This window comes from Caretta caretta, chromosome 15 (genome assembly GCF_965140235.1).
Source record: "Caretta caretta isolate rCarCar2 chromosome 15, rCarCar1.hap1, whole genome shotgun sequence".
In the NCBI taxonomy this organism is placed as follows: Eukaryota; Metazoa; Chordata; order Testudines; family Cheloniidae; genus Caretta; species Caretta caretta.
The window spans coordinates 26,017,216-26,138,637 of record NC_134220.1 but is presented as its reverse complement, the minus strand read 5'-3'; the positions used below and the strand labels follow the sequence as shown (position 1 = coordinate 26,138,637).

Here is a 121,422-nt window from a genome sequence, read left to right as displayed (position 1 = left end):
TTTAAATCGGGGGGACATCCTATAGTCCTTACCACTGTTGTCAAAGCTATTTTCAGCCTTTAAAGGGATTCACTTGCTAGTGACTTGGCAATGTCAAACAAATGTTCAACTTTTATTCTGACACTTCTTGAAGAATTTGATTGAAACTATATATGTCTAGATAACATCCAACAAAGTGCCCCTCTTGCGTTTGTTTCAAGATATTTTTGGAAACAACAGAGGCGACCTTGGACAGAGCTGCTTTTCCAATTTAGGACTTCAGTTGATCTAAGTGAATAATTATAAGCAGCAAACGTTTTTCTAAACACACAAACAGCAAAACAGTTTTGGTAATATATTGTACTGAAGAATTGTGCTTTTCTGTAGTATGTACTTTGCCAGCCATTCTGATCTATTTAGGACAAAATCAGTATATTTCACATTCAACAATCTACTTCCAAATACATTTACAAGTGACTCTCTGGTGCACATTTGCTGTTCATCAAAAACTCTGTGTAATTTTAATTGTACAGTGCTTGTTTATGTAATATTTTAGTTTCTTTAAAAATAAGAACTAGGAATTAGCCTTTGCTTACTGACATCAAAAGTCTGATTTCAAGCCAGGGCTCACTCAGACTTGATGTAAAGTCTAAATGAGGACAGTGGTAATGCTGGCAAATGCTCTGTGATGGGATTGCCACCTGTCCAGATCATAGGAGAAATACTGCTTGTCAAGCTTCAAGTTTAAAAAGCAAGGTTATGTGCCAAGGCCTGTGTACATCTAGTCTGGGACAGATCACTTGCTTTTCTTTCCTCAGTTGGCCAGTCTTACAGTTGTATCCGTAAATCTTTGTTGCATCCACTCAGTTAGGAGATTTAAACATTTTTGCACTTAATTTTATATCCAGTCAATACATTTGCATTTGTTTGTTAGTTGGTTGTTTCAGCCTAACCGTGTGTTATGAAGAAGTAGTAGCTTACTACAGTAATAATGCAGTTCATGGACTTTAAGATCAGAGGAGACCATCACGATCATCTAGTCTGACTTCCTGCCGGCTGCAGGCCACAGAACCTCACCCACCCACTCCTGTAATAGATCCCTAACCTCTGGCTGAGTTACTGAAGTCCTCAAATCATGATTTAAGGATTTCAAGTTACAGAGAATCCACTGTTTTACTGTTGTGAACTAAGTTCCCTGTAAGCTGTGTGGCCACATGGCCACGTAGCAGGCTCTCAAAGGCCATGCAGGTGGGGAGAGGTGCCCCTTCCCTGGCCCAGCCCAGGGCCACCGGAGCTGCCAGGGAGAGGAGCCCCTCTCCCAGCCCGGCCCAGCCCGGCCCAGCCCAGGCCTGCCGGAGCTGCCAGGGAGAAGAGCCCCCAGCCCAGGCCCATCAGAATTGTTGCAGCCGGGGAGAGGAGTCCCTCCCCTGGCCCAGCCCAGACACACCGGAGCTGCCAGGGAGAGGAGCCCCTCCCCCGGTCCAGCCTGGCCCAGCCCAGCCCAGCCCAGCCCCACTGGAACTGCTCTGGCTGGGGAGAGGCTTCTCTCATCCAGTGCCGAGCTGCTGCGGTGAGAGAGGGCTGTGGGGGGTCCTCTCTCCCTGCCGCAGCTCTGGGCTGCCTGCACCCCAAACACTTCATCCCCAGCCCCACCCCAGAGCCTTCACCCCTAACTAGAGCCCTCACCTCCTGCACCCAACCCTGAGCCCCCTCCCACACCCCAATCCCCTCATCCCTGGCCCCACCACAGACCCCGCACCCCCACTCAGAGCCCTCGCACCCCTCCGCACTCCAACACTCTCTGCCCCAGCCTTGAACACTCTCCCACACTCTGAACCCCTCAGCCCCATCTCTACCACACATCACCTCCCTATTGGAGCACATAACAAAATTGGCACCTCCTCTTCTGAGCATTTTGTGCGGAGCACCTAAGTCTTCTAAGAGGCACCTAAGCCACTTGGATTCACTAAGCAGAGCTAGGTGCCTCCCTACAGCATGGATTTAGGCACCTAGAGCAGAGAGAGGGGAAGGGCTTAACACACATCCTTCTCTTTGGCTTCTCCTATTGGCTAGTTTAGGCAGCTTCCTGCCTAGCATTCTGGCTTTTGTGGATAGCATTTTTCAGAGTCTGTCTCCCCCCATTCATTCTACAAGGAGCCTAACTCAGGCTTTGTGGACAACAGTGTTGTTCCTGTGATTTTCTAGGCACCTAAAAGCTAGGCGTCATGATGCTCAGCATTGCAATGCCTAAGTCCCTTCGGGGCTCCCACCTATGAACACTAGCCACAATTAATTGGACCTGTAAACATGGCAGCTGTTTTTAAATCAAGGTGCGTATACATGAGTATCCATGTGTGTGCTTGCATGTACTACTCACTAAGTTAGCTCAAAATCAATAATATTTGGCACTTATACAGGACCAAGCCTATGAACAACCCTGTGAGATAGGTAAGTAAAAATTATTAACTTTATTTGTAGATAGGTAAATAAAGGCACAAAGAGATTAAGTAATTTATCCAGCTTCACAAAGTGAGTCAGAGGTATAACCAGGAATAGAATCCAGTACCAATGAGTCCTAACTTCTAGTATCCTGGTCTGACCTTTAGGCCGCCTACCACTCCATAAAAGGTAAATAATTTTAAAGGCTGACTCATCATCTGCAGATTAACAGGATGATACTTAATTTGGTAAAAACTTTGTATTGACTCCAATTACAAACTCAGACAAATATTAATATTAAGCCAATTTTTAACGGCATTGAGACTAAATCGTAACATTTGTGGAAGGAACATCAGTGCATAAGATATCACATCAGAACTACCTGCAGTGCTTTATATAGTAAAGCTATTTATTCAATTGCATGCAAAGACACCTGCTAGTTTTAGGCCAACCTCCTGGAGCCCTTACAAATTTAAGCAATTCTTATTTGTGACAATAACCCCACTGACGTCAACCAGACGATGGGCCTGATTCTCATAGTCACTAAGGACCATGCATGCTCCCAGAGCAGTGTAAAGGTACCTAAAGCTGGGTATGAATTATACTTCCCTCACTTTAAGACCTCTTTAAACTGCTAAGCCTTAATCAGAAGCACTCTCTGTTCGTACAGGAACTATGCCTGTGAGTAAGGTTTGTAGAATTAGGCCTCTCTTTTGTAAAGGATGTATTTAACTTTATGGGACAGACAGTATTTTTGAGAGGAGTGTCTGTCCTGTGTACATTTCCATTCTTCTGTGAACATCTAACCGGTGCCATAGCTGAAGTGCACTAATTAAATAAGCAAGAGCAAATAGTAGCTAATCAACTGCAAAATCAACAGCAGAACTGACTTTTCCTGAAACCCTTCATTCCCTGCATTATTTGGTACTGTCTTTTCAAATGCTAAAGGAGTGTAATAGAAAAAGAGAAAACAAAAAGGGAAATTGGGTGGTTCAGAGCACTGGTAAAGGGACATGGAATTCCATTTTTGGTTTGTTTCCCTAGTCTGGAGTGACCAAAAGCTGTTATCTTCTAAGGCCTCCTTAGTGGGCCAAATGTGATTAATTTGGTGGTGTTCCGCCCTTTCCTGTGGCAGACCCTATCACAAAATCAACAGCACAATTGACACTAAAGGTCATACTCCGCTCTTATTTATATGGGCACAATCCAGGTTAGCCCCACTGAACTCAGTGGAGCTACCTTGTATGTACATTGGTGTTAAGAGCAGAATATGGCCTTAACTAGGAACTGTGAGTCTGACCCTGCAAACGTGCTACTGGTAGATCTAGTCAGGTTTTTCTATTCTCCCTGTGGAAAATTTTGATGAAACCAAACAAAAATTTCTATATTTTTTTTAGTTTATAACAAACAAAAAATATAACAATTTTTAGCCACAAACTCCAAGTTTTTGGTTTTCAACTGAAAATTTTTGATTTTTTTTTTTTGGCCCAATGTTGACATTTTCCACTGAAAGCAGATACTTTCCCTGAAAATGTATGTTTAGTGGAAAATCCGTTTTGATGGTAATGTTTTGACCAGCCCTCACTACAAGGCGTAAAGCTTATTACTGAGAGTAATTCCCCTAAAACAAGTGAAATTCAGAGCAGTAGGCCGTGATGTTTGTAGGATTGTGCCTTATGCAGAATGGGCATGGAGACTGAAGGCTTATCTACAATAGGGATTTTTGCTCCAATACAGGCTTAGCAGAGCAACCATCCAATGCAGACACTCTGCACAGGTTTCAGAGTAACAGCCGTGTTAGTCTGTATTCGCAGAAAGAAAAGGAGGACTTGTGGCACCTTAGAGACTAACCAATTTATTTGAGCATGAGCTTTCGTGAGCTACAGCTCACTTCATCAGATGCATACCGTGGAAACTGCAGCAGACATTATATACACACAGAGATCATGAAACAATACCTCCTCCCACCCCACTGTCCTGCTGGTAATAGCTTATCTAAAGTGATCATGAAGTTGGGCCATTTCCAGCACAAATCCAGGTTTTCTCACCCTCCACCCCCCCACACAAATTCACTCTCCTGCTGGTGATAGCCCATCCAAAGTGACAACTCTCTTCATAACTGCACTGGTGCAGTCACCCTTGGTTTGAAATTGAGGTGATATGTACTGATGCAGTCACCTTTACGCTGATGCAAAAAAGGAAAAGAAAAAGAAAAGAGAGAGGTGAGCACACCTAACCTGGAACATTATACCTACCCACAAATAATCTTAATGAAATGAACACCACCGAGGTTGTTGTATTATTCAGGATTGAAGCATGCAGAACGTTTTGCAAATCTCTTTTAAACAAGAAATAATTTTTTAAAATGGCATGCAAATAAATCCTGCTTCATTATGTCTCAAACATCTGATAAGTTTATGTATAAACACGTTATTGATTTATGCATGAAAATAACATGCTTTTGACATACACCTTTTCAGTGTTTACAGTGCCCTGCGGTGAAGGACTCATGCACACTGGTCTATTTCTCTCTTAAATATTTTCATCAACCTGAGGTTTATCATTAGAGTTTAATAATACACATACACATCCCCAAGCCACTGATGATAATATAATTAGAATATAAGAATGGCCATACTGGTCAGACCAATGGTCCATCCAGTCCAGTATGCTGCCAACAGTGGCCAGTGCCAGATGCTTCAGAGGGAATGAACAGAACAGGGCAATTATCTGGCAGTCAGAGGCTTAGGGACATCCAGAGCATGGAGCTGTGTCCCTGACCATCTTGGCTAATAGCCATTGATGGACCTAACCTCCATGAACTTATCTAATTCTTTTTTGAACCCAGTTATAGTTTTGGCCTTCACATCACCTGGCAATGAGTTCCACAGGTTGACTGTGCTCTGTTTGAAGAAGGACTTCCTTTTGTTTGTTTTAAACCTGCTGCCTATTAATTTAATCAGGTGACCCCTAGTGCTTGTGTTATGTGAAGTATAAAAAGCATAATGCTTTTAAACCCACAAAATGTCCTGGGCAAATGAGAATTTGTATTCATAAGAAATATTACAATATTTTAATGAGAATGTAAAGTAGCCATAATTTTGTTCTGTGATCAAAGGGACTGATTCTCCTTTCAGTTACGTGAATTATATAAATCAGAACTAAAGCCTTTGAAGTCAGTGGGGTCACACTGATGTAAATGAGAGAAGGCCCAAATAATCTATAATCAGATCATCAGCTGGTAACACCATCAATCTCCAGAGTGACCTGAGCTGCCACCATTCTCCAGCTACAAAAAGAAGGATATATCACATTCTTGAAAGTGACTGAAAAATGTGGGGGGGGGGGGGAGAAAAACGATAATACAGTTGTACCTCTGTTTTCCTTGGCAGTAATCTAATTCCCTCATATGTTACCCACTCAAGAATCTGATTATGACCTAGTCAAACAGAAGAGCAATGATATTATTGCTTAAATAACATGAGAACAATTTTATTGTTTTTTATTGTGTTTTGAAGAAAAAAACAGGTGCTCTAGGAGTGTGTTTTTAAGGTTATACAATCAGGCTGACCTTTCTTGAAATCACTTCCTACAAGCCAAGATTCAAAATAATGTCTTACATCAATCTACTTTTAGAAGGACTGTATTGAATCAGTATTGAAGTTTATACATAACATGTCCCTGTAATCCATGTCCCGGTTTTGTTCAATATCTTCATAAATGATCTGGAGGATGGTGTGGATTGCACTCTCAGCAAATTTGCGGATGATACTAAACTGGGAGGAGTGGTAGATACGCTGGAGGGGAGGGATAGGATACAGAAGGACCTAGACAAATTGGAGGATTGGGCCAAAAGAAATCTGATGAGGTTCAATAAGGATAAGTGCAGGGTCCTGCACTTAGGACGGAAGAACCCAATGCACAGCTACAGACTAGGGACCGAATGGCTAGGCAGCAGTTCTGCAGAAAAGGACCTAGGGGTGACAGTGGACGAGAAGCTGGATATGAGTCAGCAGTGTGCCCTTGTTGCCAAGAAGGCCAATGGCATTTTGGGATTTATAAGTAGGGGCATAGCGAGCAGATCGAGGGACGTGATCGTTCCCCTCTATTCGACATTGGTGAGGCCTCATCTGGAGTACTGTGTCCAGTTTTGGGCCCCACACTACAAAAAGGATGTGGATAAATTGGAGAGAGTCCAGCGAAGGGCAACAAAAATGATTAGGGGTCTGGAACACATGACTTATGAGGAGAGGCTGAGGGAGCTGGGATTGTTTAGCCTGCAGAAGAGAAGAATGAGGGGGGATTTGATAGCTGCTTTCAACTACCTGAAAGGGGGTTCCAAAGAGGATGGCTCTAGACTGTTCTCAATGGTAGCAGATGACAGAACGAGGAGTGATGGTCTCAAGTTGCAGTGGGGGAGGTTTAGATTGGATATTAGGAAAAACTTTTTCACTAAGAGGGTGGTGAAACACTGGAATGCGTTACCTAGGGAGGTGGTAGAATCTCCTTCCTTAGAGGTTTTTAAGGTCAGGCTTGACAAAGCCCTGGCTGGGATGATTTAACTGGGAATTGGTCCTGCTTCAAGCAGGGGGTTGGATTAGATGACCTTCTGGGGTCCCTTCCAACCCTGATATTCTATGATAATACCCATACATATTAAGCTTTTATCTTTAATGTTACTTGCCTTTTAAGGTCTTGATGCTTTTGGAAGAATGCAGAGTGGTGCAGGGTGCTTCTAGTGTTTATTTTCCATTAGTCTACCTATAAATGTAATGCACAACATCTGTCTTTAATATTTCATATCAACTTGCCTATTAAAGTAAAAGAAAATGTTTCTCTTTTAGTAACTTACGCTTGAAATTAAAGTGGTTTGCATAGAAATTCTACTCTGATTTAGAATATCTGCCTAATTTACTAGATGGTGTTGATGACTTTTAGGACAGATGAAATGGAAAATCTTAGTGGCACAAAATAAGGACATACTAATTTTCTTTAAATGGACACTTTCAAATTCTATTATATTTACAGTATAACCTCAGAGTTACAAACACCTTGGGAATAGAAGTTGTAACTCTGAAATGTTCATAACTCTGAACAAAATGTTATAGTTGTTCTTTCAAGAGTTTGACATTGACTTAAAACAGCTTTGAAACTTTACTATGCAGAAGAAAAATGCATATCTTAATTTAAATGAAACAAGCACAGAAACAGTTTCCTTACCTTGTCACATCTTTTTTTTAACTTTCCCTTTATTTTTTTCAGTAATTTACACTTAACGCAGTACTGTGCTGTATAGTATTTGCTTTTTTTGGTGATCTCTGCTGCCTGATTGCGTACTTCTGGTTCCAAATAAGGTATATCGTTGACTGCTCAATTTGTAAGTCTGGTGTTCATAACTCTGAGGTTCTACTATATTAATGTACCTCAGTAACCTGTTGAGCCATGCAGGGTCCTTAAGAACCAAAGGCCCTTGCCCCAATTTTAGGCCTTTTTAGTCCCGTTCTATGGTTTATGTTCTGCCAAATGTCATAGTAAAGAGAACCAAATGTAAGTGTCTAACTGAAGTTCTTTCTCTAGTCTAACTCAGCCAAAATATGTTAGAGTTAACAGTTTGGTTTGCTCTTAAATTGTAGAGAAGTTGCAACTTGGAGCATTGATATCTTTTTTGACTCAATAACTACAAACAGCATTAATTTCTCTGAACACTTGCAAACCATCTTGCAATGTCACTTATAGTGAGAGAGACAATAATAATTGGGAGCTAGTAAGCCCATATATCTTTCCATGATTTCTTATGTATTTTGTTTGAACTTCTTGACTGTTTACCAACCCAGAATAAGTTGCTTTTGTGATCTTGCTTGTTGTTTTCAGTACTGTCGGGCACAGAGGGTTCAGCGGACATGATGTGATATACTCCCTTCAGGACAGGTCTGGCTTCATGCACTGTACCATGGTATGTAATTCCATCTCTGACATGGTGGTTGGAGAGGAATAGAGTCCATGTAAGAATTACTCCTTCAGATTCCAGCCAGGTTGATAATCAGGACAGGATTATGCCTCTGTCTAGTTGGTCTGGATGTCTAGATGCAAAAGAAATAGTGGAAGTTGGAAAAGAAGAGGATTTGGGGTGGGGGGGTGAATGAGGAGGTTGAGTTTACAGCAATGAAGCTTACTTTGGCAGCTTTCCAAAAATAAAGCAAGGCAAATGTGTCATGATAATGACAGGCAGCTTGATAAGCGTGGTATGATTAGAGAAGCAAAGTCACAAGAAATCCATGATCATGTCATGAGCACAGAACAATCTTTTTTTTAAAAAGTTTCAGAGTAGCAGCCATGTTAGTCTGTATTCACAAAAAGAAAAGGAGGACTTGTGGCACCTTAGAGACTAACAAATTTATTTGAGCATAAGCTTTCGTGAGCTACAGCATCTGATGAAGTGAGCTGTAGCTCACAAAAGCTTATGCTCAAATAAATTTGTTAGTCTCTAAGGTGCCACAAGTACTCCTTTTCTTTTTAAAAAAGAGCATTCCTCATTAAAAAGGTAAAGCTAGTTAAAACACGCAGTCAGAACAGGAATGTGTGTATGATCTCAACCAGGAAGTACTTGCACATGGAATAGATTAATTTGGTACACTGAAAAGATTTATTTGCCACTAGATTAAATGTTTTATTCTCCAATGAAGGTATGTCCATGGATGCATGATCAGAGATTTGGCCAAGGAACTTAACACATCTTTCTTTAGATTCTCCTAGATGTGTCTCACTAGGGAAAAAAGATGTGTTTTTAACAACCATTAGTTTATGTGTTAAAATCCTATTGTTGACAGGTAAGTTGTAGGTTTAACATCTGTTGGTTGATCAAGATAAACCCTAGTCTCCCTTACAGGGTTGACCTCTCTCAGTTAACACATATTAAAATTAAAATTGCCCTGTCTATACTTTGTTTTTAACATGTGTTAGTTAACATGTGAAAACGCCCTTTTCTACAGAAGAAAAGGCCCTAGTGTGAAGATAGAAAGGGAGAGAACTGAAGTATTTCTCATTGCCTCAACATGGTCCTAAACCCCACAGGTTTTGGACCTAACACAGCTGTGTAAAGTAGCTCTGAGACCTCTCATACATCCAGCTCCAGCTCCTTTGCTTTAGAAAAATGATGGTTGGAAGACAGATCTTATTAAAGAAATTAGACCTTCAGCGAGTCCCTCCTATTTCATCATACAGACCTACCTCCTCATAGGGCATATTCTAGAATGTGGTTACGGTTCAATTGAAGGAGCACTATAGCTGAAGGGCACTCCAAACTGGGATACTAATCAAAATGATTAATAAAAGATTTCTTGTTTCCTCTTTTTCTTTCAATTTTGAGTTCTTCTCCTCTTTACTTCCTGCTAGTGACAGATAGAGAAAAGAAAAAACAGGGAAGACATTTTCTTTTCTCTGTCTTAATTTATCCATCTAACATATCCACCATTTCCGACCACCCTATGTAAACAAAGGATTGACCAGGGTGGGGTTATGATGACCTTGTAAACTGGAGTAATAGTAATAGGATGAAATTTAATAGTGAGAAGTGCAAGGTCATGCATTTAGGGATTAATAAGAATTTTTGTTATAAACTGGGGACTCATCATTTGGAAGTAACAGAGGAGGAGAAGGACCTCGGAGTATTGGTTGATCACAGGATGACTATGAGCCACTAATGTCATATGGCCATGAAAAAAGCTAATACAGTCTTGGGATGCATCAGGCGAGGTATTTCCAGTCGAGATAAGGAGGTGTTAGTACCGTTATACAAGGCACTGGTGAGCTTGGCTTGTTTAGCCTAACCAAAAGAAGGCTGGGAGGAGATATGATTGCTCTCTATAAATATATCAGGGGGATAAATACCACAGAGGGAGAAGAATTATTTAAGCTCAGTACCAATGTGGACACAAGAACAAATGGATATAAACTGGCCATCAGGAAGTTTAGACTTGAAATTAGAGGAAGGTTTCTAACCATCAGAGTGAAGTTCTGGAACAGCCTTCCAAGGGAAGCAGTGGGGGCAAAAGACATATCTGGCTTCAAGATTAAGCTTGATAAGTTTATGGGAGGGATGATATGATGGGATAGCCTAATTTTGGCAATTAATTGATCTTCAACTATTAGCGGTAGATATGCCCAATGGCTTGTGATTGGATGTTAGATAGGGTGGGATCTGAGTTACTACAGAGAATTCTTTCCTGGGTGTCTGGCTGGTGAGTCTTGCCCACATGCTCACGGTTTAACTGATTGCCATATTTGGGGTCAGGAAGGAATTTTCCTCCAGGGCAGACTGGCAGAGGCCCTGGGGGTTTTTCGCCTTCCTCTGCAGTGTGGGGCACGGGTCACTTGCTGGAGGATTCTCTGCACCTCAAAGTCTTTAAAGCACAATTTGAGGACTTCAATAGCTCAGACATAGGTTAGAGGTTTGTTACAGGAGTGGGTGGGTGAGATTCTGTCGCCTGCGTTGTGCAGGAGGTCAGACTATACTATCATAATGGTCCCCTCTGACCTTAAAGTCTATGATTCTATGAATAAGTATCTAAAATTGTCAGAGCTATAAAAAGTTAAAGTAAACACATATTTGTACTTCCATAGCTTTTGTCATCTATGGATTTCAAGGTGCTTTACAAACATCTGTTATCTCAACACCACTCTAAGAGCTCATTTACAGATGGACTTATTCAAGAAAAGCTAGTCCTGAATAATTCCACATGTGGACACTCTTGTTTCAGGACAAAAGTGCCTTGCTCCTGTTTAGTTGTTAAGCTACATGAACAAGGAAAATCTTGTTCCAGAATAAGAGTGTCCACACATGGAGTTGTTCAGGACTAGCTTCTTCTGAATAGTTGTTCCTGAATAACTCCATCTGTAGACAAGTCCCATGGTACGGGTAGGTTACCATTTTTATGCCCATGTTAGAGAGAGGGAAACAGTTATGGAAAGATCTAGAGTATGTCTTCACTGCAGAGGTAACTCAAGTTACCTGCACGTGAGTAACTCCTCTCGAGTTCGCCTAGTTTCAGTGTAACCTTCAAACTTGCTGTGTCTGCACTGGTGCTGCTGCACTCGTGTATCTGTGTGGTGCTAGGCCAACTTGGGTTAAAAGCACGATCCCACTGGAGTTAAGGGTTTCTGTGTATGAAGGGACAATACTCAAGTCATAATCTGAGTTAACTTTGCCACGAAGACAAGCTTTTAGTGACTTACTGACAAGAGGACACTGTCAGTAGCAGACTGAGGAACAGAACCCAGCAGTAATGCTTTTCCGTTCCCTTCTCTCACCATCAGATCACATACCCTCCCAATGTACAGGTCATTACAATTTCAGAACTCTTTTCCTATCAGGAATTGGTTGGGGGAACTCTATTCAATCCCAATATCCTGAAGTGACAGTTCTGAATAGCTCCAGATCTGTGAGCAGAAGGAAAACAGCTTGCAGCAGATGGGCAAACGGGTTAAGATACAGGGGAAAAAAAGTGGATATTTCATACTGTAACCAAATAACCTAAATGGGGAAAATGTCAAAGGAAAAATGCATCTTCCATCTGTTCAAGACACAGACCTTATTTTTAGTTTGAGGCATTTTCTATTGTAGTGAGATTGCCTTGCAACCTCTCACATGTAAGACATTAAACTATGTTGAGTTTATCATATCACCAACTGCAGTAGCCAATAGATACCGAATATAAACTTGGGTGTATACTTTCTCCAAGTCAATGCCTCAGTAATATCTTTAAACATAATAGTCCCTGCTTTTTGGCTTGATTTTTCATGGGGAGGGAGACAGAACATTTTGTGTTTGCTTATCTTCTACAGTGATGAAACAGGAGGAGCACCACAATGCGAAACCAAATCTACTGCTATTAATAAAACATTGCTTCCCAACCACAGAGAAGTAACTTGTTTATTTACCTAAGCTAGAGAGATGCCTTTCTCTCTGACCTTTCCACAACCTCTGTGTCTCAGCTAGGAGCAGATTTCTCAGACCTGGACACCTTTTTGGATAAACTAAATTTCAAAGAAAAAATAACAGATCTAAGGCTGTGTCCTGAGGAATGTGGAATGTCACACTGAACATCAATATTCAGAAGAAAACCAGCCACTAATAGAGTCCATGATCAGCTTTCATCACTTGAAGTTGTTACTGTGCCCTGCACAGGGATTACTTAACCTCTCAGGGCCGATTTGCACTCCTTACTGACCACAGCCATACAGATTCTTCTTGCAGAATCAAAAGGCGAAGAAGGCTTTTTTACTGTGTGTTGAATAAAGGGGAAGATTGGGTGAGGAGGATTTCCTTGCCTCTGGTGGTATTCATTCCCATCTATGATTCTCCTAAAGCATTCCTACTGGAGTAAGGAGGGAAAAAAGGAGCTTTGAAAAAAGGAGACTAAGGGGGGATATGATATAGGTATATAAAATCATGAGTGGTGTGGAGGAAGTGAATAAGGAAAAGTTATTTACTTGTTCCCATATTATAAGAACTAGGGGCCACCAAATGAAATTAATGGGCAGCAGGTTTAAAACAAATAAAAGGAAGTTCTTCTTCACACAGCGCACAGTCAACCTGCTGAACTCCTTGCCTGAGGAGCTTGTGAAGGCTAGGACTATAACAGGGTTTAAAAGAGAACTAGATAAATTCATGGCATTTAAGTCCATTAATGGCTATTAGCCAGGATGGGTAAGGAATGGTGTCCTTAGCCTCTGTTTGTCAGAGGGTGGAGATGGATGGTGGGAGAGAAATCACTTGATCATTACCGGTTAGGTTCACTCCCTCTGGGGCACCTGGCACTGGCCACTGTCGGCAGACAAGATACTGGGCTGGATGGACCTTTGGTCTGACCCAGTAAGGCTATTCTTATGTTCCTAGAGACATGATTTTTATCCCTGACTCATAAAGAGATTGTTTGACTTGGACGGCACTCCAAAACAAATTATGTTCAAAATATTTCTCCAAAGGAGGCGACACCAAGCCCCATTAAAAGGCATCATTCTCACTAACACCTGCAGTTCATTCAGTTTGAACTCAGGCCAATCTATTCTACAGAAGTTCCAGTTGTTTAACTAGATCTAAACCAGTGCAAACCATAATGTAGATGTACTTAAATTTGTTAAACCATCATTTAAATTGGTTTGGCTTAATTTGGTAATTTGCCAATGCCAGTTAAATTGATTTAAGTAAGGATTAATAGCCTCTAAAACGGCACTCACTGCTTTGCATGCTCAGTTGTTTGCATCTACAACTGCAAGAGAAAACTGGGAAATTAGGGCTTGTTTGTTTGCACAAAACATATTGGTACAATTTTAGAAGTTGGGTGGAGCCTGACTGGAAATTTGGAACATGGGGCAAATCTTTCTTTCTATGGACAAATTCCAAAGGGCATTACAAATCACCACAGTGATTTGGGAGGGAAGTGGAGGTGGAAGGGGGCGGGTTGGGGAGTGGATCTATAATTATATGGCTACAACAACAAAATTCCTAAGTGGCAGATGGGAAGCCCAATGGCTGAGGAGTCTACTGTGGTCCAGAGGTTGTTATAATGGCCACAGTGTGGCTACGCAGCTGCTCCTTGAGATTTGTCAAAGGAGTATCCCCATGCTGAGCCTTTTTATTCAGGTTATATGCCAGAACTAGGTTTTGGTCCGCAATGATGAATGTGATCTCACACACTGAATTTTCCATTGTAAAACTGATTCTTTAGCAGAAGATGCCCAAACTGGGAAGCATATGGGAAGCTCCAGGATAAAGATGAGGGTTGACAATTCCACTCCTTCAACACAGTGGAACTTTCTACTATTCTAGGATAAAGCTCATCTGTGAAGGAGACAGAGCTTCCTCCAGGGCCAGTGCAAGATCATGGAACAAACTCCCACAGAAACTAAGGACCATCACATATCTCACCATCTTTTGCTCCAACTGCAAGGCACACTTCTTCAACCTGCCTTTGCTAACATAAACATATAGTAGCATATACACCCCCACCCCAAATCCTACCAAAACAAAACACGGCACTGCAAATGTAAGTCTCACCCTCAGGAATGGATGAATGAAAGAATGAACCACACATGCCAGATGTGTATGCACTTAATGCACTACTGGAAGGACTGAGGGTAGAATAGAATAGAATGTGGATTTTCCTGGTTAGGATTTTGTGATCTCAAAAAAACCACAACTTGCTGCTCAGAGACTTTCTGGTGGCCTCTTGGCTGCCTCAAGCCCCAACCATGTGTTCATCTGGTATTGTGCCCACTCACAAGTTGTTCAGAACATTGAACTAGCTGGCAAGTGCCAGACAGAGATGATGCTTTTAGACAGAATAAGAACACTTGTGACGTAAACAGGCTCTAAATCGAGAGGGGGTGATTAAGAATTAAATAGGGCACAGATCCAGCAAAATGTCAACATTCCCCCATGTCTGCTACCTGCACAAACTTCTCCAGCCAGCCCCTTCCCCTCCTCCTACTTCTGAGCTCATGATCTTCCTTCCAAGTGAGACTGCCCAGTGTACCCCAGCTCACAAAGAGTTATGACTGACTTTCTGAACGGGTTCTTTGGTTTAGCTGAAAATAATTACATGATTTTCTTTTGAAGGAGGTTGTAACTTTTTAACTGCACCTGGATTGAAACCTGAACATTTTATTTTTGGTCACAACAAAATGGGACAAACTCCTGGTACATTTCCAGTGAAGTTAGTAGAGTTATCTCCTGGCTGAATTTGGCCCAACATGCCTAAAGCATCCTTTGGGATTGTTCAGTTCTAAATATTAGGCAACTGGAAGCACGTGCAGTTGCCAAGTGTTGTGATGTTTGGCACTGGCACGTGGAGCATCCCAATGGATTTTTGAAATGAGCCAGGTCCGTTCTTAATAGATCTTATCGTTGTTTTCTTGGCTATTGCCAGGGCTATGAACTTCTGGATTAACTCCGAAAAGCCTGGGAACAAGCCATGTTTCAGTGTTGTCAAAATGTCTTGCTCAAGTCAGAGGAAAATTAATCTAGTGTCCTCAGTTTAGCATCTACAGATACGAGGAGGAAAGCATACAGTTCTTAAAACAAATAATTTGTTACCTAAGGATTTCCTGAATTTTTCTGCTTTATTTATACTATGTTCTGGCCTTTTTTAAAACCATTGTTTAAGTTCCAATATTATTTATGGAAGCCAGGCTGTTGCTGTTTCCAGATCTTACCACAAAAAATCATGTCACAGTTTCAATACCTGGTTTAAAACTCTGTCTCAAATTAATCAGCTAAAAAGGAAAAACATGCTATGGGTATTTACCCCTCTCCTACCAAATACTGAGCTGTGGACCAGATCCTCCACCCCAAGTCTCACAGCACAAAGGAGAAAGAAATTTGTCCTAGAGGGGAAACTGAAGATTCCCCCAATACAGGGGAATCTTTGGCTAGTGTAGAGCTAATTATGCTTTCTTACCACCCACTACTGCATGGAGGACTAGAGGGGATGGGACCCAGTGGTTAGTGCTCCAGCTGATCCTCAGCTGGCATAGTAGTCCATATGAGACCACTGCAGCCAGCATAATTTGGAACTCCTTTAGGTGGCTCTAAGCTATCTGGCGGAAAACTTCAGCCTCCAGCCAGGCCATCATCAAGAGAGCAAAAAGGTGGGTTAGACTTTCCTTCCTTCCATTGTGCTAAGCTAATCCATAGGTCTGCTGAGGACTGAATCTTTTATTTTAATGTGGTGTAATATCATCACTGTGCAATTAAACCAGAAAGGTCCTGGTTCACCACTGCCTCACATCTTGGGCAGTCATTTACACCTGCACAATTAGGTGTAAAATGCCACTATTCAGATTTCATAGTGAATTACATCAAGGTGCAAGGCAGCGGAGAATCAGGTCCAGAGAAAGTAACCCACTGCTCCTATCTCTATATACAGCTTCACTTGCATGAGACCCAAAACATAAAACACTTCCTGCATGGAGATCCTCTATGAATCCTAACTAAGCTGTGCAGAATTTGAAGTGTGTTTTCTTAGGCTTTGTGAAAGGTCACTAAATAGCCAAAATGCATATTCCTCTTTGGCCTATGTTGTAGTAATTGAGTCTTTGAATCTGGAGAGGCGGTCAGTTTATTAACTCATCACAGACTCCTGGGTCCTCAAAGCATCTCTGTTGTGAACACTTAGATATAACCAAATCAAAGTGTAATCCTTATAGACAAACAGGACCTGATTCTCCACAGCCCTACACCTTGTGTTGCCTTTCACTACAGCACAAAGTGAGTGCAGAATGGTAATATTTTACACCCACTTTGCACAAGTCTGACCATGCAAAGTGCAAGGCAGTGCGGAATCAGGCTTACAATATTTACGTAACTGCTTTCTCATCTACCACTATTTGTCAGTTATGATGTTAACAACTGCACAGTATAAATACATGGATCCTTAACTGGGAGAGGGGAAAGGGAGCAGTAACAATAAATAGCATATTTAAAGCTGTGCTCAGTTGCTCCTTTCAATGCAGTCCCTCATCCTGCTACACGTATAGCTCACTGGAGGCAAATGTGGTCAATACACCCTTTCAACGTGGCTTTTCAAGTTTTTTTACAGTTATTGCAGCAGATGGGATGCCTTCTGGTGCTCCCCAGTCAATAAAAACTTGACAACCGCCTCAAGAGAATCCAAATGACCCAGCGTCAGTACGTACAGCGTGGACCTTTGAGAACTTCCACTCTCTGGGCTGGACCTACCAGAATCATTATTACCAGGGTCATTTGAATTCTGCGCCAAATTTTGCAATTTGGATCCATCTCTATTCTTTATCTACCCCCATAAGCTTGTGAAGCTTAATTAATGTTTGTAGAGTCCCTTGAGATTCACTGATGAGAGGTGCTATAGATGTGCAAAGTGTTACTATTTTAACAAACCCATGTTTCCCCAGATTGAACCTTATACACTGATGATCTTTTATAAACACTTACTTCAATATGTAAAAATAATATTATTAAGGTTGCAAAGTCAGGCACTCAAAAGTTAGAAAATGCCAGAATTGAGGCTGGGATCCTTTGGAAAAAACAGTATGTGATCATGTACATAAAGACTGTATCATAATACAGATGCACGGGGAGCCAAATTAAGGTTGCATAGGCAACCTTAATTCTGGTGTTTCCTAACTTTTTACTGCTTGACTTTGCAACCCTAATAATGTACTTCCTGCATCTTTCTTTGTGTGTAATATAGATATAGTGCCACATTCAACCCTGATATAACTCCAGTGAAATCAACAGATTTATACCAGGGATAAATTTGGTCCATAATATCTAGTTTCTCCTCATGTCACTATAACTGGTTCCTCTTATTACCTATGACCAAAATTTTCATAATAAGCCACTGATTTGGGGTGTATCAATTTTGGATAATGACATTAAAACAATCTGGGCACCCAAAACTCCAACTGATCTCACTAGGAGCTCACAGGTACATTCTCAACACCTCTGAAATCAGGCCCAAGATGTCTGAAGTTGGGCACCCAAAAACTGAAGCATCCAAAATTAGAGGTCACTTTATTACATTCTAACATTAACAGAGACCATTCCATTACATGACCTTTTGTACTTTAATAGGCCACATATTTCTGAAAAAATGTTCCTCACCATTTTGAATAGGTTGTCCTTTTTCAGTGTATTTTTGCCCCAAAAATGCAACTTTCTGGGGTTTTTATCTGTTTTACTGTTAGAACCTACAACACTAATATATCTGTAATTTAGGTCTACTTGGTTTCTTGATAATCCAAAGGTTGGGAGAAGGAGTCGACCACAGCTAAATGGAGTCTGGATGCATCAAGAAACTTCAAACTTGCCCAACTCTATTTCTTCAAGCACCACCTCACAAGTCCCTGAGATGGACTATCTGACTGTCCTCAGATAAAGGGAGGCATGCACTCACTCCTACCTGCACATGGGGCTTGTATCTAGGTGCTCTAATAGTTCTTTCTTCATCTGCCACAAAGCGGGGAGCTCTAGATTTATGGTTGATGGAAGAAACATTTTATTATTAATTTTCATTCCTCATAATTGGCATTTTTTCAGAGGGACTGTAATGCAGAATATTTTCAGAAAGACTGTAATGCAGAGCCAAATCTTTTCTTGTAGACAAAGAGGTAGATCGAGCAGTGTTTTTTTTAGCAGGAACACAGCCAGTTTGTTCCAGTACAACAGAACATAGACAGGGTCCACAGAGAAGAGAAAGAGGGTAATCCCATGAATTGAAAGATGCTCTTAACATAGAAAAAGAAGACGGGGAAGGCTGAGACCCACTAATTCACCTTCTACTTGTGGATCACATGGATATGGGATATATCCATCTGATCCCGAACAGATTATCTTGATTTAGTTCTCCACAGGAAGGAGGGAAATCCAAATTCCCTGCCAATATGTCCAGGGGCAAAATTCCTTCCTGTCAACAACCATCATACACTGAGGAAAGTACATGTGTGATTTCCACTCTATTCTTATTCTGAGTTACAAATGTGGTTATAATCTGAACTTTCTGCTCCTGTTTCTTTAATATAAAAGTTCTGCAATAATAATGATACTTTTCCCTTCTCTACTGCATGCCATCCATGGATCTCAAAGAGGTTTGCAAACAAAGAATAAGCATCACAATGCCCCTATGAAGTAAATATTGTCCCAATTTAACTCAAGGAGAAACTGAGGCACAGAGTGACTGATTTGTCAAATATCTGTGGCAAAGCTGAGAAGAGAACAGAGATCTCTTAACTCTGTCTTGTGTATTAACCACTAAACCTTGATCCCTCTTTCTAGCACGACATGAATGTACTCTCCTTTGAAAACCATATAAAAGAGCATACAGCACACTAAACATTAACTTACATACATTTTAGAGAACTAATCTATCATCACCTCAGATCAATCAAGTCACAGAAAACACATTTTCAAGATGCCAAGAGAACATTTAAGCTTTTGGCACTAGATGCTGGGATTTCCCAATGCTTAATTCTAGGACAAAACATATGAGTACTTAGTATCAGGAAATCCTGACTGCCAGTGTTGAGAGGTTAATGAGATAATTGTTTACATTAGCTGTTTATTACTCCAGTATCACTTCCTCACAATATTAATGGGTTATTTAATCCGGGAAGGTCAGTGAATGACTCTTTAATACCTTCCAAACCCCTTTGCAACGAGTCTTGCTATTTTTTAAAATGAGTCTTATCAGTAAAGAACCGGTTCTACAGCTATAGGCTTCCACTGACCCTCATCCTGAAAACTTCATATGTCACTGTAAATTCCCGGAGATATCCCCCACTGGTTCCTGACCACAACCACTAAGTAGAGACTGCCCCAGAGAGTTAATTCACAATTGGCACTGAGACCAATGTGTGCTGGGCCAGGACTTTGGGATTTTAGTTATTGCTGTGTGAACACCCATGCAGTATAGATATGAGCAATAAATATCATATTTATGTATGTCACTATTAAATCTCAGTACCTTAATGTAAGAGGTGCCCAGAAACCTGAGACATAACATCCATCAACTTGAGAGGGAGATTCAGTTACATCAGTTCACAGGGGTTTGCACGAAGAGCCTATTCAGTATTGATCCACTACATCACTTGCAAATGGCATGATAGGAAGAATTAAGACCTAAACTGCATGAAAAAGTCAGATAAAAACATGCAGGGTATAGTGTAAACTGACATAGGCCCCAATCCTGAAAGCTGCTCTCCTGAAAGCTGCCCAATCCTGAAAGCTGCCTGAAAGGTAGACCCTTACAGCCATGGGGAGCCCCACTGAAATCAATGGGGCGCTGTATGTCTACAAGGATCAGCTTGCACAAAGCCGCTTGCATGACTGGGGCCATAGGCAGAATGGGCATGTAAACTGGCACAGCACTGGAAATCCTGGTATAGGCCCAGGATTTAACTTAGTGGGTAGTGGAATGCACAAACATGGCGCAGAGATAAGACTGGGGAATTAGGCTGCTGGCAACTAGCAGATGAGAGCTGATTGAATACAACAGATTGAGCTTTCACAACTGGACAGACGGGCAACAGACATTTAAATGGAATATTAACAGTTTTTTTGCTCCTAATTATTTCCAAACCTGTCGCTCATGCACACTCAGTATGAAGTGTATTTTGGCCCCAGTTAATTATTTTCTATTTTTATATGATCCCAGCTAAGAGAAAGCTAAATGGTTTGTTGGGAGTTTCAGCCTATTTTAAATTGTCTTCATTGTTTTTTTAACACTCAGTTTTCTTCAAACTGCCACTATTTAAAAAATAAATAAACTTCCCATGCAAATGTTTACTTCTCCCCATCCCATGTAGAATTTAACCTCAAAAATTAAAGTGGCCTGAGGTCCAGAATGAGTAATATTCAGTCCTGGACCAGTGACAGCTGCAAAGCCCAATATCTCATGACATTGTAAAGCTAAAAATGGAAACTTTATGCCATCTGAAACGGGAGATTCCTATCTTCCCAATGAGACTTGTTTCTAGCCCTGCAAGGTCCTAAGATATCATAGACTTTAAATCTATTACACTTTTATTATAGAAAAGCTTTTTTAGAAGTTTATAAAATTTTATTAGTTATAGATTTTCTTTACCATTGAACCTCATGCAGCTGGACTCATAATAACAAAAACACCTGGTCTGTAGCTGGAGGGATTAAAAAATTATCAATGTAAAATTTAAATCTCTCTAAAATATCTATTTTTTCTATAAAATGTGTGGTATGTACTTATTACATTATGTATGGTATAGATTGTATCGGTACACATATGCGATGACCTGCATAAATCATTTGTAGATTCCCCATGAATCAATAATAGAACCACCCCAGAATGATGCAGTTAAAATCTTTTTACCACACCTGTATTCCTTTATATAACAAGATTTGGCCCTGTGACATCCCCTCTGTATAAAGCACTGGAATGGGATTCAGTAATTCTGGATTTTATTATAGCGCATGCAACCAGTGGTCCCAATCCAACAAAAGACAAGCAAAGTTAAGCACATGCTTAAGTACTTTGCTGGATCATGGCCAATTACATCAGTGTCATTTCAATCAGAATCAATGGAAATTGCACTGGTCTGGCTGAGAGGATAATTTGGGCCTTAAATTCTCTGTGCCTTGTTTTCCCTGACTGTAAAATGCAGACAATATTACTTATTTGTTCTCAGTGTACCTGTGAAAATAATTGCTTTTAAAGAACTTTGAAACGTTTCAGAGTAGCAGCCGTGTTAGTCTGTATCTGCAAAAAGAAAAGGAGGACTTGTGGCACCTTAGAGACTGACAAATTTATTTGAGCATAAGCTCACGAAAGCTTATGCTCAAATAAATTTGTTAGTCTCTAAGGTGCCACAAGTCCTCCTTTTTTAAAGAACTTTGAGATACTTGGATGAAACATGCCCTATGACTGCAAAGTGTAATTATTGCTTATCGTGAATTCAATGAGGAAAAAATCAGAGAAAATAAAAAATGTTTCAGATATGTAAAAATAATCCTGACTCATGATTTGTTGAAAATAGTGATGATAAGATGATAGATTTCTATAAAAAGAAAAGGAGTACTTGTGGCACCTTAGAGACTAACCAATTTATTTGAGCATAAGCTTTCGTGAGCTACAGCTCACTTATGCTCAGATAAATTGGTTAGTCTCTAAGGTGCCACAAGTACTCCTTTTCTTTTTGCGAATACAGACTAACACGGCTGTTACTCTGAAACCTAGATTTCTATCATTTATCTTCTCAGAAGTCAATAGTAGAGAGATCTACAGCAATGCCAACTAATCTGACTGCATATGCAATGAGTATATCCTGACTGGCTGCAGCTATTAGTCATGTCCGAAAAGGTGAATAATAAGGCCTGGTTTTCCCCCTTAATCTCTAAGTATATCTCCCATTCAAAATGTTTTCTTAAGCAGAATAAATGTTATATGTTGAAATTCATGACTATAATGGAAAAATGTGCAGATTTTTTTGATGAAAACATCCAAACATTTACAAAAATGCAGCTACAGACCCCCTATGTAATTTAGTATTTAACGAAGTAGTTATTGTCATTCAAACAATTTTGACCTAGGTTGTGTAGAACCCTTGTACAAGAGCTTAGCATAGTTCATGCAGATGGACAACATCATGATATTCAACCAGGCTGTGAGGATAGCAAAAGCCAATGATTCTGTTGGTAGATAGCATGATGTTTGTACAGCATCTAGAACAATAGAGTCCTGGTCCATGGCTAGAGCTCCTAGGTGCTATGACAATAATAATAATAATAATAATTAATAATAATAATGAGATTCAAGTTGGCCTGCAGGAAATAGCCACACTGATGTGAGATATTAGTATATTCTTAACATACAGAGAAAGACCAGCCTCTTGCAGCAGGAGATCAGTGAGTCTGCTCCAGGTATCCCCAGAAAGCAGAGTTCCTTGAAGATGCAGTGATGATGCACAGGCCAAGATCCATAAAGTGTAAACCTCAAAAGATGTTGTGTCCCATGGCCCTTATTAAAAATGACATTTCCAGGAACTGAAGTTCTGGGTTCTAGAACCCCAAACCTGGGCCAAGTCACTTAAAGGTGACCTGGAAAGGAAAAAATAATTGGACTCATACCCCTTTTTTGGTTCTTTATGATGTATAAAGAGGGTTGGGAAGTTGATTTTGTTGTTGTATTTTAAAAGATATATTTTTCTGCTTCTTTTTACATTAGCAATTCTAGTTTTGTCCACTCTGGAAGAATCTATGACAACTGGAGAACTAGTGAAATGATGACTTTGCAAGAGCAAAGACAGTGAAAATAAAGCAATTAGGAGAGGAAGGAATTATCAGTCAGACTTTTAAAAACTCTTTGTTTCTTGTTTGTTTTTGTTAATACCTACTTAACTTCAATGACAAGTGTACTGCAGAAAGAAGTCTTTACTATTTTTCACTCAACTTCTGTTAATATTGTATGTGAGAGCACACAATAAACAAACACCAAGACAATCAAGAGGTCCTCCAGCAAAACAGGTGGAAGATCAGACTTGACTTTCCTGGTATTTCAAAGGAAAAAAAGCAAGCTTAATATTTTTAATATCCTTTGTAGGTTATATTTCAGTCTAAATTGTCTTCTCAGTGACTTTGGTGCAATTCCCACATAAGTCAAAAGAAGTTGCACCAAGGTAATTGAGGGGTTTATCAGCCTTTTATGTCCTCTTCACACAAGGCAGAAATAATATATCCTTCCTTTGAGAAATCCCCAGGACCAAGGGATGCTTGGACCAAGAAACATAATCATCACGATGGACCCTGGAGCAACCTATTTTTGATATTCACCACAACAGAACTCAATATCTGCGTATTATTCCTTTGTTATCAAGACAGGAAGAAAATCCTCTGAAGAGAGGATGGAATTTAAACAAGAATGTTAAATAATTATAATAATTGAATTGATTCTTTCTTAATTCAAAATAGCAGAAAATGAAATTACCAGCACTGCCTTTGCCCAGCACTTGTATCCAAAGGAAGAGCTGCAGGCCAGTTATTTGGATGGCTCAGAAGGAATTAAAATGGACAGAAACAGTAACAAGACATGATTCGAAACAAATCACACAGAAGGAAATAAAGGAAAGACTTAACAGAAGAAGGCCATGCTTTTGGGTGACAATCACAACTCCTTAAGCAAAGAATGATCGACATTTTGCAGCTAAGTGATCCTATCAAAGAGTCTGCCTTTCTAGGAAGTATATTGCCACCTAGCATCTAGATAGGTGAATAGTAAACACATGTATGTGGTGTCTTTTAAGATACCAGTCACTCTTAAAAGACCAAATTCTTGGAATTGGAAATGGAGCACAACTTGAGTAAATGGGCTTTGTTCTGCATAAAAATGTTACAATGCTGAGGGATGGAAACTTCCCTCTCTCCCGCTAACCAGGGTGTCTGTGCCAGGCAGAAGTTGTTACTATGGAAGTACTACAAGATATGAGTGGACTAAGGAATGAATCTCACTGTAATCTTAATCTCCATGGTGAGTCATACAGAATAGCTGTGCAAGGGGCATTCAAGTTTTGAGATACTTTGGGGGCCTATAGACCCAAGCAGCATATCTCAGGATTTGGCTCAGCATCTTATGGAGACCAGTAGTGAGTATGTCATTGAGAAAACTTTTCTGGTGGAAGATAAGTATCCCTCACAGTCTCTAAGAGAACTTCTTTAAGGAAATATAAGTGATTGCTATACCTTGGGCTGTGCGTGGTTTGATTAAACTAGTACCTGAACCTGCTTGTTTCTGGATGGATAAAGCTAAGCCATGAGTGTCATTCAACAAAAAATACTGGGAGTGTTCTGTACTGTAAGTATGAAGTGGCTCGTACTCGCATCACATACTCCAGCTCTTGTGAACAGGTGCTGTAGGACAAGTCTTTATCATCCATAATGAAGGGAATTTCATTCTTTCTTTCTTTTTGTTCTTTTCTTTCCTGTTTACATAATGTGAAAACCCTGTGATGTGCAAAATAGTCACATTTGGGCATAGTATATGAACTCAACATATTGCCCTAAGGCTTGTGCCTGAAGGAAAGTCAACTTTGCCGATAGATGACTGAACATGAAGAAGCGAAGTCAGAAATGCGAGGAACTTGTTTACATGGCTAAATGTGAAAATAGATGGGGGTTATTAGGTTGATAAAAATAGCATTAGGAGGTAGATGTAGATGTAAAATGATACCAAATCAGAATGGTGATGATTTACACTCACTTTTCACCGATGTCAATAACTACATGAGTACTGCGCTAGTCTAGTGCTGTCACTAGACTCCCCAAGTGGAAAGCAGGATAAGCCCGCAGCAACAGCCAATGCAGCTGAGTCAGGCTGCTGCACCCAGACAATGGGTGGGACTTCCAAGATGCTCTGGAGAAATCCTGTCTATTCTAGCTGACATGGCCAAAATTCCTCTTGGGGTACCCAGTGCTCCTTCTTCACTCCCTGTGTGGCCAAATGAAGCTACAATCTGGCCCTAATTTTGCAGCTCGTCTCAACAGGTGAAGAGTTAAGCGTCGTAAGCCTTCCTGGTGCAGAGGAACATACAGATAGCAAGATCTGTCTTTTGGGAGTTGTTTTCCAAGAGAGACAGAATAGCTTTTCCTAGGAAGACAAAAAGAAAAGGAGTACTTGTGGCACCTTAGAGACTAACCAATTTATTTGAGCATAAGCTTTCGTGAGCTACAGCTCACTTCATCGGATGCATACTGTGGAAAGTGTAGAAGATCTTTTTATACACACAAAGCATGAAAAAATACCTCCCTCCACCCCACTCTCCTGCTGGTAATAGCTTATCTAAAGTGATCACTCTCCTTACAATGTGTATGATAATCAAGGTGGGCCATTTCCAGCACAAATCCAGGGTTTAACAAGAACGTCTGGGGGGGGGAGTAGGAAAAAACAAGGGGAAATATGTTACCTTGCATAATGACTTAGTCATTTCCAGTCTCTATTCAAGCCTAAGTTAATTGTATCCAATTAACATACATACACATTGTAAGGAGAGTGGTCACTTTAGATAAGCTATTACCAACAGGAGAGTGGGTTTGTGTGTGTGTGGGGGGGGAGAAAACCTGGATTTGTGCTGGAAATGGCCCAACTTGATTATCATACACATTGTAAGGAGAGTGATCACTTTAGATAAGCTATTACCAGCAGGAGAGTGGGGTGGGGGGAGGTATTTTTTCATGCTTTGTGTGTATAAAAAGATCTTCTACACTTTCCACAGTATGCATCCGATGAAGTGAGCTGTAGCTCACGAAAGCTTATGCTCATAAATGCTTATGCTCATAAATAAATTGGTTAGTCTCTAAGGTGCCACAAGTACTCCTTTTCTTTTTGCGAATACAGACTAACACGGCTGTTACTCTGAAACCTGGGAAGACAGGCTGTCTGAATAGATCAGTAGCTTACAGCCAGGTGCACTTTCCATTTCAGCCAGAAATATGAAACATATCTCTGAACTTCCAGTCAGGATAAACCAGGACAATGTTTCCTAAGGCCTCTTGCTTTGTGTTTCCACATACAGGAAAACAAGACCTATTTTCTCTGCAATGAAGCAAATTCTACTCCTTCCTGCATTTTGCAATCCCATTGAAGTCAGTGATGTTGCACAGATGTAACCAGGAGCAGAATTTTGCATTGTCAGTTTACTCACATGCTTCTTCCACTACATATAATAGAATGAGATCATTGAATATCTCCATCCCCTTCAGCTTTTAATTTAATCATCCTGTACGATCTCTCCATATTTATCTGTCTGTCTGCCTATCAACATAATGTCTGTGAAGGCTATAGTGGACATACTCATATCAGCTCCTTTCATTAATAAAAACTGTCAACACTTGAAGAAGGAGCCATAATAATCTAGAAGGAGTCTGCATCTGCCATGCATTTGGACTTGTTATTTTGACCATTTTAAAGGTAATTCATTATCTAGCTTGTTCACTTTTTCTAAGAGCTGTACAGTTACAGTACAAATGCACTCTGAAAATTTCCCATCTGAATTTTGTACGGATATCAGAGATATACAAAGATATACATGATACATCCAGAATGAGTGTCTAGGGAAATCACAGAACACCTCATTTCCATTACACTTTTGTACATTAATTATTTAGAAAATCTTTAACTCTGTTGATTATCTATTTTAAATGTATCTTGGGTCCGGATTAACTTGTGAAATATATGTTCTCTTGGCCTTGTCTGCATTCAGACTAAAAGCATTCTAGCAACAACTTGGTAGATTGGTGGTTGCTCAAACATGTTTTTTTAGCATAGTTTGCCTTACCATCATGGACAAGAATATTTTTTTGAAAACCATACAGTGAATGTATTACAAAACCATGCTTTAGAGTATTTAGGGTGAATGGTGAAGGCACAGGATGAAAAGCCAAGAGACCCAGTTTCTATTTCCAGTTCTGCCATAGATTGTGTGACCTTAGAGAAGTCACTTCATCTCTCTGTACCTCAGTTTCCCTTCTGTAAAATGGGGATGATAATAGTAGTAATCACCTTCACAGGGGTGTTGTGTAGCTTAATTAATTAAGGTTTGTAAAGTGCTTTGAGATCCTTGAGTAAAAGGCACTATGAATGCAAAGTATTTAGTATTTATATTATCATATTATAGCAATCTTACTAGCGTGGGTCTAATTTAAAAAAAAAGACTGTCTACAATAGGAAAACCATACTAGAATACTTCTAGTAACAAGAATGTTATTCGCATGGTTTCAACCCCAGTGTGGACAAAGCCTAGAGTTCTCAGACTAAGTGATTGTAGGTGGTGAAAACTGATGTCTTTTCAATAATGTTTTCTGACCCAGGAGTTACAAGTGGCTCCAGGAAAAGCTAAATTCAAGAGTTTTACAAGTGCCTCCAAAAAGGGTTAGGTATGACCCAACAGTGTGTTTTCCTCAAAAGATCTGAAAAAAGCAGGAGTAAGATAGTCTTTTGCAAACATAGATTCCTAAAATAGAAAGGGTACTGAAGGTCAGAATTCCAGTTAGCACCTAACTTCCATTGACATAGATTGGAACTATGCACAAGCAAAAGAAAAAAACATGTCCTATAGTCTGGAAGCCCTGAGCTCTGACAGATTCATGTTAAGAATTTTGTTCTTATGGGGACCAAAAACTTCTGCTGGTCACGTATAAGATGAAAGCCCCTGCAACCACCACTTGTTATGAAGCACCTATAATAGATTATAGTAGAAGGTAGAAAAAAAGTCAGAAAATGGAAGCACAGAAGATCAAGGAATCAGTTTTTCCACTGAAGAAAGATGCCCTTAGGCTCGGCCTAGGAAGTTACATTATTAGAGGGGCATAGCAGCCCAACAGTTCCTTATTATTTTCTGACCTGAATCAAAATAGTTTGGAGACAGGTGCAATGCCCCCTGGAAAGACAGGGGAGGGTGACAGACATGAAGTAAGTGTGTCCATTAATCTTACTACAGAAATGTTCCCTTTCGAGAGCAAAAATCATGTGTTTCATTAAGCGTCAATAATTCTAGCAAGGATCTTTGATGGATCAAATTGTTAGAATTTAATTATCAAACCAAAAAGAACATTTGTGCTGTGATCTCTGACAAATTCTATCTTATTTCAGGGGAGGGTGAATGGAATAAAGCAGGATTTTTATCTTTTGCATAATTTTGTATTAAAGTATTTTAAAAATAGCCTGGAAGGTTTAATTAATAAATTCTGTTGCTAATAAAAGAGACTGTTTGATGACATAGGAGGATTTTGTCTACATGTGAAAACCCAAGAATGTCACTTAATTATGGATTTCATGATGCTGGTAAATAAATATGTATGAGTTTGGAGAAAATACTCCACAAAGTCCATATAAAATTATTCCAACTAGTGTCGTGCTACAACAATATAAAATAATAATAAATAATAATAATAATGTGCCATTAGTTCCCAATGAATGACTGAAAATTATGCAATCTCCAGTGCATAGAAAGGCTTTTAGATCCTGCATTTTGCTGTTTGCCTACATTAAGGGTACCTGCAAGTCCTTCTTTTGACCTGGAAAGCTCACAAGCAGTTTGAGTTTCCCATCTGATTTTCCCTATTAGGCCATTCTTTGTGGAGTGGGTTTGCTTGTTGTGTAGTACCATAAGACTATGACTGTAACCTCTGACTGGGTAGACAGTTGCTTGACAAATCTTTTTAAGGGTAAGCAATTTTAGGTGGTTCCTTATACCCAAGGATCTACCCTTGAAAGGCTCAAATCTCTCTTACTACACAAAATCTGTTTGCCAGAAGCTGGGAATGGGCAACATGGGATGGATCACTTGGTGATTACCTGTTCTGTTCATTCCCTCTGGGGCACCTGGCATTGGCCACTGTTGGAAGACAGGATACTCAGCTAGATGGACATTTGGTCTGACCCAGTATGGCCATTCTTATGTCCTTATGTCTGAGTAAACAGGCTGTATGCTCAACTGCTCTACAGGGGGTAAGGAGACAGAAACTTGCCATCCCAGAGCCACTCTCTGGCTGCTACAGCCACACAGGGACTACTGTAATCACCCCTATGAAGAAGCAGTTTGGCTGATAGATCTGTGAAGTCTCTCTTGGCTTGTCATAACTCCCTCTCCATGCTATCGTGGATGGAGCCGCACAAAGCATAGCCCAGAGAACATAGCCCCCGCATGAGTTCGCTCCTCCTTCACTTACAGTGGAATTGCATTGGTTCTGCTGCCTTTTAAGCCCTCCACACCATATCTCCGTCTTGGATTTCTAGGATTTGCCCTTACCCTTCTAGGAATGGTACTAACTCATCTTAATGGGATGACTGTGCAAAGAACAAGATTTGCCCTATCTGTTTAAGAGATTCTGCTGTCCTGGTAAGGAATTCTGCACCATGTAATATAATAGCATTTCTATTAATAACATTGGTACAAACAACAAGAAATCCTCCAGAATAATATAATCTAAAGTTTTAATAATATAACAACAAACTGAAGTGGTTTGTGTGCATGTCTGTGTCCGCACTGGAAATGAGAACTGTTCAGCTGAGTATTACAGGCCCCACTGATAACAGCTAAAATAGTCTCTTTCAGCTTAAGTGGTAGTAGCCCCTGTTTCTGGAGTATGATGATCTAAGTTCTATTCCCCTTGTTGCCATGAAGTTCTATTGGGCTATGGTATGCAGCACTGTGACAAGTATGACATTCTAAATGGCCACGAAGTTTTTACAAAAATAATACTTTGCAGTTCTATAATCCCTTCCAATCAAGATCTCAAATCACTTTATAAACATGAATGAAGCCTCATACATCCCTACCAGGTAGGTAGGTATCACTACCCCTGTTTTATAGATTGTTAAACTAAGGCACAGAGGTGCTAAGGGGGAGCTTTTCAAAGGCACAAATAAGAGTTAGATGCCTATCTAATGAGAGTTAGGCACTTAACTGCCATTTGTGCCTTTGATAATCTTCTCATAAGTGATTTACCCCAATTCACATGGAAAGTCCTTGGCAGAGCCAAGAACAGAACTCAGATCTCCTGAGCCTTCCTTAGTCCTGAGTTTTTATCAAAAGACCATCCTACCCTCCATGGGCCAGTTTCTGGAGCTGTTGCACATTTTAAAGATAGCAATCAAGCTGATTTCCCTTTAAGAGAAATGACATGACCGCAAAGCAAGGGCAAAATTCTCTTCTCAGATGTGTGTGACAGGTCTCGGCTCCTATATGTGCAGATCTCCCTTTGACATCAGTGTTAGAATAGACAACAAGATTTTTCCAAAGAGGAACGCTGAGGTGGCTATGGCAGCTATTCCAATGGAGTCTTCGGTGACAAGCCACAAAAATAAATTAAGAAACCTATTGAGCCTGATTCTGATCCCTTACTCCCAGGTTCACTGATATTGGAATCTGGCCAACTGTCTCTCTTCTACTTACACTGTCAAGGAGGGAGACAGCTGCTAAGTGTAGGAACAATGATCCAGTTCTAGAAATCTCCTGACTGCAACTCTATCCTTTGTATTCACAGTCTTTGGGTCTCTGTGGTAGTGAAATCCTACCAGCTGCTGATCCAAGAATACGCACTGCCTACCAATAAAAATTATAAAGAAAGAAGTCAACTAACTTAATTATTCAAATTCAAAATCACATTTAATCACTGATAATTTTTCTACTGGGTTTATATAACTGTTTCATCTTAATATTTTAAGCATTTTGCTGTTTAAGCTATAAGCTACTTAAAGGGAGAGAAAAAAAATCCTTGACATATTACCATGAAATCAAAGAGCAAGCTAACTGGAAAAAAATAGTTACTATATTTAAACTGTATTATCCTATCAGAGAACTGCAGTTCTCAAACCATTCCACTTTGGTAAAGCATTTTTGTGGCATTTTAATATGTTTTGCAGATTTTAAGAGACTGTAACTGTACAACATTTTTAATAACAGTAATTTAAGAGGAATAAAGTAGTACAGTGTGGGGTCAATGCCCTTGTTTTTCACTCACTTGACTTTGAATCTAACCCACTAAACAAGTGAGATGAGTTTGGTGGTCTCTACCGAGGCTCTAGTGGGCAATTAGCCAGTCTGCAAAAATCATCACATAACTGGCATAGTTTAACACAGTGGTAAAACACTGCCTATGTCTGCTTAGGAGAGGCCCAGCCTAAAATAGAAAGGGTATTGCAGGTCATGATTCAGGTGCATTGGCTGAGCTCACTAGGGATTTGTGTAGTACCCTCCTGCTTTATGCTTAGCTCCAGCCAAAGCTATTAGTCTCTTTATTTGACATTTGAGCACCACAATGCACAATGGTTTTATGTATGGAAAGGACCATCCTTAATATAACCAGCAACATCACTGCAACTCTGCCTTGCAGCAATGTGGATGCGTGAATTTCAAGGGCCAGATCATGCAGTCCTCACTCAGGCCAAATTCCCATTTACTTCAATTAGTAAAGACTGCAGGAGTAGTTTTTGTGTTGCTGCCCTATTCCTAGGCTTCTTCTCCTAATATATAACCGTAAAAAAGATAGTGGGAAAAATTCATGCATGGTGTACTTCCATTAAATCAATGGAATTTCAACAAGGGTTAACAGCACATTTAGTTGTGTTCCTTTTTAAGGTATCACTCTGACTACACACTTTAACTTCACTTTTTGTACATGGTGAAATAAATCAGTTTCCCTTTACCTTCTAGATGGACGGTGTTTTGCTCTGCACCTGCTGGATGAATTAATCCGCTTGAAATCTTCACGTTTGCACTGCTTAGGGAGCGCTTAGGTGCCTCTCCACCGACTTGGGCTAAGATCATCTTCTACCATGTGAGGGGGATGCATTTCTTGGGAAACTTCATGAGGTCCCAAAGTATCATCCTTTCAAAAGCTGCACCTCAAATGTGCAGCTATCCCAGGATCTCCATGGATTTGGGGTGATCTGCACAGACAGCCCCTCCATACTATTCTCTGGAACCCCCGGTGCTATTTGTTCCCTTGCCACATGTGTACCTTGCCCATCCCCCACACATGTAAAGGGGAAGACAGAGGGTGAATAGATTGGAAATTTGGTCATTAAAGCTGCAGTGAACCACATTGAATTCAGTAGCTTTAGAGAAAGAGGATGACACACACAGCCACCATCAACCCATTCATGCCTCCCAAAACTCACAGAGCCCCAACAGCACACAGTTTGCACCATGGAACTTCCATTGGATCAAAGGAAGGCAGTATGAGGTGATGCCACTTGGGCTTTATTATCAGTTTTACATATATCTGTTTCCCAAAGGTGCAAAAGAAATGGGGGCAGGGGACGAGGGGGAACGACATACCAAGTCCTGCAGTCATGTTGAATGAGGGATATCAACAGGACAGGTTAGGGTGAGCAAATTATACTTGAAACTAGTGAGTCCTACAAGATTCAGCATCACCTAGCAGGGCTAACACCTGTTAACAGGTATGGTCCTCAGGAGCCCACTGCTATCCTGTTATACTGCCCTTGCCATGTTTCAGGTTCATTAACAGATGCTCACATGAGCTTTTTGGAGAAACAAACACACAAAAGGTAGTCTTATAACTATGTGTAGAGTTATTTAACAGGGAGGAATCATTATGAAGTATCATCTGATTTTATTTTTAATATTTGTTTATTGGGGACATTGTCACTGATGTTATCTTTTATTGGCTCACTTGAAAGGGAGGTAAGAAAATGAAGTGCAATCTTGTCAGAGGCTTTGAAGTGTTTCTGATGTGTGAAGGTGAGTGTTACATGTTTGTGTGTATATAGTGTTTTGAGTGTACCTGTCATTCGTGTGTATATATATGACAGGTACACTCAACACACCAGATATATATAGTACTATATATAGAAAGTATTTGTGGTCTGCGCCATGTGTCAGATTGATATATGCTGGCATGCTGTGTTGGTGTGAGGTGTATTGTGTTGGTGAATTGGTCAGTGTGTTATGTGTGTCCCAGTTTGGAGTGTGTTTACACATGTGGTTGGTTTCATTGGTGTGTGTCAGTATGAGCTGTGTATATCATTAATTGTTTGTATCACTCCTTATCATGTATGCACATAACATTGGGAGCATATGTTGCGGTGTGTTTGGGTTCTATGTTGAATACAGGTGCGTTGGCCTGTATCACGTATGTGCATGTGTGTATCAATTGATATTGAATGATGGAGTTTGTATCAGTTAGGTCTGTGTCATGTGTTGGTCAGTGTGTGTGTGTGTGTATTGGTGTAGGGTGCCGGTGCTGTGTGCTTTTTTTGTGTGTGCTGGTAAGTGTCAAGTGCATGTGCCAAGTGCATTGTGTTTTATGTATTTGTCTTGGCTGGTGTCATGTGTGCATAAAAAAATTGAGGCAAGTAATAAAGAACTGAATACAAGACAAAAAGTAAGTTGTCAAGTTGACACATTCTATATCTCCCTGGACACTGTCTATTTACATTGAAAGCTTTTTGGGGAACAGCTACACTTCTGCAAACAATCTGGCACATTTCAGCATAGATGTAATGGCTAGAGGAAATGAGGGTGACATATCCCTTGCAACTTTTTATTCTCATGTTGACTTCTCCCTCAATGTGGCTGCAGGACTGAGGTATTTTCAGTGCAGGTCCCATCCAACCTTTCTTATGTGGTTGCATGTCTGCACTTTGGGTGCTTCAGAATTAATAAATAATACTGTATTAGTGATGGTGCACATATGGTCTAAATTGGTGTAGAGTATGTGTGTACAACGTGCTGGTGTCAACTTGTGTGTAGCAGTTTTATGTATACACGTATGAGTCAATATATATGTACGTTATATTGGTTGGTGCTGAGTACTTGTAGGGTGTGTACATTGTGTGTGGTTGTGTGTTGTTCGGCATGTAAATTCACACTGTCAATATTGTGCGTCATTCATGGTATGTCTATACTGCAATCACCGGTTGTAATTGTAGCTTGTGTAGACATATCTGAGCCAGATTTAACTAGCTAGCTTGGATACCAGAGCAATGAACATGTGGCAGTGGAGGTTAGCCGCTGAATAATTACCCAGGGTTCTGTGCAAGCCTGTCCAGACCACGCTGAAGCCTGTGCGGCTGCAACTTCACTGCCCTGATACCTGAGCTAGCTAGACTGAAGTTAGCTCACGTATGTCTACACAAGCTGCAATCACACCCCGTGATTGCATTATAGACATACCCCCAGATCAGCTGGAGTTGGTGTGCGTCAGTCAATGTCCTGTATTAAATGTTACTTGAAGTTTGTGAATTATGATGTGGTGTGGGTATCACTGTTGCCAGTTAGAGGTTGGTTGGTGGGTGTTGGTCATTGATATTGTGCATGAGATAGTTGGTGAGTGTTAGTTGGTGACACGTTGCACATGTGTGTCAGCTTTTAGGTCAGTCATTGTTATGTGTGTACATGTGAGCCACTGCGTGCATTAGTGTTGGGATGGGAATCGAGGCTCTGAAAGGGGTGTTGAGTGGGTCAGTGGGGACCTAGTTAATGTTGCGATAATGGCTGGGGAGAATCAAACTGGTGATGGGTTGGGAGCAGGGAGACACTTTTCCATCACACCTCCCTCTTTGCTCCACTGGTCCCCTTTCTCTCACCTGTGTTGCGTTCCACCCAAGCTGGGGATCCTGTCAGGATGGGAGCAGCCCACCCCCAACGTGCTGGGGCGGGGGGCAGCCAGAACAGGGGAGAGCCCCTGCGCCGGGTCGGGGGCCTGACAGAACAGGGGGCAGCTCCCTGCACTGGGCTGGGGGGAGCCTGTCAGGAGGCAGGGGGCTGTCAACACAGGGGCCCGTCAAGACAAGGGGCAGCCCCCCCATGCTGAGGGCCTGACAGAACAGGGGGCAGCCCACCCCTGCCGTGCTGGGGGGAGCTGTCAGCACAGGGGCCTGTCAGGACAGGGGGCAGCAGCCCCGTCCTACTCCCCGCTGGGGTCCGAGTCCAGTCAGAACAGGGGCATCCCGCACACCGTGCTGTGGGGCTGTCAGGCCAAGCCCCCCGTGCCGGGTCCCGGGTCCTATCAGGACATGAGGCCAGGACAGCCTTCCACCCGCCCCGACCGTAGTGAGGTTCACGTCAGGGCAGGGAGCTGCCCGGGGGTCACGCCGGGGCAGGCCGCCAGCCCACTGGAGGCTGCTCCCGCCTCACAGAGCAGTGGTCAAACGACGTTTCTCCACCCAGACCTCTCTCCTGCGCCCGCCCGCATACGTGTACCAGCGGCGTGGATTACGGCGCTCCGCAGAGTCGCGGCGCGGGCGGGCCCCTTTGTTTGTCGCGTTTCGGATCCGGGTTCGTGCGGGCGGGGCTGCTCCCTCCTCCCCGCTCCCTGCTCCCGGCCAATGAGCGGCGTCCACATGCTGCGGCCGCGAGAGGGGCAGCGGCGAGCTGGCTCCGATAAATTCTATTAGAGCAGCCGCCGCTGGCTCAGCTCGCGCTGGGGCGGGAACGGAGCAGGAGGCAAGCAGGGCACCGGCTAGCCGGAGACAGCGGCCTAGGCTACACCGCCCGGTGGAGAGCGCCGGGAGCGGATCCCACCCCGCCGGGCAATTCACGCTCTCCCCTAGAGGGACGAGTGGGCACGACCCCCAGGGCAGCTACGCCCCCTAGAGGAGACAGGGCATTTCATACCCCTCAGCGGAGAGCGGGGGGTGATAAATTACCTTATTCCCCCTCGTAGCGGCGAAAGGGACAGTTACTCTCCGGCTGAGGAGACAAGAGGACAGCTCAATTCCCTCCACGCGCGCCCCACAGTGCCGGTGGGGGCGGTTGTTACCCTAGCACCCCCCGCAGTACCTCTCGGAGCGGGGTGAGGGCAGGCATTGTCTGAGAGAAGGGGGGGTGACTTTGTCTCGTGGCCCCCAAACGGCTGCCGGAGAAGGGGGGGTGCAGCGGAGCCCCTGCTCTAGCTCCGTGAGAGGAAGGGGGGGGGTCGTGTTCCCGAGGGGGTGGGAGGGGGTGGGGGCGAGTCCCCCGCCGGTACGCAGCGAAGGGGGGGGGGGCGTGCAGGTGCCGTGACCGGAGGGGAGCGCTCCTCGGATCCCTATTGTTGTCTAGGTCTATGGTGAGAATCACCCGGGGGCGGTTGGGGACCCATAGGGGGAGAGAGCGAGGCACCGAGCGGGCTGAGTGGAGGGTTTGCTGCTGTTCCTGCTGCTGCTGCTGAGAAGAAGGAAGCGGGGGAGAGACACCATTTGCCGGCCCGGCCATGGAGAACGCTCACACCAAGACGGTGGAGGAAGTTTTGGCTTATTTCGGCGTGAACGAGAGCACTGGGCTCAGCCTGGAGCAAGTCAAGAAGCTCAAGGAGAGATGGGGCGCCAACGGTAGGTGAAGCAACCCCCACGCCAGCCGCTGCCGGGGGGATGCTGCTGCGTGCTGGGATCCTCTTTCTCCCTCTCATCCTCCCTAGGGCCCTGTTTCAAGGCCTAACCTATGTGTGCAAAGCCGGCATCTGACTCAGGACCCGGAATAGGAGCGAGGGAGAGAGAAGATGGCTGACTTGAACTCCACCTCGTGGGTTTCTTTTATACCCTAAGCGGTCAGGGCTGCTTAAGCAAGGAGGGTGCCACCTCCGTTTCCTTTTACCTTGATGAGAAATAAGCTTCTAGCATTAAAGAAAGCACATGATTTTTTTTAAAGAGCCCCTTTTATTATGTACTTGACCTTCATTTTCTTCGCTATTTCCAACCCTCCCACGCAAACCTCCTTCTTTTTCTTTTGAAAGAAGGTGGGCTTTTTTGGCTTAAAAAAATTGTTCAGAAAACAATGGGGCAGAGCTTTATTTTTATAGCTTTCTTTTGTGCCAATTGTATTGCAGAAACGGCTTACAGAGAGGAGTAATAAATAGCAGATGGGGAGACAGCAATTCCTAAATAGAAAGATGAGATTGTGAAGTATTTGGCTATACATCTTATGGTTTGGTAAAGTGGATGTAGAGGGAAATCAGTGTTCTGCTGGAGTCTGAAAAACGTTTGAAGCTTGTGATCCTTTGTATGCAGCAGCACCAGAAGTAACAGAGCAGGCATGAGTGATGACTTGGCTGAATTGTAACCTTAGTAGATTGCTGCTAAAATGTATTTGACATAAATTGTGGAATTAGCGAGGCCCGTTCCAATTCTTGTTGAAAGGAGGCACTTTAATTGCATTACTCAGCATTGCCTTAAAATCTGAATTTCATATATACATAAAATCGGGTAGAATTTAATTTTGTAGCATTTTAGCTAGCTCAGAAATGATCTTTAATGATGGATGCTTTAGTGTGGCTAATGTAGTTCTCTAACAGTCTTTTCTCTTTGACATGCTCCTTGGGAAAACCTATGCTTCCTGCAGAATTACCAGCTGAAGAAGGTAAGCAAGCTTGTACAATCTTCTAATATTTTTATCCATACTTCACATCTTTCTGTGGATATTTAAGATGCAATACGTCTGCCTTTTATATCTTGCAGGAAAATCCTTACTTGAGCTTGTGATTGAACAATTTGAAGACTTATTAGTTAGAATTTTGTTGTTGGCAGCCTGTATATCTTTTGTAAGTATAAAATGTTTGGTTTTTTTTCAGACTTTTCCCACATTGCCCAAATGAGACTACTGTACATTATTTATATATATGGACAGGGTTATTCCTTAAGTTATTTTCTTGCTTCTTTTTATGATGTGAAAAAATAAATTGCATGCAGAGTCTTAAATTGGTTATCTCGCTAAGGTTAACTTTTGCATGTTTTAGGCATTAATTTTCCATATTCACTTCATGTATGGTTTATATAATTCTCTTCTTTCTTGAATACAATTAAACTAGACACACACAGACCTATAAAAAGCACACCTATAATCTATCATATTTTTTTGTATACCTACTTGAGTTGGGATTTCCCAACCCTTCTTTTTTTTCGTTGGCTTTTAAAACCAACCTCCATTATGAGTTTAACTGGTCATTCTTTTTGCTTTTGAGTTAATCCTTATCAAGCTAAATGAATGATCACTGGAAGTGGTTTTTGGATACAATGCAAACTGTAAATAGAATTTGCATGAGGAATATTTCAGTTGCCTTCCCTCCCTGATAATAGCAAGGTGACAGTTGTTGCTTTTGACAGTGACAAGAATGATGACAGCAGTGATGGCACCATTGTTGACCAAATTTGGTAACTGACCTTTGGATAGTCTTTCTGTAAAGTGGACCCCTCGTCTTGCATACAGGATTGAAAGGACAAGAAACACTAAATGACTCTGGTTTTTGTTTTGTTTTTAATTTATGTTTAATTGGATAGTTTCTTTATGCAGTGTGTATAGGATATATGGTTGCTAAGGAACTGGAGAAATGAATTGAAGACTAAGTACAGGAGGAAGGTGATAGGTCTGTTTTTGACAAGTTGGAGAACAGAATGATTGCTTTCTATTTATTTTAAAAAAAAAGTGCAGAACATTAGAGATTGTTAGTGAAGTCTACCAAACAGACTTACTTCCACCTAAAGAATTGTAGCTTAACTCTGTCCAGAAAAACAGGCATTAGTCTTTTATAAGCTAAAAATAAAAAAAATGGATTTTGTACTGATTTTCTAGTGTTCTTTCCGTCTACCAAAGTTAAACTGATCATGACTATAGACTCAAGCAAATGATCAATCTTAAACTAAGACTATTTTTTAAAAAAAAAAGAGGATGGTTCTCATCTGTTATGCCTGATGCAGGATACTGCGTTGTTGATTCTGGGCCAGTGAAGGCTTCTGATATCACAAAACTGACACTCAGTTTCAAAGAAGAGGGCCTCCGTTTTGGTATGTGTGTGTATATAATTGCCAGCTGGCCAGAGATTGGCATTGAGCTTGCCTGTGGAGACACACATTCTAGTCACTTTGATATGTCCTGGGAGAAAAATGGCTGGCAGTAGCAATTTTAAGAAATGGGTGAACATCTAGTTTTTCGGCAGGGGTTAGCGTTTTGTAAAGGGTCTGAAAGTTGCATCCCTCATGAGGGTAGAGGGGGAAAGAATGATAGTAATAAAGGGTAGTGGAATTTTATAGTGCATGAGTTACTTCTTCTAGAAATTTACATCCCACTTAATTTCCAACCAAATGGGTGAAGGTAAAGATCAAATTCAGCAAATTGGAAATTGTCTAGTGTGCTGACTCCATATTCAACACTGTGCTAAACTGACAGGTCAAATAATGTACATGGCCAAATGTACTTTGCTAGTATGTTTACTGAACTTATAAAACAATTAGACTAGCCTCCATTTTCCAGTTTACTGAAATTATTCTGCCTAAATTAGGCAGTCAGTGTAATACAGGGTACACTACTGGGATATCTGGGTTCTCTCCTCGGTTCTACCACTGACCTGTTCGGACGTTGGGCAACTCAGTTCAGTTTTCTGTGCCTCAAGTTTCCTCAGCTTTAAAAACGGGGATAATACTTATCCTCCTTCTTGAAAAACATGTTAAGCCCCTGGCTTGAAAATCATTAGCTAAAATAGAAATGCTGCTAATAATTTTTATTGGAGTTATTCTATGAGCAGTTCACTCTTGTTTTTGTTTGCTTTTGGGTTTTGTATTCGGATCAAAGATAACTTGTAATTTCTTCTGTTTTTTCACTTGCAGCTTGACATTTACTCTTTATAAAAGCTATATTAGACTTTCATTTAGTTCTGGTAATTTCAAGCAACTGTGCTAAGCTCGTACAAACATAGAAATATATTTGTTTCTATAAAATATTCAAGGTGATCGACATAATTTAAACTCCGATATTAGTTCTGAAAGCACTCATTTTCAGTTATATAGCAAGTGTGAAGCTTGTGGCCCATAACTGCCATCCAGAGAAATTTAAATGTTACATGGAAAGATAAATTGTGTATACAGCTGAGGTAAAATTAACCTTTAGCATTGGATTGCTGTATCATAAGGATGATTTAGCATAATTTATAATGTGTAATCATTGATAACTGGATCGGCTAAATCTTGAAAAGTTAATGAGGCTTTGTAATACTACAAAGACCACTACTACAATAATATATGTGTAAATCACCAGATTTTTTTTAGATTACAAGGAGCGTACACAGAGCATATTAATTGATGTTTAGTTTTAAAATGAGGTGCATCAGGGTTGCTTTGGTCTTAAGTTAATGTGTAGGGCTTTGCTTTTTGGGATGTAATAATATAATTGGGGGGGGTTGTTTTTAGCAATTTTTGAGCTATAGCTATAAATCTCCAAAAATTTGATGGGGGGGGCATTTTCTCTTTGCATATAGAGTTCTGGGATGAGTAATCTGTTTGTGATGTTCCATATTGCTCTTTAACATAATACTGTATCAAACACCACTACTTTAAAATGCACTTGGGAACTTCTATTGCGCACAAGCAGAGTCTACATGAACCAATTAATATGCAACACATTAATGTGCTTTAGGAATCATACCTTTGTAGTCTGCATTTCTGCTCCATGTAGGCAAGCCCTTAGATGCAAGGAACCATTTCTGGTGTTTTTCCAATGATTAGTGGGTAAACACAAATTTTGTTTCTTGTGTTGGGGATGCTTTAGCAGTGTCTTTCGGTTAAAACTGAAAATCAGAAGCCCTGGTTATGTATAGTTGAATCTTTGGCAGCACTATAGGGTTTCTTTTGAAGTTAATGGATTTCAGCAGGAGTAAGAACAGAACCAAATTACACAAACTTGGATTCTGTGTTCCCAGTGACCCTAAAATATTTTCTGTAATCTTGTTGATCTGGGAGACTGTTACGACTATAGTAGTTGGATAACATAAGGCCTTGTATAGCAGTAGCAATAAGTATAGTTAAGGTTGCATAATATCTGCTGTTCTAATCCTTGTTTTCAGTTTGTAACTTTATGAAACTTTCACCTCAGCTGAAATTTTATGGACCTGGTCTTTGTCCAAAAATTAAATGTTCAGAAAGTTTTTGTAACAAAATTCTTCTTCCCTCACACATGTACTCAAAGGCATTAGAAGAATATACTTTGTAAAGACTTTTTTTTGTTGTTTTAAATCTGAAGATTCTTGTTTGAATTGCATTAGTGCTGAATCACCTTAGAAGTTGAGTGTTGGAATTGGGCATGGAAATAGTCCTGATTGTGAAGTGTGTTTGAGTGTTCTGGTGAAAATTGGTATTGAGTTGGGTCTTTGAAAATCACACTGCCTTCAATGAGGCCTGGCAGGACATGTGTGCATAGCTAAATTACTTGCGCAGTAAAAACCTTAATGATGGCAACTTTTAATTGCGGCAGAGCTCCAGAGAAGCATTTGTTCATTCACTGCTCATCTTGTAAGGTTAAAAACAGCACAACTCCTAAGGTTCACCTGGTGGACCTTGAAAGGTAGATGGGATAGTGGGTTCCTTATGAAATATTTTTTTCTTTGAAGAGTGTATATTATATATTGCACATGTATGTGCATGCACACATTCCATTTTAAAACTCTATATATTAAGGTTGCATGTGTAAGCACTCAAGTAAGGAATTGAGAAAGTTAAGCTTGCTTATGACACCTTGCCTCTGCACCTTTATGTAGGTGCATTACATACCTTTTCTTCAATATCGTACAGTAACATTAGTGGTTTTCAAATTGTAGTTTGTACATCAACTGGTGGTATGTGTGCTGCAGTCAGGTAGTACACAGGGTGCTGTACAGTATTAACATCATAACCCATTATATCTGTACTGATTTAAATTACTAAGATGGTATGCCAAGTACTTGAGCTGTATATGTGGTATGCTAGATCTCAAAGTCAGAGAATTGCTGTTCTACAGCCTTAGATGCACATACTTTTGTAACATTTCATTCTTGTATTCGTAGACCATTTTCATTGTCATATGCCTCCAGTATATCTCTAATGACTTAAAATACATGTCTTGGAGAGAAGAAAAGTTAAGTTATACTCTTGATCCTATAAAGGACTCTATAGGCATGAACCCTTCCTAAAATGTCTTATCAGAATTTTCTGTGCAAGGACTTTAGGGTTGTCCTAAAACATCCTGGGAACAACCTGACTCTTAGATCTGGAATAGTAATGACTACACGTTGCATAAGATAGGGATAGTGGTGGTATATTACACTGGCATTCTGTCAGCAAAATTCAGATTATGCAATGTCACCTAAAAGATCACCTGATGGGGAAAGATTGCAGAGATTTAAGAAGTAATTTATGTAGCTTTTAAAAATGTTCCCTTGTAGTAGGGTGCTATATAGCTAGGTAAGAACTTAAATTGCCAGATGCTTCTGTTTTTAGTTCTGCTACCATCAAGTATATAGCAAAGCAGTTGTATATTCAGAAACACTGAAATACTTGAGGTAGTTGCAGTCTGTTAACTCAATAAAACTTCAATTTCCCTGTATAATCATCACTGAGTTTTATTTTTCAGTAACAATTAGCAAGGAGAGTTTTGATCTCATCATGAGTAATGGAACTAAATTTGGGAGAAATGAAAGAATCTTAATCTCTGGTTGGCAATTCCTTTGTGCTTGAAATAATTTCTTGTTAAGACCCTTAAAAAGGGATATTTTATTTGTTTAATTTTAAATTTAAACATGTCCTATCCAGTAAAATAGACACATTTGCATAAAAACATGTATTTTTAACAGAGTCTAAACTGTACTCTAGAGAAATACAAAAAGGATAATGGGAGTCGGCACTGTTGGTTTGTCCAAAATATTCTAAATGTTAAAAATCTCAGTGGCCTGGGAGAACAAGCTTTTTATTCCAGGAAGATTGCACAGGTATAAGAACCCACTTTAATTGGTCTAAGACCTTTTATTGGTAGGATAACATTTGATTTTCATATTTTGCCTCTAAGCTGCCATTCTTAAGTAAAAAAACCTGCCTCTTGGTCACTGACAACATAATCTAGTTTGTCTAATGGATCATAGGTATAATCTCCCGAGCAATGGATTTCATCCCAGAACTTCCACTCTTTGTATACTGTATTCTATTTTTGTTGTCTTCAGAATGCTGTTCCCTCCATCTTTCCTAATAACATGATTGTCTCAAATGACTAATCTCTGTGCTCTGGTATAAAAATTATTGAAACAGTGAGGCTTTTTTAGGAGTACAAATACTTGCATAGTATTATTAATTTAATTCTGGTTTTTCTAACACTTTTGACCATTCTGTTTATTGCTGGCTAGCTTACTGGTGCAGCCTCTCTGCTTCTTTTAGTGACCCTGAGCCACAAGCACTCCTTGCTTGTCGTTGCATGTGTAATTTTTAGTCTTTGTGTATGTTTCTACTTTTAAAAGTCGCATGGCCCCATCCTTGTTAAACTTTGCTTAAGAGACTTCTGCCAACAGTTAAACCAATTAAATACAGCTTGAGCAATCAAATGAAATATTGTTGAATCAGAGTTGCCCTCTAGATTTGTTCTCGCCATTTAGGTGTCAGGGGAGCATTTGTATTAGATATTTCCCTTAGTCTCTGGACTTCCTTTCCACTTAAACAAAAAAAATGCAAAAGCACATTTTGCTTTTCTTTGCTTTTTAGCCTCTTAGGTATACAGAGAAATTTTTTTAGTTGAATTTTCTAATTTTATCAACAGTATTGTCTTAAAACAATACCATGGTGGTTGATCTTAATCATGTTCGTGGTTATGAATGCTACAAAGATTTGATTACCAGATTTCTGTCAGTAAGGGGTCATTATATCACTGGACCCTTCAGTCTTTTTTATTTATTTTAAATTGAATATCCCATGTGTTGTAAGACTCTGAGGTTTGCTGATGGAACTATTTGCCACTATAGCAAGGCATTTGTATAGTGCCTAGCACAAAGGTGTCCTGGTCTGTGACTAGGACCCTTAGGCAATACAATAAAACAAGTAATAAATAATTATGGATTCTATTATTTGCCAAACTTTGGTTTCTGTTGTTCCTCTATTTAGTAAAGCAAAAAAGATGTTGGTAATCTTTTTTTAAAAACTAATGTGTTGCTATTTATCTGTTCATCCCTGTTCATTTGCTAGTGCTTATTAAATCAGGCTACTATACAGTTGTTGTATCAAATGTACATGAAGTTATTTTGACATTCTCCCACAACCTGTTGTGACAAAAGAAGATCAGACACTTGCAATTGAATGACTCCTGTTGTAACTTTGCACAGGTACAGTCACTAGAGTCGTCTTGACATACAGTAACTCCTCACTTAAAGTCGTCCTGGTTAACGTTGTTTCGTTGTTACATTGCTGATCAATTAGGGAACATGCTTGTTTAAAGTGTGCCTTATAAGGTCGCTTGGCAGCTGCCTGTTTGTCCACTGGTTGCAGGAAGAGTATCCCGTTGCAGCTAGCTGGGAGCTTGGAACCAGGGTGGACCAGCAGCCCCCCATCAGCTCCCGTTCCCCTAAGTTCCCTGTGCAGCAGCCACCCAGCAGGCTATCATTTGCCCACAGTTCAGCTGTCCCTCCCTCCACTGCAATGTGCTGCTCCTGCCCTCTGCCTTGGAGTTGCTCTCCAGAGCCTCCTGCTTGCTGGGGGGGAGAAGAGAAAGGGGGGGGATAATGTCAGGGTGTCCCCCTGCACCCCGCTTACCCCATCTCCATAGAGCAGGGGGGACACATGACAGGGCTCAGGAGGGAGGGAACTTCCTGGCAGCAGTTGCTGTGTCTCAGCTTGCTGATTAACTTAACAAGGTAGTGTACTGTACTTAAGAGTGGTGTCAGTGTACTTAAAGGGGAAATGCGCATCTCTCTCTCACACACTCACACAGTGTGTCTCTTTCTGTCTGCCATGCTGTCTCCCTTCCCTCCATTCATGCTGTCTTGTAGAGTGTGAGGCTACATTAACAACGAGTTAACCCTTGAGGGCTCAGCCAAGTGCTAGTTCATCATTTAGCAGTAAGGCATTCCCTGGGCAATATCCCACCCTCTGACTCCTCCACCTCAACCAAACTTCGCAATCATCGCTGTGTACAGTATTAAATTGTTTGTTTAGAACTTATAGTGTGTGTGTGTGTGTGTATGTATGTATGTGTATATATATATATATATATATATATATATATATATTATATATAAAAATGGAGGTGGGGTTAGGTTCCAGGAAAAAAAATTTTTAGCCCAAAAAAAAAATCCCTGGAACGTAACCCCCCATTTAAAATAATTCTTATGGGGAAATTGGATTCGCTTAACATCGTTTTGCTTGTAGTCGCATTTTTCAGGAACATAACTACAGCATTAAGTGAGGAGTTACTGTATAGGAAAATTTTCTCATTTTTAGACCCCAAGAATTATTCTGCTAACAAGTCTCTTGTTAATTGTAGTTCGAATTAATAGGAACACTTAAATTTTACACTTGTCAAATGTTTTTGAAAGGTTCATGTTTTGGGAACCGCAGTTGTTGAGCTTCTAAAACATCTTAAGGATTTTGATCTGGCTCTCGGCTTGATTTATGGTATCAGTACACCTGTGGTTAAGACTTAAAACAAGCTGTCACATTTGCTCTTATGATCTCTGTCTGAATTTCGGCTGGTCTCTTAGAGCAGAGGTTGGGGTAGGCCCACCTGGGGGTGCGGAATGTGTTTGGGGGGGGGGAGGGGAAGGAGGAAGAGAGGCTTTAGAGAGGTGAAAAAAGTACTGCATACGTTTTACCCATAGCAATGGATAACTAGCAAAGCTGATTCCTCCAGACGTACCGGGTCCTCTGATGGCACTGTGCATTTGACTGTAGATGGCGCTGTGCATTTTGATGGATTTCTGTTAAGCTTGCACAGCATTATACAACATCATTGCCATCTGTATGTTAATCTGTTTGCTACGACATGGTGTGCACATTTAATTGTAAGCATCGGTCACAAGCGCAGTTTTGCTTTTGCTCTTATTACAATGGGTTGTTGGCTTTGTTTGAATCAATGTCTTACTGTTAATATTGAATGAGAGTTGCATGGTGTTTTTTTTTTTTTTAAATGTCTTTGTTTTTTTAATCAATATATGTACTTGTGTGGCGGGGCTGCTTAAACTACTACAGACACAAAAAAGGGGGGGCCACAATCAAATAAATGTGAGAACCACTGTCTTAGATACTTGATACTATTGAGCATCAGTGTACTGATACTGAGCCTAACACAATGCTGCCTTGCCTCTCACGATATTGGACATTTCCTCTATCCTAATAAAATCTGCTCTCATATTGGTCTTGCTTGGTGGTTCAGATTGTTTCTGTTCAAGGCTCTTGTGCTGTTGCTCCTTCATCCTTTTTAACATCCTGGAGTGTTTCACAATTGAGCAGTAGTTCTAGTGCAGCATGATAGCAGAATGATGGTGTCTTTAGTAACTGCTTGCTTTTTGGCCTATTTGGTAAGGTGCTTCTGAGTTGGTCAGTGACTCATACTGGTGTTGCCTGACTAGTGGCACTAATTATTTCTACACATTATTCCCATTTATTGTCATTTAACAGGCTTCCTGTTGCTCAACATGTTGCTTAAAGAATTAGACTGTCTCCTCAGTTATTGCAGAATTTTGCCTGAACTTATTCAGTGAATAGGCCTTTTCCATATGTTCCTGAAGTGCTTGAGACTAGTAAATGACAAAAGTCTAAAGAATCCCCAGACTTCATCTGAAGCCTTACAAGTATAGAATCATTAGGTGCCTTGTCCTCCTGCTTGGGAATGTATTAAAGCTGAGCTGAGGAAAAAGCCACATTGTTAGATCTTTACATAGACCTCCCCAAGTTGATTTAGCTCCTACCCCCACTTTTTAATTAAGAGTTTTTTGCTTCCGTGATCTGCCATTTTAATGTGACTGTTGGGTACCCTGACTGGAAAGCTTAAGAGGAGCACTATAGGCAGGCATATAAGTTCCCTCTAAACTGCATGGCTGTGCAGCAGGCTATCAAGGGCTGCGCAGCAGGGGAGAGGCGTCTTTCCCCAGGTCCCAGCCTCGGAGCTGCTGGGGAGGGGGCTGGGGGAAGTCGTCTCTCTCCCCACCCCAGAGCCTGCACCCCCAGCTGGAGCCCTCACCCCTCCCACACACACACACACACCCCAACTCTCTGCCCCAGCCCTGAGCCCCCTCCCACACTCCAAACCCCTCAGCCCCACCCCCACCACACACCACCTCCATATTGGTGCACATAACAAAATTTATTCCGCACATGGATCTAAAAAATTAGAGGGAACGTTGGCAGCCATGTTGCTTTTTCCAATTCTCTCCCATTTTAAACTTGGAGGTTATTATTTAAATTCATCTTCATCCCCTTTTGTGCAGTCCCTTTTTTTAAATGGGGAAGAGAGGCATTTCACTTTTGTAGAATAAGTATTAGTAGAAAATCCCCACCACAAACTGATATTTACAAACGGGGGGACAACTATTCGTTGATATCATCAGTCGATGGCATGGTTCTGTGCCAGAATACAAACCAGTGGCCAGTCAGGAAAAAAGTCAAATCAGATTATAAGTATAAAGTTGCAGTAATCTTTTAAATATGTAAATACCTTGCAGTGCCTGTTACAAAAGTGCCATGTGATGCCTTTTCTCACTTTCAGGTGGCATTGTAAGTAAGAAGCGGGCAGCACTATCTCCCATAAATGTAAACAAACGTTTGTCTTAGTGATTGGCTGAACAAAAAGTAGGACTGAGTGGACTTGTAGGCTCTAAAGTTTTACATTTTGTTTTTGAGTGTAGTTATGTTAAAAAAAATCTGCATTTGTAAGTTGATCTTTCACGATAAAGAGATCACGCTACAGTACTTGTATGAGGTGAATTGAAATACTTTCTTTTATCACTAACAGTGCAAATATTTGGAATAAAAATAATATAAAGTGTGCACTGTATACTTTGTATTGTGTTTGTAATTGAAATCATTGTATTTGAAAATGTAGAAAAACATCCCAAAATATTTAATAAACTTCAATTGGTATTCTGTTGTTTAGCATGCAATTAAAACCACAATTGGGATTAATTTTTTTTAAAACAGAATTAATGTTTTCGCATTAATCATATGAGTTAACTACAATTTAATCTACAGCCCTAGTGATAACATCATAGATATTTCTGTGAAAATTCTACCACTCCATGTTTTGTGTATCTGTTGTATTTAGATTAACTGTGATTTCTCTTGCAGGTTTTGGCCTGGTTTGAAGAAGGTGAAGAAACAATCACAGCATTTGTAGAACCTTTTGTAATCTTACTTATATTAGTTGCTAATGCAATTGTGGGTGTGTGGCAGGTAAGCAAACATTTTTGTAATACCAACCTCAGAAACCCTTTAGGCTCTTGATTAGTAGCAGTAGATGTTTGTACAGTACAGATTTTATAAGTAGTATAGGCATATACCAAAAGTACTATATACATTGTTAACATTAAATTACTTGGAACCAAAATCATAACGTGAATTCTGTCCTGAAGTGTTGACCCAAAGCAAAAATGGAAGCTACAGAAATGTTAAACATATGGGTAGACTAAAACACACAACACAGAATACCTTATGGATGTGTTTGGCCATAGTCTTGCTTTCTGTATCTTTCAGCACTTTAGGAAAGAGGTTGTTCGTAGTAGAAACCATTCATTAAATAATTGATTCTGTTCTTGAATATTTTTTATTTGCTGTTGAAACAAATATTAATCACTTCAAAACCAGACAGCAAAACTAAAATCTTTAAAGTTGCAGTTGAATAAAGGATGGGGAAATTGTGTATCTAGCTTTTTGTAGCTGTCTTTCATTGAGAAAACGTTAGCTTTACTATGAAGCTCCTGTAATGTGTGTGCTAGTCCATATGGGTGACTACAGTATAACATGTTTTCCATCTTACACTGCTCATGGCAAAACAGCTTAAAAACTAAAGAAATTACTTTAAATCTTTGAATAGTTATTGGTTACTTACAGTGGTTCAGACTGGAATTCTGACTCCTAAAATCCTTTACAATTTGCTTTATGACATTGCCAGTGGAGGTGGGTTGGATTAGGAAAAGAAGCCTTAATGACAAGGAGAATGTGGGGGGGCAAGTGGGAGGAGAATGTATGCGAATACTGATGGCTGAAGGTGGCAGTGAATTAGTAAGGGACAGAATATTTTTAAAGAGGAGACTGTTATAGCTAAAATGAAATATTAAGTACAGAGGGTTTGATAAATTAGTTAACAGGAGCTTTATATTTATTTAAAGTGTTTGTTTACTCTTGCTAAATAATGGGATTACATTTTATTATGAAATCCTATTTTCAGATGATAAAACATGAATGTTATCCATGCAGAAACTTGACTGGAAGTTCCATCTGAAAATATACTAGAATTTCAAATAGAAACTTAAAATTGGTTCGGAACTTTAATTACAGACATGAACAACTTTTTTGAGACTTCAAAGGGTCTTTTTACAATAAAGACCTACCATTTTGTGCAGCTCAATCTAAAACCTGATAAGGTAAAAAGCCTTTCTCTCCAGGAATAAGATGTTTTTCAAAATAAAGTTTAATTGCTGTTGACAGTTCTGAGCCTGCTTATGATAGAAGAAACCATGCTGTAAAATAAACTTTGTTACTGGCATTTTGATGATGAAGACTTTACAATCACATCCTACTTCAATATTGGCTTAATCATAAATTGCAGTATTTTTTAAAAAGTATTTAAATATTTTGCTCTAAAGTGACTTGTGATTAAGCCAACATAAAAACAACATAGAGATTTCAGTCTTGCCAGTTGATTACCACATTGCCAGTGACAAAAATACTTTTTTTTTTTTTACAGCAAGATGATTACTGTCCTGTAGACTTAGAAATAGCAGTAATTAATCTTTGTTTTTCAAAATAAGATTATCTATGTCAAGAAATAAATACCTTGCTTTACCTTATTTTATCAGCTTTGAGCCTATTTGCCTAACCAAAATGGATGCAGTTCTCTAAAATATTTAAGGAGTACTTGTGGCACCTTAGAGACTAACCAATTTATTTGAGCATGAGCTTTCGTGAGCTACAGCTCACTTCATCGGATGCTGTAGCTCACGAAAGCTCATGCTCAAATAAATTGGTTAGTCTCTAAGGTGCCACAAGTACTCCTTTTCTTTTTGCAAATACAGACTAACACGGCTGTTACTCTGAAACCTAAAATATTTAGTATGTCTTTTGGTACGTCACTGATGTAATGGTGTGTAGTGCGTTCTGGTAGACTAACTGAACAAATTTCTAGTATAGTACAATAAGGTAAATTCAGGAAGGCCAGGTAATCAGGACAATAGCTTGCCTGAAAACTGGTTCAATGCTTGTTGCATCTTTATCCAAGGTTGGTACTCTTCCAGACTAAAAAAACCCACAAACAAATCCCACAATTTTTTTTTAAAATGTATTTATTGATTGATTGATTTTTTTGATTGTGCAAATCTGTTTCAGTAGCTCATCTGACACTTGGTTTCATTTAAATTGAAAGTCACCTTAAGACAGCTACATAGTATATCTAAGATTAGTTGTAATACATGTGCCTTGACAGAGCAGCAGAGAGAACCCCACAAAACTGCTTACTGCTTACTTACTTAAAAATCCATATTACAATGGGAAAACATCAAACATGTTGGGTGTTTGCAAACAGAATCTAAAAAACAGAGCATAAAACATATCTTGTTTCAGTTATTTGATCTAAGTATTTTAGTACTTCTTGACTTCCCACACCCAGTATTTTGGGTGTTAAAGCAGCTTGTGCTGTGATGTCACTTTAAAAATGGAATCTAAATACCAAGTGACTGAAGTTTCTACTTGTAAAGATAGTATTAGCACCTTATGAGAACTTGGAACACACAGAATAAGAAAATGCTACAAAGTGTTGTTGTTTTTGTTTTGTTTTAACTTAGTTTGGTAATTGTGGAGCAGTTAGAATTGTTACATGTACAACATACCTGATTCAAACCCACAAAAGAAGGGAAACGAAAAATTAAGTCATCAAACAGGACATACCCTCTTTACCACAGGAAAGCCTTACTAAAACTACAGTATACCACTAACCACACATCACAGCTTTAACTCTGACCCCCTCAACCTTTCCTTCTCCACATGCCCTTTTCCTAAACTACCCTTTCCTAATAGTATTACTCTTGGAGGTTTGCTGTGGTGTTGTATTGTCATGGGGTAGTGTAGTAAAGAGTGTGGTGGAACGATGGCATCCATAGCAGAGTCAAGGCTGAGGGGTATGGTAGCTGCAGTTATGGTAAAATGTGTGCGTGTGGACGAAGAAGCTATGTTCTGTTAGGTGGCTTAATTTTTCCTTTCTTTTATGGGTTTGAGTGAGGTTTACGTGTGTAACAACCCTAACTACTTCACAACAGTTGTTTGTATATTATCTTCCCAGTTCTCTAATGTTTTAGTGGGGGCTTGGTATTGGACAAAAGTGGGAGGTGGTTTTTATGGGGTGGGTGTAAAATGCAGCTGCTGACAGATTTTTATGCACCAATAGCTGCTGCACCAGTATCCTCACATGCCAGGAGCTATACATAAATTCTCTGTTGGCAACTGTTCGTGCTTAAACATTTGCTTAGTATGAACTGCCAGAAGTCACCTGAAATTAGAACTGGCTGGAAGAAGGGAATCCCTTTCGGGGGGGAGTTAAGTCCTCCCAAATCTGGACAAAATGTTGAAACTGACATTTTTTTATGGAAAGGAATTTAAAGAAAAACAATTTTTTGGTTTCCCAGCTGCCCCCCCAAGAAAGCTTTTGTCAATTTCACTTACGGGAGCTGGGGGAAGGTGGAGCCCTGGTAGTGCTCTTCCTCTCCATCTCTGAGCTAGCCTGCCAGGAAAGTGAAATTGACAATTGCTGTCCTAAGTGGGCAGCCAGGGAACAGTTACTTCCATTTTCCCAGTGAAAAAATCAATTTCCTTTATAAAATCAATTTATTTGTGGGAAAACTCTGATTTTTGTGCAAAGTACATTTTTTATCAGCAAATATTCTGGCAAAAATTTTGACCAGCAGTATCTGAAATCCAAACTTTTTTCCATAGAAAAACTACATTCTACCAGATCTACTCAGGACCAACCCCTCTAACAAATTTTGTGTAGATACATAACGTTAGAAGAGATCAGTTGACAATTGATGGTGTACTATGAAGGAAAAAACTCAGCCAGAACCACATTTCAAAATTTTTCTATTTAAGAGTATATATTATGAAGGAAAACCAAAACTACATAGACAATACAAAGGGCCTAAATATTAACCCTATATGAAATGTCATACTAAAAGACTAGTGGCTTTTAGAGGAAAAACAAGATGTTTATGATCCACCTCAAGGTCATTTTAGAACAGTGGTGGCTAAGTTGCAGCCTGCGGGCCGCATGTGGCCCATCAGGGTAATCCATTGCTGGGCTGCGATACAGTGTTTACATTGACCGTCGGCATCATGGCCTCCCGCAGTTCCCAGTGGCCATGGTTCACAACTCCCAGCCAATGGGAGTTGCAGGAAGCAGCAGCCAGCATGTTCCTGTGGCCTGCGCCGCTTTCTGCCGTTCCCATTGACCAGGAACGGTGAACCACTGCCACTGGGAGCTGAGGGCAGCCGTGCCTGCAGACAGTCAATGTAAACACTGTCTCGTGACCTGCCAGCAGATTACCCTGATGGGCCGCAGGTTGCCCACCACTGTTTTAGAACTTAACCTATCTATGGAGTCACCACCAGAGTGCTTCCATAATATAGTAGCTTAAAGCCCATGCAGTTGGACAGGTTTGGGACTTGGACTAGGTAAACTATTATCTAAGCAGTTTTTCCTCATACAACCAATGAAATTGTTGCATGAAAACAAGATGTAGAGCGAAGTTGGGGATTGGTGGTTACCTCAGATATCACAATGATTTGGGACTCTTAGGTATATATCTGTGCCATGCTTACTTTAGCTGTATACCACACAGGTATAATTCATGAAGTCAAAATGGCTGAGAACTTAAAAATTGGGCTCTAACAGACTGCAAAACTTAGTGATTCAACCTATTGATATTCTGAACAAAGAACTTTCAGTCATGATTGTAGCAGTTTCCATCGCTTCACACTGACTCATATTCTAGACTGCCAATCCTGGAATCTTATTGTATGGATATTTGCTATCTGCATACTATTAAATATACAAGATTAAGTTATTATCTGATTCAGTGATCTTTCTAAATATAAAGAGTAATGTGAATCTGTATTCCATACTACGATGAAAACCTGAATCTTCACATTTGTATTTAGTAAAAAATACAGGTCCACTACACACAGTATGCATTTCTAAATTTGGTGTGTTGCTTCTCTGAAGTTAAGTAGGCAGTATTGTTTTACTTGGATTCAAATAGCCATACTAGTTTACTTTTTATTATTTAATTTTTATTTGGTTTTGATTTTAAGGCTTTGATGTGGAGATTTGAGTAGTTACAATTTCAAATTAATGGTAATAGCTGACTAATCTAAACTTTCAGGGTTTTTAACTAATGTCCAAATTTTAGTTGTAGATAATCAAATTTAACAGAGGCAAAAAACTTGACTTCTTAACCAGGGATTTCAGTTGGCAGCACAATTCTAATTTTCTGGTTAAATGCTGCCCAAAGCAATTTATCATCTTAAATTACAAATGGGTAAACTTTTATTGGGTACTTTTTTTATTTTAGAGGCATGCTCTTAATAATATAAAAATATTCAACACATTACTTTGCAGCTGAAAATGTTCAGGAATTCAGTGATTTTGACAGTTGAAGGGAAATATTGTATGGTGACATGCAAATGCTGCTGCAGATTTTACCTTTCATCCTTCAAACTTTTCCCTGCTAGATTAATTCTAAAGTTTTATAAAACCTACGTAGTTCAAATATTTTACAACTTTGAAGAGACACTGTAGTCAGCATGTCTCAGAAAATGCATAGTCTCATGTGTTGTACTGTAGCTATTTTTGTGATGTCAGATTTTTCAAAAATTTTAATATCACAGGTGTCTCAGTTGAATACATGAGTTATCTGATGTGGCATACTTATGTGGAACATACCAATAGAGCAGTTGTTTACACCTTTTCCTCTCACTCTCAAAGCTGAAGTGATGTTAGTGACATAGTACTTGTTGTTTTTGGAAGCTTTGTTCAAGTTTGTCAAAATCTAGGGTCTTTACTACTTTAATAACTAAGTTATCCAATTAGGTTTGTATAGGCACTGTACATCAAGGTAGACCAAATTCCTGCCACAAAGAACTTACAGTCCTAAAAGAGTTTTTTTTCCTAAAAAAAAAAAAAAAAAAAAACAATTGCAAGGAATATAAAAGCTCTTCTTCTGGTGTTGGATTGGAATAAATTAATACTTAAGGTTGGTTTAAAACTCTCCCCAACTAAAGCTAGTGAAGATGGGGGAATAAAGTTTACTGCAGGTTAGCAAGGCAACCATATTTATGCTTTGGGTTTTACCCCACTCTCGAATGAATGCACAAGTCTAATTTAGCAAGAGAAAAAGCTAATGTGTAAAATACCCTTGTTTATTGAAGCCTCCCTAATAGACCAGCTTTTTTCTGTTAGTATACATTGCAGCAAAGACTTTGCTGTTAACTACTCACCTGGAAAGCAAGTATGACAAAATTAATTCAAAGAAAAAGATCCAAAGTGTATAATGGGCACTCAGCTGAAGGCTGTAGATCAGAAACCTTCTGATTTCCATGCTGAAAGAATCAAAGGCATTCTTTGAACCATTTAGATAAATTTAAATGGTTACACTTGTGTGCTGATTTGTTTAAAGCTATTAAAACCCCAAGAGGCTTGCACTGAAGTCAGTGCACCTACATAATGCCTTTTGACTTAGATTTGTGAATAACTTGTACATTTGGAGAATTGTCCAAGAAAAATTTAAATTCTCTTAAATTCATATAATAGATTTAAAATTGCTCTCCATCATGAGAGCATTTACTCTAATGGAAAACAGCCAGGAAATTATAAACGGTTTGTCATTGCTGGTATATTCAAACTTTTCTTGCTGTGGCTTTTTTTTTTAAATAAATAAAACTCTTGTGAATATCAAGTCTTTTTACATATATAGTTCAGTAGATATGTCCACTGAAATTAATGGAATGTGTGAGTAAATCCACTGCACTGCTTTGAAAATCTAAGCCTTCAAAGTTAAGATTGTAAGATCCTGCCCATTATCAGCCTGACTATGTCACCACAACCTCCTAACAAAAAAGAAAACAACCCCTTCTGATCTGCTTTCTCTATAAAATTACTTTCCTCTAATCCCTACCAAAAATAACATTTTTGGAAAATCAGTTAATATTTACAGATGACTTTTTAATTCACTCAATGCAAAAAACTTTATAAATAACTTCTCTTGTTTCATACAGGAGTCCTTAATGAGAACTAGTGCATAGGACTACTTTGTTACCAAGTTAGAATATAAGTTTTTCTAGTCAGTTAGAGCAGAACTATGAATGTATTAACTTCTGTGTGGCAGAGTAAATATTACAAACTCTGCGTCCTCTGCCTAATCTAAACCTTCTAAAATAAAATCAAACGCTCTTTCATGTGAAGAAATTGTCTTTAAAATATTTTTCGCACTAAAATATGATGTCTCATCAGAGCCTCTGAGTTCTTGTTCTTGGCAGTTGGTATCTTTACACCTACATACCTCCCACTTTAATTTAAAAAAAAAAAAGTGTAGGATACATTATGACAGTCATTGTGCCTCCTTCCTCCTCCCCTTCAATCCCCGCTCTTGACTGCAGTAGCTCCTTGCAGCAGCATCACTGGAAGAAGGTGACAGTCCCTCAACCTCCCATACCTGCTAAGGAAATAGTCCCTGTGAGTAAGGCAGTGGTCAGGATGGAAAGAGCTGTGTCCTGCAGGTACTCTTGTATGCTGAAGAGTGAGAATGGGGAGGGCTATGGAAGTTGCTTCATCAGAGCAGCTCCTTTGTCTTGGAGTAAATCCCAGTGAGGCTAATGTGGTTCTTCCGTGCAGAATCTCCATACCTCTCCTCCCAGTGTGGTCCTGAAATACTAGAATCTTCATCCCCATCCATGAAAAGGCAAGTGTCAGAATAATCAACGCACATGCAATTGTAAGAGGGGGATAGGTAGTGATATCTTCTGACCAGCCGTGGTACTGGCACTTTCTATCCAGTAAGCTCAAGAGAAGTGAACTGCCCCCTGTCCCTAGTAAACCAGAAGGGAGAGTTGAAGAGGAGAGCTTTTTGAAAGTGAGCAGACTTTCAGAGTGATATAATGGAATTTTGATGAGAGGGAGCTGTTATATTTTAGGGCTGAAACTTTCAAAGGTGCCTAATTGAAATTGGACATCCAATTCTTGTAATTTTAATGGTAACAGGGTCTCCAGATCTCTTAGGTAGTTTTGAAAATCTCCGCCTTGGCTTCCGCTTTTTGTTGGCAATTTATAGGGAAGCTAAAAATCCTCACTTACCCTTTAGGTGGGGTAAGGGTTACAGGGCGCATTTTTTGCCTTGCCTTTTTTTGTCCTTAGGGTCACAAGTGGGGAGCAAGAGAAGACTGCTATCCTCCATAAAAGTAGTTTGTTGCTTCTGCTAGATGCCATTTATAGGGGTAACTGGACTTTCAGCAACTTAATTTTTAAAAAGAACAACTTTGTGTACATTATTTCTCTTGGAAATTCAATAAATATTTTCTTCCCCTTTGGAAAATTACTGCTGTGTGTAGGTGGATTATAATACTGTATTATTGATATGAATATTTCTTTTTCCAGTGCGTGTTTCTATGGTTTCTAGGTGCTAAAAGTCCAAAACCAGAAATCATTGGATCTGTTTGAGACCAAGATAGTCAGTGTAGGAAAAAACTTCATATGTGGGTGTGTCCTCTAAAGTCTGGCTTCCTGCTTCTCCATGTCTCCCTCCCCCACAAGCATTCTCCTCAAATGCAGAGAAAATTAATTGGTGGTGGATATCTTTTTCTCTGGAAGATGGAGGGATTATACTATATAATATATTTTAAAAGATTAAAAATGTTTATACTTTTTAGTGCCTGTATCTGATTCTAGGTGATTCATCTATTCAAAACCATTCATTTCATACAGTTTTAAAATCTACAATATACTCACTTACATGCACATATAATAAAAAGTATCCTATCCTAATGCAATAATCCCTACATCAAAACTTTTAGTTGGTGATAGGGTGAAAAATTCAAAAAGTAAATGAACTTGTGCAGTCAGGAAAAACTGCAAAAAGATTGAGTTTTTAAAAGAGCAGAATAAAAAAGTAATTAAATAGCTTTAATTCATTATCTAATATTTGAACATTGTAATTCAACACAAAAAAGAAATATGAGAGAATAACCTATCCTGGGTGTATTGGGTATAAAGAGATGTACTGGGTAAGTCACTATGTTCTTCTTTGGAAGAAACTTTACATGTTTAAATTAATCTGTCTTTAATCAATTTCAAAAACATTTCCTCTTTCAGCCTTTAAAGTTTTTAAATAATACTAATGGAGAATCCAGGCAGGAGCTCTGTCTTGACTCTCATGAAACGCTGTCTTGTTCTCTTTTTTGTTTTGTGGGTGATGGAGATGCAATTGTTGACATACTAAACAAACAAACATTCTGGATATTTCAGAGAGAACCAGTTTGGAGAAATGGATTTAAACTTTTGAAGGGCTGACTTTAGACCGTGAAGTAAAATTTCTTTTTGGCAATTTCAAATATTAGATTGGGGGGGAGGCTTGTTTTCTGATGTGGCATTTATTTATGTCTGATGACCCATGGATCTTGTTCTCTAAGATGGAATTAATTTATTGAGCTGCTAACTCTGAAGACTGCATTAACTAAGATCTCCTATCAGATAGCTTCTATATTTGATTTGATAATTCTAATGTCTTTGGCCCTCAAATTTAATAAGGTCATTGAAATTTAGCAGACCTCAGGGCCTAACGGAAATTAAGATTCCAGTTACCTATCTGTATATGCAGAGTAACCTATACTCATGAGCAAGAGCTTAAATTCTGCTCTTCATCCAATGGAGAGGAGAAATGCCATGGGTTTAGGCCATACTCCCCAGCTTCCTTATACCTAAGGTAGCTCGTAGCTGCTAGTATTTATGGCGTCCCCATCTCTTCCCCCTGCCAGTTATTTCACAACATTCACCAGATCAGCTGATGTAATGTGTGTAGTTTAAGATGTTTTGTTGCCTGCTGGAACTGGTACTACACAGAGACCTGGCCCTGAGCAATCAGTTATGTGTTACCTGCTGAAAAATTAGGCTCTAATGGCTCATGGTTTGAATTTCCAAAGATAATTGTCTGCCTTTATACAGTTTTGACATCTACTAGACTAGAGAACCTTTGGCAGCTGGTGTAAGTCTGGAAAAGTTTTGTATACGTAAAAAGCATCCTCTTAAAATTTCTATACTCGACAGACTTAAAATGTCTGTACTAATATTGTTCTTAATTTCTCATCACAGTACTTCCACTGGTGGTAACAGCAGTAAATAAGCTGGTGGTGTTTTACTGGTTGTGTCAGGAACAGCAGGAGATAAGCTGCTGGTGTTTTACTGGTTGGGTCATCTAAACCTAGACAATACTATGTTTAAGGTGTTAGTGATCGATCTGTGCTACTGCTACCTCACTGCTATTTTCAGTGCACTAGGTTGGTCAAATCCAGGACATGTATATCTACTGAAGCTGGGAATTGCACCTCCCAGCTGCATTGTAGACATACCCATAGATGCTTTAAGAAAATAATAAAGTTTAAGGTCCAATCTGCTGTAACTCATTCTTAGCTTAATTATGGAAAGAAGATTCAGGTTTGTGTTTTTGTGTATCGATGCTAAAAATAGTTACAATTTCTGTTTGTACTCTTAAGTGCGTTGCCTTCTTTTCTGGAGCTCTAGCTTTGGCACTATATCTGGGAAGTTGTAGGTACTTTGTTGGCAAGTAATGGGTGTGAAATGTCATGTAGTATCCTTACTTTACAAGTGCAAAGAAAAGAGCTTTTGGACAATAGTTATTTCCAAGCTAGATAACAAAGGAGCTGCTGTAAGTGGATATGTCCATGCCTCTTAATCTGACATGGTTCAAATGTGGCATAAAGACATAAAGGAGGGATACAAGAACAGTATTGGAGGAAGTTTAATGATTGGGTCTTTTTCACTATCTTAATTTCTATCAATAACTAGTGAAAACACCAGACTGATGTGGGATGGAGATATATTTGAGTCTCAAAGGAGGTGTTCTATTTAGCAAAGCACAGCTGAACTAGGGTACAACCATTTAGTTTTAATAGATGTTTCTGCTGGAGTGTTGCTTTGCATCAAAACATAACTGTATGATCCCTTAAACTATAGTTCGTGTGAGCTCCAGCTACCAAAACATAATGGACGTTCTGGAGAGGTAACTGCAAATTTTAAGGCAATGGCTTCTAGATCTTTAAAGGCTCACTAATATCTGAATTCTATTGTCGTGCTTTCCAGACTGCAACTTCACCTTGAAGTTGCAACCACATAATGGGGTAGGTCGAATAATTATCTTCTATGTGAATGAACACTGAATAACTGAGTAAGTAGTATTCATGTAGTGCTATATGTAGAAAACTAGAAGGTGACTATTCTAGCTGTCAGAATTGGCAGGACCTCTAGCTTTTAAAACCTCACATCTTATTTTTCCTTTTTTCCTTCCCCACCCCTCCAGGAAAGAAATGCTGAAAACGCTATTGAAGCTCTTAAAGAATATGAACCTGAAATGGGCAAAGTATATCGACAAGACAGAAAAAGTGTACAAAGGATTAAAGCAAGAGACATTGTCCCTGGTGATATTGTGGAAGTAGCTGGTGAGATACCTTTTATTAATAATACAGGTTACATATGTCTAAAAGGCCTTGGTTAATTTTAATAGTTTGAGGCCCTGGGTGGGATTTTTAAAAAATGCAAGTTAGGCACCTCATTTATGCATTATTGAAAATTCGACCTCCATTCATCTGTAATTACCTTACATTAAGTGAGTATTTTTATCTTTGAATTGTCTTAAGTTACTATTTCCTTCTAAATTGGTAGACAATAGTAGGAAGGACATCTTTTGCTTTAACTGGATTACAGATTTTTAGTATCTGTTATTTTTCTTTTTTGTTTGTATTTTTCACACAGCAATGGGGACAGGGAAAAAACCAAAACCAAAAACACAATGTGCAAAGTAAACTTAACAAAACCAAATTTTTCTTTAATCTTCCCAATGTCACCATGTTAAATGTTATTTTTAATAGTTGGTAATTTTCAATTTTTTTAATTGAGCATCCTTTTTAATGATTAAAAAAATGCCTGTAATAAAGCAAGATGGCTTCTATTGAAACACTGGTATTCAACTTCTAATCTTTCATCACTTCCTAAAAAATACAAGTAACATTCTCTTATACTTTGGAGAGACTGACATCTTGTAAGTGAAAATACATTGTTGTCTACTCCTAACTGGACTATCAGTGGTGGTTTCTTTCTTTTTTTCCCCCTTTGTTTTAAGGATTTTGCTACTTAGTTTCTGTGAAAAATTCATAGGTGGATCTTGTTGAAAATATGTCACAAATGGTTGTATTCACAATTTTGTAGGCCTTACTGGCAGTCAGATGGCTATCCTTTAAAATAATTTAAGCTGTACATCAATTTTTCTTCTGATCTTTCCTCCTACTTTGGATTTAGTTATTAGAGTAGCCATCCAGAGGGGAGATAACTATGTATCCTTAAAGTTGACTATCCTGCTTTTTTTTAATATGCAAGGAAAGTATGCTCTCAAACTGAAGTAAGCATTGGCTCTTGGCCCAGGTTTTACTCATTCAGAAACTTTAAAATTCCTTAGCCCTGTCCTGAGCTTGTCTTGTACATGGTAGCATGCAGTTATAGTGACCTTAGTTAACAGTAATTGATGTTTCTTGGGTATGCTGGAATCCTCAGTCTTTAAGTGCTGTCTTTCTTTCTGAGACCCTATCACTGTTGATGGTTGACATTTTCGGTGCCTCTATTTGGGAGACACCCATATACCAGCCAAGTGTAAGATCATCTTCTCCTTCAAGAACAGATCTCATAAAAACAGTACCCCATCTACCTCCATGTCTTAGTCACCGAAATATTGAGGGATACAGACATTTCTTACATTTTGTGGTAGGCAGAGACCATTATCAGTATTGTGTCCTACCCTTCAGCCTCTCCGCCATGCCAAGGATCTTATCAAAATCCTCTCCACTGTCACAACCCATCTTCGCCAGATGAGAGTACAGTTTTTCCCTACCTGGACAATTGGGTCCTGAAAGGTTACTCATTCCTTGAGATATAAAGAGCAACTTGCATAAACCTATTGCTGTTCTACTCAGTGGGGCCTCTGCCTCAATACTGAAAAGTCTACTTTCACTCCAGTTCAATTAATAGATTTTTATCGGGGTCACTCAGGACTCCTCCACCACATCAGAGCATACTTGTCCCTGGACAAATTTGCCACTATGTCCAGCCTCATCTCAACAATACTACAGAGCCCACAAACCAGAATATGGGCATGAACTTTCTACACCTCACCCTACCCCCCCCCCCCCCAACAGACAAGGTCTATCCAAGGAGTATTTGTACTTCTGAGGGTCATTGGTTCTTTAAACTGGTAGAAGGATCCACAAAAGGTGTGTGTGGGAGTTCTGTTCTTGGAGTCTCCTCCCACAAAGGTACTTGCTACAGACATCTCTCTGATAGGCCAGGGGACACACTTCCAAAACCTTTCAAGTCAGGGCAGATAGATCCTTCAGGAGGTAATCTTCCATATTGGTTTATTGTAACGAACCACTTGTCAGCACTTCCAACCCATCATAAGGGACCACCCAATCAGAATAATGCTGGACGACAGAGCAGCAACATAATAGATCAGCCTTCATGGAGGGGCAAGATCCCGGTCCTTTTGCACTAAATCCATAAAACTATGGAAGTAGTACATATCACGCTGCATACAGATCTCAGTAGTTTATCTACCAGGACTATAGAACACAGAGGCGGACTTCCTTGGCAGGTTTTTCAGCATCAACCATAAGTGTGAGCTGAATAATGAGGTATTCCAAGAGAGGTCTTACCTGGGGTCATATACAGATGGATCTCTTTGTGACATCATCCAATGTGGAGTACAGAGGCTTCTGCTCAAGAGGAGGGCATGATCACAACTCGATGGGAGATGCCCTGGTCATTCCTTGGCCTCGCATATTGCTGTACACTTCTCCCCAACTCCCTTCCTGCTCAAAGTTCTGAAGAAATTGAAACACCATCGTGGCCAGGACAGGTATGGTTCCCAGGGCAGGTTCGCATGTCTCTGTGACTCCACTCTCTCCATCTTCTCCTGACAGCAAATCTTCTCACTCAGGAATCAGGATCCATCACCATCCAAACTTCAGTGCTTCACCTCAAGGCGTAGATACTATATGGCTCTCTGGTATAGAGCAAGACTGCTCCCGAGGTACAGACGGTAATGCTTCATAGCAGAAAACCCTTGACAAGGAAAACTTACCTGCAGAAATGGAAACTCTTCCAGACTTGGTACAGTCCCTGATCTGTGCCGCCTCTAGTCTAATGCACGTTCTCAATTACCTGTTCAATTTAAAAATCATGGGATTATTGCAGAGTTTCACCTAGCTGCCATCACAGCTTTTCACTCCCCCATTGAGAGGTTTCGGTCTTCACCACTACCCCCCCCCCCAACCGCTATGAGGGATATCAAAGGCTTGTTCAACCTCTTCCCACATGTTAAGGAACCAGTTCTGCCATGGGACCTAAACTTAGTCCTCAATGTGCTGAGGAAATTCCTCATTTGAACCAATGAGGAACTGTTCCCTCCTTCATATATCCCTTAAGACCTCATTCCTCATAACCATCAACTCTGCCAGGAGGGTGGGGGATCTTGGAGTCTTTAGGACTTCACCCAGGCTTTTCATCTCATTTGCAGAATGTATGAAAGGACAGACTGTCTCAACCAAAAAACTGTTCAAATGTACCTTCTACAGTAACTGGAGTCCTTTGAGATGTGTTCCTGTGGGTGCCCCACTTCCTGCCTGCCTTCCTTTCTGCCTTGGAGTCTTTCACTGAACTTTTGTGGTTGAGAGAATTAACCTGGTGGCAGGTCTGCCTGCTCTCTATATACCCTCATATCTGAGCACAAGGATGTCTGGGATGCAGGGACAGACCCCCAGACGCTACTGAGAATATCTCCAATCTAGAATGCACAGGCACGCACCTCCATGATGTGGAGTACCTATAGGGACACTTGGCCAAAAGCAGATATAAACATCAATTGCTGATTATATTAACTGCTTTAATAAACTATGAAGTGGCATACTGTCTATGCATTTCAGTTAGTGTCACACTTCTCTTATGTCACTTTCTGTAATTCTGGTGTTCTACAGTCACTCTCTGACTTAAACAGAGGCTTTTTTGCTGTTAACCTCCTATTTTACAAACTAATTGGGAATGAAAAGTTCATGAAATTGAACATCTCAAAATTAGTGGGTATGGTGCAGAAGTGGCAATATGGTGCACTGCAAACTGACTTCCATTTCATTGACGTCATCGGAACATGAAAGGATGTTGATTTGTTCTTTGACACTGCTTTCCCGTTTTTTTAACTTTCATTAGGAAAAGTGATTTGTATAACTGGTTGTTCGTAAGATGGGTATTTGTAAAATCAAGGTTCTTCTATATGTATTTGGTTCAACAGCAAAAAGTCGCTGATTTTAATTGTTTTGTCTCGGGGGGGCACACAAAAGTGATGTAGGCTTTGGGGCTAGAAGCTTACTGCAGCAATTTTGGACCTGACTTGAAGTGCCAGAAATAGAATAGTAATCTCCGAAAGCAATTTGCTTTGTCAGGGGGACACATTACTTCGGTATTATACTGTAAAGAATTATTAATAGAATTGCAAGTGGATAATGAGCCTGAGGGTATGTATTGTAGTTTGGCGCATCCAATTATAGGGAAATACTGACTGATTTAACTGTATTGCCAATTCACTGGAGTGCAGGTGAAACTGAATTGTTGTTTTCAACTGAGCAACTTTTGTAAAATGGAGAAGACAGGGGGATCATATTACTTGACTCTCTCTTTTTGTCCCTGTGAGGGGGGGACTCTCTGAAACTACACATGGAACACCTGAGGAGCCAGCAGGCTTTCTACAGCACTACAAGATCTCCTTTCTGTGCCTCATTGACTCTAGTGGGGGATTTCTCTTAATAGAAGGCAGTAGTTGCTCGATTTTTGCAGTTGGAACAAAATTAACTTTTCTGAATATGCCAACTGCTTGAGAATTCTTAAGGCCATAAACATGTTATAGTATGAAAGTATATATTGGTGGTTAAAGTGACAGACACTGATGTGCAACTTGAATTAAAAACAAAATGTTAAACTGTGCAATAATTAGTTTTATTCTAATTGTGGTCTAACTGATTCATCTAATGTTTGCAGGAAGGTTCACATCAGTTACAGGAAACAGACATCATTACAGGACACCAGAGTTATGGGAATGTTTTGAATGCATTGAAAGCAAATAGTTTTGTACTTGTCCACTCTTCCCATGACATTTTGAGGTTTGTTGAAGATATATTTAAACAAAGGCATGCATCATCCAACTCTGACTACTCTGAGCATTTCGAACTTGAAGTGAAAGTAGTCTTGCTAAACTTGATGTTGCTTGTTTTCTTGGCAATGATTGATGCACTCATACTCTGTTTATTACAAAAATCTGTCTAGAGATGTGAGGCTGGGCTGTAAGTGAAGCTCTCATTCAAGCCAAAATATCACAAATAATGGGAGTATGACAACTAGCCTTTTTTGAATCTCTTCTGTAGTGGAGGATGGACTAGAGCTTTTAAAGACCTTGCTTTCAAAAGGCATGATGTGCAAACACACGTATTTGCAAGCCTAGTTCATGTACACAGTTGCCACAAATGTGCAAATTGGGTATTGTGGGCATAACCAGCTATGCAGTTAGGTTCAACTTGTCTAAAAGCATGCCTACTCAGTGACTCTGCTCTTGATAGGAGTTGCTGAGTGCTAGGCTCCCTTGAAAATCCAGCCCCACTTATGGAGGCTGCGCTCTTCTGAAAATCTAGCCGTAATTGGCTAAATTTGTAATTGCAGGTGCAAACTAAGTGCTCAAGTACATACTCTTGCAATTGCAGTTGTGTGCCTGAACTGTTATACTTCTAGAGACCTATTTTTGCAGTAAACATGTTTATCAGAAAATATGGTCACTAAATTATATGAGGCTTTTGCATGTATTCATGATACAAGATTACTGTGGTGAATGTTTGGGTAGGAGGTTGTCTTTTATATGGGAGGGTTTGATGGTGGGGTCTAGGTTTTGGTTTTTTTTCCTTTGTTTTTGCATATGCCGTCCCTTATAGTACAATTTAATCTACCCAATCAAGAATAGCAGATTGGATACTAAGTAACTTTTTAAAGCACTGATTTAAGGTGCTAGTTAACTTGAGTCCTTTTTTGTTTCTTATAATAGCTTTATTCCAACCTTTGATACCTAAATAAACATAATTTAACTTCAGAAGCACGTTTCCCCCCCCCCCCCCCCCAACAATAAAAGCAAAGGGCATGATATAATTCGGAGTTTAGGAGTAGGATCATCTTTTTAAAAATTATAATCTATTCAATTTGTGTGCGTCACTTATGAGCATAATTGCACTAACTAGGCATAATTCAACCACTATTTTGCATTGTTTATAGTTGCACATAATATTGATATTTGGCTTTTTATACATTGAAGATCATTAAAAAGGAACTTAAAGAAGTGAGCTGGGAGAGTCAAGTACAGTAGCTGCAAATGTCAACAAATGTGATACCTTACTGCAGCTGCTGAATAGCATGCATGTACAGGTACCAGCGGGAATACTGTTTTGTTGGTTTTTTTTAAAGAGTTTTTTTTTTGTGCCCCCTTACTGTAGAAAACTCATGTTAAGCTTATTGGTAGTTGTTTACAGAACAGCATATTCAAATATTAGGAAACGTTTTAAAATTTAGTCACTTGTCGTATGATTATATTTACATCTGATTTGCAGAACAGTCCTCTTATAGATTGTGACTTAAGTACTCTGTTGGCCTCTCAACGTGTCATATTTTAAACTAAATGAACATCTAGGCATTAGATTCTGTGAACAGACTTTTTTGAGTAATACTGCTTTCAGCTGCTTTCCTTGGATATTAGCAAAAATTATTGAATACATTTTGAATTCAGGTGACTACAGTAGTTATAATGAACATCTAAGATCTCTCCCCTTAGGACACAGGCTTAATACAAAAAGCTGTAAGAATAAATGCTTCAGCATAAATGAATTCAGATATGTAAGCTATATATTCTGTACTTTTTAAATGGCAGAAAACAATGCATTAAATTGTTTCAAACAAGGGAAAGCTCCTGGATGGGTAGAGCAGGGTAATATAATATACCATAGTTAGTGTCAGGACTTGGAGGTGAGAGAAACTGTCTGCATGCCTCTGTCTCAAGTGTAAGAGTATTTGGATGGCCTTTGACATGGTGTTTGCAAAAAGATGACCATGTAGGGAAGTGACCGAGCACTTCATACTGGGATACATATCTGGGCATGAAATTCTAGGCAGCGTGCCAATGACATTTGTGTGTCCAGGCAAGTGTCTCTCACCATTGAGTGGCGTAAATAACCAGGTGGTAGGTTTCGCTCTTATGTCAGTGGCATCTAAATTCGAGATACTTTCTGTAGGTTTTGACTAGCCCTACAATATCTTTCTGTCAAGAGGAGTTCTGACAGTTAGTTTGTATTTGGGCCTAACTTAGAAGTCTTGTCAGGAAGCTGTAGATTAAAATAGCATTTAAAAAAAAAAAAGCTAAATACTTAATTTTCTGTATGAGAATGATTTGAAAAGAATTTTGTAGTACTGAGGTGTTTTAAATGAACTGTTCTCTAGTGAAGTTTGTTGTGGGCTAGAAGGTTACCCTAAAGACAATGAATGATAGATTACATGAAATAGACACACCTAGAAATAGATGATCGAGGAGCCAACTTCTCTTCATCCTCCCCAATGATTGTAAAGATCACTTACCTTTTCTTGTAATTTTTTTTCCATATTGGTGGATTTCTGGAGTCACCTGGGTGTAAGTTTACGGTAGCTGAAATAGATGTTTGGTTTCTGATGAGAAGAGAGGGGGCTGAGACTAGTTTAATATCCTTTCAAAGTGAAATAAAGTGAGCTGAAAAAAAGGAAGGCAGCTGATTAAGTAAACTTAGAGGCTAAGTGAAGATGCTCTTTGCAGGTGAAACAGTGGAGACCATGACCCACATGTTTATCTGGTTGAAGCCTCTATAAACATTAATTTTTTAAAGCAGTATGTTTCATGAAAACTACATCTTTCAGACATGGTTAAGCAGAGTTAGTGGAAAACAGGCATAATTTTGTGAGACTGGATGCATTTATATGGGAGCCTTTTAAAAGCTCATTAAAAATAATACAATTTTATCTTGCTCTATTATCATAGTAACTGTATATCAGATATCTGGAGGACTGAGTTAATGTGTTTGGGACATATGCCTTAAGGTTTATTCACTGACTTCTGGTGGGCACAGTTCTCAGTACTCTAGTGTTGAAAATAAACTTGGTGTAGCTTAGTAACCAAAAGTTGACGAACAGAACAAATATCCAGATGTTATCCTCAAATGGCTTTTTAACTTTACTGCTCTGCTATAGAACTTGTTGGTTTTAAGACAGTCAAGCTTCCTGGAAATTGCATCCTTCTTACTGCGTAATTGCTGTCCATTTTAATAGACTAAAGTTTTTTGTTTTATTCAAAATGTTAAAATTAGTTTGGTTTCACTATGCCAAGTGATCATTCTAATGTTTAACAGGTGCATTTTGATACAACTACTTCAGTTGTTAGAGTTTGGGGTCCATCTGAGCAGTATCCTCCCAGAGGCTGCTCCATGACTGCAGGAGCACAGTAGTCCCAGCCACCTCTTTTCGGTATGACCAGTGGACGTCCACAGTGTTGCAAATCCACTCACGTCAAAGCCCCTGCATTCTCTCATGCATGGAGTCCTTGTGGTGTAGTCAGTCTGTCCATCTTCTTCCCCCACTTTTTGCTTAACAGATCCCTCTGTGTTTGCTGTTGGGGATGAGCAGGTTTTAGCCCTCAAAACTTATAGCAGAATCAGTGAAATGGTTGATGTTCTTATTCAGCTCTCTTAATCTTTTATCAAAATAAAGTGGACTATACAGAGAATACTACCGTGATGCATTGTATTTCTGTGCAACAAACATACCGTATCTATCTGTTCCAGCATATTAAACCAATCTTAATATTTAAATTAATCTTTAAGAAATGGCTATAAACTTGAATTGTATAGAAGTCCAATATTTTAAAAAGCAATTTCTAAAAATATCTATTCTGGAACAAATCAAATTACATTCTGCTATCTCAAATACTCAATTAGTGTGTTAACTCTTGAAAACTGATTACTGATTGTAGTGTATGTACTATTTAGTGTATGTTTTAAAGTGTGTTGTAAAAATGCCTGCTGTAATAAGTTCTCCTAAAAGCAGTCTCTAACCGGCTTTCCAGATGCATTCAACTGTAGTAATATGAAACGAATCCACCAATCTTTGTACAGTTGAGGGTATTTGGAAAAAGATTTGCAGTTCACCTTTTAAAATTAGGGGTGCAAATAATCTAGGCTTTTGTGATAGAGCAGTTTGTTACAGCATTGGGGTTTTTCTTAAACCATTTATCTTACTTCCATAGAGCACTGATCTTAAGTCAAATACTTATTCTCAGAAGCTAAATATCTCTAAAATTGCAGACAATGAATACCTATAGTTGTCTGCACACCCTTCAACAGGGAATTTTGGCTGTGTCAAAGGCTGTTCTAATATTTATGGGGCTGTTTTGAGACATGGGGTTTGAACCTAACCTCATTGTACACTCTCGCTGAAATCAGTTGAATTGTATGAGATTGAAGCCATCCAGAAAGATTAGTGTCACTTCCAACACACATTCTTTAAGAATTTATAAAGGGAATATTGAATTTATATGCATTTTCTCGGTCTTGCAGCATTTCCCTTGTGAGTTACTGAACTATTAAGCAGAGCTAGAGAGAATGAGGCTGACTGATGAGATTCAGAACTTACCTGCTCTCGTATACCCTGAATAGAACTGAAGCTTCAACAGGGCACAAACAATACTAAACAAAATTCTTGAAAATCAAGGTAACTCTTAATACCATAGTGCCCTGGTACATTTTATTAGGGTGAAGAAAACTTGCTGTTCAAAACTAGAGTACACTGATAAAATATCAGTTGTTTACCTTTCATTTTCTGAACACATACAGTACTTCGCTAATAGATGTAACTACTGTTTGCTGCTGCTTCAGTGCTGAGTTGTGCCAGTGTCATCCATTTATCTGGTCTGGCATAAGGTGAATCCGAATTGTTCTCCCCTTCCTTACTCTGTACTTTAGAGAAAATTAAGAGGTGACTTGTTTAGCCTATAACTACCTCCATGGGTAACAGAAATTTGATAATAGAAGGCTCTTCACTTTAGCAGACAAAAGTATAACAAGATCCAATAGCTGGAAACTGTTTCTTATTTGCAGTCTGAATGATCTAGATTCAAATTTTTCACTGAAATAGTCAGTAACTATTGAAACAACTCACCAATGGTGAAGAAAGGGGATTCTCCTTCACTGGAAAATTGAACTAGAGTATGTCTTTTAGGAAAAAAAATCCAGTCTCGATTTACAAACAGGAATTAATTCCGAGAAGCCCTCTGGGCGGTATACAGACGGTCTGACTAGATGACCACAGTGGTCCCTTCTGGCCTGATGCTCCTGAACAAACAAGCTGCTCTTCTGTCACTAGGCTATATTGATTGCTTTGGGGTTCCAGGTAACTTATAGGTGCGTTCTACCTTTGTTCCTTTCCCAAAAATCCCATCCCTTTTATATTAAAACACATACTCAAATATCATAATCAGACTTCTCTATGTATTGTATAAGTTTAATTGTAGTATAATTTATAAATAACACAGGTACAAAGCCAGTACAGATGGTACATTGGATATTATCATAAATGTAATAGAGCACCTACCTCTATATCTCTCAAACATATGATGTTTTTTATTTGTCTGCGTGGGTAGTAATTGCAAGCAATATTAGCATAGTTAGAACTGAAGGGACTGTCATTGTTCATTTTTATCATCTTCCTTCCTTCCCCAAAAGACCACATTTTTGGTGGGCTTATTACTTGATCATAAATAGTCCAGGTTAAGTCTTGATATTCCCTCTGCTCAGACCTTGCGTATTCATGAATGACTTTTCCCCTCATTCCTAAGAAGAAGAATTAAGTTCAGCCTCTTGTGAAAGGTTATTGTACAATAGTGGGCAAACTTAAGTTTTCTTGTTATGACAGTTTCTGCACTTTAATAGCATTCATTATTCTGTGTATAGGAAATATTTTGCAAACAGCTAGAATATGCAAACATGAGAAACTAAAGCTGTTCCCTGTAGCATGTAGGTATAGAATTGCTTTTATGCAGTAAAGACCATGAAGAATTTTTTACTTCTAAAAGCTTTAAAGATCCCCACATACATTCTATTATTGGCAGTTTTAGATGAAAACCTGTAAGAGGGACCAATTTTTTTTTAATTGATACCATGGGCACTTAAACTGTCAGAATTAATATGGACCTAGAATTGTTAACACTGAGTATAAATAAAAAAAAAGAAATATTTATGATGGTACTTGGCATATTTGAACTTCTCTGCAGAGACTGAAATGACTAAACTATTTACACTTAGCATTGTAAATAAGATATGTTCTTTTCAAAAGGCGCCTTTATTCCATAATGAAATCAGTGTTGCTGCAAGTTCAGGGATTCAGTATGCTATTTTGTCATTAGTGCACTCAAACTAACCGACCATTCAACTTTGAGGATTTGTGGGATTTTTTTTTTTTAATGTTGTGTGAAGTACGGAGGCATGCAAACCTTGACTCTCTTCTTGGCAAGCTTTCGTTTCAGGGGTAAGGGACATCTGGTTAATTGAACACATTAACAGCTCTGATGTATCTTAAAATTCACTAATGTGTTTGAAGATTGTCTCAATACATAAAACAACTTCTTTCTTGGGGGCCATTATGTTTTGTAATGGTGAAATGGCTGTTCCTAAGGTGTTCTGAATGTCCAATCCCTTTTCACTGTAAACCAACACTAAAAATAGAATGTCTGTCTGTTTAAAATATGCAGGATTTGGAAGTTAAGCAGGCTCCCCCACAGTCTAGTGAAAGTTTATTAGCTTGACTCCACCTAACTCAGTGTGCACCCCAAAAGTGTAATGTGGGTCTGGAATTCAAACTACAGTTCAAAGTGTTAATATTTTTTGGCCCCATCTATATTGAACTTTAAACCTGTTCAGACTAACTGTTAAATACATGGTTTGCTAGGTGATATTCTAGCTTAAAATGCTATTAGTCTCTGGTTTGAATAGACTGGAATTGGGAACTTTTTTTTATCCAAAGCATTGCATCAATGAAAAGAGTTTTTTCTGGGTAGAACATGAAAGTGTGGTGGTAGTGGGAACCCTCGACTGATGGGATATATAGCTCTTCAGTGTTGGTTTTACTGTAATCCAAATTCATAATGACCTACAGACGTTACAGTTAGTCATCTGGCCTATGTCTAATTGATTGGTGGTTTTAGTCCAGTTCTCAGAGGAGCCGTCACATTGACTGTGAACAAATATGCCAATTCTGAATGTTTGTGGAAACTGGAAAATCCTTCTCTTCCCACAGGTTGGTTCCTCAGGTTGAGGTACATTGGTGGGGAAGTCAGTACACTCAATTGTGTTGTGCGTAGAGACATTCGCTCTCTAAGATGGCCAACCTGGCATCTTTAAGTTGTGTTAGTTGCGTACATCTTTTAATTTGTTGTTAAACAACACCCAAGACCTTTGGGGTTAAGGCTAAAAAACTTTGGGGATGTATCATGGTAAAATTCTATGTCCTGATTTGAAAATGTCTCTCAATGTAATAATGCTGCAGTTTTCAACCAGTATGGGCCTGACTGAAATTAATGGAATGTCTCCCATTTGACTTACAGGCTGCAATCCCATATCATTTATCTGTGATCATCCCCAAAGTACCTAGATATTGCAATTGATTATAGTTGTTACTGTTTATAGAGTCAACACTTTTTCTTCTGTCTCATAGAAAGTCCCTTCTCTATGATCTCAAAATCAGAGATCCCAAGCCTACAAACACTTGTGTATGTTTAATTTGAAACATTAGTAGTCCCATTGACTATAATGCTTAAAGTTACATTTGTGTAAATCTTTGCAGTACAAGGCCCAAAGTTAATCAGACTATACACAGACCAAGCAAAGGGAGGAATGAGGATGAGATGCAAAACAAATTAAGTAACCTGAAAACCAGTTTTAAACTTGGGAATAAAATACATCGAAAGCAAAATAGATGGCACTAGAAAAGGCAATCTTACCTTAATGAACTGAAATACTCAGTAATTTCAGGTACTTACAAGTTAGAACCAGATTCTGATTAAAGCTCCAGGATCTGCATATCTGATGAATCAGTATTTTTAGTTGCAATATGAATTTGAAATTTAAAGTTGTCCCAAAAGTTTTTTGTATTTAAATCTGAATGTCCTAAATTGTCCACTTCAGTTCAAAATATATCCACACTCAAATTGAGTTTAGAGCAGTACTTAAACCTCTTATTATTTTGGCTAATGATATGTTTTTAAAAACAGATTCTTTATTACATATCAGGATTTATATTAAAACTTTACTGAAAAATATTTCATTTTTTTGGTGGCACAAAGAGGAATAAAGATTTCTGAGCAAAATCCTGCTTTCTTTACTTATAGAACCCATTTTTAAGTCAGTGGGACTGCTTGTATGAGGCAGAGAAGCAGGATTTGGGCCAATATCTATAAAGAAATGATGCATAAATCAGGGCACTGTCTAAAACCCCTATCTCTAGGACTAGGTAATCTTTCAGTCCTCAAGAGTGAGGCATTGTAATCCTACAATCTACTTTTGGAACTAAAAACCACACACAAGTGTAATTCTGTTTTGTCCCGTCCGGCCGTCCCCCCCCCGGGGTGGGGTGTGAGATAATCAAGTTAAATTTTAATAGTGGCTTTAGATGTTTGGAGGAAATATAGTGGAATTCCTCTCTCACAAACACTAAGCCTAGCCATTTCTATGGGATCTCACTTTGTGGCAGTTCTGTAGCAGCCAAAAACTGTTCCAAATATTTTAGTGTTCAGGTTCTTGTTGGCTTGCTTCAACCCTAGTTTGTGGCCTAGGGATATATCTTGGTCCTTCTGAAATACTTTTATGGTTTCTATGGATGATCTGAAACCAGCTGAAATATTAGAACTTGGTTTCTTTCCAGTGTTGAATAATATAGAGGAAGGAAGCTACCAATGACGGAGACATTGTGTATACTAGACTTTTTTGCCAAAAAATTTCTTGTGATTACTACCAGAGTTTCAGTTGCACTGGTGGTAGTGTTCCATCAGTGCTCCAGGTGGCTACCAGTGTCTTAACCATCATGTTGACTAGAACAGCTCAGAGGCAATGCCTTAAAAGCTTAATTTTATCATAAAAAGGTTTTGCATTAGTGTCATTATGTAAACTGGTTCGAACCTTGATTGTGGCCTTCACTGAAAGAAAGTGAGAATGGGTGAGTGGGAAATGCAGTCTTGTAACTTGTATGGGGCTGTCCATTGGACTAATTCTGTGTAAACTGCAATACATACTTAGAGATGTGACTGTGGTCTTAAAATGCAACAAGCTTTGAATCACTTCTGCTTGTAATCCAAACTTCCTATGTTACTGGCCATACAGGTGGACTCGAATAGATGGAGGAATGGACACCGGATTAGGAATTGAAGTCCTCTGAGTTTTAATGCTGGCTCTGCTACTACTGGGCTATGGCCTAGAGCAAGTTGCTCGTCTTTGTGCCTCCATTTTCCTGTCTGTAAAATGGCAATAATACTTACCTATCCCATGTGGATGTGTGCAGATTCCAAGTTCTGCACCATCAGTCATCAAAGAGCTATGTCAATTCTGTGTAATTTTTAAAATCTGTTAGCTTATTTGCAGAATAGAAAAGTTTGTGCTCTAAAGGAAGAGGAAGAATTGGAGGTTTAGGTTGTGACTATAGAGGAGGAAACCAAATTCTTCTAAATCTATGTACTGTATTGTGGCACTAGTATAACCTCAATGTTTGTGTATATGGTGTCTGTCTGTCTTAAATTTATTTGGACAGGCTGGCAAACTATAGAACAACAAAATGAATGTTAACTTGGTCACAATATCTTTTGCCTAAAACAATTGTTAGTGACTAGAAGTAAATATTAATTTCATGGATTATCATGTCATTGGATATCATTAATCTAGCGGACAAAAGCTCTATCCTGAAGTTTAAATTTCATCAACTTTCTGCTTTCCATGACCAGTTTGCTGAACAATTTATAGAACTTCAAAAGCAGTAGATAAAGACACTTATTTAAGTATATTTTTCTAAATGTTCTTTTCAATTAAAAGAAAATGTGCGGTCTTGTTTTTTGTTTGTTTTTAAGTGTTGCTTTAGGTGGTTACATGTACACAGAAAGTCACTGTAAAGTTCTGGGTAAAGAGATCCAGTCTTCTAATATAGCCCTGTCAAATGTATTGGTACATTTGAGATACTAGTAGATGCTCAGCTGTTGAAAGTACAGCAATAGTGTGCGCATACAGATTGACAAGACCTGTACCACATTGTACTGAGGTATTAGCCTTCTGTTCTTGTGGAATTGTGATAGCTGAAAACCAGCTGCTATCATATGTCTACATATAAACCTCATCACGACATCCGGGGAGCATATTCAAATAGTTTTCCCATTTTTGGCCTTGGTCATTGTTTGTCTAATGCTATTTTCTCTCACTGCTCAAGGGCACTGTAGCTTAGATTAGTTTTCACATGCAATAATGGTACAAAATAAAATGAATTTAGCTGTTTGTTGGCCTTTTTCATACAAAGATGTGATGGACATTTTGTAAATTAGTGTAGTTCTTCTATGTTTGTCACCTGAAAGGAGAATTTTCCAATTAGTGTTATTTTTATCCTAGTGAGCAATCATGGAGAATATGGCACAGAATTCTTTTTTTTTTTAAATTGGCTTTTTACAGTTAAAAATAGTGTTCGTTTAATCCTCCTTCTCAGATCCCACTTCTCTCCACCATGGCCTTTCTGCTTATTAACTGGTATACACTGAATAAGGTTGTAACATTCTTGCAGGCTTATTTACACTGTTACTCTCTTTATGTTCACTATTGCTTCTAGTTGCATAAGCAGTTCCTGCAGGAATTGCAGCTTGCTTTTTTTTTACTGCAGGGACATACTAGAGAGGGACTGTTGTAATGAATCCATCCACTGACAAGATCAGTTCTTACTACCTACTGATCAAAGCATTCAGATTCTTTGTTTCCTTCAGAACTTGTATGCTTTATTTCACAATAATTGAAATTAGAGACTTTCCACACTAAGAATAGAAATGACTTTATACAGGGATTATACTAACCAATTAGAAATTGTTAGGTGCAGCATATAAAGAGATGTACAGAAATGTGAGTCAAATTAACAAGTTTCAACCAGCTTATTTGCCTCCACAAACCAATTTCTTGGGCTGATTCACCAAATGGTGGTGGTGACAGAGCAGCAGTTCATTTTGCTGTGACTTGAAAACCAGGAATAGCAGAATAAGAGGGAGTAGAAAGGGGAATGAATTTGGGATTAAAAAACCCACTGAAGATGCTGGAGAGGAAAAAAAACAATTAAGGTGCTAGAGAACAGCCAGCTACATAGCTCTGGGCACATGCTTATTACTCTGTAGCATCTTCAGGAGCATCTTCTCTACTTACTGTCCTCTCCAACTACATTTTTAGAAAACTGTTCCTGGCATTAGATGAAAAGGATTTTCTCAAATGTTTTCATTAATATCTAGTCAATACCAGGACAGAAAATATCTAATGTGAATGTCATCACAATTGGGGATTCAGAACTTGGTATCTTAATGGTTAGCTGATCGTATTGTTTTGAAGCTATGGAAAAATTAAGCCAATATACTATTCAAATGTAAAATTGACCTCTGCACTGTATGACATTGTTTAGAACAGTGGTTCCCAAACTGGGGTTCATAGAATGTTACAGGGGGTTCGCCAGAAAAATTTCACTAATGGCAGCCAGAGGACCCCAAGCATTGGAGGCAGCAGGTGGGACCCAGTTGCAGGGCAAACAGCCCGAGCCCCAGGGAGAGTAGGGTGGGGCGGTTGGGGCTGGCAGCCCGAGCCCTGCCCCCGTGAGTGGGGGAGCCGGCAGCCCGAGCACCAGGGAGAGTGGGGCCGGACAGTTTGGGCTGGCAGCCCGAGCCCTGCCCCCATCACTGGGGGAGCCGGCTGCCCAAACCTGAACCCCAGCCCTCCACGCAGGGCCGGCAGCCTGAGCCCCAGGGAGAGTGGGGCTGGGCAGTTGGGGCTGGCAGCCCGAGCCCTGCCCCTGTCAGTGGGGGATCTGGCAGCCCCAACCCCAGCCCTCCGCGTGGGGCTGGCAGCCCCAACCCCAGGAAGAGCAGGGCCGGGCAGTTGGGGCTGGCAGTCCAAGCCCTGGTGGTCAGCGGGACCTGCAGCCCGAGCTCAGTTGACAGGGGCGGTCAGCAGGGTCCAGCAGCAGGAACCCCATAGAGTGCGGAGGAAATTTAAACTTAAATCCCTGGAAATATTAATTTTTTAGGAGGGGGTTCACGAGATTTCACAATTTAGTAAAAGGGGTTCGCAGGCTGTTAAAGTTTGGGAACCACTGGTTTAGAATATAGCATTAGAACTTCGCAATGGCTAGCACATTTCTAGAAGTGCATTACATTCACAGTTGGTCCCTAACAAGTGGGTACTGCAGCCTTTGTATTGAAGGAAAATATTTGAAGTTAACTTTGAAAATTCTCTGTATTTTTCCCATCTTTGGATAGCTGAGGACTAACTTTAGCTATTTTTTTTGTGCCAAATAGGATATTGCATAAAAGAATTTCTAGAGAGGGGAAATTCAAAGCCAGTAGCCAATATCGGTGCCTGGAAACCACAGTAGTTTGTGGATTTTTTGATACATGGAAAAGATTTGAAATGTATATTCTCCAGTTGCTTCTAGAACTCATTCAGCTTCTAGTAGGCCATGCTCTGTCCATGTTACCTCAAGGTGTTCTGAGAAGTGACTTCGTGGAAACATAAAATGTTTTCATTTCTGTTTTTCAGAGACTTGTAAACTTGTACCAGACAGACTTATTTATTAGTGCTTATACAGGTCTGAATTATTTTAGCAGCTCAAAGTGAATTTTATAACACTTTTGTAAAGAATATTGCAACTTACAAACGCTATAGGAAATGCTGATAGTATCATTAACTGAACACTTACTCAGCAGTTACCCAGCAAACATCTAAAAAGTTAATGATATAGTGTGATTGCGTATAAATCATCACTGAATAACTAAATTTTCTAACTTTTGTTTTGAATCCATAGTTGGTGACAAGGTTCCTGCTGATATAAGAATTACTTCTATCAAATCTACAACTCTAAGGGTAGACCAATCAATTCTGACAGGTAGGCTGTATCATTTTTGAGTTATGTACATATATGTTTGGAATTGGTTTTGATTCACTGTCTCTTTGAAAAGTCCACTGGAAACTAGGCCCAAGTCGCTTAAGTAATGTGGTTTGCTTGGTGACTGTATCACAATGGCTAATGGTCCTGTTGAACAATATGATCTTGCAATCTCATATTGCAATGATGAACATATACTACTAAATACTAGATTATATAGGCTCAATTTGTGGGAGATTAACGAGTTTTCTTCTTTATGGGGGTTTCTGAAGTTTTATTGGGATTGCTGACAGATGCATTTATGTAAAATGAAACTACATCAGAGAGGATACCATAATTAGGGCTATTGATTTGTGGCCAATTATCTATAAAAATATGAAGTACTGGGTTATACTAGCAATTGCTTTGTGCAGATGCAAAATCTGCGGATATACCTCCACTGCTACAATGATCAACACCCCGCAACACATAACACAGCTTTCAAGATCTATGGGTCCTACACATACTTATCACAACGTGTGATGTACTTTATCCAGTGCACTAAATGCCCCAGTAGCAGTTAGGTGGGTGAAACCAGACAATTATTATATTCTCAAATGAACTCACACAGGAAAACAATAAAAGACAAAAACACCCTATCACCTGTGGGTGAACATTTCTCACAAAGCAATCACTGTATCTGACCTATCCTCAAAGGAAACCTGCAAAATGCTTTCAAAAGACAAGCCTGGGATCTTAAATTCATAACTTTACTAGACAGTAAAAGTCATGAACTGAACAGACACACTGTTGTAATAAGCCATAAATCCAATCTGTAACCTGTTAACACCCTGCCCCCCCCTTTCCTCTGGAGGAGTGTTAATAGGTCACTTCACCTTGAATGTTTCCTTGAGGTCTGTTAATTACTTATGCTAAACAATCTGTTCAAACCTTGTATTTAGCAGTGATACTTTATGCAAGGATTTCCCAGACCTGAAGAAAAGCTCCGTGTGTAAGCTCAAAAGCTTTTGTCTCTGTCCAACAGTAGTTGGTCCAATAAAAGATATTCCCTCATCCACCTTGTCTCACTAGCAATTGTTTGCCATTTATGGAGTTTGTGCAGACCAAGTGATCAAGCATTTTCTGTGTATTACCCAGATATAAGTAACAATTTTTTTAAGATAAGGAAGCTCATATTAAATGAAGTACATTATGCAACATGTGACACTGTAGTATTCTTAAATAGTGAGTCTCTGCCAAACATCAGTTTTCCTCTTTTATAAAAGGAAATTTGAATTTATATTTGACTTCAGGGGCCTGTCTTGTGCATGGTTTAACAAAATTGTCTTATTGAACTTATGATAGCAAGCAAACATACAAAAATTCAGAAAAATGTGATCAAACACCCTGAGTTCTGAAGATCCTATCACTTGTTTACACCTCTCCTTTTATGGCTACACTGTGGTCAAAACCCTTTGTTTGAGGTAGGGGGAGTTTTACATATAGATTAACTTTTTAAGACTTTATTAGCCAGATTGACCTAGGACAACGAGAAGCAGAAACTGGGGCTTAGTAGAACCTCTTGCTTAAGTTGTCTTCAAGAGACCCTATGTTTCAATAAAATGAATTTTTCCTGTCTGGGTGAATTTCAGACTACTGTGGTGTTTTCTTTTCTGGGTTTCTAATTTAGCAGAGCAGCCAGATTAAGAAATTTCACCCTGGTCAGGGAGATGAAGGGGAGTGTCTTAATTCAGTGGTACTGTAGTGTGCTTCTTCAGGATTCACACAAAGTGAGAAGCTCCTCCTCATTGTCCCAGCTGTCAGCCTTGTAACTGAAAGGGAAAGTGGTAAGCTTGGAAGTGCTGAAAGCTACGTAAACTAACTCTTTCAAAACTTGCTTTGATACTCAGTCCAAACAGTGGCTTGTAAAGATGTTTTTTCATTTTGAAAATGTGTACTGAACAAACCTTATATAGTAGGCTATAATCTGCTATTAATATGGCCCTGGAATCCAGATATTACACTCTACCACCTGAGGCTTGTGATAAACCAGAGTTAACACCTTTAAATCACAGGTAACTCACTAAATGCAGCAGCAACATGTGGCTTTTATGAGAGAGATTGACCTTGCAAAGAAGTGCATTCGGCCATGTGTAGATTTCAAGAACATACTGTCTAACTAAGGACACTGTACTCATCCAAACCTTCCCTCCTCCCCCACGAAAGTACTGATTGCGTTCTGTGCTCTTACGCACCCTTAAAACTGCTTTAAAGTACTTGAAAACATACAAATTCTATTCTATAGCTTTTGTGGATTCATTTAAAAGTATTAAGTGGATAGAGGGGGGAAAAGGAGGCTAGGGTGTTTCTGGCAGATGCCTAGACATCTGGACATGAGCTCCACTTGTCCATAGTCCATTCAAGGATGTGTAAAAATGATTGATTGGGTTGTCTTCTCTCAATAGCAGTTAATGATCAGACAAATTAATAGTCGGTCATTGTTTTTATTTTGGATTTCAGTTTTACCATGTTGTAAACCTAATGTCCCTCTTAATCCTTCCTCAATATTCATCGCTTCATTATCTAGGCCTCTGAAGTGGCTATCATCCTCTGAGGCTGTAATGTTTTTCTCTAGGCTGTTCCTTTTCCTCCTCACTCCCAACAAAGATGATAGGCTGTTTATGCTCAAGGACAAAGTCCTGGGCTATAATGAATAGCATTGGGCAGCCTGATAGTTTTGATTTGTAACACCATTAAGGGGGAGGGGAGAAAGGTACATCCTGGAATATAAATTGGCCCTTCCACTTATCTCTAACATATTTTATTTGATCAGTTTCTCAAATTTGAAGGCAACTAATAAAACTTCAGAAATTTGAAAATATTGACATTAGCCAGTCTGAAATATGGCGTAACACAAAGTTACTGTAATGCTAAACTGGCCTCTGAAATTTGGATGACTTTTTTCAGAAAACTCATTCTCCCTAATTATCATATTCCACCCAAGATAAATATAGAAAGAAAATGAAAGCTTTTTTTAAAAACAAAATATTAATAGTGTCAATACTTAAAATGATCTGTTTATTTTAAGAGAAAGCAGGGAGCTAAAGAGCCTCACTTAAACTCTAAATGTTACTTAAAATCTAGTGGTACTTATTCCAAAAATATGAATAGCTTGCGTTATGTATGCTTTTTTAATGTGAATTCTCATGTCACTGAAGTATACAGTATTCTATCTGTCTGGCTTTTGATTATATTCATCAGTCCAGTTAGTTTCCTGATGCCTTACAGGGAATTATTCTTAATTTTACAGAATTTTATATCAGAACAGCAGGCAAGAAATTTCAGTTAGTAGATCTTAGTTGAATCACTTTTGCAGTGTCCAAATTCAGTGTATACTTTTGATTTAAGGAAAAAACAAATGAATTTATTTATAAAGAGACCAACTGTTGCTCTTTTCATAAGTAGAGGATTTATCTTGGAAATAAGATGCTAAATGTAACTACAAACCTTTCGTCATGAGGAAACTGTTCAGTACCTAAGTTTAGTTTACCATCTAGAATTTCTGGGCAGGAGATCAAAATGTACCTTTCAAAGATGGTAATGAATAATACAGTAGATTTATATGCCCTTTTCTAGTTGGTGTCTTAGATCGTTTCTTTGAAATTTTACATAGACAAGAATAAGGTCAGATTAGACTGAACTGCTCTTGTTAAGAGAACCAGCAGAAAAGTGCATTCTTTACTGAACTTACAGAACCTTTAGGGCTAGGAGACTAGGAAGAGGAATTGAAGGAAAGAGAATGGACCTTAATCTAACAGTATCCTGTGTGGACTCCTACCTTCGAATGGAATTAATTTCTTATCAATATTTCCAGACTCCATCTGAAAAATCTTTTCTGGTAGTATTTGTTGTGTAAAACCCACATCAGGCATGGGGTCTGAATGTTTTATAATCTTAAAAATGGATGCTCCCCTGAAGGAAAACCTTGAACTCACTTGAGTATAAAATCTTTTCACTTCTAAAACAAAGTTTAAAAAATAAAATCAAAAGGAAAATATAACCAGCTCTATCTTTTGAACTGTCCTAGAGATAGAAACAAATGCATATCCTTGCTGCTTACGTACGTGTGTGTGTGTGTGTGAGATATGTAGCAACCAATCCCAGCTCTCTCTCTCTCTCTCACACCCAATCTATAATATGGGAGATTACTTCATTACTGGCTTCTACCCTATGTTTACATCTTATTTGAAAATTATGCTTCTTGTTCAGTTTTCAGCAAACACACTATTACAATGTTTAAGTTGAGAGAACACTAAGACTGCAAATCTGTTTTAGTAGCATAAGCTGATCTAAGAATTTTCCAAAAACATGTAAAATAATAAATTACATGATTCAGCACGAACTTAGAATAGATACAAGGATAAGTGAGACCCAAAGATTCCTTGCTACAGTCCTGCATAACATAGGAAGAATTATTATTAAATTCTGAGTAAGATCCCAAGTCTTGTCCATACATTGCATAAGAAAACTACATCACATCCAATGCTTGCTGTTGAGTAAGCTGATGTCATTGGTGCCCTCCAAATTATCAGGAAATATCTTTGAATCTTTTTATAGAGGACACTGAAATCTGTGCCTCTTGATTGTCAGTGACCAAATGTTAATATCAGGATAATCCAATAATGGACCACAAACAGAAACCTGAAATTCACATTTTAAATCTCCTTGATAAAGTTTTCTTAAACTTAATTTAGTAATAAGAAAAGTGACTCAAACCACTTGATTATCAAAGCTTAAGAGCAAGAGAGCATAAGGATCTTATGATTTTTAAATTTTAAGGAGGCAAACTCTTAATTTCTGCAATGATCAGGTTATTTTGTTCTGTTCTTCAAACCTTTGATCAACAGCTTTCCTCCCATTGATTTTAATGTGGCACAATCCCACTAACATCTGTTGCTTACAGAACAGGAACCTTTCCATTGCTAGGTGAACATGTAGATAGAAGTCAGTATATTCATATTTCAGCATTTGTATTTTTGCTTTGAGAAAACTATCTCTGATTTTTAATTTTTCCAACTAAGGGAGCAAATGTTATGCAACCTGCTACCAATTGTCAGACATCAATGAGTATGGTAGACTCATGTCCAATGACAAAGCAGTGATAAGATCTAATTCTGTAAACAATAATATGATGGTCACTAATCACTTTTTAAAAGCGTAGAGGCAGCAGAAGTAAATACAATTCTACTGTACAGGAAATGCCATATAGCAAACAGTTCGAATTTGTTTACTGCCTTTTGGGAGGCAAAATACATGTGTTTTTATTTCTCTCTCACACACTCACTCACACACACACACACACACACACTCACACACACACACACACACACACACTGTTCACGGTGTTAGCCAACACTTGCATGTCTGATCCTAAAAGCAGTGGTATATACTTCCAGTTCTAGTATACATGGAACACCTGTATATATTTGGAAGTCCTTTCAGCTTTTCTATGAATTGTAATATTTCCCTTTGAAATCTAAGACTTTATTAAAAAGGACTAAATCTACTTTAAAAGAAACATGAAGTATGGCTATGGAAACCATTAAAACTTTATTGAAATGCTATAAGAAAAGTATATGCAAGTGCCATGACACAATATAAATACGGTATAAATTTACACTCCTTAAAATTGTATTTCCTATTAGATCAGTTTACAAGTAAAGTTAAAATTATACATAAAAATTCCCATTAACACTATAACCTTTATTTAGGTGAATCTGTATCTGTCATTAAGCATACTGATCCTGTTCCTGATCCTCGTGCTGTGAACCAAGACAAGAAGAACATGCTTTTCTCTGTAAGTAATATTTTTTAAAGTTATGACAGTTAGTGACTTACAGCAATATAGAACTTACTAAATGAACATTTGTGGAGCTTTTTAAGTCTTAGAACTTCAAGAGTTATGTAGGTTAAAGAACACTATAAATAATATGTACATCCTACCTTGCTGTACTCTACCAAACATAAACTGCTGGCTGCAGCAAGCTCATCAGATTGATTAGAAACCCAGAGGAAATCCTGTCTGCTTTATTAAAATGAATCCTTAAGGAAAGGGTTTCTCAATCCAAATAAACTCGAGAAATGTAACTTCTACTTTGGTACAGAATCTTAAGAACTAGCAATATTTCATAAAGAGGAATGATTTGAATTGAGCTTCCCTAATTTGTATATTGTGTCTGAATATTCAGTGAGAACTAGAAGCTTAATTTTAGTCTATGCGCCATTTCATTGCTTCATACAGACTGAAAAAAAAATTTGAATGCTTTAGGATGCTTAAGTATTAATTAGTAAATGAATGATTATTAGGTTATTGGTAAACTTTGCTTTTCAAGGTCTGATTCTGCCATTCTTACTCTCACTGAATATATTCATGAGGGCACCCATGGGAGCCCAGGAATATTCAGTGTGTGTACCAGGTGGCAGAAGTGGGCTCATAGTTAGCAAAATATGAAATTCTTTCCTTGCAGTTTAAGGGTGAAAGCTACCATGGCTGTAAGCCCATTGACTTGAGTGGAGTTGTTGCTTACCCAAGGACTGAATTTGGACATAGGTCTTAGAAGAATTTTGTCATGCTGCATGTTATGAGTCAATATTAAGAGATCTCCACTGGCCCATCCTTTAAGGAAAGTCTGCATATCTGGATTTATTGGGGAATGTTAAACTTAAAGAGAAATGTAGCTGAAACAAACTCCAAGCAGTCTGGACTTAGTAAGGTGGTTCTTATGAAATATAGAAAAATAGATATTGTAGGTATAAATGGCTAGTCTGGACATAGAAGTAGATTTTGATTCACAAATCTTAAGTAGTTTTAAAATGCTAACATGGTTAAGGGTGGCAACATGTTTTAGTCTTGCCTACTTAAGGTTTTAGGACTTATTGAAGTTTCATGTAACACGTCAAAGTTTTTGTGCAAAGAATTTTTTCACTCACTTCCTACCTGCTGTTTTAATCTTCTTTCCTAACTTACGAAACAGTAAGGAAGCCACTCTGGTGCTAAGAGCACATTTGATTTACTGATGATCTCTTGATAAAGGTGACATTGCTGACATTAACTCTTCATAACATTTTCACTCTGTATTTCCAATACTGTACTGCATGAACTAGATCTTACATTTACATGATAGTGATAGCAATTAATGTTTGTAGTAGGCTTTTTGTAGGTGTCTATCTATCTTGTACTCAGAGCAGGTAGCAGTGAAAGCATTGGGGAATCTAGCTTAATTTTACTAGCAACTTGTCTGGAATCAAGCAGTGAACAGTTTAAAAATTAGAAAAGCAGGTGTTTTTCAAACTGATAGGATAATATATATATACAGGTCTCACACACATTCCTCTCCTCATTTTTCCTTTTTCCCCCACAGAGACTGTTTTGGCTTGTCTGTTTTTAGCTAAAAAACATCAAATTGTTATTAATGGAAAGCTCATTGACTACACAGTACTTTGGGTTTACTTTTAGTTTCAAGCTTAAATGAAAATCAGTAACTTTTTTAAAAATCCTACTTACTGGAAAAATTGTTACATGAAATGACTAAGATTTCTATAACTAAAAGAGTAAAAATTCTTCAGTTTATCCATTTTACTTCATACTGTGTTACTATTACTTACATAGTTAGCTTCCCCTTTTGTTTTATTTGGATCTTCCACAGGGTAATAAGGAACATAAATATTGGTAAGGGTACTCGTGCCCCTCTAAGGACTAATGTATACCACCTTACTGACCTCACAAAGAATGGCTGTCAAAATAGAATCCAAAATAACTTCTGAAGAACTGATAACAGTGAAATATGTGAACCACGTGAGCATTGCATCTTAAATTAGCCAAAATCAGAGAACAAACTTTCAAATAGAACTTAATGTCTTAGCAGAAAAGGTTATCTGTGAATCTGGTATGTAACAGGCCTACTTCAATGTTGTCACAGAACAACTTATGAATCTTTTTTCCCTTCTTTTTTCGATCCCAATTTAGGGTACTAACATTGCTGCTGGTAAAGCTATGGGAGTGGTTGTAGCAACAGGAGTGAACACTGAAATTGGCAAAATTCGTGATGAGATGGTAGCTACTGAACAAGAGAGAACACCACTCCAACAGAAACTGGATGAGTTTGGAGAGCAGCTGTCCAAAGTCATCTCACTCATTTGCATTGCTGTCTGGATAATCAACATAGGTCACTTCAATGATCCAGTTCATGGTGGCTCCTGGATTCGCGGCGCTATCTACTACTTTAAAATTGCTGTTGCTCTTGCTGTTGCTGCTATCCCTGAGGGTCTGCCTGCTGTTATTACCACATGCTTGGCCCTAGGAACCCGCAGAATGGCCAAGAAGAATGCTATTGTTAGAAGTCTGCCATCTGTTGAAACGCTGGGTTGCACATCTGTTATTTGTTCTGATAAGACTGGTACTCTCACAACCAACCAGATGTCAGTTTGCAGGGTATGGTGGATTGATTAATTTAGTCTGCATTTCCCTCCCCCCCCCCCCCGGTTCTCTTATTAAGCATTGTCTAAATTCTATTCCTATATGAAACAATGTGATCAGCTTTGCTTAGATGCCGTCAAAATCTTATTTTATTTGCTACAGTACTATTCCACTTTCAGTTCAGCGTTCCACCACATAATATTTAAGATTTTCATCTTTTCTGTATTTAGTTATGGCCAAAAATAGTTGTACCCGCACTTGATGGAACATTTTTCATTTGCAAATACCTTTCTTAACTGTCTTATGCCACACAGTTTTAAAAACAGGGCCATTTTCCTTAGGACTATCTGTCCACAGGTCCAGAAGTATAGAACAGGTATATCAGAAGGAAAGTGAATAGATATCTTGCTTTATGAAGGTAGGCACTTGGAGACCTTCATAGAGTGAGAGAACGCTACAGACTATGAAGTGTTCAATATTATTTTACTGTCTTTGACTGTACCTGTTGTTCCTTTTGATTTACTTCATACTGGGCATCATTGCTCCCAACCCTGTACTGACTCTCAAATGTCCACTCTAGCAGATAGTCAAAGAAGTGAAAAAAGGAAAGAGGCACCATCAGTGGGAGTATGACCAAATTACAGCAACTTCCATGTCCTATTAAACTGTCCCCTTCACCCCCCTTTCTAACTTTCACCTCAATTCTGTAATTCATCAGCTCTTCCTCATTGAGGTTGTCTGCACTAGCAAAAATGGGGTCCATAATTCACCCCATTGCAACTCCAAAGGTGGAAGCTGTTATGTAATAGATGGGGCTTAGGTGGGGACAGGAGTTTTCACCACCATATAGCATCAGATCCTATGAAAGGATGTACCTCCCTCTGTTTATCCCATCTTCTCTAGCTTTATACTTGCAATAATGCAGAGATTTGAAATATTCAGGTATGCTGTATTGTAAGATGAATTTGGTAGACCAGAATTCAGATCTGAGATGCCTTCAGATATGAAAATAATCATGCACTGGCTCAATTGCCAGTAGAACTTGTGGCACCTTAGAGACTAACCAATTTATTTGAGCATGAGCTTTCGTGAGCTACAGCTCACTTCATCGGATCCATTGCATCCGATGAAGTGAGCTGTAGCTCACGAAAGCTCATGCTCAAATAAATTGGTTAGTCTTTTAAGGTGCCACAAGTCCTCCTTTTCTTTTTGCGAATACAGACTAACACGGCTGTTACTCTGAAACCTGTCAATTGCCAGTGTCACTTTTGATACTAGACATAGGAGAGTAAAGCAACTGACTGATTTTGTTCTTCAAAAAATAGTTTCTAATGTTGATTAAAGTAGTATACCATAACTGCGTACTATTGTGCTGCATGTTCCGTTTCCAATCTTTCGTGCAGCCCTGCCACTTGGAATTCTGAACAGGAATTTTCTGGAAACTGTATTTTCCAAGTTGATACATTTCTGATTCAGATGAAGATTTCTTTTCTTGAAGGGTAGTTAAGTGATTATCAGATATTAGAGCTACTGTTCTGGCTATGTTACATGACCTCAAATACTGTTCAAAATTACTGTACCAGACCAGAATTTTAATGTATAAATGTGCTATTAAAGATTTGGGGAAGCCCCCCCAGCCCCCCCAAAAACCCAGAAACTCTTAAACATTATTCTCTTTATTTATTCTCACTTGATTAATGGCAGGTTTTTCTTCTTTCCTTTTTAACCAGATTGCTAGTCCTACACAGAGTTAAGTGTTGTAGTGTTCCGACCTAAGAGAGACAAAGCAGCTGCTCATTAGTATTCTGCAGGAGGTTACTTGCAGTGGTATTGCATAACTGCCCAAGCCTTCATAGGGGTCACTTCATCACTCAGGTGCCAAAAAGCAGAGCGCTTCCTTGTTCTTAAGAACATCCAGATACTTTCAGATTCATTTATAAAGGTTTTTTTGGAATGCAACATTGGTCCTTTCTTATATTTAGAAGGCTTGGTGTTTTGGATCCTATGCACCATGATTCATTCATGTTTTCAGAAGAGTCAAATCATTAAAATTTTGCAACTGAAACTCGTTTGCCATACTTTAATGTAGACAAGTGGTACAGCTACATCTGGCTTCACTTAAGGAGGCACTGTGCTTAGCTTTTCAAGAAGCCTTTGACATGGTAATTCCATGTGAGATTTATATCTTCTATATAGTGTGCTGTTGCTGAATTGTAGCCTGTACATGTTTGTAGGAATTTAAAGGTTTGTATGACAAAGATTTAGGACAAGAGTTACTGTCTCTTCAGTCTGATGCAGTTTCATATTCTCTGGAGAGACTTTTAAATTCACCCACCTGTCTGCCTTCTGAATTTTAACTATTTTGTATAATTTTCAGCCATCATAAAGAGCAGTTATTGACTCTCTTGTTATTAAGACTTCAGTTTTTTCTACCCATGGGATTAGAGGCTTAAAGTAAAAGTGAGGCATTACCGAAACATGACTGACTGCTTTACTGTTTTTAATCTAAAAAATTAATGTCCTGTTTCTCTGTTATATATGTAACAGCATGACTTTGTGGGAATGTTGTGACTGGTTCATATAATGGTGCCAATTATGTAATATATTCTATAACCAATTACAATCACATTGCTATACTATTCCCACCATGACCACTCTGTCAGCTGGGTAGTTTATCAAAAGGCATTTGTCATTTTGGAATATCAGAACTTCAGGCATTAGATTTTTGACCCCTTGTCTGATTTTGGTTCTGCCTGTGGCTCATCTGCTGTGGAAACAGAGGACTAAAGGATGAAGATGACTGAGTCGGGGGGGAGTGTCTGCATCCCTCAAATACTAGTTTATTCTCTATTTTAGAAATTATACTCCATTGTATGTTGCAGGGGTACTTGAGCTATTTGAATGCCCTCCAACACAGTAATACACTGAAAACAAATTTCTTTAGTAAAAAACTAAAGATAGGAATGCTCTTACTCAAAGGCTCATAGGAAAAGGTCACTTCCCTGGAGTCAGACATTACCTAAATTCTCTTGGTCTCTGATATCTAGAAGCAGACTTTACTGCTCTGAAGTATTTTGTGATTCTGTCTTACCTGATATGGTCTGTACAGATAAATCCATTCCGGACTTTCAATTGTTTGTTTTTCTTGCCTTGGGACTACTGTGCTTTTAACAGATTCATAGAAAATTGGTATCTGGATTTACGTTCCTGAAGTCTAGGAACATACCTCCAGAAAGATCTTCTGCTAGAATTAGAATTACCCCCTGGGCACATGACTAGGTTAGGCAGTTCAAGCTGAGCCAGTCACTTTTAGCCCTTTTGATCAACTTGCTCCACTGTTACCACAGTTGATGGACTAACAATCCTGACTTGCATAACAATAGTGTTACATGCACACATGGTTAAATATCTGGAGCAAATAAAAATTATGTAGTCAAGGATGAATTTTAAAATAGGTATCCTTTTTGCCTGTTTCTTAGCTTTTCTGTGAACTGACTGCTCCTTCTTAAATTTTGACTTGTGTGTGTATATATAATGTGACAAATTCAAACTGATTTTAGTCCATTTAACTTTAGTGTCCTGATTATACTAATTTAATATTTTAAAACACTTTTTTTTCTTACAGATATTCATCCTGGAAAAAGTAGAAGGAGATACCTGTTTCCTGAATGAATTTACTGTAACAGGGTCAACATATGCTCCCATGGGAGAAGTGTAAGTACCTCATTCATGTTAAATGTCTGCCAATTTATCCATTGGTTGTACATGTACAGACTGATCGGCAGCTCAGTACATTGAAGTATCTGATAACATTTGTTAATGTATCAAAGTTTCTCAACCATTGTGTATATAAATTTGAGGTTAGAGATGACCTGTTTTAGCCTAGAATAGAACTTCCTAAAAGGAAGTTAAACTCTGCAAAGCCTAAATCTAATGAAGCATCTTTAAAATATACATTTTTTTTGTTTTTGACATTGTTCACTTGACAACTGATCTTCCAGAAATGAAGAATTAGGGTTGTGGGATTTATCTTGTTGAAAGCTTTTTAGATTTAGAGTTTTTTGAAAGATTTTCATAGTTTAATAAGTATCTTTCAATGGTGCTGCATGGGACCTACATTCCCATTCCTTTATGGAAATTATAGTCACCTGTTTAAACCTAGATCTTAAATTCTTGTAATCTCTCTCAAATAGTATTGCCTCCTATGAGGACAGTTGAGAATTCATTGACTCTTTGGGTTGCACTCTGTTCTGGAATTCACCTTTTTTCAAGCCAAAATTGAATAGATGCTCAGGACCTGCAATACCCTTTGAACTTTGTAGATCAGTGCTTAAGGATTGGTCCCTTACTTTGTATCTACAGTAGCTTTGGTTTTTATCTAAAGTTGTACGCTGTGAACCAGTGTTTCTCATCAACTTGTCCATGGACTGGCTCTGGTCCCTGAGATCTCCCTGACACAGTTTAGGAAAGCAGCAAGCCTGTCCCTGTAACCTTATCAAAAAGGTTAAGAAACACTGCTCTAAATCACTGACTTTTTTGAAAAGGTGAATAGCTTTATTGTCTCCAGTGGAAATATTAATAAACCTAAAGTTACACTACTAGGATGGAGATTTTTTTGTTTTGTTTTTCATCCTTACAATTCTGAGAATCCTAGGATCGTACCCCAGAGAGAAAATATCTTTCAGCAGAGAAAAGGAGCTGTGATAAATAACTCCTTCTTGGGGGGACGGGGTATGCTTTTTTGGATATATTTTAATTGATGAGGATTTTTTTACAAAATTTCCCTATGCAACGAGGTGAAATATATACTTCACCGTTTGAGGTTTGGCATACGTTGCTCCAAAAAGTCAATAGGTTTTAGCAATGTCCGTAGTGATAACCCTCACAGCAGTAAAGAGTTTTCAATATTTAGAATGCTTAATTCTGTATATTTTATTTTTTGTTTAAAAGTTAATTGCAAATAAGACTTTGAATTTCCATGTCAAGAAATAGGTTATTTTGGGCCATCCGAAAGACTTTGTAGCAATTTCCTTTTTATATAAGGAATCTTCAGGTACATGTCTATTTACATTTACCCAATACCAGTCAGTGAATATGGAATGTTAACATAAATTGATGACTGATGTCAGGACTTATTAATAAAATAAAATATATATAGTCATCATTCAAGTAAACAAAATGTGGGAGTCCTTGAGAAAGCTCAGGTAGGATACTGTGCTTGTGCATTTCATAGTTCTACAGTATGTCACCTTGCCATAAAAAAAAATTCTGATAGTTGAATCCGCAGGTCCTTACTGCAAATTGATAATCTTCATCTTTGCTTGGAGAGGATTTTGTCATTCAGTCCACTGGGTTTTTTGTTTGCTTGTTTGTGGGGGTGTATGGTTTATAACCATTTGGAACAATAACTGACTTCACCTTGGATTTAAAATATTTTTAAAGCAAATAATTCTCCAGGACATCAAAATAATATCATTCCTATGTAAGTTAAGAAATAGTTTTTTGGGTGGTGGGTTTAAGGGCTAGGAAACCATTTTTTTCCATTTAGGTGGATGGAAGGAGGCACCTAAAGTCTTGGTACTTCATGAAGTTTCTCTAACTCAGGAAACACATTAGCGCTTTCTGAAAGCTGAAAAACTTTATAAAAATAAATGCATTGAGAGTATGAATTCAAAAGCATCATATAAGTTTTCTGTTGGAACAGTAGAACCAGTTTTTCTAATGAAATTGACTATGGAGCTGAAATATTAAAATGTAATACTCCTCTTGTCTCTGTTTGCCCTGTACCATTTCTGAAGAAACCTTATTCTGTACGCTTTACTCTGCAGCAGTGTATATGGCCTATGCACACCTTCACTATCCTGGAGGGAGTGATCACACCAAAAACTGTCACTTTGACTCTGAACTTTAAATTTCTCTCTTTGAAATCTCCTTCACTAATCTAAGAGCCTAAAGTCAAAAGTGAGGAATTTAAAGTGCCCTAGACTCTGCATAGAGGCTACTTGTGCACACCATGACTGAGTCTCAGAAACACAGGGAAGAGTAAGGCAAGAAAAAAACAGTACTGTTAAATGATAAGGTTCCAGAGGTTATCCAAACAAGTTATCCTCAGAAAATAGAAATCCTACCCAAATGAAGACATTAGAAAAGAGCATAACCTATGACAGGTAAAATGTGAGATGAAAATTAAGAGGGCTGAGAGAATTTGAAGTAATTAATAACACACATTCTTGTTGTATCTATACTAAATTCCCTGTATTTTTATATCTTTGCCCGTAGCTGTAACTTAATATACAAAATATTTAACAAGGAATGACCCTTTACATTTAGATTCTATATATTTTACTTTATTTATTTATTTAAGATTACTGTTTTTCAAATATGCACTTCTGGTTATTTATACGGTATACAGCAACAGGTTCCAGTATTTGTATAATTTATAGTACTACAAAATAACACTGGAAAAAAGCTTGCTATGTAGCTTGATTTGCTGTATGTTTACAAGATACTTTGTACAGACGCTCCCCAGGTTACGGAAGACCCGATTTACGCAAATCCACACTTATGGGAAAAGTTCTATAAGCTAGAAATAGAAGTTGTTTTTTTGTTTTTTGGGGTTTTTTTGTTTGCGCGTAATGGTCAGGTATACGTTTCCGACTTACGCAAAATTTGAGTTACGCAAAGCGTTCCGGAATGGAACAATTGCGTAAGTCAAGGAGCATCTGTACTATGTAGCAGTAGTCTGTTTTCGAACTGAAGTACACAGCAGAAAAATGGAATGCTGGTGGACAGCTTCTGTTTAGGGGGTAGACCGTATTCACTGGCTTATTTAAAAAAAAAAAAAAGTACCAGCAGCAGTTGTCATAATGGTTCGATTATTTCATGCTAACCAGAGGTATGCTAATGTTCTATAACATAAGTCTCTATAAGTAATACCATTCTAATGTGAATATCTAAGTGTGAAAAGTAAAGAAGGGATGTAGCTCTAATATATGGAATTAACATTTGCAAAATGTAATCTTATTAATGTCATATACCACTATGAAACTGTTTAAGCAGGTGCTAATGTCCATAATCAGGAGTGGGTCACTCCTGGAAAACAAATAATAATTTTTCTCTCTACTGGAAACTAGAGAGAGAAAAGGGAATAGTCTTATGACTAAAGAACTGACAAGAGTGAGTCACAGTCCAATCTGTGTTCTGTTCCTAGCACTGCTATAGATTTCCTATGTTACCTCCTACAAATCACTTAAAACTCAGGTCCTCTATTTTCTTGCTGTAAAATGGGGATAATACTTGTAAAGCTAAATCCATTAATCTATATGAGGTGTTTAGATACTCCGAAAGCCATAATAAAACCTGTTAATAATAATCATCCTCTTTTCCCACACTTGCTTATCTCCTTTTCAAACGCTCACCTTTTTTACTTTTTACTCTTTTTGCCCCTAAGCTTCAAATCTAGCACCCTCTCTTCTCCTTGAAGTTCTTCCCTAAAACAGTACTTCCAGGAATCCTTCCAACACTTGTTTTCATCAATACTCCCACACCTTCTTTTATCTGAACTTTTGATCCATAGCTGTTCTTGTCTTTGGTCTTGTTTGTCTTAAGCTGTGAACTCTTAGACCCATTCCTTGCTCCTATCTTATTTAGCACCATAAATGTAGATTGTATCTTAAAAACTGAGTGACACAGGGAAGAAACAACAACAAAAAAAATCTGCTGCCATAGTTCCCACAAGGGCTCACATAAAATGGCGAAATATGTCTCTAAAACGTAAGTCCTTGTTGAAGAGGGGAGCATAAAGTAAAATCCAGAAATTTGTATCCATACTCCTTATTTAAAGCCCAGTTTAAAGGTACAGTGCTCCCATTTTTTAGCTCTACCTTGCATTTTGCGGGATAGAATGTTTCTTTGAAACAAATTCTGTAGTGCCACGTCTTATAGCTCAGAAAGAACCTCACCTTTAGAATCTTCACTAAACACTGAATTTGCATCGTTTTCTATCGTTCGGTATATTGAGGGATTAACTAAGGAAGAAATGGGTGAAATGTAAGAGCATAGATAAATGGCTCAGTAACTTTTCACTCCAGTCCTTGTATGTATGTTTTGTTTTTGATTGATTGATTGATTTATTTATTTATTTATTTTGACAGGCATAAAGATGACAAACTTGTTAAATGTCATCAGTATGATGGCCTTGTAGAACTAGCAACGATCTGTGCACTTTGTAATGATTCTTCTTTGGATTACAATGAGGCAAGTCAATCTTTTTTACAATACAAGAGGAAACCAGAATGAAGTTAAATGCTTGTTTTTGTCTAATTTTACTTTGTATCTTTCCCCAAAGTTGGGAGGTGCCTCACATTTTTGAGCAAACTCTCAGGGTGTTAGTGACTTTCTAGTCTATTTCCCTGTAAAGCACAATGTTATAACCACTATTCTTTTGGTTAAGGGAGACCACGTAGTCCCTTAAGAACCAGTTAATACTACTCCTTATTTGGCTAGAGAGGACATTGTTAAGCAACTTGAGTCAAAAGAGTGAGACTAATTTGTAACTCAGACCTGTCTCCTCCTCAGCAATGTAGAAAGCACTGCTGCTAGGCTTTCCTGCTTGTCCTAAATCACTATCTTGAAATGATAAATTGCAAATATAAATTAGGAAAATACAGTAAAAACTTTGTTATCCAGCATGCTGGGAGAGTGGGGGGTGCTGGTAAGCTTAAATAAGTGTGTGGGGGGAAATCTGGTTAACTAAGAGGTAGAGGGAGTTTGGGTGTGGGAGGGATGCTGGATCTGGATGGCACTTTCCTTGGGCAGCTCCCCACAAGCGGCGAAATGTCCCTCCTGCTCCTAGGTGAAGGCGCGGCTAGACAGGCCAATGGGAGCTGCAGAGCCAGCGCTCGAGATGGGGCGGGGCAGTGTGCAGAGCTGCCTAACTCCCTAACTGGGAGTTCTTTCAACTCCCAGTTAGGGACCCTGCCAGCCCTGCACTAACCAGAGTATAAACCGGACTGTAAACTGAACTTCCAATGAAGATCAGAAATGCTGGTTTATAGAGCTTTCCAGTTGGTAAAGTGCTGGATAACAGCTTTTACTGTAGCAAAAACAGTTTTCCTTTTAAGATGAGGATAAAAGGTTGGTGAAATCTGACATTTTGGAGAAACTTATTTCTTTGTATGTTTTTTATTATGAACTGCAACAAGATCTGTTAAGTATGGTTTCCATTCATTGTGTCACTTGAAATTTCACTGTGGTGACTTGCCAAAGGCCAACGTTTTTATAGCAGTAATAATAATTCTCAATTTTTTAAATGACTTGAAGGCTAAGGCAGTGTATGAAAAGGTTGGAGAAGCTACAGAGACTGCACTCAGCTGCCTGGTTGAGAAGATGAATGTATTCGACACAGAATTAAAAGGGCTCTCCAGAATTGAACGTGCAACTGCTTGCAACTCGGTCAGTACTTCCAGAATACTGTAAACAGTATGTGATTTCAGTTATGTTGTTTGTTGCAATCTGAATGCAATGTTGTTAATAATGTCTTCTTCATAGGTCATAAAACAACTCATGAAGAAAGAGTTCACTCTGGAATTCTCAAGGGACAGAAAGTCCATGTCTGTCTACTGTACTCCAAACAAACCGAGCCGGACATCCATGAACAAGATGTTTGTCAAGGCAAGTTCAGCATATGAGAAGTATAGTTTTGAAATGGCTACAAAGCAACATGACTCTTGAAGTTGTGCCTAGACTAATTGTAGCTGAACCATGAGCATAAATGTGTGCCTAATGTTATCAGTTTTGGAGATGGACTGCTTTCTTATCTTGTGTGAAATGGTTCTGTGATGGAGAGCAAAGTTGCTCATTTCTTGCTTTGCTCCTGTAGGGTGCTCCTGAAGGTGTACTTGACAGGTGTACTCATGTTCGTGTTGGAAGCACTAAAGTACTATTAACTCCAGGAATTAAGCAGAAGATCATGTCTCTCATTCGAGAGTGGGGTACTGGTAGAGACACATTGCGTTGCTTGGCTCTAGCAACACATGACAATCCACCAAGAAGAGAAGAAATGAACCTTGAGGAGTCTGCAAACTTTATTAATTATGAGGTTAGTTTAGTAAAAAGCTTGACTCTCTCCTTTGTTTCAACAGTTTTTCTGTAAGAGTAGTGACTTCTATTAAGATTGAGTTAATTGCCTGTCCTGCAAACTCACCTTGAAATCTGAGGGTCAAGCTGGGTTCTTTCCCTTCTCTTGTATTTTCATTAGTAAAGATTCTGCCCTCAACTATCCGAACAACTCCATTATATTTCAATACAATTACATGTATAACTAGAACTTCATTTTTGAAGACAGTGGAAGTTGCAGATTATTTGGCTTGGAGAATCTCTTGCTAGCAGTAAGCATGAGAAGGAAAGACTAGACTCTGAGTGCAGGTGGAATCTGCAAGGCTGGCAATTAAATCACCTTTTAACTTGTGAACTGAGCACACTTAGAGCTGAAGGCAAAGAGAGATGATACATTTGGAAACGCAGAATGCCATTTTTATAGTCACTTCTCAGGGTAGGACCACACTTTAAGTTGCTCCATATGCTTAACCCATTGAGACTCTTCTCAGCGTTATGTTTCAGAACCAGAGGATGCTGCATAACATGCTGCACTAGCACAAAGTCAGGATTACAGAGACAAAACTTCCCAGTTCTGTTTCAGTTCCTTTCCTTCGTCAGTGTCTCTTGTAGTCTGCTTTTCAAAATGGTCTGGATTCAGACCATAGTACGAGAAATGAATATTTGAGGCAAGATACCATGAAGACTGAGTGTGCTGAAATACAGAGATGAGTCTGGAAGAGCCCCATAAGTGGGGAAAAAAAATCTGACTTGATATGCATGGCATACTTGTTGAACCTTGTCACATACTAGTTTTGAACAAACAGCGAGGGAGGGTTGGCGGGGGGTGGCGTGCAAGTTTATAGAGGCCTAAATTAAGTATAAAATTGTTGGATACTGTAGGATAAAAATGCTATTTTCCTTTTATAAACTAATGTTTGAGCTACTTTGGCTTGTGGTGAAAATTATTTGTGTACTGTCCTATCAAAGAAATAAAAGCATCTCCTAATATTTTGTGCTAAAGCTCAATGTCCTCTTGTCTCAGACCAATTTGACCTTTGTTGGCTGTGTGGGTATGCTGGATCCCCCAAGAACTGAAGTAGCCTCATCCATAAAGTTGTGTAAGAAAGCTGGTATTCGTGTTATTATGATTACTGGTGACAATAAGGGCACAGCAGTAGCCATCTGTCGTCGTATTGGTATCTTTGGAGAAGATGAGGATGTTTCTTCAAAAGCTTTTACTGGACGTGAGTTTGATGAACTTTCCCCAGCTGTCCAGAGAGATGCTTGCCTACATGCTCGTTGCTTTGCCCGTGTAGAGCCTTCCCATAAGTCTAAGATTGTTGAATTCCTCCAGTCTTTCGATGAGATCACGGCAATGGTAAGTAATTAGAAGCTTGCATGGCTTGTAAGAGATTTTACTTTTAAAACAAATTATATCCCATCAAACTAATGCCTAAATCTGACAAATTTCAGTTACTTTTTTTAACCCTGCCAATTACAGGCCGGTAAGCCTGACTTCAGTACCAGGCAAGCTGGTTGAAACTATAATAAAGAACAAAATTGTCAGACACATAGGTGAACATAATTTGTTGGGGAATAGTCAACATGGTTTTTTTTAAAGGGAAATCATGCCTCACCAATCTACTAGAATTCTTTGATGGGGTCAACAAGCATGTGGACAAGGGGGATCCAGTGTATTTAGATTTTCAGAAAGCCTTTGACAAGATCCCTCACCAAAGGCTTTTAAGTAAAGTAAGCAGTCATGGGATAAGAGGGAAGGTTCTCTCATGGATTGATAACTAGTTAAAAGATAGGAAACCAAAGGGTTGGAATAAATGGTCAGTTTTCAGAATGGAGAGAGGTAAATGGTGGTGTCCCTTAGGGGTTGTACTGGGCCCAGTCCTATTTAACATATTCTTAACTGATCTGGAAAAAGGGGTAAACAGTGAGGTGGCAAAATTTGTAGATACAAAATTACTCAAGATGGTTAAGTCCAGTCAGACTGCGAAGAGCTACAAAGGATCTCTCAAAGCGAACAAAATCTTGGGAATCATTAAGAAAGAGAGATAAGACAGAAAATATCATATTGCCTCTATATAAATCCATGGTACACCTACATCTTGAATACTGCATGCTGATTTGGTCACCCCATCTCAAAAAGGATATACTGGAATTGGAAAAAGGCAACAAAAACTATTAGGGGTATGGAACAGTTGCCGTATGAGGAGTGCTTAAGACTGGGACTTTTCAGCTTGGAAAAGAGATGACTGAGGATATGATAGAGGTCTATAAAATCATGACTGGTGTGGAGAAAGTAAATAAGGAAGTGTTATTTACTCCTCCTCATAACACAAGAACTAGGGGCCACCAAATGAACTTAATAGGCAGCAGGTTTAAAACAAAGTATTTTTTCACACCATGTACAGTCAACCTGTGGAACTCCTTGCCAGTGGATGTTGTGAAGGTCAGGACTATAACAGAGTTCAAAAAAGAACTAGATAAATTCATGGGCCATCAATGGCTATTAGCCAGGATGGGCAGGGATGATGGTGCCAGAAGTGGGGAATGGCTGTCAGGGATGGATCCACTTGATGATTATCTGTTCTGTTCATTCCCCCTGGGACACCTGGCATTGGCCACTGTCGGAAGACAGGATACTGGGCTAGAAGGACCTTTGGTCTGACCCAGTGTGGCCACTCTTATGCTCTTAACCTTGGAGGGACCATCCCTTGTATTTTTCCTAGTACAATGGGTAAAATAATCGCAAGTATTGGCTCATGGGAAAAAAATTTAGCCTGAAAAATTGGAATCAGTTTTAGTGATAGCTTTAATCAATTGCTCTTTCCATTTTTAGGAATGTTGTTCAGCAGTGCATTGTTCAGAAAATTACTTTAAAAATAATGTATCATGTGGGCATAATTCAGCATCAGAAATATCTTACTGGTTCACACCAAAACCTTGACAAAATATGGTACTTGTAACTTAGCCAGTTGGTAAAACTGGGCTTTTTCCTTCCTTCCCCCCCTTCCCCCCCCCCCTTCCCCGCAAGCATCTGAGCACATCTCTGATCTCTTAGGGAGATGGCAGTGCCTTTGATTTATAGCCCCAAGAGGTGGAAAATCAGCAAACTGTCTTTTGGTTTGGGCACTTAAGTGTATGGCCTGAAGAACTAAGATAGTTGATCTCAGAGTCAATTTTGTTAGACAAGCAAGGAATATTGTGTAATAGATTGTGGATGTATGGGTGGAGTAAATGGAGAGGTTTCTCTTGAACCCAGTTTCCTTGCACTTCAGCAATCAATGTCTGAACTAGTTACATTGTGTGTGTATTGTAATGTTCACATGTTGATTACAGGCATAATCTGAATAAGAGCACTGGAAACACTGTTGCTACTCAGGTCATCTTCTGTGTCTGTCAGTTCAATCAAGTTTAAACTTCCTCTCCTTCACCTTAAAGTCCCATCTCAATTCTGCACCTCCTTATTCACCCACTTTAGTTCCCCCCCCCCCCCCCCCCGTGTAAAATCCTCTTCCAGTCGCTGCATATAAGTTCCCATGTTTTCTATTAAACTTTGTATTTTAGACTGGTGATGGTGTAAATGATGCCCCTGCACTGAAGAAAGCAGAAATTGGGATTGCTATGGGGTCAGGTACTGCAGTAGCTAAAACTGCTTCTGAAATGGTATTGGCTGATGACAACTTCTCAACCATCGTAGCTGCTGTTGAAGAAGGGCGTGCAATCTACAACAACATGAAACAGTTTATCCGTTATCTCATCTCTTCGAATGTTGGAGAAGTTGTTTGGTAAGTTTTAAGAAGTGGTTGTTTTAATTTTGCGCTTCTGTAATGGAAGCTGGTCAATTTTAACTTCTAAATATTGCCAGATGCTATTTGGGGAACAGGTTTATTAGAAGTAATAACTATGTTTAAAAGAGAGGAGCATTGCAACGCATATAAATACTTCACTGTTTTGAGAAACTTCTATTCAGATGTTAAATATTTCAAAGAAATAATGAATATTTCCCAAATTCTAGTTTTGAGACTGTAATGTCCACTAATATAGGTCCTTAATGCTTCATTGTGGCAAGACTCCTATGAAACAGACAAATCCCCATTCTACAGTTGGGAAATCTAACACAAAAGTTGACTCTTTCCCAAGACCACAGAGTGAGTTGGTGGCAGAGCCAGGAATAGAGCCCAGATCTCCTGAGTCCCATTTTTGTATTTAAGCCATAAAACTCTCCTTTTTCCGAGGGCTTAATGTAGTGCAGGTTTTATTTTAACTCTGGTTTTGAATAGTGTAAAGTTCTCCTTCTGGTGGTGGTTGCTACAGATCCCTACTCCTGTAGATCTACCCTAAACCATGCTGACTCAAAGCCATAAAGGGAGGTTGCATGTATTCAAGGACTGGAGGATATCCAGTTCAATGGAACCTTGCCCCTCAGTTGTAGAATTACAGTACTTCTACAACAGTTGCAGGCTTTTAGGGAGGCACTGCAAGCCTCCCTTTATAGATGGCTTCAGGAAGTGGCTCCACTAGGGGAAAACTGCTTTTTAATGCTCCATCAGGTCCATTTGTTTTGCCACACAACTCAAAGACCATAGATCTGTAGAAGCAATATCCTCCAAGCACTCCAGAAAGCAGCCTAGTGCTTTGTGAGGGTTACTCCGGTAGAGAGTAATAAAACTCCTCAGTCTATCAAAACGAAATGCACGTACTTCAGAACTTTAAACATTATTCAATTATTGTTGGCTATAAAATGGCATGTACATTCCTAGCTATCTCAGTGTGAATATTTAGCTTCCAATATTAAATAGTGTTGCAATGAGAGACAGCATAAATTTTCCTTGCCATTTACTAAGGAACAGAATTATTTAACTACTAATCTACGATTAGTTTATTTATAATATGTTCTGTTTAACATGGCCAAGGACAATTTTGTACTTGTTCCTTTTTGTAGTATCTTCTTGACTGCTGCTCTGGGTTTCCCTGAAGCTTTAATTCCCGTCCAGCTGTTATGGGTAAATCTTGTAACAGATGGTCTCCCTGCCACTGCTCTGGGCTTCAATCCTCCTGATTTGGACATAATGGATAAGCCGCCCCGTAATCCTAAAGAGCCCTTAATCAGTGGATGGCTCTTCTTCCGGTACCTGGCTATTGGATGTGAGTAGCTCACTAGCTTTTGTTTTCAACTGTTTGTGCATGCGGAATGACTTACAGTAACTTGATTTGGAACTTGCATGGTCTTCAGTTATGTTTTAGGGCCTTGAAGGCTAGCACAGTGTACTGCTGAACTAGCATACTCCCTTCCATCTTTGTTCCAAAATGGTCACTTTTACCATTGTTGATCAGTTATTCAACAGATGTACCAATATTTTTAGTACATCTCCTGTAGTCCTAGTGCCCTTGTTTTAAGTCTTATTGGTATCGGGCAAAGCAGTGCATGTATGGGCTCCTTAATACTGTCACATCATGTGTTACTGCTGGTTCAAACTTAAACCTTTTATAATCCGATCTCAGAATGTAGGAATTATTGTTACATTGGCTCAGACCTGCGGCCCGTCTAGTCCAATATCCTGTCTATGGCAATGCCCAGTGCTACATGCTTCACAGGAAGGAACCCCACAATAGACATATGTGCTCAAGCTAAATTAGGATTCTCTGTCCAGAACACTTGTTTCCACCTAGCTAGCACATGCTCTCCTCTCCTACAACATTCACTTCCCCTTACTGTGACCCATTCCAATCTCTCCTTCTCCTCTCCACATACCCTCTTCCAGCTGAGGACAGGTTGGGATTGCTACTTAACTGTCTTCAGAGGTTGAGAAATGCAAGATGCTTGTTGACTTAGTAATGAAGAAGCCAGATCTGGAGCAGAAGGCTATCCACCTGGTATCTAGAACCTTTTTTCAATCAGCAAATGACAATGGTTTGGCCAAATCTGTCATGAACAGCTAACCAAATTGTTCTGCAGCACGTTCATATTTGCACTTTGTCTCTGTAGAACAGAGTTAATTACTCATACTTTTTTTTTTTTATTGGAAAGTGAGAAGTCAGGATTTATTTTCTGCTAAAGATATTAAATGTTTACTGATCACTTTCCAGAGCCATGACCATAGTTGAATTCTCTGTATGCCTTAAATTACATAAACACATGATCTTTACAGTTGGACAGATGCCAATTACAGTGACGTGGCCATTTAAAAGCAGATTCCTTCTACAGGAAATGGGCAAAGGCTACTCTGTGTCTGTCTGTGCGCCCAAGTGATGGTAGAGGCGGAAGTTCAAGTGAGGTTAACAAGACCATGTCATATGTACAATTCGTAATATAGAAAACCAAGTTATTTTTTTTTTCTTTAAGGTTACGTTGGAGCTGCGACAGTGGGTGCTGCTGCGTGGTGGTTCATTGCTGCTGATGGTGGCCCAAGAGTTACCTATTACCAGCTGGTATTATTCAGTTTAATTTACTTTAAAAAGCCTGCAAAAATATATAAACTCCTACTGAGTGTAATATAATATGTTGTTACTTACTGTATGCTCTACATTTTCATTTCAAAGAATAGCTGCAGAAGAACCGTCTTTAATTGTATTTAATAATCCTGCTTATTCAGAGTTTATAGCTATAAAAAGCTGAAAGAATACCAGACTTTCTCTAAACAGTTTTTGAAGGACCATAAGAGTCTTTTATGGGAAGATTTCTATACATATCAAATTAATGTGAATTGTTTGAATGAGATGAAGTCAAAAGTAATTCTTCCTGATGTTGGCCTCTACAGGCACAGGCTTGTATAATCCTAGTGCTGCACCATTCCACTTTAATTTTTTTGTAAATAGGTAATCATCACTGTTGGAAATAATGAGTGCTTGCTTGTTTTATTCTGTTGTAGAGTCATTTCCTGCAGTGCAATGAGGACAACCCAGATTTCACAGATGTAGACTGTGTGGTCTTTGAGTCGCCATATCCAATGACAATGGCACTTTCTGTTCTGGTCACCATAGAGATGTGTAATGCTCTCAACAGGTTAGTTATGTCTGAAGTAGAAAGCTGAGATTCACTTGGAGCTCTTTGCCTGAAATTATAAAGTTTTATATAGCATGTGTCCTTTCTTAATGCATGGACAGTTCAAGTAATAGACAACAGTGAGGCAATGGTGAATTCCTGAGTTTGTATATTGAAGGCCAGAGGATCGTTTTTCCTAGATCACATTTGAGATATTACCCTATAAGCAAAGAGGTATCATTTTAAATCCTTCAATTCACTCTTGGGACTTTGGTATTAGACTGCTAGAATATTTTCCACTGTTTAATTTAAGCCTCCTCAATCAGATTATCCCTCATATTTCTACTATAAAGTGATATCAAGGAGACCTAAAATAAGACTGTTTAAATATATGGGAAATAGTTTTTCCTGCCCTAAGGGAGCATGCCTCAGCTAATTAATACTAAATTATAAATGGAAACCTCTAAATAGCACAATATGCCAAGGGTATTTGAACAAATTGGAGGTCAGTTAAATTTAAAAAATACATCGTAACTTGAAACTTAAGGATGGTGCATTAGCTCTACATTTAAAATACTCTACATCTGAGATTTCTCTTCCTAAACTCCTATATTGCAGTACAAAAACCTCCTCTGATATAGCCAAAACTTACATAGATTGAACCTGCACAGAAAACGGATTTAAACAAGAGTGTTAGCATTTGTTAGATACGTTAAATAGCACAAGAATATTAAAATGGGCCTAATTGTAATCCTATATAAACTCTGTGCTAATTGAGATGGACAGTAATTTTAATTTAAAATGCAGTGTAATATTCAAAGCCGTGGAACCCTGTTAGCTCTTCGAAGTACATAGTATATTGCTATTTTACACCATTAGTCTAATAAACTTGTTAGAGTTTAGTAGCATTGTGTAACATCTTTTTATTTAATACAGCAACTAGTTACTTTAAAAACAGCCTTTAATAATCTGAACACTGATTAATGACCAAAAGTGTCAGCAGCCCCCTAACTGTCTTGTTCTTAAATACTCTTACCTCACAGGCACAGAATTATGGCCTGCTAAGATGCCTAATGTGCCTTGTTGTATGTCCTATTCTGATGTCTTACGTATGCATTGTTTCTGTTACAGTTTATCAGAAAACCAGTCCTTAATGAGGATGCCTCCATGGGAGAATATCTGGCTTGTGGGTTCTATTTGCTTGTCCATGTCACTCCATTTTCTTATCCTTTATGTAGAACCACTGCCGGTAAGTAAACTTGTTAATTGGGTGCAAGCTATGTGAAGAGACAAGAGTGGCAAAACTACTTGCCTGTAATGATGTCTTAAATTTCAAAAAAGAAAAAACAACACTGAGATTTTTTTTTTATTTATTTAGCGTGTATAAGTAAAAGGATCTAATATTGGCTTCTTTTCCACAGCTAATCTTCCAAATCACACCTCTGAATGTGACACAGTGGCTGATGGTGTTGAAAATCTCAGTACCTGTAATTCTGCTGGATGAGACACTTAAGTTTGCGGCCCGTAACTACCTGGAACCTGGTAAAGATTGCGAGAAGCCTGCCACCAAACCATGTTCTTTATCAGCATGCACCGAAGGGATTTCGTGGCCATTTGTGCTCATTACTATGCCCTTGCTTATCTGGCTTTACAGTACAGACACTAACTTTAGTGATATGTTCTGGTCTTGACTGACATAGTGATGATTTTACATAAAGATGTTTAACTTAATCAATTTTTTATGGTTTAAAGCAACTGTCGATTTCTGCTGAATTTTCACATGAACATATTTGCCGGTGATGGAGGTTTCATACTTTAGATTTTGTGTTTTTGCTTTTTCTGACTCCAGTGGGGGCAATATTTTCCTCTTTTATACACAACTAAAGTGTCCATTGACATGTACAGAGAACTAACACTATTTTATGCAAATATTTTTTTGTAGATGAAAAGCATGTACAGTGTTCTGTTTAATAGTCTATTCATCCTTGTAAAAAAAACAAAACAAAACTTTTTTTTGAGCCAGCGGACACTATCAAACTAAATTGGTAGCAGATTTTAGGGAGTGAATGTGTTTTCTAAAACTAAAAAAGCATGCAACTGTCTGTCTTTTGCATGATCATCTGAACTTAAGTTGATGTCAGTTTATTTTTTATTCATAAGCCGATTTTTCTGCACTGGGCAGAGAGTACTGCTACCTCAGTCAGTTTTTGTTTTGTTTTTTGCCCCTCCTTGTGCCCCCTCATCTTAGGTTCCTGACTATCTTGTTTACACCAGTCTTTGTAAGAGGTAGAGTATGCCTATTCATGCTTGTGCAGAAAATATAATTCCAGGTGGAACCTGCTGGGTTCTTCTGCCATCCCTTCAACACACGTAGTATTTTAAGGTTATTTATTTAAATGTCTAATGTATTTTATTATAACAAACCTTGTTTTGCCAGTGTTGCCCACTTTACCGAGGGGGGGAGAGGGGGCACTACTTCAGTCTAGTTTAAACTTTTAAATGGACAAAGAAAATTCTATTTCTTTTTTTTAACTCTAAAAGATGGCTTAAGTTCCGTTTTTAATACCTTATTTACGTGTGTCAGATGTTTTTCGGTCTCTTAGATCAGGGCTTTTGTAATGTGACCTGGAAAAAATAACTTGCACTGCATAGTTAGAAATTGGATTTCTTACACTTTTAGTTAGGGCATTGATCAGTTACACATTTTATGAGTTACTCTGCTGGCCTTGTTCTAGCCTGACTTAGAGAAATAACAAGCTCGTGTGTGTTTTTGTAAAATCTGTAAATAGCACATGACCAAATGAACATATTGTATAGAACTATTTTTATTTTAATGTAGCACTAACCAGCTTCATTATATTATGATAAATGTCAGAGCATGTTTTCAAATTCAGTCCTGTATCAATGTGTAAGTCATTAACCGTCCTAACTGTGGTGTTTTTCTCCAATGCCTTCCAACATTCATCGACTAAAGTGAGTATTTCTCTTCCATTTCACCATCCCAGTGGTGACTTGCTGTAAAATGGCATATGCTGTATACATGTCAAAGAATAAATAGTAATTTCCTTCATTCCATGCTGCGTCTTGTCGGACTCTGCTGTGCTACATTATTATCACCATTTTAGACTATGCATCCTATAGTATGAGGCCCAAATTATTGAAGCAAGTTGCTTTACATTCAGGATCACAGTGCTTTTCGGGACCAGCAGCTTCAGTGCAGCAAGAAATTAGAGCTCTTGCCCCATTTTTACCCCATACTTAGGTCAAGTCAACTGTAAGCTTTTTCAAACCCATTGACAGCTGCTGTCTAAATTTGATAACCAAGCATTAATGCAAAATATATTGATGCTTATGATCAAACATTGCTTTTTTTATTCTGAAGACATACACCCACCACAGAAAATGTGAAATGCTGCTTCCAAGCAGACTGTATCCATTCCAATTATGTTCTCAGGTACCTAGCGTGCTCACTTTGTAACAGAACAATCCATTTATTGTTTCCATTGAATGGAAATGCTTTCTTTGTACAATGTTCATGTGAAAAGACAAAAAGGAACATTCCTGTTAACCTCAGCCAGATTAGTGCGGAGCCCTTGAGAGCAGCATGGGGGGCAGAGTGGCTTTGTAAAATGGCAGACGGTGTGTTGGTTTAAATCTGTTGAAAAGTAGTGCCCAACTGCTATTAAACTTACTTTGTTGAAGGTACCTGATCCATTAAATCAAGGCACCAAAGAACTCTTGAGCTGCTCCAGAGGGACATGGAGAATGTCGGTTCCAGGCTTTCACTTGGCTTCAGATACAGAAGCTCAAATGTCCCCAAAATACAATAAATATAAAACAAAACCACTCTGAAATCACAGCACGAGTCCCACCTATTTGTTGTCCCTCCTATATGCAGACCAAGGGCTTGTCTACAGCGTGGCAACATGCATCAGAGGGTATAAATTGCAGAGCGCTCTGTACTGTTACACGCTTAACTGCCAGCGTAGACCTTGCTGACGTCCTCAGAGTTTCCTAGTGCGCAATGATTAGGGCCCTACCAAACTCCCAGCCTTGAAAAACATGTCCTGGACCATGAAATCTGATCTTTAGTGTGCTTTTACCCTATGCTGTACAGATTTCACAGGGGAGGTCTCTCTCAAATTGGGGGTCCTGACCCAAAAAGGAGTTGCAGGGGGGTTGCAAGGTTATTTTAGGGCAGTCATGGTATTGCCACCCTTACTCCTGCTCTGCGGCCTTCAGAGCTGGGCAGCCAGAGAGCGGTGGCTGTTGGCCAGGTTCCCAGCTCTGAAGGCAGCGCCGCAGCAGCACAGAAGGAAGGCTGTCAGTACTATACCCAGGCCACCCGTACTTCTGCGCTGCTCTCTTCAGAAGTGGGCGTCCAGAGAGTGGTAGCTGCTGACTGGGAGCCCAGCTCTGAAGGCACAGCCGTTGCCAGCAGCCGCGCAGAGGTAAGGATGACCTGGTATTTCCACCTTTACTGCTGCCTGCAGAGCTGGGCCCTCAAAGGTGGCAGTGCTGTACCAGGCCATCCGTACTTCTGCGCGGCTACTGGTGGCGGCTCTGCCTTCGGAGCTGGGCTCCCAGTCAGCAGCCACCGCTCTGGCCGCCCAGCTCTGAAGGCAGCACCGCTGCCAGCAGTAGCGTGGGTAGGAGTACTACAACTCCCCCTACAATAATCTTGTGGCCCGCCCCCTCACAACTCCTTTTTGGGTCAGGATCTCTACACCGGCATGAAATTTCAGATTTAAATAGCTGAAATGAAATTTTACGATTTTTTAAAATCCTATGATCAAGAAATTGACCAAAATGGACCATGAACTTGGTAGGGCCTTAGCAATGATGTAGTCCTGTTTGAAATCGTACTAGTTAACATGCGCTAGGAACCTTTTTTAAGGTGTGTCAGCAGAGGGTACATAGGGCAGTTAGACTGCAGCACTGTAGAGCACTCTACAGTTTACACTCTTCTGGTGTGCTCTGGTATGCCCTGTAGACACAGCTTCAGTGTGCCAGCAAAGCCTCTTCTTTTTAGTGTCAGTGGCTCACTGTGGGGTGTTACATCAGATCAGTGTCATCTGGTAGGAGAGTACAGGTCCCTGAACACTTAACTAATGTACTTTTTAGTTTGGGGCTGAATGCCCTTAGTGTGGCTGATGGAAGGATCTCTCCTTGCAGTGGGATGCACATCCTTCCCAAGAACTAGTGACTTACACTGCCCCCTGGATGTAGTTGTAAACCTAGAATGCCTTACCAGGACTCATGATTCAGAAGGGAGTAGTTGCTTCTTGGAAGACAGGGAACAATTTCCACAGCAACTTCCCTAATATAGGAGATGATATTCTCTGGATTGTGCCTTTAAGGCACACACTGTCACTAAAACCACTAATATGGACTGCCTTCTTATAATTAAAACTACAATTAATTAACTCCATTTGCTAAAGTTGAACTTGATGTTATAAAGGTATTTAGTTATAAAGACAGGGCCTGTTTCCAGAAATGTTATCTGCACCCAGAGCTTCAGGGGGAGCTATAGGTTTTAAACCTTTGGAATGTCAGATCCACAAATCCTGGAACAAGGGGCACACAAAATCCAAGCATTTTAAGTACAAGCCAGTGGCAGTGGGTTGTGGTTACATGTGTAACTTCAGGAATACTATCGATATTAAAACTTTGCTTTTGGGACTTTTCCATCTATTTCACTAAACCATCTGCTGAGCACATGACTTGCTTTTACAGAAATTAATAGGCCATGAAATTGTTCTGATCACTTAAAACTAAATCCATTTGAGGTTTGTGTGTGTGTGTGTTTTGGTGTGGGGGGGGGGGGAACAACATTTAAGATTTTCTGTAGTGTCAGCATCTTTAATATTTAGATGTTAATAGCAAAACTTGCCTTTTTCCTTTAAATATTGTGAATTTAAATAGTGCACCAACAGTGAACATTTTAAGGGCTGCAAAGATTGTCCAGTTCAAAACAAGGACTTTGAAAGGTTGGTTTGGTGGTTGTTTTTTGGAAGCTTCTGTCTCTGAAGCAGACCACCCACCATCTTAATGCATCTCCAAGGACCAACTTGCATGATTTTAGAACCAGCAACCCTGCTGCTGCACAGAGATCATATAAAACTAGGCACTTAAGGATGAAGGCAGGAAATCTGGATTGCAGGCTGAACAGAGGGGAAAAAACCTGGGTAGACTTGAACTTTTTCTTTAAACCTGAGGCTCTAAGCTCTAGCAATATAACTGTTAGGGACATCTAAAGTTGGAGCATGCAAGCACAATTCAATGAGTAGTAAGCATTAATTGTGAAAAATTATACTTGAGGCAAGTGCAGATTCTACCCCATCTCTGCTATTTCAAAGGCAGCTGCTATTAAAGCCTAAAGAATCTTACCCTCTATCCTTCCAAGAGTTGTCACCAGAGATGGACTTAAGCTGCTTGAGGCCTAGACCTGCCAAGCTTCAAGGTCCATCAGACTGATTCTTCCTTCTGCCGGATGAACGTTTGCCTTCATCCTCCTGAATGAGCCAGCTCAAGCAGATGCCCAACTTGGAGCTACTGTATGTCTACAGCCTCTGACCCTGGGCTTCAATTTTTAAGATGCTTCCTTAATCCACACTTGACAATGCACAAGTTAATCTTTAAAATAACTTTTGAGCAGCCTGAAATAACAGGATGGCTCAAAGCTGCTTGAATGCTGAATTAGAAAGAGAGACTTTAAGATACCATAGTGAACTATCCTGACTCACTGGCAGCCCAATTTCCCTTTGCAAGTGTTGCACAGGGAGCAAAAGTGTAGCGTAAGGAATCAGTGAGGAAGAAAGGAGGGACTCGCGTGACTACAGTGTTCCTCTCTAGCTAACTATAAAGTAGGGCTGTCAGGTGATTAAAAAAATTAATCACAATTCATTGCACTGTTAAACAGAATAAATATTTTTGGGTGTTTCCTACATTTTCAAATATATTGATTTCAATTACCACACAATACAAAGTGTACAGTGCTCATATGATATTTGTATTACATTTTTCAATTCACCTCCTACAAATACTGTAGTGCAATCTCTTTAGTATGAAGTGCAACTTATAAAGGTAGAATTATGTACAAAAAATAACTGCATTCAAAAATAAAACAATGTAAAACTTTAGCACCTACAAGTCAACTCAGTCCTACTTCTTCAGCCCGTCGCTCAAACAAGTTTGTGTACATTTGCAAGGAGATAATGCTGCCCGCTTCTTATTCAGGTTACCTGAAAGTGAGAACAGGCGTTCTCCGGCACTGTTGTAGCTGGTGTTGCAAGATATTTACGTGCCAGATGCACTAAAGATTCATTTGTCCCTTCATGCTCCAACCACCATCCATGCCGATGACGGCTTCTGCTCAATAACGATCCAAAGCAGTGCACACTGACGCATGTTCATTTTCATCAGGAGTCAGATGCCACGAGCAGAAGGTTGACTTTCTTTTTTGGTGGTTCGGTCCTATAGTTTCTGCACTGGAGCGTTGCTCTTTTTAGACTTCTGAAAGCATGCTCCATAACTCATCCCTCTCAGATTTTGGAAGGCACTTCAGATTCTTAAACCTTGGGTCAAGTGCTGTAGCTATTTTTAGAAATCTGACATTGGTACCTTCTTTGCATTTTGTCAGATCTGCAGTGAAAGTGTTCTTAAAAATGAACATGTGCTAGGTCATCATCCAAGAGTGTTATAACATGAAATATATGGCAGAATGCAGGTAAAACAGAGCAGGAGACATAGAATTCTCCCCCAAGGAGTTCAGTCACAAATTTAATTAACACATTTTTTAATGAGCATCATCAGCATTAAAGCATGTCCTCCAGAATGGTGGCCAAAGCATGATGTATGAATGGAAATATGAATGTTTAGCATATCTGGCACATAAATACCTTGCAATGCCAGTTACAAAAGTGCCATGCAAACACCTGTTCTCACTTTCAGGTGACATAAATAAGAAGCCAGCAGCATTATGTCCCAGAAATGTAAACAAACTTGTTTGTCTTAGCAATTGGCTGAACAAGGAGGAGGACTGAGCGGGCTTGTAGGTGCTAAAGTTTTACATTTTGTTTTGGAGTGCAGTTATGTAACAATCTACATTTGTAAATTGCACTTTCATGATAGAGATTGCACTACAGTACTTGCATGAGGTGAATTGAAAAATACTATTTCTTTTTTACAGTGCAAATATTTGTAATAAAAATATAAAGTGAGCACTGTACACTTTGTATTGTGTTGTAATTAAAATCAATATTTGAAAATGTAGAAAAACGTCCAAAATATTTAATAAACTTCAATTGGTATTCTATTGTTTAACAGTGAGATTAAGAGTGATTAATCAATTTTTTTGAGTTAATCGCATGAGTTAACTGCGATGAATTGACAGCCCTACTAAAAAGCAGTATTGATATGCTTGGATCTTGTCTCTAGCCGAAAGAATCATGCTAGACCTGCAGGAAGAGAAGTGGAAAGGGTTCTGACAACCACAACGGAATAGCTTAGGCAAAACTAAGTTGCATTACTTCTCAGAAAGTAGAATTTCTTGCCAAAATTTAAACTTTCATATTAGAATTCCTTTTGAGTCCCAACTACCTGGGTTATCTTGGGGGAGCAGATCAACTGCACGTTTATTTTTCTGGAAGAGAAATTTCCACATTCTTTCTAACTGAATTTGGTAGATTTTGTAGTGGGGAGAGGGAAGGAAATAGGTACAGGTCTGTGAAGTGTTCACTCACAAGGGATCCATTTAACATATTTCATAATCTCATATACAAATATCTTGTTGACGCTTGTTAGTAGTTAGCTGCAAAGTAACTTGCATTTCCCCTTTCCAGGCTCTGCACGGGTGTTTCTTTGAACATTTCTGTGCTTTTTGATTCTGCTTCCATTTTCCTTTTCACACTTCTGAGCTTTCTCCATTGTCAGCTACTGCACCCTAGGTTCCTTAATGCTCTCCTTTGGTAATCTTAATTTTTTTGATCCCTGATGCATGAGGGGCATAGGGGAACCTAGGTTTGTAGCAGGCCAGGTGAAAGACAGCTGGATGAAAGATGTGCCTTTCTAAGGCTTATGCTGGAAAAAAATTCATCAAAATCTGAAAGCAACCCCTTTGGTTGGGACAAGAGTACCCTCTGTGGGATGCTGAAAATCTTACTTAATGCTGCTTCTAGCTAGAGGGAAGATGCATCCGAACAAGTCACTTCACCAGCATCTAGTCTAGGGCTACTCTGATGTCTTGATAGTGTGGACTCTTCTCACTATTTCCTTTCAATAATATAGGCTATCCAAAGAGCGATTCCTGACCATATTTAAATGGGTGCTTTATTTTACCTACACAAATGCAAGATGAATGGTATCTGATTACTTTAGATAACACTTCAGGAGACCAAATGTGGAAGATACTGTATAAAACAATTCCATTTACAAAAATTGCTATATGGCTAATGTTTGTCAGACGGCTGTTGCATAAAAATGTAAATGTAAGAAAATGAGGTTTTAATCTGTGGTGATAAAATGCAGTACAGCAGTCCTCTAGCTTCTTCCAAGAACACAGCTGATAAATGGTATATAATGGCAAACAGCTCAAACAGGAAGGATGGTGGAATTTGCTGAGATGGGAGGGGGAAAGAGGTAAATCTGATACAAAATTGTCTGTTTCTCTTGCACTAGTCTCATTTACCTTTTGCACTTCTAACCATTGTTTCCCTAATCTCTGCTAATCACAGCTTTAATTGCATTAATATGAAGCATACTCTGAAAAATCTTAGCAGCATAACCTATAATGTACAGGGGCTAAGTGCAGTCATAAGAACTCTGTAGGGAATTAGAGTATATACAGGGTAAAGCAGTCATTTTATCACAAACCCTCTTGCCTATATAGTTTAATGACTTCTTCCAGAATTAGTTGCATAACCTGGATAATTAAAGGGACATTTTGGTCAACTTTGAGCCAAAGCTTACTTAAAAAAAATATAATTTCAAAAAGTTGCTAGAGACATTTCCATGACAAACTTTAAAAACAAAAAAAACAACTTTAAAATTCATGCAGGGGTGAGTTCAGATATTAAAACCTTAAGTCAGTGCATAAGAACCTGAAAGTGAAAAGAGCCTTGTCTATTTCCATTGGCTAGACAGAGAAATAAAAAACTACATGAAAGTAAATTAGGTTTTAATTATTTCACCTTCAATCTTTTGGTGACAAATGCTGGCTCTCTTGAAGTCCATGGGAGCTTTGTCACAGATTTCAATAAGGCCAGGATTTCACTCAAGGTGTTTAAGCTTAGGTTTTTTAAACCTGACAGTGTCCTTTCAATTAAAACATCAGTTATCCAACTTAACATTCTCTCTTCTCTCACTATTGATCTTACAAGTCTTGCTTTTATAATGATATAGCATTAGTCATCCTTTCACTAACTGATGCCTTTTTCTTTCCTTTTCAGCAATGCTGGAGTAATCACTTCCTAAACAATTTTGCAGAAATGTAAGGTTGTTTTGTTGCGTGCATGTGTCTTACCAACACATCTGGCAAAACCTCTGCATGTATCATGTAAAAAACAACAAAAACCTGCTTTCCCTAAAACAAAACTCATTGTGTGCTCTGTGGAGGAAATGTGTGGTACCATTAGGGCTTCAGTTATACAAATGTACAAATGTGCAATATAGCTTAACAAATCAGGAAAAAACTCTCCAGAGAAGTTTGGTTTCTTTGCTGCATGGAGAAGACTGTTTATTCTTAAACATTAGGCCAAAAGTAAGGATCTGTCAGCCAAGTTTCCATATTTCTCTGTATAAAATGTATAATAAACTAATGCATGCCTTCAGTTGTAAGTAGCCAAATCTTTCTGTATTGTATCATCTAAACATACTACTTTATGAACAGCTATGTACAATATGCTATACTATTTATAAATTCAGTAAAAAAATACTGATGTTGAATGTTTAAACTGTAAGCCTCCAGTTCATAACTTCAGATTTTTTATTTTTTGTGTGCAAAGATACCTCTCTTGCACTAATGTAACTTATTTAATTAAATCTAAAAGCAGTAGACAGATGTTGGTGCAATACAAGTGTTTGTGTGATGCATTTCTCTAAAAAAACCAAAGTGTCAGTTATAACAACTGCATGTGACCTTTAGAAGTTGTTAATAAGATCAATTGTCTATTTCAATGCTGACAGGAATAAGCATCACACCCAATTTCATTGTTCAGGTCAATAAATTTATTCTACAATACCTACTTGGCGTGTTATTTGATGCACTTTGTTTTCTGCAGGTATAAGTGTACATACTTCAGCACTGTCTTATACTAATGCCAGGATGACAATTACTAGCAGCAACAGCATTGCAATCTTTCCTACTAGAACTATGCAGATGCCAGCTGCTCTTCCTGCAGTATTGACCTCCTCGCTGGTGTGATTTTTTTTTTCCCTCTGTGCAGGGGCTAGTGTGTAGTTAAGGGACACTGTCGAGTACTTTGATCACTTAATTTTTTTAAATGCTCTCCATTGTTTGTAAAAACCCTCTGAGAAACTTCAAAATAAATGTTTTTCCCAATGAATTTTTTACTTGTTGGTCCTTTTCTGTCTTGCAAATAAGGATTATCCTTGGCCACTAATATTCCCCATGATCCACAGATTAAGGCCAAAAGGGTTCCTTGTGATCAATTGTACTTGCCCTCTAGCCACCAGCTGACTCTATGACCTATGAAACTCTTGCCTCAGCCAGCTGGATTCCTAGCTTCAATTTGTGTGCTCACACCAGCCATTATCTCAACTAGTCTTGGCCTCCACCAAACTAGGATTCAAGGCTATTAAAGAATCTAGCTCTCCCAAAATGTCCTAGAATGGCCTGCTGCCAAGCCAACAAACCAGGCAACATTAGAAAGACCAAGGGGTAAAGGGAGAGTGTTTCCTTCTCTAAGGCAGTTTCCAAAATGAGCTTCAGTAACCTTTTAAATGTAATGCCCCCTAATCTCCATTGCTTGACACTCCAGCCCATCACTAGCAAGGCTAAACAAATGTGATTTTTATTATTTGGGATTTTGCAGTTCAAACAGTGCAGTGTTTAAAGCTTTACAACCCTGAGATCACACTGTTCCAATAATACTTGTTATAAAATTCTGCAAAACTCTTGGGTACATTTTTAATACATAGGGAGACTTTGAAATAAATTGTTAGCAGTCCCTCTGCTTATGGAAATATTTCCTACTATGGTAGTGTTGTTGTCAGTACATTGAGCACTATAATTCCAGTTCCTGGAGTTAGAAAACTGACAGTTCATCCCTCAGCTCTAATCTACAAACTGTCTGTCTTCACTCTCCTCTCCTGTATAAACTAATTTCAGAGCACACAGATATATCATTGCATCTAATAGATGCTTCCAAGTTGCTACATTTCTAATACATTGCAGTTACACAATGCCTTTCAATCAAGGATCCCCAAAGGTGAAACTAAAGCTAACAGGCTAGATTACTTGGTTAAGGTAACTCAAGATCTGACTGCTGTCTTGGCTGGACTAACTCCCAGGCTGATGTTAAACTCTAGATTGTTTCTTCCTTACCACTTAGTTCCAAAGACAAGGATCACAGTTTGTTAAATAAAAACTGCTGTAAGTGACACACGTGTGGTACCCCAGTGAGATGTATCCATTCAGGACTACCATCCCTGGATGGCTTGGACAGGACTGATCAGTAGGTGAGATGTGGCAGTCCCTTTTTACACCTGGGCCCTCTGACTAGTACCACACATAGACAGGACACACTTGAAAAGCTAGTTGCCAGTACTACAATGGGTGCCACACACAAGAAGTCCTTATACTGAAGACAGCTGGTTCAAAATCTACACTGCTATTGTTATGGCAAGTTACATTCCAAACATCACATCAACATTCTTACAGATAGACACCAATCTGCTGACCAGAACAAGATTGTCAAACTTTTCAAATTAAATGCTTTTAAAACAAGTTAAAAATAAATGTTAGCTGTAGCCCTCATACTTTGAGTCCCATGTATTTTTAACTAGCTCTAACTCACGAAAAGTTATTCATATAAATGCAGAGAATGCACTGACACGTGCTATCAAAAGGCTAGCGAGGCGGCTGGATGCCTAGCACTCAGAGCCACAGTGAGCATGGTAAAAGATGCTTACATAACTCAGCCTGACTCATTCCAATAGTTGATCCCACCACATGCTGCCACTGGGCTGGGTTTTGGTCACATGAGACACAATAGAAGCTGAGCAATAATTAACTGTAAAACAGTCTGAAGGGGGTGAAGTTCATCTCAGTGCAAAGATCACACCACACTATATCCTAAGGGCTGAACAGAAGCCTGGTGTGTCCTCTCCACAGGGGTGAGTTTCACTTTATAGCACTGGCTCTCAACCAGGGGTACCTGTACCCCTGGGGTATGCAGAGATCTTCCAGGGAGCACATCAATTCATCTAGATACTTGCCTCATTTTTTCAACAGGCTACACAAAACTAACGAAGTCACTACAAACTAAAATGTCATACAATTAGTTATTTATATGGCTCTACATACTATACACTGAAATGTCAGTGCAGTATTTATATTCCAATTTTATAATTATATAGTAAAAATGAGAAAGTCAGCCATTTTTCAGAAACAGTGGGGCTGTGACACTTTTGTATTTCTATGTCTGATTTTGCAAGCAAGTTGTTTTTTAGTGAGGTGAAACTTGAGGGTATGTAAGACAAAGACAGCTGAAAGGGGTAGAGTAGTCTGGAAAGGTTAAGAGTCACTGCTTTATAGAACTGAAAGTCACACGTGAACCTTGGATTGGGGGACAGAGGGGAGGAGGTGGTAAAGTTTAGAGATTGTCTCAGGCCTCAACCAACCAAAATGCAGACAGAATTTCCCTGGAAAGTTGAAGGGAGGAGAGAGGCAGGAGGAAGCAGTACTCCCCTTTGGTGTGTTTAGCTTTGGTCAGGGTCTTAAACAAATTAGAAATCTTTAGCATTTTACCTATATTAACCGTTAAGTAGGACGCAAGAAAATCTAGCACTGCTATACCAGCCTGGCCTAATGCAGAGTCCCCCATACATTACATCAGACTGCCTTACAGAGCAAAGATTCACCATCTCTGATTATCAAGTGCCTACTACCATAGCATTTAAACCCCAAATAAGGTCTTCTCCAAATTATTTGCTCCCTGTGCTAGTTTCAGTCAAGGCTCTGTCCTCAGGCGACACTAGCAGTAATGTGGAACTGCCCCTTTCCATTGGCATGAGGACTTTTGGAGAAACGATAACCAGCAGTTAAAACTAGAGCTTGGGGAAGTTCTTTTTTTGACAAGTTGCGTAACGGCATTTTTTGGCAACTAGTCAAGCTGGGTGAGGTCATCATCGCTTGTGCTGGTGAAAGAGACGAGCTTTATTGCAGCTCAGTAGCTCAAAAGCTTGTCTCTTTCACCAACAGAAGTTGGTTCAATAAAATATGACCTTACCCACCCCGTCTCTTGAATATCCAGGGTCCAACATGGCTTATATCACTGCAAATGAAAAATGCAGTTGTCAACCAAAACTACTCATGAATTCTACACAAATTCACCAGATATTTTCATCCAAAAATGTGGGAGAAGGGCTAGATTCAGAAGGGGAGTTACATGCCATTCACAAAACTGAGGTGAGGTGGTGGGGGTGCCCCCCTTCTATTCCAGTGGCTGGAGCACTCACCCCAGAGATGGGAGACCTGAGTTCAAGTCCCCCTCGGTGTGAGCTGGAGCAAGGAGTTTTATTTGGGTTTTCCACAGCCTGGGGGAGTGCTCTAACCAACGGCCACACGGTCCTTAGGGGCAGGTCTCAGTCTCTCCTGTTGAAGCGGTTTGGTGTTGTATAAATAAATATTAATTGTAACAGCGACAGGAACCAGTGTATCCCCATCCACACAAGTGCCCTGCCACCAGGTTATAGTCTCTCTTAGTCCCCAATTAACTATTTCTATGGAACAGAACAGTTTCCACAGCAGTGATTAAGAACCCCACCCTAGACTACACTACAGCCCAGTGGGTAGGACACTCACTTGCAATAGGTAGTTCAAGTCCCTGCTCCCAAGGAGGCAGAGTGGGAATTTGAAGCTGAGTCTCCTACGTCCCTGGTCAGGAGCAATATTGCAGTAGGACAGACAGGCAACACCTTCACTTGGACATGCCAGTCACAAAACTCAGAGTGTTCTTTGCTTTTCATACCAAACAAGAGAGGTTATTAAAAATGCCTGAAAACAAAAAGTGGAAAATCACTTTTGTTCTGACGTGCTGAGAAAAGCCAAAATGTTTTAATTGTGTGCCAATCTAATAATTTTTTTTCCAGTGCAGCCAGCAAACTGAAAAAATGATTCTTCACACAGCTTTAGTTAAGACCACAGAGGGGAGTCAAGGATTCTGACTAGAAAACTTGCACACAAGGGTTATTTGGACAAAAGGGACAGGTTCAAGACTGGCCACAGGGGAGATTAAATAAACCAAGTAGGTCACATCCGTAAGCCTGCTGAAAGTGATCTCATGCTTTGCTGGAGTTCACCTTAAAAAGAAGGGCTACAGCGTGTTCTATTTTAACACCCCATGCCAGCAAGATCTGTGGCGCACTGTGTCCTGGTTTGCTACTGCAGGAACAAACTGCAAAAGTAGTGCCAGATTCTGTCTCCTCTAGTCCTGTCCATTCCATGCTTGTGTCCAGGTAAGAGTTAGAATGGGGAAGGGGAACTGAATAGATCAGGGGATTTGGAACAGAACACTGGAGCTCTTCCCCCTCTAACTTGCCAGCTCAAACAAAGCCTGTCTTGGTAGCGATCAGATGTTACCACGGAACCATAGGGCTGCTTAGCTGCCTTTGTGACATTAACATGGGAAGGCACAGCCAGTTCAGCTAACAGGTGCCTGCACCATAAATTGGCTCCCTTGGTATCAGTCTCTGTAGAGCTGCGGAGGATTGAACAAGTTGCGGTGACAGAACTATCCTCCCCTGCCCCCGACCAGAGTAGTTCAAGGTTAAAGGACAATAGCAGGAGAAAGTAGGGGAAGCTGGCATAGCCACAGCCTCTTTGGACCTGCTCTAAACAGAGGAGTTTTCCTTTCTGTAAAGGTAGTTCTCGGGAAGGCAAAGCTGCCCTCTGGAGCTGGTTAAAGGGCTGAATTTGAGAGAATTTTATTCTACTGCCTTTAGAAGCGTAACAGCTGAGCCTGAGGGGCGGAAAGCTCATTGTACAGGCAACCTGAGCTCCTATGTCACATGTGCATAGGTCACAACTGTGAGCCTGCAGGAGTCATCTGTGCCCCTGTAAATTCAAAGCATAACTCTGAATGATGGACAGATAGGCCATTGCCAACGAAATGCTTCACATTGTCCAGTTCATTATAGTCTGTCTCTCTCTCGGGTTAGTTACTGGAGGCAAGTTGAGAGGCAACCCTAATAAATGGAAAACAAATTTGGGAACCACAACAAAAGCCGTAAGCCGCATGCTGTTGACGCAGGTGGCAGGCTCACTTTTTCCTACACAATGAAGTCAAAGAATATTGCTTAATAATGAAGCAAGATAATATCACAGGCAAGCCATAAAACACGCAGCAAGCTGGTGCTTTAGTATCCAAGTCATACAAATTCAACACGTTCGGATGGCAGAAGAGGGAACATGTCAGTCTCGCTCCTGTGCCCTGCCCAGTAATCATTGGGGCAGGACGCCCTCCACAGAGTTTATAAACTTTGAAGAACATTTTTTTTTCCACGTGAATTGCATGCTGGTAAAAATCTCCAGATTACTGCTCCTAGTCCCTAAACACACCCACACACATAGGGAGCCTCCCCTGACCTCCATCTCTCTCTCAAACGTGCCTCCACCCTGACCCGGAAGGACTACCTCCGGTGGGAGCGAATAGTTCATTGGACATTGCCCTACTGAACCCTGGCACTAACCCAGCCATGGGGGTGGAGTTCTTTAACTTCCCAGGGAGTCCTGCCAAAGATTCTGTTTTGCCACATTTCCACTAGCAATTTTAGTACTGCATTTTTACAGTGGCATCCTTGTTGTGGATGCAATTTAATTTTGGGCCTAAATTACAGGCACAAGTCTTACAATTAAGAAATCTCAGTCTCTGATTTGTGTGCACAATAGGCTGCTTTCGATATCTCAGTGGGAGGGTGTGCACCCATAATGATTGGCAGGGACAAAGCTACAATTGCACTTCATTGCAGACACAAACCTATGCCCACAAGAAAGAGGGCAGGTATTAGAAGCCTGGCCCTTAATCCAGAAGGCAGTGAATTACTGTGGGCAGATTTTTCTGCATTCACTTTTTGATCTTTCCTTGAGATCCAGTGACCTTTGCCCCTCCTAGTGCAGAAGAGTTTAGTGTAACCAGTGTCTTTACAAGCTATACATTGAGAGCCTCTATGCTTCAGTTTACAATACCAGCACTGGGCTCAAGCTATCGGCGTTTAAAAATTGCCCTAGCCCTTGCTCCTTGTACGCACCTTGGGAGGTTTATTATTAAAAGGTGCTAAACAAAGACTGCTTGTAGGTAAGGGAAGTAGCAATTCCAAAGCCCAAACTCCCCATGTGTAAATGCGTCGTGGAAATCTTTCACTGTGCAAAAGAAATCTATCTGATCAGTGAAAAATTCCCTGCAGTTCAGACTCAGTCAACTTGTCAATACCTGGAGCAATAGGAGGTGCATAAAAATGAGGCCAAGTTTCCAAAGCTCCCAGATCCTGTTACAGCTTGTCCTCCAAGTTATAAATTTGCTGCAGCGGAACTATGGAGCTTTGCTTTAAGAGGCTGCACAATTACCAGCCACACCCAGGTGTTACATCACTCAGGCTCTGAAGTAATGCAACAAAAGGCGAGGTGCACATGACTGAGCAGGCCCTGGAAATTCTG

General features: G+C 39.4%; 1 protein-coding gene and 1 long non-coding RNA gene across 6 annotated transcripts; one reads left to right on the top strand and one right to left on the bottom strand.

Annotated features, from left to right (window-relative positions):
* Positions 1-7,102: 7,102 nt before the first annotated feature.
* Positions 7,103-30,997, bottom strand: LOC125623178 (uncharacterized). The gene is made up of 3 exons (XR_012665150.1): positions 30,868-30,997; positions 8,249-8,498; positions 7,103-7,179 (listed from the first exon to the last, which is right to left on the bottom strand). It is a non-coding gene; the product is annotated as an uncharacterized LOC125623178 (long non-coding RNA).
* Positions 30,998-35,828: 4,831 nt separating this feature from the next.
* ATP2A2 (ATPase sarcoplasmic/endoplasmic reticulum Ca2+ transporting 2) lies at positions 35,829-115,090 on the top strand. 5 transcript variants are annotated; one of them, XR_007352901.2, is made up of 22 exons: positions 35,829-36,185; positions 36,526-36,752; positions 37,759-37,776; positions 37,875-37,957; positions 48,474-48,578; positions 59,975-60,113; positions 77,893-77,973; positions 83,724-83,809; positions 85,979-86,443; positions 90,054-90,142; positions 94,582-94,684; positions 95,750-95,881; positions 95,978-96,100; positions 96,309-96,527; positions 97,569-97,904; positions 100,109-100,329; positions 101,487-101,689; positions 102,888-102,973; positions 103,414-103,547; positions 104,658-104,775; positions 104,948-106,499; positions 113,975-115,090. XR_007352901.2 is itself a non-coding variant. In XM_048821932.2 (21 exons), exons 1-21 carry the CDS (start codon positions 36,635-36,637, stop codon positions 113,986-113,988), a joined length of 2,994 nt encoding a protein of 997 aa, XP_048677889.2. In that variant the 5' UTR covers positions 36,423-36,634; the 3' UTR covers positions 113,989-115,090. The 5 variants fall into 5 exon arrangements, 2 of the variants coding, with proteins under 2 accessions (XP_048677889.2, XP_074976152.1); XR_007352900.2 differs by having other exon boundaries at positions 36,484-36,752; XR_012665089.1 differs by lacking the exon at positions 35,829-36,185 and having other exon boundaries at positions 36,423-36,752.
* Positions 115,091-121,422: the final 6,332 nt, after the last annotated feature.

What these genes read in the sequence shown, in the direction of transcription:
- ATP2A2 (XM_075120051.1), top strand. Translation starts at nt 36,635, where the DNA reads ATGGAGAACGCTCACACCAAGACGGTGGAGGAAGTTTTGGCTTATTTC. An exon ending in TGATATTGTGGAAGTAGCTG is followed by an intron (nt 60,114 to 77,892) that starts GTGAGATACCTT and finishes TTGAATCCATAG; the next exon opens with TTGGTGACAAGGTTCCTGCT. An exon ending in TGAACAAGATGTTTGTCAAG is followed by an intron (nt 96,101 to 96,308) that starts GCAAGTTCAGCA and finishes TTGCTCCTGTAG; the next exon opens with GGTGCTCCTGAAGGTGTACT.